The sequence below is a fragment of the Pholcus phalangioides genome, unplaced genomic scaffold (assembly GCF_987345545.1).
Source record: "Pholcus phalangioides strain wild (caught in Gottingen) unplaced genomic scaffold, Ppha-v1.0 ptg000024l_1, whole genome shotgun sequence".
Taxonomy (NCBI): Eukaryota; Metazoa; Arthropoda; class Arachnida; order Araneae; family Pholcidae; genus Pholcus; species Pholcus phalangioides.
In genome coordinates this window covers 19,396,169-19,540,347 of record NW_028301616.1, presented here as the reverse complement: position 1 = coordinate 19,540,347, position 144,179 = coordinate 19,396,169, and the positions used below count along the sequence as shown (strand labels likewise).

General features: G+C 34.9%; 8 protein-coding genes and 1 non-coding gene across 17 annotated transcripts in view; 5 read left to right on the top strand and 4 right to left on the bottom strand.

Annotated features, from left to right (window-relative positions):
* The first annotated feature begins 6,421 nt into the window (after nt 1–6,421).
* ArfGAP1 (ADP-ribosylation factor GTPase-activating protein 1) lies at nt 6,422–30,661 on the top strand. Of its 3 annotated transcripts, XM_089250510.1 has the most exons (12): nt 6,422–6,554; nt 10,021–10,086; nt 11,287–11,396; nt 12,065–12,236; nt 13,315–13,508; nt 18,626–18,703; nt 21,034–21,148; nt 21,338–21,394; nt 23,228–23,293; nt 24,183–24,242; nt 25,899–26,026; nt 27,167–30,661. In XM_089250510.1, the coding sequence occupies exons 2-12, from the start codon at nt 10,027–10,029 to the stop codon at nt 27,510–27,512; spliced, it is 1,386 nt and encodes a 461-aa protein (XP_089106636.1). In that variant the 5' UTR covers nt 6,422–6,554; nt 10,021–10,026; the 3' UTR covers nt 27,513–30,661. The 3 variants fall into 3 exon arrangements, with proteins under 3 accessions (XP_089106636.1, XP_089106638.1, XP_089106637.1); XM_089250512.1 differs by lacking the exon at nt 23,228–23,293 and having other exon boundaries at nt 6,425–6,554; XM_089250511.1 differs by lacking the exon at nt 24,183–24,242 and having other exon boundaries at nt 6,427–6,554.
* A 1,492-nt stretch (nt 30,662–32,153) lies between these two features.
* Nucleotides 32,154–56,297, bottom strand: LOC149068920 (protein Spindly-A-like). Its single transcript, XM_089250509.1, has 10 exons — nt 56,220–56,297; nt 52,952–53,080; nt 48,332–48,514; nt 46,613–46,798; nt 43,325–43,474; nt 41,317–41,526; nt 39,598–39,830; nt 35,270–35,445; nt 34,055–34,150; nt 32,154–32,727 (listed from the first exon to the last, which is right to left on the bottom strand). The coding sequence occupies exons 2-10, from the start codon at nt 53,075–53,077 to the stop codon at nt 32,507–32,509; spliced, it is 1,581 nt and encodes a 526-aa protein (XP_089106635.1). The 5' UTR covers nt 53,078–53,080; nt 56,220–56,297; the 3' UTR covers nt 32,154–32,506.
* Nucleotides 56,298–56,797: 500 nt separating this feature from the next.
* On the top strand, nt 56,798–64,418 carry LOC149068919 (CCR4-NOT transcription complex subunit 2-like). The gene is made up of 2 exons (XM_089250508.1): nt 56,798–57,109; nt 62,441–64,418. Exons 1-2 carry the CDS (start codon nt 57,029–57,031, stop codon nt 63,863–63,865), a joined length of 1,506 nt encoding a protein of 501 aa, XP_089106634.1. The 5' UTR covers nt 56,798–57,028; the 3' UTR covers nt 63,866–64,418.
* Nucleotides 64,419–68,252: 3,834 nt separating this feature from the next.
* LOC149068917 (DENN domain-containing protein 1B-like) lies at nt 68,253–104,912 on the bottom strand. 2 transcript variants are annotated; one of them, XM_089250631.1, is made up of 21 exons: nt 104,597–104,912; nt 102,181–102,245; nt 98,355–98,398; nt 95,900–95,949; nt 95,555–95,662; nt 95,150–95,219; nt 94,618–94,719; nt 93,422–93,475; nt 92,061–92,122; nt 87,512–87,610; nt 87,376–87,426; nt 83,677–83,722; nt 83,459–83,560; nt 81,183–81,410; nt 80,910–81,047; nt 79,438–79,476; nt 78,936–79,004; nt 77,196–77,306; nt 76,194–76,246; nt 75,871–76,072; nt 68,253–70,817 (listed from the first exon to the last, which is right to left on the bottom strand). In XM_089250631.1, exons 1-21 carry the CDS (start codon nt 104,611–104,613, stop codon nt 70,071–70,073), a joined length of 2,457 nt encoding a protein of 818 aa, XP_089106757.1. In that variant the 5' UTR covers nt 104,614–104,912; the 3' UTR covers nt 68,253–70,070. The 2 variants fall into 2 exon arrangements, with proteins under 2 accessions (XP_089106757.1, XP_089106758.1); XM_089250632.1 differs by lacking the exons at nt 95,150–95,219; nt 102,181–102,245; nt 104,597–104,912 and having other exon boundaries at nt 98,355–98,395.
* Nucleotides 94,030–94,103, top strand: TRNAS-GGA (transfer RNA serine (anticodon GGA)). The gene has a single exon. It is a non-coding gene; the product is annotated as a tRNA-Ser (tRNA).
* Nucleotides 104,913–105,039: 127 nt separating the features above from the next.
* Nucleotides 105,040–108,672, top strand: Atg10 (Autophagy-related 10). The gene is made up of 2 exons (XM_089250690.1): nt 105,040–105,210; nt 108,096–108,672. Exons 1-2 carry the CDS (start codon nt 105,199–105,201, stop codon nt 108,657–108,659), a joined length of 576 nt encoding a protein of 191 aa, XP_089106816.1. The 5' UTR covers nt 105,040–105,198; the 3' UTR covers nt 108,660–108,672.
* A 619-nt stretch (nt 108,673–109,291) lies between these two features.
* Nucleotides 109,292–121,895, bottom strand: LOC149068915 (uncharacterized). 2 transcript variants are annotated; one of them, XM_089251066.1, is made up of 6 exons: nt 121,841–121,895; nt 120,186–120,306; nt 118,143–118,279; nt 114,681–114,895; nt 112,349–112,586; nt 109,292–111,480 (listed from the first exon to the last, which is right to left on the bottom strand). In XM_089251066.1, exons 2-6 carry the CDS (start codon nt 120,291–120,293, stop codon nt 111,300–111,302), a joined length of 879 nt encoding a protein of 292 aa, XP_089107192.1. In that variant the 5' UTR covers nt 120,294–120,306; nt 121,841–121,895; the 3' UTR covers nt 109,292–111,299. The 2 variants fall into 2 exon arrangements, with proteins under 2 accessions (XP_089107192.1, XP_089107193.1); XM_089251067.1 differs by having other exon boundaries at nt 121,736–121,874.
* A 280-nt stretch (nt 121,896–122,175) lies between these two features.
* Nucleotides 122,176–134,551, top strand: LOC149068914 (uncharacterized). Its single transcript, XM_089250833.1, has 2 exons — nt 122,176–122,287; nt 128,199–134,551. Exon 2 carries the CDS (start codon nt 128,470–128,472, stop codon nt 134,401–134,403), a length of 5,934 nt encoding a protein of 1,977 aa, XP_089106959.1. The 5' UTR covers nt 122,176–122,287; nt 128,199–128,469; the 3' UTR covers nt 134,404–134,551.
* A 3,703-nt stretch (nt 134,552–138,254) lies between these two features.
* The window catches only part of EndoG (endonuclease G, mitochondrial), a 15,147-nt gene continuing 9,222 nt past the window's right edge, over nt 138,255–144,179 (bottom strand). For all 5 annotated transcript variants that reach the window (XM_089250575.1, XM_089250572.1, XM_089250576.1 and 2 more), the window contains 2 exons: nt 141,943–142,123; nt 138,255–138,811 (listed from right to left, as the gene is read on the bottom strand). In XM_089250575.1, coding sequence (XP_089106701.1) covers nt 138,710–138,811; nt 141,943–142,123 — 283 coding nt within the window. In that variant the 3' untranslated portion in view covers nt 138,255–138,709. The remainder of the gene's footprint in view (nt 138,812–141,942; nt 142,124–144,179) is intronic.

The window sequence follows — 144,179 nt, the reverse complement described above, 5'->3', positions numbered from 1 at the left end:
TTACATTACAAACAAAAGAGAAAGAAGGTTGTGTATTTCTCCTAAAATCTCCTGCAGGGGAAATCGAAAGGAAAAGAGCTGAAGTTGTACGTATTTTTATCTGACCAAAATCGCTATGCACTTTACATCTATAGGTGCACTGCCCATCGATTCTTTTCAAAAACTAATCATAATACAATATTATATACACTCAAACCTTCAATTTTGTTTCTCATTTCGGTCATTTTTCATGTATATTTCACAGTTTTTTTTTAAATACGTACCTTAATGTTACTTTTCTAGTAATGTATATCTAACGTGTTTCGGTGCCCCCCTCATCATTTGGCGCCCGGTGTAATTGCACCGGTCGCACTGCCCTAAGACTGCCCTTGAGTGCAAGCAATCATTTAAGAATTAGTGAAAGGCTGTAATAATTTACTGTGACTGTGGGGATTCACAAAACCAATACCTTCTAAAGCAGAAGGTGTTGACAAAACGCGTTTAACAAAATGCGTAATTGCGTGACAAAATGTTTAAAATAAAAATTTATCACTAAAAAACTGCGCGCACGTGCGTGCTTATAGTTGTCAACATGGCGATTAGGGAAGAAAAGCTATCGACGGGGAAAAAACAGGCCGGAGTGTCATGACGTCACAGCATCGAAAAATCGCGGGCGAAGGCTTCTCGCTCTAGAAGGTGTTGACAAAACGCGGGTTCACAAACTCCGGCCGCAAAAAGGGCGGCTCTGGATATACTATACACAGTAGTGGTTCTCATCCTTTTCAAGCCCGGTTTTATTCATTTTTGTGAGTCGAAGGCCTGGTCAAACGCACGACCAACGGAAAATGAAACGGCTAATCACTCGCGGCCTGGTAATGGACCACGGCCCGTCAGTTGAGAAACACTGCTCTACATCCCTGTTACGTGCTCATATATCTTGCTTGAGACACAGCGGCGGGCCATGATCTGGTACGGAGAAGGTAAAAGATTAAAGAATGAAATATAACATCATAAAAACATTGCCTCAATGCCATGAGATCCAATTCTAGGAATTTCATGGGAAAACGTCATAAAAACGGGTGCAAAAATGCCGAAAAATTCTCGTTATATCCGTGGTCGTTGCGTTGTATTATTCGTAATGAGAATCAGTCCGAACCCCTAATTATCGATGTTCTACCCGAAGTGTTGTCACAACCGAGGAACAAATTAAGCGGCCGTCATTACAACCGAGTTTGCAGTTGTTTGTTTCGTTCTTCTATTTTGCGATAGCGATAAAAGAAAAATTAATAAATTTTTAAAGCAGACATCTATTTAAATCTGGGCCATAACAGATGTCCGTAGATACGTATTACGAAACAATATCCTGTACTTGAATTTGTTTTTTCTTCTTGATGTTTCGTGGTTTTTCAGTCGTTGTCGGGAATACTTGATGGCCATTGCTCAATCTTACTTATTCCAGACTGATTACAATCATCAAAGCGAACAGTTCATAGCGAACCGTTGTTACTAGACAAACTTAAAAATGAGGAAAAGATAACAACTTCAAAGAAGAAAGGTGTGAAAATGCGATGTGAGAGGGAAAAATAACGACGTGAAAACATACTTTTTCTCTTAAACTTATCTTTTTAGTAAAAAAAAATAAGAAATGATGTGTGCCAAGATTTTATCATTAGGACGTGCTCATGTTACATGATGATGTTAGTCTTTTGTTATTCGTCTCAGACTCCCTGAACTCCATATCTATAAGATTTTATTACACACAAACACGTACAATTTCCGTTAGAGAGAAGGAAAAAAAAAATACTATATTTAAATTTTATTCATTTTGACTTATTCTGCACCTGACAAGAAAAGAGAAAAAAAATATACGAGACAGTTACTTTTTTTTTTAAATAAACAAATCGCAAAAACACAGACATATATACAAATACAAACATACACATAGGTAAAAACATAAAACACATAAATACAAACACTTTGTGACCCCAAGGGACTTAGTAAGTCCTTCCAGCAGGTCTAAAGGGGGTTATAATCACTTATTTCACACAACAGCTTTTATAAAGGTTACACATGTTATATTGTATTTCTAGTAATATATTTACGATTACGGTATACGTTAAAAGGTTAGATTTCTGATTTTGAGAGTCATAATCATGGTTATATAATTAAATTACTTATTATGAATATCTCAGTTAGTACATTAAGCACCATACATGTATATAAATGTATCTATCTATACTTATATGCACAATCACAATTATATACTTCCGTTCATCATTTTACAATTTTTTTCTCTCTCTTTTCGTACATAGTGCACAAAACTATTTTGATACCTGATTACAACGTATTTGTTAAAATCATTTCATAATCATTAGTTTTTAACAAAGTCAAATACTATATGATTTATGTTTTTTCTATTGCTCTAATTTGATTTTCAGTATAAAGTAAGTTAAAAACTTTAGGGGCTATGTATAGGAAAAGCTTTTTTTATACAGTGTTTTTATTAGGCTTCGGTACCTGATATACTCTATTGTATCTACCTGTGGTTCTATTTCGATTTTTTGTTAAATATTTTTCATTTACTTGTGAAAATTTTATCATTCTATATGTGTAGTTTTTTGTCTTAGAGATATATAGTGTGGCACTGTATTTTCGTACTGTCTGTTATTATTTGAGATCTTATTCTATCATACATGCTATCTAATTTCCGGATATTGCCATAGTATGCTCCACCCCCAAACACCATAGGCGGAGATAGACTTGGAAGTCTGGGGGGGGGGGGGGCAAGATGATGATGATGATGTCAATTCGTATATGCATATATATGCCCCCCCCCCCCCACGTATCTCCGCCCATGCCAAACACAAATTGCATTCCGTAGAATTTAAGTTTGGTAAGCATGTATTTTTTCGTTATAATATTTACAAATATTTATTGTACGTGAATGCAGAGCAGAATTTTCCTTATCAAATGATAGTTTATATTTTCATTTCTCTTTAGGTGAAAAATTATGTTTAAACCTCTCAAGCGGCAATCCCGAGATATCTCGTCAAACCTGATCCGCTTTATTTCTGTCACCCTGAGATATTTCATCTCCTAAAAACACGACGAAGCTGTTTTTACAATAAAACATGTTTTCCTATCCCCCGTCCCTCCAGCCAATCAACTGCCAGTGGGCGCTGTCAGCTCTTGTTCAAGGCTGGACAAGAAAACGGAGCGAGAGAAAGAAATCTACGCGCTCTCTCTCAGTATAAATAATACAAAAAGATTGTTTTCCCCGAAAGTCTCTCTTCCCAGAAAGCCACACACATCATGGCTGTTTTTGTATCGTAGTGAGGGGTGGGGTAAATATTCTTGTTGGAGGAGGGGGAGGAAAGCAGTTATCTGCTCGCGATCGGGAAAAAGTTCTTAAAGTTCTTCATGGCGATTCGAGAAGGTTTCGCAATTTCAAATGTGAGTTATAATGCGAGTTATAATGTGAGTTATAATAAATCGGGAAAATTTTAATAACCGCTTAAAGGGTAAAGGCAAATTATATACTGGGCGGACCTGTATGATGCAATTTAAATACTGACGTGAAATCAATTAATTGCTGAGTGTAGAGGGATCTGCAGTACAAATGTTTTGTTGTCATCCAAGGGAATGAATTCTAAAATTGAAAGGAAATACAGGGTGTCCCGTAAATAATTTGGAATTCATAAATACTTTGAAAATACATGGAAATTGAAAGAATGGAAAAATTTGAATGCGAAAATTTGATTTGCGAAAAAGTTATTCTCACATGAAAGGTTTTTTTTTTGGCGCAGAAAAAAAAAATAATTTAGTTAAAATTTTTTTGTCGATAGGTGGTGCTGAACGAAAGTCCGGCTGGAACGATTGGATCTGAACATTTCTTCAATCTCTTCTGTGTCCGAAACGTTCGTAAATCTTCAGCCAGTGATTCGTGGCTGAATTACGTAGCAATTTCCGGTGCCGTATGAACGACCTACCCGGCTCTATCGCCATACAGAAATTTATGGGAAATAAAGACGCCATCTATCGGTGATCGCCTCAGGCTCAGAAGGTAAAGAACTTGTCTATGTACTCCCTCCGGACTCTAACAGCAATCTTCACAGTGGAACAAAAGTATCTATACTATTACTTACTTGATCGTAAATGCACCTTCTACACATTCTAACCAGCCGCTACATGCCGGAATGTGTGTCCTGAGTGTATGTTGCCCCCCCCCCCCCCAACGTATTTATGTTGCGAGAGTTGCGCTTGTTCCGTGTTCTTGCTCGCGCCGCCATCTGTCTCACATATTTTGAAGTGAAGATAGTAAATGATTGAATTTTTATGTTAGGGGCCGTTGAAATATTACGTCAGCACCATTTTGACCACCTCTACTCCCTCGTCAGCAAAAGTTAACAAAACTCTGACCCCCTTCCCCCTTGTCGACAAAATTCCGTCAGCTCTCCCTCCCCCTTCTAACGCATATTGAGATCATAGACGTACGCGGGGGGAAACATGGGGGGGGGATCCAACCCCCCATATTATTCGGCTCTTGGGAAGGACGATCGCTCCCATCTGGAACCACGCTTGGTGGGTTCGGAATACTTCGGGTGCTCGAGCACCCCACTGCATCCTCGGCTCCGACGCCACTGGACCATGGATCTTGATCATTTTACGTTGAGAAACGTTTCACTGGTTATTTATCGTAATGCTTAATAATGATGCTTTATAAGTTTAAACATGACTTTTTTCCCAATTTCCCTCCGTTAAAGTACCACCTTTCTGTAGAGCCCCATTGGTGGCCTTCCAACTATATTATTACCACAAGTGTTTTCAGAAAGTCTTTGAACATTTCGAAGAAACATCAACATAGTTTTGCATTACAGTAGAACCTCTCGATAGCAAACACCCTTGGGACCGAATATTTTATCCGCTAAGGAGGGGAGTGTCCGTTTTTTGGCAGTGAAATACATAGTGAGGTCCGTTGACGTAACCCAAAAAAAGTGTCCATTTAGCGAGGTGACCGCTAACGGGGAGTACCCGTTATGGGAAGTTCCGTTGTAGTATCCCTATCTATATATTACTGTAACTCAAGGGTGTTCAACCTTTACAAGAGTGCGGACCGCATCACTGATTTGAAAACGTGTCGCGGGAAGGTTAATTAAGTGATCTGGAACTGTAACGCGTAATCTGTAAATATGTTGCGGGTCATTTAAGTGATCTATAACTGCAACACGGGTCGCTTGAGCGATCTATAACTGCAACACGGGTCGCTTGAGCGATCTAGAAACGTGTCGCTTAGTTTATTTTTACAAAATTGCGTTTGAAGTAACGGTCCCCATCAGATGACACTGAGGGTCACATTTGACCAGTGGGCCATGGGTTGAGGATGTATATGCTTTTATTGGAATTTACCTTGTACACAATTGTTTAGCTTTAGAATATAAATTTAGAAAAGTTCTTAAATTTATTACTAGAGGGCTTTAAGATTTTTTTTATATGATAACAAATGTTTTTTTTATCACTCTCAGCTTTTTGTTATATATAAACATATATATAATAAAAAGCTGGGATAGGACGGGCTGGAAGTTGCTGGTCATCCCGTACATACGGGACCTTAAGCACGTACACAGGAGGAGGAAAGTGCATTGCATCGTTTTTTTCAGATATTATTGGGAGGAGGGCTCAGCCCCTTACATAATTTATTGGGGAGGGGACTCAAATGGCCTCAGCCCCTAGGTTCCTCGCCTATGCAGGTATAGGCTGTTTACCCTAAAAAAAACCATTCAAATAAACTGAAATTCATTAAAATGGCACATTGTAGACATTTTAGTTTATTTACGATAATTGAGATATTTTTGTTTTTAATTTTTGGTCGGCATTGCGGGGGGGGGGGGGGGGGGAGGGCGATCCACACCTACACTACATACCCCCTACCTGCGTGCACCTGTGCTCCCAATATTCCTGAAGGGGGTCCTGCCAAGATTTCTAGAATATGTGTCCTGTATCGAGTTCCTCAACAAACGGTGTGCAGCAGGGGCTTGCGCTCCACATTAGCGCGTTTTGATTTCTGTCATCACTAATAACTAAATACACAACTATAGCAAAAAATATATAGTTTTTAATGCGTGAACTTCACAATATTGCTAATAGATGGCAGCACGATTCTCGCGATTGAATCTAACAGAAGTGTCATGTTTACGGGAAATTACAGCTCATATGGTCACTAGTTGTACAATGATAAGTTCTGTTCTCAATCCAAAATGGTCTGGTGAATCCCATTTCATAAAAAAAGATTAACTGAGAAGTGAAAACACAAAAAATTAAAAAAAATGATTTCAAAAGTTTTCTTTCGAATAAATAGCGAATTTTTATTTTATAATTGTTTTTTTTTATTAATTTAGGTTTTTCTCGGGGAAAAAGAAGTTGTTTAAATAAAAGTCACACCCACGCGGACTCCTTTTCCCCCTTTTAACTAATGGCGTGACAGGTCATCATCGTCTGGACCAAATAAGCAAACATATTTATCGGCGGATAAAGTTTTCCATTGGATGTGATCTCCTCGGAAGCCTCGTAACTTACTGGTACGTTAACATTGAAATCATCACGATAGATGTCACTGGCTTTTGTATCCATGGCTATTTAAACTATATATATATATTTTTTTTAAGTTTTGATCTTGATTATCCGGCTATCGCAATGTCCAACTCGACTTCGATTTGTAAACAAACATGAAGTGATTAAGCTAAAATGATTCTCTAAAATTCCATCTTTTACATGAAACGTGCTGCATGTTGAAATTACCGAGTTTTTGTCCGCTGTTGAATAGGTATTTCAAATGCCATATTGTCAACATGATCATTGCTAGGAGCAGTGCCTTAACGCATGGGCACGGCCCGAGGGGCCTTAAGAGAAAAGGGGCCCTCACAAAAATTAGAACTAATTGAGATTTTCCAGGTAGGGCTTCAGAAAAACCAATGGGCCCTGGGCCCCCCCACAATGCTCTTAAAACGCCCCTAGCTATGAGCAGTGCCGTCTTAAGGCATGGGCCCACCCGGGCACCTCAAGAAAAAAAGGGGCCCCTCACAATAATGGGATCTGGTTGAGATTTTCGAAAATTTGCCTGGTAAAGCCTCAGAAAAATCATTTGGCCCGGGGGCCCCAAGATGCTCTTAAGACGGCCCTGGCTACGAGATCCTTAGATCAAAGGTTTGGATTGTTATAAATCTGTTCCCTAATTAATTTGTGCCGGAACCTAGGGGCTGATGCCATTTGAGCTTCCCCTCCCCAATAAATTTTGTAAGGGGGTGCCGAACCCTCAAAATAATTTCTGGAAAACAATGATATATGCACACTCGCATTCTTATGTAAGTGCTCAAGTCCCTTTTATATAGGACGACCAGTCACTTTCAGGGCCCCTTCCCCCAATGCTTTCTTTGTGTCAACACCTTTGGGCATATGTCATTCTGGTGGCTGGAAGTTCGGTGCTAGAAATTAGGCATTTTTTAGTGGTAGTGATTTGATTCATCGTGAGGATCTAGGTTCAAGCAGGGATGGCTTAAGCAAGGGGTGTGGAGCACCCAGGCAAGGCAGCCTATACTTTTGTTTAGACACAAGTTTTTAAAATTTTGTTATAATAAAAATTCACGAAATACCACTCCCTGTCACTTGTTTTTGAGCTATACCTTGACAACGAAAATGTCGAGAAAACCGAAGACCTGGGCAATATCTCTGAGATATCATGTATAAGCTATGTAGGAGATATTAGCCTAAGGCTGTAACACCAGAAACAAGGATTTTATCACACAGGGCCAGTGTGCATTTTAGTGTCCCACACTCAGTAATTTCTCAGGAGCGGTCAAATAACGGCCATGAAATAATTTCAATTCTCACTTATATGGGACCTGTGGGGTGATTTAAAAAATTCAACCCTATATATAAAAGAAAGAAAAATATGACAGCTCATCAATAAGAACTGCAATGTGGGGGAAAGTTATCCGAAATAATTAAACTATGAAATGATCCTGGACTTACCCTGGGAATTTCTTTAAAAGTGGGACATATGGTAAAGGGAATTTCTTTGGATAAAGATTAGTTCGCAGCTTAAGATAGATAAAAAAAAATATGCTTTATCCAAGAGTACCCTAGTCTAGAGCCTTTTTAGCCTCCCAACAGGGTTCTATTTAGGGGCGGCAGGTGAGCTCAAATTGCCTCTGGGTTCAAGCCCTGATGATGGAACCCTGTGTTCTATATATTGAAGTAAAGATGGAAAATGCTTGAGTTTTCATATTATGTATATATCGTGTTGAAGGTCTGCCTGCTCTCTATGGAAACACTTTTTGAAATGGGAGACCAGAGCTCGTATTCATGTCTTGAAGTTGGAAAACTGTAGAAAACCCAACTACAGCTGACCACCATCCCCTCAGATGCGGCTATTTCTCTTTCACAGAAAAAATAATTTCTCTGCGTATAATAAAGTATGCATTTCAAACCCCTGTTCAACGGTCACTCCTCTCTTACAGACGGAATTTTTTTTTTTTTTTTTTTTGCCACACCGGTGTCTGCAAAAGAGAGAAAGAGAGGTTTTTACTGTATATGGTATTTCAAAAAAGCCACATAAAATTCTGAAACCTACTAGGCTTACAAAAGACCCTGCCAGTCTAACAGTGATAGGCCCCTATAAAGCTGAGTCCGTTAAGAGGGGTTTTTTAATAAATTCCCTAAAATTTATCACTTTTTCCAGAGATTATGCATAGTACCCAAATACCATTGGTAAATTTAATAAGTAATAAAAAAAATTATCACTTTTAATGGTGATTATGCATAACACCCAAGTGTCTGATCATTACATACTAGACTCATTTGGAATTTTTTTTAATATTTATCAAATTCACCAATGCAATATGGTATTACGCATTACCACAGATAAAGGCAATAAATTTCAAGTATCTAATGCAGTGATTCCCAATGATGGTGTTACCGCCCCTGGGGGGTGATGGAATGTTGCGGGGGGGGGGGCGGTAGAAGCTACGGGTGTAACATAACATTCTATGGGTTAGATTGCGTTGGGAGAAAAAAAATTGTAAAGAAGGGGGGCAAATGGAACAAAAAAAAAAGATTGGGAAACTGATCTAGTGTCACAAGTGTCATTGGTAAATTTTATCAAATTTACCAATGACACTTGGTTATTATGCATAATCTCTGGTAAAAGTGATAATTTTTTTCAGTTTTAAATTTTTGAACGACCCTCAGGCTTTATGCATATTTGCTGGTAACAGTGATATATTTATCAAACTTACCAAGATGATTGTTAAGTATGCATATAAACTAATTTATCATATTTACCTTAACATATATATTAGTGTTTTGAGCCGATGACCCTGAAAACGGCAAAAAATTCAAATTAGCTAATCCCTCTAAAAATTGCATAAAATCACAGTAAAAAGTAATCAAAATCTTTAAAATCTTTCCTCTTTTTTTGTGACAGGAACTTTGTGAGAAAGCAATAATGAATGTCTTGCAAATCAATAACCACCACTTTTGTAGGTCAAGAAGATGGGGATTACACAACCTTTTCAGTCTGCTGGCTAGTCGGAAAGCAATGAGGCTATTGCTTTCCGACCACAAACTAGTGTAATTATTGTGTTATGTGGATTGGTGCTTTAATTAAGAACACCTTGTAAGGCTGACTACACGTATGGGCTCACTCAGGCAGCCTCTTGCTGCCTTTGTTTCTACCACTTCATCCCGTGCCTGGGATAAAGTAGTAAATGCACAAAGTGTGACAGTTATTGTGATAATATGCATGCACAGGTATTTGAAAATTGTTGATTGACCTATAGAGATTTCACTGTAGGCATATATGTTGAGAATTCTTTTGAAAAACTTGCAAAAAAAGAAGGAAAAAATCAAATTCTCAATGGTGCGATTTTGTTAGAATTTAGTTCATGTTAAATTATTGGTCTCATTTTTTAAATGAATTTTGTTGTTTTTTTTATCAAGTTATCTCATATTTGTTGGCCCCTAATAAGCATTTTCTTATTTTTTAAGAGAAAAATGGCAAGTCCAAGAACAAAAAGAGTTCTCCAGGATCTTAGACCTAAGGAAGATAATAATGTAAGTTTGACCTGTGCATCATAACACTATGAAATTAAACATTATCAGTTGAAGTTGAATTTCATTTAAAGTATTACCTTTTGAAAGATGATTATTTAAAATTTCTCTGGAATAGATTTTCCTTACCATCTTCGTCACTAATCTGAATGTGCCTGACCCTTGTTTACCATAAGAATTTTCAAATTCCTGGCTACCTGAAGTATTTATAATTAATAGGCCTACCATGCTCTGCACACGTAGCCTAGGCTTCCATCCTGATGTCTCTTCCTACCATCCAACTACTGGCAGGGTCATCTTTAGAGCATCGTAGGTCCCCCGGGCCAAGTAATTTTTCTGAGGCCCACCTGGCCAATTGTTGAAAATTTCAACCGGTTCTCATTTTTATGAGGCCTCTGGGCCGCACTTGGGTGGGCCCATGCATTAAGACGGCACTGCCAACTACTATCTAACCGTACATGCACCTCTAAACATGTGCCACTTATATGTAGAAAGACGCCACTCTCCACTGTTAATGCAAAAGATACGGAAAACCAATTTACCAATGCCAGTACCACTTACCTACCACCCGACTGCAGAAAAATTTTAGAGGAGATTACTTAGTAGTCTTAGTCTCAGTTCTTGCCCTAATCATTCTTGACGCAGAGGGTGCTACCTTCACTCATAAGACAGAGTACGAGTGCACGTGTAGGTAATGCCCCTGACCAGGATTGATACACAGGATTGACCTTTGGAGGGAAGGGCATACAAAGTTTGTAGCAGCACAAGAAATCTCTTCCAGAAAAATTTTGAGTTATTAACCTTTGAAAAGTGTTTTAAATTGACAAAAATGGATTTGGATAACATATAAAAGTGTTTTATTTGATATTAAATTTCTTTAACAAAAATATTAAGAAATATGTATAATTTTTTTATTGTCTTAGGGTGGAGGGGACATATTGCTCTGACTTGCTTGCACTAGGTGTATGTAGGGTTTTTAGTAGTAGGGCTCTTATAAATCTAGTACTTTTATAAACGTAGTACTTGCCAAGAAAATGTGAGATTCATTATCATGGCATGACATGAACGTGACATTCATTATCATGGAGTTTGCTTCCCCACCCCCTTCTACGAAAACAAGATAGGATGTCTCTAGCAAAGTACCAAATTTATGAAAATCCAGAAGCTGTGTGTAATGCATTTAATTTTTTTTTTAATTTCTAGAACTGCTTTGAATGCGGAGCCCACAACCCTCAATGGGTGAGTGTTACTTACGGCATATGGATATGTTTGGAATGTTCTGGAAAGCATAGAGGACTTGGTGTCCATCTCAGGTAAGTTGATCAAGCTATGTCAACTTTAAATGTAATTTTTTTGTTTTAATTTTTAATGGAAGCTTCAGTAACTTTGTCAAATCGTGTTTGGTCATAATATTGATACTGCTTTGACTATAGACATTTTAAAATTCTATTGTATCCACTATTCAAAAATTTTCCTGAATATCATGAATTGTTTTAAACACACCATCTTTTACACTTGAGATACATACAAAAAATTTTCGCGGGAGCTCAACCATGGATTGCTCATGCAGTGTCTGTCAGACACAAAGACAATAAAATAATGAACTAAGGTTCATTGTTATATTGATGTTCAGTCACTTATATTTGTTGCTCCAAGTAATACTGCCCTAAAATGTTCATGTGAATGTTACAATTCCATATAGAGGAATTTCTCAACAATAACACAAATAGACAGTCTAAAAGACATGCATTCATTAATTTCAATTTAATCCTTTAAATATTAAAAAGACCATTAGAGACATCTTAAAGATTTCACACAACCTTAAACTTTACTTATGGCTGTGCAAGGGCTTCCAGGAAAATATTATATTCTTCCTGATTTTCTATAAATTTTAAAAAATTTATTCAAAATTTTATGTCATTTAGATGTATTAATTCAGTTTGAAAAAAATTTAATTTGGGTTATCAATTCTTTTGCAAAGCTTTGTGCGTTCAGTTTCGATGGATAAATGGAAGGATTCTGAACTGGAGAAGATGAAAGTTGGTGGTAACAGAAAGGCAAAGCAGTTTCTTACAACGCAACAGGATTGGAATCAAAAAGCTCCTATAACAGAAAGATACAACACTAGAGCTGCTGCATTGTATAAGGATAAGGTGATTGTTTTAGTTTTTCCTCGCCTCCTTTCAGCTTTCTATAGAACAGGGTGCACTACCATTTTAGTCTGCTGGCTAGATATGTGAGATCATTATCTTGCAGGCTGCAAACTGGTAGGTCTATATTTATTGAGTTCTGTGGATTGATACTTCTCTTATAAACACCTTTCATGGGCTGGAAGTTGTCACTTTTGCAAGAAGAGGAAAACTTTCATAAGAACAATTGAACTACAATTAAACAATTTCCTCAATTTAATGAATAAATGTATTGATCCGAATCCATTTCTTAAACAAGGTTCTAGCATGTTGAATTATTATTAATACACCATCAATCGACCTCTTTGACAAGGAGACATCAGTATGGATTGGTAAGGGACAATTCTAGGTTGTGGTGTCACAGGGAAGTTTTCTCTAGTAGGGTTGTTAATAAATGGAATAGCTTAGCACCCCCCCCCCCTCCATGCGTAGTAAATTTGATATTTTACCATGTATATATAGTTTTATAGTTACATTTTTTTAATTGGGTTGCTGTATTTTAGAAATATATGACATCCATATTTGTTATGGGCATCTTTTTTTCAGCCATCTAATTGAGCATTTGCCTGTTGTGGCCTTGCATTTGTGTATTATTGTAAGAAGTTTGGCCTTTTAGTCTTAAAGGGGGGGGGGGAGTTGAACCCATTCACAATTGGAATAATCTGCAAAATGGTGATTGTTGTTTATTATTTATAGCTTTGGTTGGTTTGCTTAAATTGTGTTCTTTTACCTTGAACTATTAGTGGCGTTTTTCTTCTTATAAAATGATGCAGGGGCATACTCAGGATTGACCTTTGGAGCCCCTTCCCTGCGTACACCTTTTCTAGAAATAAACCATGGTCTACTGGTGAGAATATTACATTTGCATGCTAACGAAACCAATTGAATTTTCATTTTTTTTAAAATTATCAAACGGCCCCCTTCTTTCAAAATGTTTCTTATATTTTCACCTTATAGTTTGGCTTTTAATCATGCTGTGCATGTAAAATCAGTTGTGTTTCTCATTAATTATTTACTTCATGATTCACTGTAAATTTTTCAGATAACTACAGAATCTCAAGGAAAGTCTTGGTCTATAGAGACTTCCGAAGCTAGAAATTATTCCTCTTCATCAATACAGAAGAGCTCATCTAATAGTAATCTACGAACTTCAGGATCATCTAGCAGTTTGAAATCATTCGGCGGTTCTTCCTATCAAAATGATGCTTGGAGTAATTCAGGATCAGCTTATCAAAGGTAACAGTCTCCCAAGTTACTTTGTCTCTATTTATTATATGCTTCTCAAATGGGACAATACATTCATATGACTCTTCAGAGAATTACAGTATTCCCCCTGCATTATCTGACATGCTGTGAAAATCGTAGCCTACCAGCTTTTTAAATGTTTGTGTCTGGTCAATTCCCGACATGCTGGGAAAAGCAAGGTTTAATAGGGCTCACCGAATTCATTCAAATAGACTGATAACTCATATTAAGAACTGAGTAGATAAGCAAATACAAATAAAAGAAAAGTTTTTATTGAAGCTAATGTTTTACACAGCAATCTGATAATGATAATAAAAATTGAGCATTTAGAAGTATTTGCTCTAATTTAATTAATGCCATTTGATTATTGCTCTAATTTAATTAACACCAATCTAATATGAAATACAGATAACATAAAAATAAAAATATAACATGCAAAATACATAAAACTGTATTTTGCATGTTTTTTCAGCATGTTCGGAAATTGAAGAAATATAAGTATGAGGTTGCTTTGAATTAAATAATATTTTGCAATCCAATTCTTTAATTTTCCAATCTTACATGCATGATTATGATACAAAAATGCTTCACAGTCTACTTACAGAGGCACATGTGTGTTTTTTTCACCTGTGGGCTACACAAATTTTGCTGTCCCCCCTCTCTCACTACAGTCTGATTTTCTTGACCCACTCATTCCTTGAATTTGCCTCCATGTGCAAAAACCTGCTTGACCCCACCCTTGTTACTGTGCCTGTATCTCTAAGTCACTCTTTTGTACATTCTTGCATGGTGTCCCCCCCCCCCCCACGTCCTTTAGTAGGGCCTCTAAGTTAGAATTTGCGGTCCCCCACCCCAAGCCAGACTTTCCAAAAGCCCTTCTATAGTGAATTTATAGCATGGGGGGGGGGGGGACAAAATGATTGCAATTGTCTAGGGCCCCAAGGCTGGAGCCCAGTTAGTCCCACCTTTTGTGGGGCATGTATATTACATATACAAAGATTTAATTTTAGTATGAGGTCATCTCAGATTTCGCCTATTGCAGTAATGGCGGACATTCAAAATGGCAGCTTCTGAACATTTTTTATATGCTCCTTTTAAATGTCATTTGATGATGTTAAATGACAGCTATTAAAGTAATGGTTAGTAATTGTTGTTTTGTGCATGTATTTTGCTATTTTTAACAATATATACCACATTTTATTTACAATATATTTATTTATATTCTACTAGATGTTACCCGCGGCTTAGCTCACATGGATTTGATAATCTGAAAATTGCTTTGCGATGATTCTCCCATATAATATTTGAACACCTCATGATCTACATGGGGGTTGGGTTTTCAGAAAGCCCATCTTAGTGGGTATCTACGTTATAAAATATAATACTGACCAAATTTCATATTTATGGCTTCAGTGGTTTCGGCTGAGCTATAATTACTCCATATATAACCTTTGAGGCCCCTTTATGACTTCCCCTTAGCTGTTGAATTAAAAAAAAACCTTTCTTGGTGAGTTTTAACATCATGAAATAAAACTACAGACTGAATTTCATATTTATAGCTTCAGCAGTTTCGGCTCAGCGATGATGAATGCATCAATAAATGTCAGTCAGGACATGTTATTTTATGTGTATAGATTTATAATAAATGTTGATGGGTTATTTAATGAAATTACTAATACTGCATTGTCCATACTAAATAGACTACTGATAGATAAATATATAAATAAGAAGATATATACATAAATACAATATTGATTTAAATGAAATGAACTTTTTTTAAAAACTGTTGTGGCTGCCTTTTCTGCAGCCACATCATATGAGTTCCCTGCATGTCTGCGCAGTCTCTGGTATTGTTGTCCAAGATATTTTCTATTCACTTTCCACCAATCCCAATCACCTGGTGGTGGGAGCACTGCGGTTGCAACCACCATTCAGGCCCAGCAGTAACCAGCCTGGTAGACACCTCTCTTTGTATGCTGAATGAGAGCATCTTGTGAAGAAAGCAGATTGTCAATTGTGCTACCTTTCTGAGTAAACAGGTGTTTTCTTGCATCATTAACACATTCTGTGCTATTAGTATAATCATACAGCAACAACTTCGAGGTGTAAATGTGGGCCAATCTCCCCGTTAAAAAGTCTCGCCACAGAGCACGATACTATTATTCAACCAGCACACTTCATCTCATGACATTTTTTTTTTCTGCTCAAAATAAAATCCTAAATGGATATTTTGGTCATGTCATAGCTTACACCTGAATAGTAATTCAACGAGTCAAAGGTGTAATCTTTGAAAAATTCCAGATTATATTTGTAAAAAATAGAAATGTTTCAGAAGCCACATGAGGTGGCTATGGAGTTTCGATAAATATAGCATTGAGTGGATAAAATCATTATTATATACAGGAAAATAATTCAAAGATTTTGAAACATTCAATTTCTATGCCATCAACAAAAAAGAGTGCACAGAATAATGTTGGATAATGTGGCATTCAAGATTTATTGAACAGTGATGATGGTGATTATTCATTATATTTTCTGCCGAAAGAGATGATAAAAAGTTTTGTGTCAAGAAGATTTTAATGTCCTGGAAAGAATCTGCATCGTCTTGTTCTTTGCTAGGGAGAAATTCTATACAGGTTGCCATCTACAGGGCTCCCACTCGTCCTACTTTTCCTACTGTTTGGTAAAATGTCCTACTTTCTAGTTTTTGTTCTACTTTTCCTACCAAATCCTATCAACAAAATTCGTGTAATTGGTTTCAATTGAGCAGGGAATCATCGATATATTGCCAAATATTACAAATGTAGTAGAATGCAATTAATGATTCTGTCAAAGCAGAAATTGTATCGTTTTCAAGGTTATTTGGAGTGTCTATGTGGACCATTTGGTTTATTAATTAATTTTTTTATTTTAGAGTTCAACAAGTAGAGCAGTCATTAAAAACTTCTGTCTGGATAGAAAAAATAATTTTGTGTTTACTACTTCATGGTCTTGGACATAACTAGCATTCATCATTCAAAATTATAGTCCACATTTGGTGTATGGGTGAAACAACAGTGCATTACAAAGCAGTAGGATATATGGGCTTATACTAGGTTTGGTGATTCTGATGCTGTCCAATAGCATTCAATTGCCTTTTGTATTTTTATTTAAAGGGATTTGTTTACATTACACTGTTCAATGCCCAACAATTATTTTTGACAAATTAAGCACACTCATTTCTAGCTCTTTGCTGAGCATTGCAAATATTGTTTATGCCTTGAAGGATGGACAGTGCAGTAAAACCATCCAGTTCACCTTGGCTTATTTACATCAGATCTTGTAATTTACACATTTTGCATACTGTGCTTTTCAAAGTCGCCTAGAAGGAGCATCATTGTAACAAAATGTACATGTCATCACAATTTGCTGTGCTTTGTCGGAGAGAGTTGGCAGACTAGATTGTGGAAGACTCCAAAAAAGAATGTAATTTGTATTTTGAAGAGAGAAAAGAATTATCTGTGGTTGCTAGTATACTGTTTTGGCCAAAAATTGTTTTTGTAACCATTTCCATTCAAGTCATTTCTGTCATTTTGCAGAGAAAAAAAATTAAAGGAAAAATTTTATGATTTTTTTTTATTATGCTATGATTATGTTGTCTGAGGGGGTTACCTCCCCCGTCCTACTTTCTATTTCTGCTTTTTCCTATTTTTCTGATTTTTTTGAGTGGGAGCCCTGCATCTACAAGAACCTCTTTATACCTGGAATCACTAGCATGTTATAAATGTTTCAGGCAGTTTCATTTAATATTAACAGGATAACCATATCAGTTATGAATTAGTAGACTTCATCACAAGCACAAAACCAACTACAGTGAAACCTGTGCATAAGGATACTCTCTTTAATGATAAACCTGCTTATAACAATATTTTCTTCATTCCCAACAGAATTCCTATTTAATAGAAAGCGCAAATGTAAAACAAAAAACTATCTGCAATCATAACCTGTCTACAACAATGCTTTCTACATCCCTACAATATCGTTATAGACAGGTTTTACTGTATATTAAGGATTTACCTGTACTATTGAAAACAGTATAAACATTTCACTTCTTTATTACAATATGAATTTAAGTATAACATAAAATCTCTTTAACCCTTTGACAAGCAAGGTCGTATATATTTGACTGAGAAAAAACTTTATTTTATCATTGACAAGCTGAGACATCTTGTAAATCTGATTTCTCAATGAAGCACATTTTCTCATCCCCTCTACTTAGCACCTGCTGAAAATTGGAGAAAAGCTTACTTCATTAAAAAATATATTGTGCAATTTAAAGGGGGTTTAGCGATTTCTATTGTGTCCATCAAAGGGTTAATATTAATGAATTTGGATTGTATTGTTCTGGGTATGTGCATTAAAAATATTTTTAAATTTAAATATCCCTTGCCCCCTATTAGTCCATCAAATCGAGCATTCATTGTGCTTGTTTAGAACAGAGGGCGCATTATCTTTAGCCTACGAAAGATTTTGTTTTAAAAAATTATCAATCCACAGAACTTGATCAGTAGATCTACACCAGTTTGTGACTCACGAGCTATAGCTATCTCTTGTACTTGGCTTGCAGACTGGAATGTCATGCACCCCTGCCTTAGAGACTTTTAATTGTTGCATAATGTACCAAAAGCAACTCAAAATATTGGTTTTAGAAAAGGAGGAAAATGCAGATAACATCCAACGAGATTGTTTTGAGAATTTTTGTTCAGGTTGCAAGAATTCCGATGATCAGCCCAGGACTGTTAGACCAAAACTGGATTCTGAGCCCTTGAGTTTGGCCACAGAGGTGAATCCAATGATCATCAGTCTGAGATCAATCAAGCTCAGCATCTCTCAGTCCAGTGGGGTTGATGTTAAAAAAAAACAACTATAAATGATCAAAGTGTTATGAAACTTTTGACTGGTCCTAATATTACACCTTTTTTAATATTTATATAAGTGTTGATGCTCGATTATTTGAAAATACCTTAACAGCGAGTATTACCAAATTATTGTTCCAATTACTGTTTGAGACCGTTTCTTATGGGGATTTTAAATTAAATGTTTAAATGTTGGTACTTTATATGTTTCAGTTTACCTGATGAATATGTCTCCTATCAGAGAGATCAATTCTTTGAAAAGAAAATCAATGAAAATGAGCTTAGACCAGAGTAAGTGCAAAATGAAAGTTATATGTTTGAAAAAAATCAGTGTTTGTTATATGTTCACAAAATGAGCCAGCCAATCAATCAAATGACTAAATTTAAATCTTTTAAATCATGAACCTCATTTATTTCAGTCAGTGCTACTAGCAAAGTTGCCTATATGCATTGGCTCACCCAGGCATTGTCTATTGGTGTATAAAAAGACTGTGACTGTGATGAGACTTCATGCAGTATAAGCCGCTTAATGTGATTGCTTTGGGATCTAAGTTTTCTTAGATATTTCTTTATGCCGAGAAACTGCGAAACTCTATGGTTAACAGAAAGAAATTGACTAAGAGCCGAAGCACCCTTATTTTTGCATTTCACTTGCCTCCACTATAAAAAATCTCTTGCATATGCCATGCTACACGTACATGGATCACAGTAGCTACTATGACTCTGAGGAATGTGTGAATGGAGTACGGAAATGTTAGTCAATAAGGGGGAGAGGGGTCACCTCCAGCATTATGTAGTCTGATAATGATAATAAAAAGAGGGAAAGAAAGTCTGGTACAGCTTCAGCTTCAAAATGTGCAAGAAAAAAAATTGATAACAGGGATTCTGATAACTATGAACAAAATTTTTCCCATGTTATGATATAGGTCTGTTCAGTACTTACCGAAAGTGATAACAATACCCGAATGATATCATTATCCATGATTCCAATAAGCAGTTTCTACTGTATATCAAATAACATCAATTACCTCATACTTCTAAAGAGTTCCAATGCTTTGTTCTGGATGGGGCCATGATGCTGTTAAGATGGCCTTGCTAATGGGAATAAAAAAAAAATAAGCCTTCAAGTGCTCTTCAATAACTTAGATTTATAATAGCATATGCAATAAACAAAGTGAATGACAACAGCAGAAAATTTTCACTTTCAATGTCCAATAAAAAAAAAAAAAACAGTGAAACCTGTACGAAACAGAACGTCAACAGACTGAGATAATATTCCGTTTTAGACAGATTTCCGTTTTATAAAGGTACAAATAAAAGCACTAATCATTGAACAGACTATATTTTGATTTTGTTTAAGACAAGGGTTTCCGTCTCATACAGTGTCCTTCTTAGACAGGTTTTACTGTATATACAGTAAAACCTCATTAAGTCGCCACTCCGGTTAAGTCGTCATTTTTCTTCAGGCCCTTCCACCACTCATAAACAACAATGTTATTAAACCCTTGTTTACTCGTTGCTAATTTCGGTTAACTCGTCACTATGAAAAAATTTGAGAAAGTGGAACAGACTATTTTTATGGCTCCCATTAAAAAAAGAGCTTGTTAACAGCATTGTCATATGCTTAAAAATCACCGTAAAATCCTATATATCCAAACAGAACAGTTTAAGTAACGAAAGTTACGCTGGGGAAGTTCATTTGCTGACTAAGGTTTTAGGAGCATTGGGGACTGTTCAAGCTACATCTCATTTTTGCATGGACTCTACTGGGGAAACCACGAGACACCCAGGCTCTGTCGCAAGAAGTAACGTAAACACTTCGCCCCCCCCTCCCCCAGGGCATCTCCAGCAAAACCAAAATTTATTGATACGTCAAAGATTACACATAGTGCAAGGAAATCAAAAATTATGTAAATCAAAGAATCAAATTAATCAACTCAAAGTGCAACGGGCACATAATAAATAATCCTAGAAAGCATGGGCTCTACTAATTTAGGGCTTGAAATTTAAACAAAATATCTTTGTTGAAAAAAATTTGACATTCTTTCCCAAGTTAAGGTCTTCTGTTTACTTTTTCCTGCTTAGGGCCCCTCCACCAAGTCAAAAGTGTTCGAGATTACTTTGTAGTTGTATGATGAACCACTGCAAAGAATTAAAATACTAAAATTTTAAATTTGATGTATATGTAAAATTAATGTGCAATAGAGAGTTCTATTATAAAGAAAAGCTACTTATAGCTTTAGACTAACAGTTGCTCTGTTAGTTTAAATTAAAAATTACTAATATAAATCAAAGTGCACAGTACATTTTACCACAATAATTTAAGTAATAACAGGTAAAAAAGGTAAAAAATTGCTATTTATTCTTTCGCAATCTATAAATTTTATTAATATTGTTATTTTGATTGATACTTTAAAAATTTCATATTACTTCAAATTTTTATACGATTTTCACAACATTGCACATTGAAACTGACAGCACTCCGCTTAAGCCGTCATAATTTTTCGATATCTTGAGGTGACGACTTATCGAGGTTATACTGTATATATATATATTTTTTTTGATCAATTTTGTCTAGAGTGCTATTGACTGCTCCAATTTTTCTCTTTTTTTGACTCCAGTAATGTACCTCCGAACCAAGGAGGCAAATATACTGGTTTTGGCTACACGATGGCACCTCCTCCACGAAGCCATTCCCAAGAAATCATGGATGGGGCATGGTCTTCCCTGTCATCAGTAAGTGTGATTCTTAACTAATATCTGGAAGTACATATTTTATTTTTCCTCTGCTGCGTTTAAACTGGATTGCACGGGTGACCAAAGTTTTCACCCATTTCTTTTCGAAGAAAGTTTTATTATTTTTGAAAGTTTATCCAAAATCTGACAAGGTCATAAAGTTTGTCTTTACTTTTCTGTTTTAATTAGGGATGGTCTGCATTTGCTTCAGGAGCATCAAAATTTGCTTACAAAGCATCAGAAGGGGTAAGTTATGTGCCTCTATTTTCAAAAACTGCTTTATATAACATATTTTTTTTTTTACAATCTTCTGGGCTTATAAGACATTTCTCTATTATAAAAAAAAGATTTTCTGAGATTTCATGAGCTAAATTTCATATCTTTTCTGGCACAGAGGTACTACTTCCACTTCTGGAAGAGTGATGGCGACAAGGCACCTGTTCAACATAATAGCTACCATTCCCTTTCTACATTTTTTTCGGATGGCATGGCTTATATAGAAGTTCCATTTTTTTAAAACAAAGCTCACTTAAATTCTGTATCATTGAAATTGTGGATGTATTTATCTTTCTCTGGCCTGTCGTCACCTGTAGGCAATACTAGGTAGCACTAAGCTGTTTGAAATGCTCACTGGGACATCAAAATTAGTTCTATACGTTGTAAATATTTGTTAGTAAATTATTGATACTCATCTGTCAACAGAAACTAATTTTAGGCAGTTCCACAGTTAAAAGTAAATGTAAAATGTAAGTTTCTTTCGAAACCGAGGAGGATAATTTATGCAACACTTTATTGCTGTGAATATAAATATTTTATTTTTTTTTAATGAAAAATGTTCTAATTTCATTTCTTGATTTTGTTGTAGGTTTTAAGTTAAATAGAATTCATTTTTTTTATTTTTCACTAATTCATAATTCTTTTATGACAGTTAGCAGGCTTTAGGATTAAATGATAATTATTTCATTGATGTCCCATATTTTCTTGTATTGATCTAAATCAGTGTTTCCCAAAGTAGGCAATATCACCCCCAGGAGGGCAATAAAAGCTCCGGAGATGGAATTTGCAAAGATAAATTATTTTAATTGCAATCACACATCGGATTATTGGATGGGAATATTTAGAAATAAACTAGATGTACATACTGTATTATAGAAAAGAATGCATACATTATACTCATATAAATGAAACAAGTTATAATAAAGTGTAAACAAGACTATTTTTTGTCAAAAAATGCAGTGCTTTTTGACTGCCTCTTTCTTTTCATTGTCTTTTTGTGAGAAAGTCATTCACTTTCTGCAAGCAGACAAATAATTCCATACCAACATTGAATCTCACAAAAACAACATGCTCACTATGAAACATTGCACTGTACTGGTGGCCAAAGTTGTTTCTTTTCTCAAAGTAGGAGAAAAAAAATAATTTTTGTCCCCCCCTCTCCATCTTTCTCATGCAGCAGATTAACAATGCTTACATCTGACCTGTTATTGCAAATCAGTATCACATCATCAATGTTGAGGAACATATCTACATTTGCTTCTGTATTGAGCCTATTCTATTCATCCATGGTGGAATTTTCTTTTGTATAATAGTATATTCTTGCGCAATCTCCACAAATAATCCATACTTGGTACATTTTTAGTCACCAAGGAATCCACACACTTAAAACAATTGATAATTGTTTGCAGTATGAATGCCACACCTGTGGTTTCTTGCTGGGAGAAACTTAAAGGAAGAAAACAAGTTAAGAGAAAAAGGCAACACTATAAAATACAAAAAAATTCTGAGTAAAGCTTTAACTAAAACAGATATTTGAGTTATCAGAGTTTGATATATCGCGAATTGACTGTAGTACGTTGATAAAGTTTTTGAGTTTCCGATATCACAGCGTTTCTTCATTATGAAATGATATGGATTCTAATGAAATGAAGGAAACGGGGAAAAAAAAAAAAACATTGAACAAAAACAGTATTTGAAATGAATGGTCTTACTTGAACTTGAATGAATAAACTTGTTTTTGAAAATTTTCGTTAGAGTAATTAAGATTTTTATCATTGAGACTTCCTTTTTCTCAATTTCAAGGCTGTGAAATTAGGAACTATTGCATCGCAAAAAGTGGTTGAGATCTCAGAAACTGTTAATGAAAAAGTGAGAACATCTTTCTTATTAAAGTAGAATATACATGTACAGTAGTCTCTGGTTATAGCAAAATTTTTACTGCAAATATCAAAAATAAATTTTCTATAACAAATTATTTGATGGAGTGAAGTGATCTCATTGTGTAGAGACTTGGAAATTTTTTTTTTTTTTCTGGTGCGTGCATCTGTTTAATTCGTCTTATCCATTTTAAAGCTGGGTGTACCAATAAACATTTTAAACTAACACGTGTTAATAAAATAATAAATTTTTTTGGGAACATTTCTAGTTTTCTCTACCACCAATAAAAAGAGGAAACGGAGCTCAATGTCTCATTATACAGATAGTTGGTTTAGTGTGGTAATTTGCGTTTTGAAATGCCCCTATCAGGGCTGTAGTGTGCCTTCTTAGGGCAGACTTTTCCTTGGGGGCGGGGGGGCCCTCTTGAAATGGTTATTACTATGCAAAACAAATGCGAACTTTTGTGGGCCCCCATTCAGCTTGGGGCTAACAGGGGCAGTGCCTCGGTTGTCTCATCCTAGTTATGGCCCTGGCTGCTATTTGTTATGTTTTTTTTTTCATTTCCAAATGTGGTTGTTGAAAAAAACAAAACAAGGGTCATATGTGAAAGAAAGCTAGCTAACTATGTGTAATTTTTTTGTTTACATTAAGTTCACATTGGTTTTTCATTTTATTTTGATGACTTGCAATGGATATTTTGTGCATGTTTTTATTTCCTGTATGTTTTAAGCTTAGTTTATAATTTACTTGATTTAATTTTTCTTTAAGCATGGATTGCTTTTAGTTTGTTCTGAAATAATTTTTTACAGTTTCCCCCTTCCCCCATTTTTGTTTCAAATTTCTTTACTTCTTTCTTCATCATTTTGCATGGCTCCCATAGGTTAAAGATGGTAATCTGCTTGAAGATTTACAAAGTCAGGTTACAACTATAAGCACAAAGGTAATGGATAGTCACTGTGACAAACAGTTGTTTCTGAATTCCATAATATTATTCTGTGTATTTATGAAAGTACAGTCCTCTCGTTTTTACGAACTAATACAGATGATAAATAATAAAATCAAAAGTTTGTAAATGAGAGAAACGAAAAAACGAGTTGAGGGGCTTACAGACTACTATGATTATGATGTGGTAGTGTGTATGATATGGAATTTCACTTAAGAGTGAAGGGCCGCAATTGGGGAGGCAGGTGGGTCTGGTGCCCCGGGCACTGAAATAGGGGGCAGCTCCAAATTTACCATTTAACTGCTTCTTCTACATTCTGCGTGAGGGTGCCAAAATGCATATTTGCCCTGGCTGACAGTCTCTAGTTGTGGCTCTGTATGAACCTTCTGTAGGTGTGTTCACACTGTGCTGACGTTACACGTTATTACAACATAGTCCCACGTAGTCTGTAGGCACCTTAAGTCACTCATCTCTATTGATGATTTCCAAAAAAATTGTTTATATTTGTTTGCTTCATCGTAACATTTTGGTAAATATAAAACTTCATAGAATTTATGTAAGATAACATTTCAATTTCACTGTCAGATTTATAATGCACAAAGAGTGAATTACATTGCCAATGCATCTTCACTTCATTATCACCCCCACCAACAATTCAACCCTCCTTCCTAGCATTCAGGCTTTACTATTATGTGTCAAGAGAAAAGAAAAAAATTATGAACATTATTAAATCCACATCAGAAATATATTTTTAAGGTAATTATGGCAAAATGCTTCATTTCATTCAAATCAGTGATTCCTGAAGGATGTGTCTTGGAACTCCAGAATACTGTGAGACATTTCTAGGGTCAGATTATATTGAACGTAGTGATAAGATGGTAAAATTCTCAATTAGTGTGTTTTATCATGCTCTGTGAGCAATATAAGTGTAAAACATTTTGTTTTTAAATGCTCTTATTTTTACTCGTCCTTTGTAACTTTAACTCGGAAACAGGTTTGGAAGAAATTTTCCATATGGCTTCCATATTCTGGAGCAGGCATTTCATGTTGGGTCACTTAGCTGCCCATGAGTGTTTCTATTTTGTTGATTTACAATGCAGACTAATAAATTATAAAATAGATAGCAGAGCACCCAAGGTTAGAGTCCCGGCAGCTGAACTGATGAGGTGTTTTTTGTCTTACCAGTACTTTATTAAATTTATACCCAATAACTCTAATCTTCTGCTGAAAGAGTTGGGAGAGAAAGGGGTACATATCTGCGTAAATAAGAATATTTATTAGGTTTCAACAAACTTTATTCACACTTACATTAATTGATAAGATCATTTGTATTTATATGCAAGATTACAGAAAACAGGATGTTATGTAGAGATGCTGATTTTTTTGGAGAAAAATTCACACATCTCTTCCTCTACCAGGACTCTAATCCCTCATATGCCGGATGAGTGCTCTACCAACTAAGCTGCAAAGACAGAATATTTCTTCCTCGGAGCGTATATATTGAAGCGTTGTATTTAAATACAAAAATTAATATTTTATTTTTCTGGTAGGATAAACTGCAACCAAAAATTTGTCAGTTTAACTACTTGATTTTTAAATGAAAATTATTCTGGAATGGATTCATGATTGATTAAAACCATTTTTATTGTGAAGGTGGCAGATGTTAGTAAAAAAGGTTGGCAGGACTTTTCTACAGCTTTCACTCAGAAAGTTACGCTAGAGCAAGCTGAAGGAGCTCCAACTGAAAAGTCTTCTCTGTTATCCAGTCCAAAGGATTTCAAGTAAGTAGCAAGAAATTCACTAGTAAAAATTTGGTGACTAATGTAGGAATATAGAAAGTCCACATCCTCTGGCTCACAAAGGGTGTTCTTAAAAGTATCATTACACACATCAGTTTCTGGCAACTATCTTTTAAGATAGCTGCCACACACACACAAACTGATGTGTGTAATGTCAAATGTGTATTAGTCGAATCTGCGACAAGCTATAACCTCTGGCCCATGGGACAAAGACTGCCAAAAGGGCTCTGAAGTATCAATACACAACATGTTAAGTGCACTAGTTTCTGGCCCGCAAGTGGTAGCTATCTCCAGTATCCTGCCTACGGGCTAAAAAGGTTGTATATCCCTGTTTTAAATTTCTTCACACAATTATATTTTTAAAAGTATTCACCTTCTTAAAAAAATAATTCTTTTCTCGTCTATTCATTAACACTCGTCAAGCACAGTTCGAATCTGATCCTAATATATTTCAAAGCTTTGAGACAGATCTCTTAGAATGGAAATGGACCATGACTGTTGTTTGTAAATTGACCTTTATGCTTCCATTTTTTATATGCAAATACTGAAGATAGGTGTAGAAAATTAGGTAGTTAAAATTCCTGTTCAAATAGTTACAAGATAATTCTAATCCCTCCACAATTTGATTTTAAACTCGGTCTCATTCTTTATTGAGCAGTCCTCATATCTTCTGTAGTTGCAGTTGTTCATCGGGCTAAAATACATCACAACTATATACATACTGGAAACAGTTATTTTCCGGATATTATGCTGAGGTGAACTCGGAAAGAAAAGTCATCACGTCTCCGCTGAAACTCGAACCCAGGCCCTCTTGCATACCGGGCAAGCATGCTGGGGCAAGCTGTATGCAAGAGGGCCTGGGTTCGAGTCCCGGCGGAGACGTGATGACTTTTCTTTCCGAGGTCACCTCAGCATAATATCCGGAAAATAACTGTTTCCTTGATATCTCTGGCTGAGAAAAAAGCAATCTATATCTCTATATACATACTGTTGTAAAAACTATTCTAATAACTATTCAATAATTTGACATATATGATGTTGTTCTGTTGATATAAAACTTCTGTAGTTTTTTTTTTTATGCCCGATGGATGTAACCATTAAGAACCTTTTCCTTCTGCATAGTTCACCTGCTCAATCCACAAAAAACGATGACTGGGGAAACAGTGATTGGGAATGTGCCAAGAAATCTCCTTCCTTGGAATTTTCTAAAAAGAGCCCCAAACTGAAGACTGAAGCATCGCATAAACTTCAAGGCAAATCAAAAACAGGAAATTCTGGTTCATCATCATCATCTGTGGCCAAGAGCAGCAGTGAAAATGCTAATCTTCTCATTGATTTTGATGAATCTAAAGCCGGTAACCATGGTAAGTCTGATTGGGATGGTGGATGGGAAGACGAGTCGTGGGAGGAATTAGAAGGGAAAACGTCAAGCAAAGGTTATCAGAGGATAGGCTCTAAAAATGACTAGAGAGAAAAATTCTTTTTAATGAAAATGATGATGGAACAAAACGCCAGTTGACTGCAGATGAATAATGGATATTTAAAAAACATTTAAGGTATTATTGAATGTAACAATTTTTTTAATAGTTATTACCGATTTGTGATGGCTGTGGGTACAACTAAAAAATATATTTATTTCACCATAGTTTTTTATTTATTCATTCAGCTACATGTATCTTCTTTGGTGTTGCGCCCTATTGTTGCATTTGTTTTATTTACCTGTTTAACAAAAAATGGAATCATTGCATGTATCTTAACATATCTCTTCCGTTATGCCTGAGCTTCAAAAACTATGCAGTTGTTACAGAGCTATACATAGTATGTATATAAATGTTTATATATGTGCTTCTAGGATTGGAAATTGTCTTTTTTTGATAATGATGAACTGAAGGAAAAATCGACAGCCTAATTTTCTTATTCTACATTTGATTGCTGAAATTCCCTTAATTTATTCCTTCTGCCACGTTATATTGATTTAAAATTTTACATATGGTGTTTAAAACTACAGATTTTGCAATTGGTTATTATATTTCATGCTTGTTGTTCCTATTGCTACGGTTTATCTCCGCAAATTGCTTGTTTGAAATTGATATATATTTGGTGAAGTATAAAGTGTTGTGGATAATGTTGAATTTACATACTGCTGTGCAGGTTTTTTCTTGTGTATATGATCGGAAAGCGAGTTTAAAACTTTGCAGTGCCTCTCGTGGTTTTTGCTGGCAGCGACATATCCAGCATACGTATAATCAATTTTTGTCCCCTTTACATTTTGCATGTGTTTTATAACAATTTTTAAGTTTTTATTTTAATGTGCTCGTTTCTTTTGCAACTTGCACTAAAATCTTTAGACGAAATGTCGAAAAATGTTATGGTGTAGTAGCCAATGTCACAAAAATTTTGTAATTTACGTTATTTCATCCATCTTTGCTGTCATATATATATATATATGATACCACTGAGCATTGGAATATTTAATATTCATTTAATGTTTCTATCAGTTTTATTTTTGATTTGTTAATGTATATCTTGATAAGGGAAACCATATCTAATTTCACATTAAATTCTTTTCTTTATATTGGATATCTTCAGCCTGTTGGTCGCAAACACTGTGGTGCGCTCACTGAAACACCCAGGAGTGTGTTCAGTGTGCATGTCCGATTGTGATACTCACGAAATGTTGATTCTAGAATTGACATTATATTGATTTGAGTATAGGCCAGGGTTAGACAAATCCTAGGATGCCTACAGTTTTGTGTGTTGACTGACTAAATTAGAAGCAGAGGAAAGCACAAAGTTTTTGGAAATTATATCAGCCTGGCCACCTAAAAACGTAGAAAGGCTATCACTAAGCTCCAGAGAAGTTGTAAAAAAAAAAAACATTATTTCAGACAGCTTTCCTCATATTGGTGCCTAATTTATTTTTTTCAAGCTCTGGCAATATGAGTACTTTTTTCCAAAGACAATGGTTGCGACTTAAAGGATGAAGATCTCTGCTCTATATTTTGTGTATTTATAGTTATTGATATATTATTCAAATGGTGGTTATTATTTTGTGTAAATATATATATTCATGCAAGGAAGATTTGCCATCAACAGGTTGATGTTAATTCATGGTGTTTTAAATTTGGGACCTTTCTATCTGTAATCTTTTGAAACTACCCCGGTTTTTTCTAAATTGAGGCTATCTCAATTCATACAAAAATATAACCATAATCATGTAACATAGTAGCAGTTGTGTGATGGCATGAAGTGTTCTTGCGCTGTATTTATGGGCAGAGTTCATATTACACATTTGACTTTATTGAATGATGGGAGCTACTCAATTCCAGCAAGCTTGCCTTTGAAAATGTACAAGTTACATATCTTACGTTGAATTTTTTTTTTTTAAATTGCTTGTTGGAATACTTGTTATATAATGGCGGCTAATTTATTATCACATATTAATTTGCCTCACATATATGAAACAGTGGCAAAATCTTAAATTTAGTGGCACCTGTGTACATCATGTGGGTTCTGTAATTGGAATGAGGGTTAAATTTGATTTTGGCAATGTTTAGCATCAATATGTATTTATAAACTGCTTTTCCTGGTGGATTAGTGGCTCCAAATTTTGGAAATGCATAGAGAATATCCCTAAATCTTTGAATTCATTTATAACTATGAAAAAGGATGTGTAATGTTGATTAATACACCATGAAAAATCTCTAGCAGGCTCACCTAGAGTAGAAAAATCACTTTTTGTTCAATGTGATGTCTAATTGAAAAAAAAAAGCCATTTGGCTGTGTACCAATAATACTGATATCACTCTGCGCATTAATGGTGGATGATGAGTCTGCCTGAATTTATCCAGTGCCTATAATGTGTTGATTGTTCTTCCGTAACAGACTACCTATTCTTTATTTCATGTCAACTTTTAGTCACTCTAGTTTTTGGCCTGAACCATGCCTCTCTTCCCATGATAACCTACAAAGGAGAAGCTAGAATATCTTCTATTTATTCATCAAGATTTATGTCAGCAATATATTCCAGCTAGGAAGTGACTTGTTTTGCTACCATAAGCCCTGTTGGTTGTTGAACATAAATTACTTCCCTAAGTAAGATTATAAAATAGGAGAGATGGGAAAGACTCTCAACTGAAAACCTCACCGCAGCCATGAAATTCAGCTAAAATCTGAACGGAAGTGTCACTACAATCTGTCATTACGCAGCAGCTTATACAAAATTCATATTTTCTTATAGAGTGTCGATATACAGCTCAGGGTTTTGCAATTTTAACTTGTAATGAAAGATTATTTCCAATCTATACAATTTGATTTTTTTTTTAATTTGTGGTATTGGCTGTCTGAAAAAGATGTTCGAAATTTCTGTTGATAGTAATGCAATATGAATATATAACAAAAAAAAGATTATGGTATGAATTAAAATATGAAGATACATGAATCATCTCAACATGAAATTATTTACAATAAATCTATCGATTTACAAGGTGATTGATTCATTTACTTATTGTAACTCGCCAAGAGTCAGAATTTTGTATTCTATAACAACTCATTATTTCTGGTATGATTTTGTACTTATTTTAAGTTGCTGAACTAAAATTTATGGCACAATTTTCATACAGTTTTGTTTTTTATTTACGTTCAACTTAGTCATGCTTTTTTTAAAACAAGAACAAGGTTTTTATATATATGTAAAATAATATTGTCAGCAATGTGTGAAACCTCTACATCAGGGCTGGACAAGCACAGGTCACCATAACGACTAAAAAATTGGTATTGGTGCCTAAAATTTTGTAATTATTAAATTACATGCTGAGAGCAGCACAAAATGTTTGGATTGTATAGCAGCAGCATATCTGCCTGAAAAAGTAAAAAAAATATTATTTTGTACTTTTTTCAGGTAAAATATTTTTCGGCGCCTAGATTTTTTTTGCTATTTGTCCAGCCCTGCTCTACACAAAGTAATATCTGTATGCTAGAGGTAAAAGACAATGTCCATGGTCAGTATTGGGATAAAACTTAATTGGCAGTACTGACATTACACTACACATAGGTATAGTACACCAAGTCCTATTTCAATAAATAACAGATATTCACTTTATGAGTTCCATAGAAATAGAACATAATAAAGAAAATCTTTAAAAGACACTCTTTCTCCTATAAAATTTTCGTTTTGTGACATGGTGCCTCCATCACACGGATATTTAAATACACTGAATTTTTTTTTTTTGGACCAAAGATCTTTCTGGTTATCAATTTATAAACAAAAATATTAGAAACAAGAATTCATTCTACTTCAGCCTACAGAATCATGTGGTTATTCAAGGTAATTATAATTAAAGTTCTGATATTTTTAAAACCTCTAAAATAAGAACCACTGGTCAGAATGACTTGCCAGAAGTTGCAAGAATACTCCTGTAACAATGGAATTTTGTTTGGCAAAAGAAAAACAAATACTTTGAAATGTACTGATAGATGGCCCTGTTACTCGTCAAATACATGAAATTTGGTGACAGAATAAAAATGGCATATATTGTGCACAGACGAAGCTTATTTCTATCTGCTGTGCTGTCAATACGCAAATTACAGAATATGGGAGGAAAATAACCAGAACAATCAGTCCTCACTGCAACCATCACTCCTTCATTCTGCAGGTTAATTTGTAGTTCACCTATTCTTTCTCAGAGATAGAACCTGCAGGTTACATTACCTGTACTGTGACTGGTCAGCACAATTTTGGAGGTGACAAAATTATCAGCTGTTATTTTCCAATAGCCTGGGTGGCAGCCATGTTCTGAGTCAGTTAAACATCACATAAAACAAACACCTAATTTTACCCTGCCCGACCCTCGTTTTTATTCTGCCAGTGAATGGATCCATGTTTTATTGATAAATTTTTAAGTTTTCAAAAAAATTCCATCCTCCAAAGAATGAGGCAAATACAAGATGTGTAGAGCGCCAGATCAATTAAGTACCATGATGTACATTTCCATCTTGGATCACTAATGCAGGGCTGGACAAATCGAAAATATTTAGGTGACAGCCAAATTTTTTAGGAGCGAAGCATGGGTTTTCCCTCCCTAAGTACTAAATAATGGGTTTTTTTTTTCACTTTATGACCCAACATTACAAAATCAAAAAAAATGTCATATTTATACTTTAGTTTAGCAGTATAAAATTTTAGGCGCCTGGGATTTGTCTGGCCCTGAACTAATGCTCAATAATCTAAAGTGTTTGTACTGATGCTTTTTTTTTTGCCAATAGAAAATGCATGAGATATTAGTTTTCGTTAAAATATATATATGCTGCAGACTATGTTGGTGCGTCAAATTTGTAATATTCATTCACCCACACAATATCTTATACGAAACAAATCAAACAAAGGAATTAAAAATTTTCATCGAAAAAAATATATATAATTTATAAATATTACAATGAAAAATTTAAATTTAAAAGCCTCTATCATTGCTGAGTGCATCCATTAGCAGCCAAAGTCATTTCATTCATGTTGACAGAAGGAGCGAGTGGATGTTTTCTTTCAACTTTATCTCTTGTGCCGTAAAGATTCCCAAATATATTGTTTTGCAGGTTATCTATGGTGATCTGCTTTTCTTGAAAAATAGAATTGCTCTTCAATGTTTTGTCATTCAAGTCTATAATAGTCAGCTTAGCAAAGTTATTTTCTGTGAAAGGAAAAAAACAAAGTATTTTACAGAAAAAAACTTCCTTTTATAACATGAGATGTGTTTTCATGCAATTCAAATGACAAATAGGCAATCTGAATTAATTCGGACTAAGATGGAGACTCTCCTAACACTGTTTCAAATGATTGAAAGTTTACATCTTTTCAGAAATCGAAACAGCTTTACTAAAAGGATTCCAAACATATTAGGAAGCAACATATTAATGTTTCGATAACTGGATTTTGGCTCCATTAACTCACCCTTCTTGACTTCTCTATTGCATGTCGTTTTTACTACAGGTAAAATCCCCCTCTTAACGGTAGCCCAGGTTGACAAGATACTTACCTAAAATACCAAAGGATATTTAGAGGTGTCACGAGTTTGATAGCCCGTTTGTTCTTGTCAGAAACTTTCCTTGGGGGGGGGGGGTACATTAGATATAGTGACACACACATGATCACAGGAAAAAATTACTACCACATGGAGTCTCGCACCGGGGGGCTGTTAATGGATCAACCTCTCGGTGAGTATTAAAGAGGCTGTCCGAAATCAACAATAAATTGTAAGTCCCAGTCTTATTAGCTCTCATGTGCAGAACATGACCGTGTTGCGACAAAAAGATCAATCCTCTTTTACGACCAAATAGTAATTTTTAAAAATTTCTCTAATAACATTGCCCCTTTTTTACAGACATATTTTTTATCTTGTAAAAATTTACTTTTAATATACCATTAATAATACAGTAGAGCACCGATTATCCGAAACAATTGGAGACTGGGGGTTGCTTGGATAACTAATTTTTTGGATAAATGCAAGGGGGAAAAAAAGTACCAATGTCGTAGGAGTAATTATGAAACAAAGAAACTGATATTAAACACAACTACATATATTTTGTACCTCATGTATTACAAATAACACAAAGAACTGACTAGCCTAGTTTGGCAAGTTCAAAATGATCATTAAAATAGGCCTGGAAAGGAAATCAAAAATTTTCTTCTGCTTCCCCTAAAAGCACTAGCGGAACTTCTACATGGCACGAAAATTTGAATTAGCCAACTGGAACGCTTTCGATTAACCAATGTTTCTGTTGATCTGTATTTGAATAATCGATACTCTATTGTACTTCATTTGAACTTTTCCAAAATAAGATTTTTTTTAATGTCAATCTGGCAAGTTTTTTAATGTCCCTGCATATTTTCCAACAATCAAGATTTAAATTCTGTCTATCCAAGTACTTGAATGTGACGTTTAGGAAAAAATAGTCCAAAGAATTATTGAACAAATAAAATCTATAATGAGACTAGGAACTTTCCAAAAAAAAAAGAACCTTTTTGGTTAAACTTTTTGGCCGCACCACTTTTATGCATTGTTTGTTCCTTCTGCACAGAGCCATTTCCATTTTCTGTTTTTTCCTTACATTCACCTGTTTTGGATAAAATGGAAAAAAAGTAGTTCAAAGTTTCATTCTTGAAATACTCTTTCATTGATCAGAAAATGTCATACTGTGAAATCATTGTATGAAGATACTCAAGATGATATTGTTATACAGGCAGTTATTGCTAGAGAAAAGAGGGTATCACTACACAAGTTTCACTGCATTTAAATAATGAAGATAGAGATGATATGGTTGGTTAGTAATTTGTAGTTCGGGTATGTACATAAATTATGATTCTATTTCATATATATATATTTAAATAAAATGCATCAAAATTACAGTAAATTCCCAATCAAATAAACTGCCTGTAGACAATGTGATCGACATCAAAAAGCTGTTCTCACGTTATTTGTATACTATACAGACATAGCTGTCACAGGATGTGACAGCTATTAATGATTATTTTATTCTGCAAAAATGCAATGTTTTCACAAATTTCTCAACCATATTATACTTCAAACCTTGTCAGTGAAAATGAAGCCACGAACTCAGTGAACTCAAATAATCATGATCAGAACTTATTTTACGGTAACAAAACACAAAATTAGTCTTTTGTCGTAAAAAGTCAATTCATCCAAAATTCCAAAAAAAAAAAAAAAAAAAAATTAAAAATGGTACATGAACAAGAGTTTATTGCAAAAATAAGTCAAAGAAGGTCTGAATAGATGCTGTTAGTTTTGTTAGAGAAAAATACTTTATGTTCAATTTTTATTATTGTGGTCAAAATGAGTATCTGTCGTTCTAGGTAGTTTGAAATCCCTCTTTAGTGCTGATGCTGCTGAATGTCATCAGAACTTGCAATGCCTTCGACAGGCTATCAAAAATAAAATAAATAAATGAAATAGATGGTAATATTGACAAGTGATGCCCTGCCCCAAACAGGGGTGATCGCCCATCCCAGGAGCTGGATAATTACAAGAAAAAATTGGGCTGTCTCATAAAATGCGGGACGATTCAAAAAAATTTACACAATAAGTTGTCCCTCTTGAAAGATTGTCCATTATTCATCCCTATACAACAAAAAATTTAACATGATATTCTATCAAGGTTTGACGGCAAGGATACAAAAATTTACACATCTTGTACAACAAAGCCCACAATTCTTACCATTTTTGGAAGCAAATTCTGTTTGCAGCTTTGCTTTCATTAATTCCCTTTGCAATGAATCCACAGATTTCTTGCACAGGTAGAATTTACGCTGTGTATCAATTAGTTTGTTTGTTTCTGCTACATTGGAAAACCTGAGTTTACTCATTTCTGCTTGTAGATCTTCATTCTTCTTTCTGTTTGAGCAAGAGAAGATAAAAAAAAATTGAATTATTGTATTCAGCATATAAGCTGATAAGAGTGACATTTTTAGTTCGTTAGTGACGTTTTCCTTCACAAAATAAGAAATATCAAGATTAATTTTGGTCATATTTACATATGAAACTGTCAAGTAACGAAATTAATGCATTACTGCATAGTGAATTTCTCTATACATAAGACCAAGTCTGGACAAATTGCAAAAAAATTTATGCGAGAAAATTTTTTTTATCCAAAGAAAATGCTTAAATAATGCTTCTTTGGAATTTTCAGGGCATAGTGACCCTCTTTCATGTTGACAGAATATGCTGCTATAAATTCAAATATTTTATGTTGCTCTTTCAGCCTGCAAAATTTAGTAACTACACAAACAAAATTTTAGGCAGCAATACCAATTTTTTAGTCGTCATGGCGCCTGGGATTTGTCCAGCCCTGTACAAGACAGGATGCAACCAGATTCTTGTTATTTTGCTATTATCAGGGGTCTGTTTTCGAGAAAGTTCTCCTTATTTTTGTGAGAAGGATTATTAATTTTGTGAAAAATAAGTAATTTTGTAGGAAGTGAAATAATCTAGTTAATTTATCACAAAAGAAATGAGACACCAAATTCATGCTTTCACTAATTTGTATTTTATGAAAGGTCCATTTTTCAGATCCAGAATTTTGTGAAGGGAATCAAATTTTGGCTAGATAGACCCCTAATTATGAAACCTTCATAGTGATTTTTAATTCAGTACCCATGCTAATAAAATCGTTGGTTTGTAAAAGAAATCAAATATTAATATCAATCACAGAATAAAAATTTCATTTCTAAAATCAATGCTGCTGTTTTTAAAAATCAAAACGATTTCTGAAATTAATTTTATCTACTGGGAAACTTTGTGGAACTCGTAAGAAAACTTAATTTTGTGAATCATTCTGTCATTTTTGGCATCTGGACAGTTTTCAAATTTTTTTTCAAAATTTAAACTTGGAAAAAAAAATTATATAAATAAAATTATGTAACAATTACAAAATTTGAAGTTTATTTAGAATATCTATTGTTCTCCCACAATTTTGTAAACATATGTAATTTTGAAGGCTTGCTGTGCTTATAATGAGCACAGAGCACATATGCTAACTTTTGTTTTAGAAAATGAAATTTTTGAGAAATTGACAATGAATGCACAAGAAATAGAAGTGATAAAAGAAACTGAGAACTTGGAAAGGGAATCTTCTAATTCCCATTTTAGATACAGTAAACACCTCAACTTAGTCTGTAATTCATTCCAAAACCAACAATGAACCAATTTTAACAAGTATACGGAATTTCAGGCTTAAAATTTGGAAAAAGTTGAAAAAGATATATCTATAATACTATCTGTATAAGAAACCCCCAACCCCCTATTTGTTTGGACCAAACTTTTGGAAAAAAAGAGGTTCCTTATACATGTTAAAATACAGTAAGTTGGGGTAAACTTTTCCAATGGTAATGTCTCTCCTCCCCCCCCCCCCCCCATCGGAAGCGAGGTAAATTTGTAGATTTTCTTTATTTTTTCTCGTTTATTTGTCTCTTTGATGGTACTGTCAAAGAAAGAGAAACATTTCTCTTCAACCCTTTGCCGTCGATGCCGCCACATTGTTGGCATTCGCAAGTCGTCTTAGAAATTGGTGTCGCCAACCTGGTTGCATGATGTCATTCATGATCACCTGCCGAGCAACACGGCAAACAAGGCTCATGGAAATTTACCATATTCGTGGGAAAAATTGGCCAAAATTTGTCCAAGTGGAAAATTTTGAGAGTTCATCAAACGAAAGAATTTTTTTTTTAAAATAAAAAACGCAGAGCAATACTTTATTTTAAAATACTTGACTATGTATTTTCCCCACTAGATGGCAGCAACACTTAGCAAGAAATAACTCCAAAAAGCTAAATTTGCTCAGACTAGGTGATACTCCCATCAGAGAAATTTGCAGATCGCAAAGGGTTAAAAATGTGATGTGAAAAAGTTTCAAACTTTGTTCAAAATGCATCCAATTAAGAAAATAATTTATTTTTAGAATGAGGCGACGTTAAATGTTGGGTGATGTATGTCAAGGAATAACTGTGTGTGCATGCCATTTCTTTTACTAAGGGCTGTATATGTACTCGGATAGAAAATTTAATTTTTTTTATTCAGTCCCTCTGTCCCTTAACTTTCAATTAAAAAGGTGTTGCCCTGTCTTTTCTGAGCCCAATAAAAAATATTCCACATTTTTAAAATGTAATATTTCCTGAGATATCACCGTTGAAAATTGAAGGGCATCTGAGTTTCGAAAGGTTCGAACTGCACCTTTAAAGGATGTTTCAAGTTTTTGCGTTTTTTCTCTCAAGTTTGTTTGTTATTATATCTTGTTCTTTCTCTCATTTGCAAAAAAGAGAAATTTGATAAATTAATTTACAATTTGATAAAAAGGGGAAATTTTTTAATTCAAATATCTCAGCTAATAATGCATTTTAGACACATGCATTTTTTTTTTATTTGGGTCAAGGAGAGACAGGGCAACAACTTTTTCATTGGAAGTTAGAGAACAGGAAGAAATTATAAAAAATTAATTTTCGTACCTTGACACACAATACAGCCCCTAATAAAATAGATCAAATATATCTAAAATTTTATTTTAGCAATTTTAATGCTTTTTTCCCATTTGAAAGTCATAAGCATCAATGGTACATCAGTCGTAAGACCGGTTCACCCCCCTCCATGTTGAGCAACTATCACTCATCTCTGTCTTGGGCTTTGTTCTTTAGTTGGTTATAACTGGTACATTCTGAGTTATTTATCAGCATTGAGATTCGTTAGCTTCACAACACGGACACGCACATTCCAACATGTACCAATCCGTTAGAAGTTCCACAGAGGAATATCAACGCGTAGCATGTCACATGGACGCGTCTGGTGTAGCAGTAGCATTGAGATTTAGGTGACTGGGCCTTTTCCCTTCAATCCTGTTTTCCATCCTGTCACAGGCAGCAATCCACTATGCCGGAGAACCAATCATCCAGTGTAGTAGACGTTTATATTTAATCTTTTTCCGGATTTGGCAATTTTCTCCAACTTATGTTAATACTTGTGAATTTGATCTTTTCAATGTCCAGCTTATGCACACCACATCTCCAGTACTTCCAATCATTTCACATCTCTCTTGTTTATGGTTCAGGTCTCTGATCTATATAGTGTGGTAGACCACACACATATACCTTAGTCAGGAGTTTCTGTAGTTTAATCGGTAAGTTTTTATTCGTTAGCAATCTTTGTTTAGCGAAGCGAAACTCTAGATCTTATGTCATTGTTGCAAGTCACTATTTTAAGCGACCAAGCTTCCCAAATACTAAATGATTAAATAATGTTATTGTTGTAGTTGGTGACCTTTAATTTTTGTTGTGAAGCGATGAGCTTTCTTGCCTATTGACATTTTCATTTTGCTTATATTTATTTTCATCCTGTACTTCTGGGCCTTGCAGTTAATCCTCGAGAGTAGTCCCATCAATATTGCTGGGCATCCTGCCGATAGAGCAAGGTCATCTGCAGACTTTATCATCTTCACTATCCGGCCCCCTATTCAGATTTGAAAGTATGTTTCTATAACTAAATGGTTGAGAATAAAAAGATACAGGTAATGTTCCTGGACACATGTATTTATCCTGACAGCAACAATTTTCTAGTCAACAAGCAAAGGGTATAGTTTTTTCCTGAAAAATGGTTCAATTTAAACAACAAACCAACCATGACCCCCAGCTCTGTCCTCACAAAGTTACTCACTCTGTTCACTATGTTATTCAAAAGAATGTCACATGGTGGAAAATTCTGATGATGTTCATACTGGAGAAGCCCCTTAGCTCGGCCACAGGCCCTAACCTCCAACGAGGAACCTCCCCCACCACCCACAATCAGATCAAAATACAAAGTATATAGTGCGTAATCTAACGAGGAAGGAAAATATTTTTTATGGGGATGAAATTTGGGGGTGGACAGCTTTGCAAGTTTCACTGTATACATATATATATGGCTCCCCATAAAATATCTGAACTACTAATTAAATAAGCTCAGGTGGGCCACATAGAAAAAAAATGAAAATTAAAGTATGAAAATATAAAAGTTTTACTCAACCGTTCATGTTTTAGTATAGCTCTTAAGTATCCATATTCATCATGATCTCCACCTGCAGTAAAATTATATGCAGGAACAACTGCTCCTTGAGGCTTTGCCTGTTGCTCCGACAAACTATTTGTGAGTTCCTCTACTTCTTTTCTAGCCTCTACTAACTTTATCTCCAGTTTTTCAATGTAATTCAAGTCACTTTCCTTGGTGGTGTTCATGCTCAGTGCAAGAACAAATTGATTCTGTGGAAGAAAATGAGACAATTACTTTTTTAAATGAATCATGTTGGATTTAGATTAAATAAAAACATCAGGAAAATGGCAGACTTAGTATTGATAATGTCGGAAACAGCTTTTAAATTACAAATCTAAAGAAAGGACATGATAATCGGAAGATTATTTGAGCCAGTCATATCCAGGAAGACCAAGTTAAGGATTTTGATCGACTGTTTCAAACTGAATCAAAACTTTATTGGCTAGTTGAGACATGAACAAACGAATTTGTAGGCAGAACAGGTTCATTCGGTCGTTGAGACAGTGGGCAGTGTGTATCATTTATTCAAATGAATTGCTAATCAATCATTTACAGTCAGCCTTGCTTAATCACGTAATGAATAAACTGATAACCTGCTTATAAATATATTAAATCCTTCTGGAACCAAAATTTTCCCTGTAACTTTAGCATTGTGGATACAACGTGTAGTCGTGTTTGTTTGTAGATACAATGTTAACGTTTCTCGTTTTATATAATATGCACAATTACAAAACATTTCCTCTCTTAATTGAATATTATGATACACCCAACTGTAAACAACACAGTGAAACCTTGTTACAACGATACTCGATATAACAATAATCCCTCTACAACTTATTTTTTCTTGGTCCGCAGAGTATCATTATATCAAAGTTTCACTGTATTAACCACTATGTACATAATATTTTTATTGAATAAAAAATTTGGCAATCATGGCAAATATATTGCCAGTTAAGAATTATAAAAACTGAGACTTAGGTCCTCATAGTGTTTAAACTGTCTTTCAGTACATTCAATTATTTTATTTCATTTTTATTCTTTGTTAAGCCATTAGAGGGCGATTAATTTTTCGATAACATAAAAAGTAAAAAAAATCTGCAACAAGATCATGGCTTTAACTTCATGTAATGTCTTGAAATTAGAAAAATGATCACGGAAAGAAAGGGTTTGAATCTGTGGAACAAATTAAAAGTTTATGGGTTACAATAAAGAAAATAATTGGAATTGTCAAAGAGTATGGAATTTCTCAAGCTCAGATTTAAGACATTAAGAATTTACTTACTTACTTTACTTTTTTTCTTTGGTCAACATTGTTTTGGATGAAATTGAAGAATGAAACGGCAATGGAATTGTCTCCCACCCCGCCCCCCCATAATCGAGTAGTCACCTTAATCGGATATTATGTACTGGAACCATTGATATCCATTTAAGTGGGGCTGACTGTGATAGCAAGACTTAATGAGTCTTCTCATTTGAAAACTAAAATTTTTAAAATAAGAGTTTTTAAAATGAAGACTCATTTAAAACTCAACTTATCCTTGGACATCCTGTTTGTTTGTGAAAAATAAAAAAAAAGATTATTTTTGGTTTAGATTGTTGAAAAAGTATTGTACAGCATCTCAATGTTTCTCGTTTAGGAAGTATATGTAGGGAGCACAAAAAATTAATTCTATAAAAAAAGAATTGAACACTCACTTTCAACTTTTGAATTTCTTCAAGTCTACGCTCATGACTCTCCTTTAATGCCTTGTATTTTTCTTTCATTGTGATATACTCTTTTTCAACAGCTTTACGCCTGTCATCTACTTCCCCAAATACAGAATTTCCACGTCTCTTCTCATCTACTTGTTCAAGCTTCATTATTTCGACTGTTGCCAATAACTCTGCATTTTCTTCTTTTGTTTTCTGGCCAAAAAAAACAAAACAAAAAACTAAATTATGCAATTATAAATGATACTTCTCAACTTTAAAGACTGCACCCATTGCTTACAGTAAAAGATGCTTTATTCTACTACTACTTCTATACTGTACATGCACCTCATACTCCGAGGGATTTCCACTGAATTGGTTTACATGCAGTGTGTTGCGTGTGTATAGGTGGCTTCAACATATTTATTTTGTCAGAGTTATGTTTTTTGTATTATACTGGTGCTATATGTGTTCCATATTTTTAAACATGTCACTTTGTTCTAAAAATTATTATTTTTTCTCAATTAGACTAATTTTGAACAAAGCTAGAAGGTTTTTTGAATCACATTCTACGAGAAAAATGTTAACTTAAAAAGAGTCCCATAAAAAAAAAGAAGAAAAAAAAGCAAATAGGAAAGAATAAAGAAATTCTGTGAATTCTCTTCCCTTCTACTCCTGAAGAATGTGAAGCATTACCATTGGAAAAGTTTATTTATCTCAACTTGCGTCGTCAGTCTTGGAACAAGTTACTGCCATAAGTCAGGATATCACTGCTGACTTCCATAAGTTCATTTCAGGCAATAGGATTACGAAAAGGCTTACAAAACTACTATCTGGGGATAACTTTTTAATGCAATTATCAAAAAATGTCCTCAATATTTCTACATTTTTTTTTGTTACATCTTAAATTTTTCTATTGCTAATTTCATCTTTTTAACTCTTATGCAGTTTTATTTTATTTAAGTTAACCCTTTAAGAAGAGCAGCAGAAATCACTAAACCCACTTTAAAATAAAACATTTGAATAAATAAAACAAATAACACATTTTTTTTCCTAATAAAGTAGTTTTTTTTTTTCCCAATTTTCAGCAGGTGCAAACTAAAGGATATAGGGAGAAGTGTTTCACTGAGAAATCAACTTCACAAAATATCTAGGTTTGTCAATGCTAAAATAAGAGGCTTTTAATGAGGCAAAATATCTCTTCAATGCCACTTAACCAGTCAAGTGGTTACAACGGCGTTTACCGTCGCTGCCATACGTAATGTTGGTGCCTACGATGGCATTTGCCGATGCGCAGACTTAGTTTGGTCTTTTCTGCCTGTCAAGTGGTTAAGACGGCATTTGCCGTCGCTGATATACGTAATGGTGTTGCCTACGACGGCATTTGCCGACACACAGACTTTTCTGTCTTTTTCACATAGATATGACGAAATAATTTGTCCTGCCATCTCTGTACAGCCATCCTTCTACTTTATTATCTCATCACTTGATGGAGTTGACAATTATATTTCAAGGTCTGAGATTATTATTACTATTATCTTTGTCATGCTCTGCAAAGCTGCATCCCCATCGTTTTTGTTTCAATTTCCAACTCCCTTGCGAAGATGCATCTGTTTTATTACTCATGTATCTTTTAGCAAAGGTTCAACTACTATGGTTCCACATAAATCCATCAACAGCATTTCTTTTTGACACAGGACATTATGACCACCCCTCCCCACTTTTGGGGTGTCATATTATGTCTCAACACATTCGAGCTATAAAAAAACATGCTATAAAAAAATATTTTAATATTTCAAACTTCCAAGAAAAGGGAAAAAAAGGAAAAAAGCATGCACATCTTCAAAAAAAAAAGTGGGCACTGCGGGTAACGCTCGGAGAAATTAATTGGACAGTTGACTGGTTAAAGGATTAAGCATGTGCATCCTCAAAGGTGGCAACATTCGCAAAGAGAAATTAAAAAAAAAAAAAATTTGAGACAGAAATATGGTTAGGTGACAAAATTTTTCAATACTTCAATAATGGAGGAATACGTCTGAAGCTCTGTATTTTTTTCCTTGAGGTGCTCCTGGAGTTCACAAAGAGACACAAAAAACTTGTTTTCCGTCAATTTTCCTTCATCCAGTTTTGACTCCAAATCAGATACACGAAGCATCAGATTTTTCTGCGAATTAAAAAAAAAGACGAAAGGAATTTATCAGATTTTATGACAACTTGCACTTTAATAAATCCCTCAGAGCTAGAAGATTGTATCTTTTACCTTTATTCAGTATTTTACACAGATTTATGTTTTATCAATGTCATGAAGCATTAAGCCAGAATATCACTGTTTTTGCTAATCAAGCCTTACTAGTATAAACTGACTTTAAAATTTTACTATGAGAAAATTTTCATTTTCAATCATGCAAATATTTGAGTTGAAAGAAGTTAGACTGAAACTCATTATTTTCCTTCTGAACAGATAAATTGTAATACTATTCTCGGGGAAGTGTAAAATGTCATAAGATTTAATTCTTTATACATAGGGTGTCCCATAAGTCCTAATTCGGCCTTCATCTCATCAACTGTTTGTCGTAGAGGTATGGTTCTAATTTAAAAAATGCTCAAAATATATTCAGAAAACACTTTGTACCAGTTTTAAGATGAAAATGCAATTTGCTATAAAATGGAAATTTTTTTTTTTTATATGGTTCCCCTTGTCCTCAAACTACCAATTAGGAAGTTGTTGCCACATCTCTTCTGAGGCCTACAAAAAAAATCCACATTTCTGAGTGCAGTATTTGCTGAGATATTTGAATTAAAACATTGGAGAATAGTTGGGAAAGAACCACCTATAAACTTACGGTCAAAGCTCCTTTCCCTCCCCCCCCCCCATTTATGTTATTTCCCAACTTTTCTCCGATTTTTGAAGTGAAATATCTCAGGGAATAGTGCATTTAGAAACAGAATTTTTTTTTTCGTTTGGCCTCAGGAAATACAGGTAATTTTTAATTGGAAGTTAGAGGACACACACACAGGGGCCATATAAAAGTTTAAATTTTTTACTCTATAACACACTGTCAAAGCTGATACACAGTGATTCTTGAACACATTTTAAGCATTTTTCAAATTCAAAACCTACCTCTACAGAGAACAATTAATGAGATATAGGCCACATTAGGACTTATAGAACACCCTGTTTAACTCATCATAAGAAGGCAAAGTTTAAGGTTGAATATCTGAAAAAAGGGGGATGAGCAAATTATGAAATTTTCACAGGATATTCCTTTCATAGGTGAAAAATTATGTCAGAAATTTGATGGTACTCAGAGATATCTTCAAATTAGCTTGAAGTACATGGCAATAACCAGTACCGTGAGTGCCAAATTGCAGTCAATTATATGATTTAGCTCCCTCAAACTATTGAAATATTGGAGAGAAGACCATTTGGCAACAAGCACATCGCTGGTTGTCAAAACATTACTATTTGATGATAAATGTTTCTCTGAAACCAGATGAGTATCAGCCATGACAAGTATTAGTATGAATGACGAGTTGCCATGTTTTTGACAAGTTATACATATATATATTACGATAAATGTGATAAATCTAGAGATTGCGCATAATTGCCATTTATTATACATAATAAACAACAATTTTAGCAAGTTTAATAAATTTTGTGAATTTATCATATCTACCGGTGATTATGTAAAATGCCCAACCTTTATTGGTAAATGTGATAAATCTTACTAGGATGAACTACTTAAATTTACTGGAGATTTTGCTCAAATTTCAATCTTGGATGATGGATTCCATCAGTGATGATTATGTTTAAAAATGTCAAGAAAGCTAATATTACCAGACCGATAATAATTTATATGTTTTTATCCTTATAAAGCTGGGATTATAATATAAAAGTTTTAGAAAATTTCTTTATAAAACTTGAAAAATGCACCTAATAAGCATATCCGTTATATATTTCAGGGAATGTAACCAATAAACTTATTGGTTATTTTTTTCAAGTTTTGTAAAAGATTTCGCAGCTTAACACTTATTTTCATTTAATTGAATTTTTTTATTTTGATGGCAAAATATATGTGGTGTATCCATAACATATGAGAGATAGACACTGATGAGTGGTTCAATTTAAGTAACATTTCTGCATGACTTCTTCCATATTTATCAACCTCATTTGGGAATATCGGTGAAAGTGATAAATGTAGGAAAATTGATATAATTTACTGAGGCGATTGGTGATTATGCATAATCAGTGCCATTGATACTTGAGCATCAATGGTATTTCATGCCATGGATCTGAGCACCCACTGAATTGATTCAGAAATAAAGATTTCCTACATAAAGATCAAGATAAGCACCCAAACCCAAAAGTTCCAAACACTTCTGATGCCCCTGTGCATAATAACTGGCAATTATGGATAATCACTGATTTATCACATTTACTGTAACATATATAAAAAGAAGATTCTGAGATTTCATCCTTTACGTTAAAGTGGACCTATACGATTTCTGAACAGGAAAAAAATTATAAAAATGGATTTTGCTTTCTTCAACTAAAATGTTAGAGAAAAAAATCTAATTTTTGAAGAAATGTTTGGAGGCAATTTCTTTAACGGTTAATAAAAAACAGTATAACTAAAATTTATACGTTTCTTGTTAAAAAGTTTATTCAATAAAATAAAAATCTAATACATTTTTTTTTTATTTTTGAAAATATAAGAATGATTTTTTTTAAAAAAGAACATTACATGTTAAATGTAATGTTCTTTTTTAAAAAAAATCATTCTTATATTTTCAAAAATAAAAAAAAAATGTATTAGATTTTTATTTTATTGAATAAACTTTTTATTAGCTGAAAGGGTTGTAGATAGAAGAGATGACCAGCATTTTTCAGTCTCTTATCCATTTATTTTGAAAACTTTCATTCCTTTGGCAACCAGAACTCTCATAGTGTTCAGAAATGTTCCTCATTCAGTGTTTTAGTATTTTACTCTGCATTGGATTTTACATATGACAAGATAATGCTGTGTTTGGGTGTTTTATTTATGAAAGTAATAGTAGCTGTGAGGGCTCTGACCAGAAATTGAAAAGTCATATTGCAAGTGTTTGATATAGGAATGTAGTATTGTAAAATAATGAAGGCTATTCAGCACGTCGTAAATAACTTTGCAAATCATTCTGATTTCAGATTGCAATTGATTGCAATGTGGGAAGGTTTCCAACCAAAAAGTTTTTTATTCGCACAGTTTGAAGGATAAACAAGATAAAGAATGAGAACAACTGGTTCCATCTTCAAACAGCTCACCTTTTCATTCTGACAATCATTAAGCTCACGCAATACGTTTAGTAGTTCTTCACTATTTGTTTCGTTTGCACGTGCCTTCTCCTTTTCGCAACTGATTTTCAGCTTCTGTTCTAGATCTGCAATTTTTTTTTCGTAAATGTTGTTCTTGAGTACCATTTCTTCAGAGTCTCTTTGAAGATCTTTTATCTTTTGGAAGGATGCAAAGAAACACCATAAATTACTTGAATTTTTCATGTGATTTATTTTTTTAAAACAAAGTCTCGATAAAAAATTTCAATCATAAAAAAATGAATGTTTCAAAATGTGGCACATTTTTTTAACGTGTCACACAAACATCTATATACACAAACTTTGATCAGCAAATATTTCGAATAATTGCTCAATGAGACAAAGAAAGCATTAATAGAAAGAAAGGCAACATTACATATTTTTTTTTTTAGCACTCAATATACTCTTACATGCATTACATATCTTTTTTTTTCAAGCTGATATGTTTTCTTTTCATAGTTAATGACACATATTGAAAACCAGAAAAATTAAACGAAAAACTATTTCGAATTGTACTGCTTATACAAGGCTTTATTGAAGACATTGCAAAGCCTCAAAAATCTCACATAAAATAAATGTATTGAAGTAATATTGCTTTCCAAATATATAGCTACCTTTTTTGTAATCCAAACTATAGCAAGAAAAATTTGGATTGCAAGCTTTGAAGTAAAAGAAAACAAATTCAAACAAAACATTTCAGCAAAACAGTGAAATCAGACACACAGGCTCTGCAACAAATGAAGAGTTTAGTCCTTAATTGGGACATCTACCACCGAATTCATGAAAGAATATGAGCTCACCTTATGTGCAAAGGCTAATCAAATTTTTTATCTTCAAACTGTCTGCAGTATAAATATTGAAAGAAATCTTTGCACATATAAAAAGCTGCACATTTAAGGATTAAAAAGGAAAAGTATGAGATTGTATGAGAAATGCTATAAATAGCATTTTATAGATGAGATTTTGAATATTGATATGGATTTACAGCAACCAGACCTGGTAGTTTTTTCAGTTTTTTTCTGGGCCTCCTGTGGTTGCTCCACAGGAATTGATGAAGGTTGCATTATCGTTATGTTGTGTCTTGCTTCTGCAGGTTCGTCATTTAGAAGGCAGGCTTGACCCGATTGATGGAAATGATAATGTCTTTACCACTTTTATGAATTTTGAAAGTCTTATCACTTCTGTCCACAACTGGAAACGGCCCATAGTGGTCATAGTGAGGCTCAAACTGCGGTGCGGTACTGCAGCTGCCCACTGATTGAGGACTAGAGACGCGCCGGGTGCAAAAAGCGTGTGGGCGTAGAGGAAAGGAAAAAGTGCAAAGGCGAGACGAAAGAAAAAGTTGTTACGCAGGGAGTCTAGTCTACATTAGTAAGGGGATGGTGTTGGATTATCTCCGTACGAACTCCATCTAAAATTTGTTAAGTGTTCGTGTTTAATTTCGACAATAATCTAGAATTGTGAATAATAGTAGTATTATAATTATGTATTAATTAATTGTCAATAAACCGAAGGTTAGGATTATCTTCAACTTACAGACTCTTTAGATTCAATCATTTTTAACAATATAATTTAAAAAGATCACAACTAGCCCACAAGGTCACAAAAATCCAAAAATTTGCAAAATGCAAAGAAAATGAAATGACAGCATAAAATAATATGATGCAATACCTCGTCAATTTTTTCTTTCAATTTCCTGCTCATCTGGTTGTTCTCTTTAACAAGCATAAGATTCTTTTTGGTAAGAAAGTCAGCTGCTTCTTTTTGAGACTCAATTTCAAAATTCTGGCTCCCAATCATCTGCACTTTTACATTCAGATCCATTTGCAGAGAATGTTTCTGCTGCTGTAAAGTCTGTTTCACAAAAAATAAAATAATAAATAGTAATAATTGTAAACCATACGGCTATTAACTCTGGTTGTCAACATAGAAAACATGTATCTCAGAAGTAAATTAGTTTTTACATGAATGTTTTCATATAACAGAGTTTTTGATGGAATCAGAATTATATACATAAGTTCTCTCGCTAATGATTTTTTTATTTAATTCCTTAGATTCTTTTGTTTACTTAGAAAAAGTGTCTGCAATTTTTTTTAAAAATTTTTTATTATTATTTTTTAGAAAAAAATAAATAAAAGCTTATGTGTTTTAAAATTTCTTTAAAGCAAAGAAATATCAAGCAACAGATCTTGGCAAATCCAGAAAAAAATTAAGGTGCCAGCAATACTCCATAGGTGCCAAGCATTTCCTCTCCCCCCACATTTCCCTTTAAAATAGTGTATTCTTTGACTTGTCCAGGACTTACGGACCCATTTCCATGTTAGCGGACATGTTGATATGATTTCTAATGATTTTTTGGTCTTCATACTTAATTGAGTTATTAGTCATAAAAAATAAGGTGCCAATCTTTTAGTTGCCACGGCAGCCTGGAATATGAGATTCCATGTATATTATGTTTGCCGAAGTGATGATAAATTAGCCTATAAGGCACCACAGTGAGAAGTTTCAGCATATTCTGCTTTTGGGTATGCCAATACTCCTACAACATGAGGAAAGTATATAGGCCTATAACAAAAATAGAAAGACTAGCACGTGTCCTAACAAAACCATGACAAAATGCTATTCAAATATGCTATTCAAATAGTCAAATATGCTATTCGTGAATAAAACCTAAACAATGTGCTTTCTTGTCATATGTAAAATTATAGAGTGAAAAACTGAAAAAAAAATTGATTCTGTTGTCAAAGGAATGAAATTTTTTACACTAAAATGACCATAGATGGAAGAGACTGAAAAGGCTGACTATCTCTTCCTCGAATGGTCATTTTAGCATTAAAAACTTTATTTCCTTTGAGAACTAGTCTGTAATCAATTTTTATTATTTCTCATTACAATTTCCACACACATTATATAAATACAATTTTTTTTTCTTCACTGAAATGAGTAATTTTTTAGCATCGGCTTACATACGAGTATACAGGATGAACATTATCTAGTGCTCCATCCAAACAAAAGGGGGTAATAGATGAGCTCAAGTAGAGCATAAAACACCTTAGCAACTGTGTCCTGTCCCTGATGGTTCTCAAGTGACAGCAGATAGAAGGGAAATGAGTCAAATCTGAAAAACCTAAAATGTGAAGTTTCTGAAAGACCTGTATACACAAACTACACATATATTTGGAGAGAACATAAAAAAAATTATAAGGTGACGCTAATTTCATCAGAATATCTGAATTTAATGGTGAGCTACAAGCACTGGAAGATTGGCAAAATTCAAAATTGAATTACTGCCAAAATCTATAACTACTCATTCCGCAAACACCCTCCCAGTTACAAACAGTCACTTTCGAAAACATCTATAGTAAATCATATGTCTTTCAGTTCTGGACTAATTTAGCCTTTTGTTTATAATACATCACTGAAATCTGTTTGCAGAAGTACATACTTAGTAGATTTCAGCAACAATTTGATTTTGCACTTTTGCCAATAGCTCAGCATTTGCTACACACCATTAAATTCGGATATTCTAATGGAAATGGTGTCACTTAATAGGAATTTTTTCTGCAAAATCAAATTGTCACCGAAATTGGTAAGTCTATTCTGAATGTTCATTGAATGTCTACTTTAGCAGATGCCGATTTCAGTGATGCATTGCAAACAAGTGACTGAATTTCTCCTAAACTAGAATACCAATATGATTTATTATAAGCTCTATCAAAAGCTGTTGGAATGTAATGGAAACTTTGGCAAATTTGGCTGTTTGTAACTAGAAGGGTGTTTGCAGAATCTGTGGTTTCAGACTTTTGCGACAATCTGATTTACTTCGCCAATCTTCCAGTGCTTGTAGCTCATCATTAAATTCATATTCTGATGAAATTAGTGTCACTTTATAGGGTTTTTTTTTTGTTCTTTCCTAATATATGCATAGTTTGTGTGCAGGTCTTTCAGGAACTTCACAAATTCAGGTTTTTTTTTCAGATTTAACACATTTTCTTTCCATCCACAGTAACTTGAATACTACTGTTAGAGATAGGATAGGGGTTGCTATGGTGTTTTACACTTCACTTGGGCTCATCGATCACCCCCCCCCCCCACCCTTTCATTTGGTAGATTAGGTAATTTTCACCCTGTATATAGTAGACCCATATTACATATTTTTTTTGTCTCCCAGTATGAGCGATATAACAATAGGTTTACTGTAATCAGGGTTGGTAAAAAAAATGTTTTTTTTGAAAAAAAACCAAAAAACCAGGGTTTTTTAGGCTTAAACCGGTTTTTTTTTGTTTTAAATAGTATTAACATTAAAAACAATGAAATTTCTGAAAAATCATTCAAACTTCCAATAATTAACTAAAATAAAATGTTTATTAATGTAATTAACACTATTCCCATGCTAATTAAGCAATAAATATTTATTACATTTTAAGAAAAACCAACTTCTGTAATTTAATTATTTTTTGCTTAACTCAATGGATTACTGTGTGTTTGAAAATTCTTTTAATGTTATTATTAATCATATAATATATAAAGGTTTTTCTCCAGTTACTTTCAGTATACTTAATTAGGAAGCTATTTTCCAAAACGTTATAAAAATTAGGTGAACATAATGTATTTAATGAAGCATAAATAATGCAGATTAATTAGCAATGATTTACGATATACAGGGTGATTATAACTAAGGTTCTGATTTCAAAACACTGTAAAAAAAGAACGATTGTCAGAATGACTTGAAAATTGACATGTATATTCCTGAAAAAATTCAATTTTATTTGATAAAGGGGGAAAAAATACTTAAAAATGTAAAATTAATGACATCATCCAACATGTGCGAAATTTGCCCACAGAATGGAAACGATAGACAGTCATGGCAGAATGATGCATTTCACGATTTCATAATTCATGGAAACATCACAAAAAACGAAGTAATTGAACAAATAACTACAACTTACTTAAGAAATGTTAAATATGTTCTCCACCGCGTGTTCTGGCTATGAGGTTGAAAGCACAAAAATTCTTGTTCAACAACAGAATCGGAGTATGCCATGGTAATATTGTGGATGTGCTTTGCAATTCAGCTTCATTAAACCAAACGCCCCCCCCCCCCCGTTAATATTCCTGAAGAACTTCTAACATATAGGGAGTGTGCTGGAGATTGCAATTCACCAAAGTTTGCAATCTGACCACTGTTTATAACCTTTTGAGATAGAAGTTCTATCCACACACTGATGCTGTGGAAGTGCCGAAATGATGTGGTTGCACAAAATAGATTACACTGCTCGCTAAGTACAGCATCATCTACTTGCAGATTTTGCACTTTTTTCTTTTGCAAAATAAACTTCCATTGCTTCAGGAGTATCCATGCAAATTTTCAAGTCATTCTGATCAGTACTTATTGTATAGTTTTGGAATCAAAACTTAAATTATAATCACACTGAATATAGCTGATTATTTTTCATAAATCTGTTACTACTATACAGTAGAGCCTTGATTAACTAGGCTTAACAGTGTGTGTGTGTGAAAGTATAAAAAAAAACAACTATTGAATATTAAGACTGGGAGATATACAGTAGGAGATGTGCTGCTACTTATGGGAAAGAAAATGAAAATGTATGTGAGGTAATGTAACAACTAGTACACTAGTCTTTGTCCTTTAAGGACAGCTGGTGTCTTTATTGGATTATAAGACCACCTGCCCCTAGCATGATGGTGTCACTACTGTAGCTGCTTCTTTGTGAAGGGAAAAAGAAACCCTGTGAGATAATACACCATTACATTAATTAGATGTGTGATGCAATCCTTATTCATGAATTTGTTAAAGAAAGAGCATCAGAATGTAGCCAAAGGTTAGAAAATGTTGTAAGAATGAGAAATTTTGGCTTTTATATACAACTTTAAATGACTAAGATACTTCATATGAAAAAAAAATATATATATTCTGGCCACTTTTATGAGACTTTTTGAAAAAAAAAACACTTATAAAATCTTATGTCATTTAAAGATATACCATCAGAATATACCCCAAGGATATAAAATGTGGTAAAAATGAAACATTTTGGCTAATAATGAACCAATATGATATTTTTCAAGGGAAAAAATTATATTTAGGCAACTTTTATTCGATTTTTTAAAAAAAACCACTTGGTTTAAACCAACGTGGTAGTAGGCCTGACTGTAATAGGCCTATATCATTCATAGATTCAGTATCACACTCAAATATCACTCAGAATAAAACACATAGGCTGATTATGAAATAAAAATTTATGAAAAATACACATAATTTAAGAAATTTACTTCGATCCTTGATTTCAAGTTTTCATTTTCTTCCAGAATGCTCTTCACTAAATGAAAGGACTGCAAATCTTCTTTATTCGACAACCTTTGTCCTAAATGTTTCAACCGAGAGGCGTTATCTGCCATTTTCTGTAATAATAGTGAGATAAAAATGAAAGGTTCCAAAGAAAAAAAAAATTATGGCTAACAATACTAACTGTACATGCACCTTGTACACATTCCCCTGCGGAATATCAAACAAATCGGCAGATGCCGGAATGTGTGGTCTAAATTTGTATGTAAACCCTCTAACGTATTTATGTTTTGTCCGATTTATGCATGTTTTCGTGTTATACTACTAATTTAATGCATACCAACTCCAGTCCCATCGCCAAACAGCAATTTATTACCAATTGAGCTGGGTCAGAAATGAAGGGGTCGTCTATCGTTGGTTGCCTCAGACTTGACAAAATACAGAACTTGCTATCTGTGTTCTATCCCGGATTGAACCTACATACCTGATGGTAACATTCATGGTGGCATCTTACCACTGCACCAGAGTGGTGGAGTGGTAGAGTGCCAGAGATACTGAAGGTAGATGTCTGAATTTCCATGCAGGTATCATGCTGAAGGTCTGTCTTCTACTTTTTCTAAACAATGTATAACTCTTCAGTTCATCGCCATTTGGGAATTTACCGCTTTTTTAACATTCCCCTTCAAAATTAAGTGAATTGTGCTAAAGGTGTGAGTGTGTCTGTTCCGCAGTCTGAGTGTATGTATCTATAGTTTGTTTCAGGTTAACTTTGCGGTGAAGAGAAAGGTGGAGAGTGTATTCCTTCGCCGCAAAATATAGTTCCCATACATCTGAGGTTTATGATGATCATTTATATAGAATATTTCAAATTTTTTTATGATTTTGAAAAAGATACTGAAAAAATAATTTTTTTGTACCAATGTATATTCGTTTAAAATTTTTAAATTAGAAAAAATATTGGTTACCATTATCAAAAATCCATGGCAAGCTCAAGAGCTTTTTTTGGTTGCACAATTATATATATATTTTATATCAGCATTTTGTTGAATTTTCCAATAGATACAATATTTCATTCAGTTTTGCATGTAGTTATAGGCCTACACACCCAGACGAATATACAATCAGTTTTTTTTCTCTCCCAAAAATAGCCTTCAATGAATTCAGATATTCACTCATAGATTACAGGAAGTGTCCCTCTTTCACGACAGCGCCGATACCGTTGCGAGAGGCTCTCTTTATGAGTGTAGGTTACGGTTCCAGGCACCCCCCTTTTTTTAAAATTTTCTATTTCGTGCAGTGTTTGTAGGATAGGGCTGGTTTCTGAATTCCAATAGCCGATAGCGGAGGGTGTTGACATAAGTAATGTCTCTTTTTTCACCCACACCAATGCCATTTTCTCCCCCACAGCAGAGGTTGTACCTCCAGATGCCCCTTCAGTGTCTCTCCAGATAATATAAATAAGCAAGAGAGAAGACCCACAATGGTTTAGGCTTGCAGTGTATTTTTTTATTCTGTAATAGTTGTATCTTTCTTTTCACCAGAGATAGACACGCTAAAACGTTTCCATTCTTTTTGGCAATAATGCATAAAGCACGTTATTGAAAAAGAAGAGGAATTTTGGATTGCAGATGGAACACATGTTGGATCAACAACAATTAATAAGTAATAGAAAATCCGATAGTTCTACAACTTCAAGTGAGGATTCCAAGTGAATGGGAATCTGTAAAAAATGATTAAAACTGTAGTGATAACAAGTGGCTTTGACGTATATGCGTTCGGGTGGGTGAGAGACGGAAATTTCAACAAGAAAAGTGAGTAAAAAAATTCTAAATTTTTCTGTATCATTTTTATTATTATTATTTGGGGCTATTCCCAAATTCAAACATGAAAACAGGGTTATTAGGAGTTACTAAAATACTTTTCAATAAAAAAAAAAATGATTTCAAAAACCGTACTTTAATTTCTGAAAGTATCGACGATGGTTTTTTTTTCATTAGCTAATTGTTACTGACTGCAATTTTTTCTACAAGCATTACGTTACATGTAAAAAATATTTTTTTTCTGCGAGACTGGCGAGAATCAGCCATACCTTACAGAGGCCGCGCATCGATACATAGGTTAAGAGGCTTTCATTGTCATAGCAACGAGCAATGCGGTTCCCTCGTAGCTTCCTCTTCACTGCAAAGTTAACCTGAAACGGACTATAGTGTTATATTGAAGCTACATCTATATTTGAAGCTCTCTACAGAGAAACAATCTAAATGGGGTACTGGCTCACAAAGTTGGAAAACCAACATCAGTTGACCAACACTATCGCAGCGCTATAAGCCGAAGCATATCGCTTGAACTCTAGTTGCTTGTCTTAGATTGGTCACACATTTCAACTTTTTTTTTTTAGTTACAAAATTTTACCCTCTGGGTTTAAGTGCAGGACCACAAGCAGTGATTTTTCTCGATCCCCCTCCCCTGACTAGAAATATCTGAAATTAAATTATTCCAAATTTACACACTCACTGACAAAAATTTCACCAGATGGCTCTTTCTGCACTTGAGATTCCCAGGCATGGCCCGGGGGGGGGGGGGGGGGGGTTAGGCATGGCTCCTGGGCTGGGATCATCATGGTCCCAGCTCTGTAGTGAACTTACAGTATGAAAAAACAAAACAAAAAAATTGCACCAGGCTCCCAGGTTGAATCTCTGTCAGCCCCATCCTTTTTGGGGCCATGATCTCAAGTGGGTTAAGACTGCACTGTTTAGGCAACACCTCCTATAGAACAAGGCCTCCGCACGAAGCTTGTGACGTCAATGAAGAAGGCCATTTCTCCTATTGCCATTGGATATACTGCAAAAAAGGTAAAGATATCACATGCGTCGGCCTGCTATATCCAACGGCAAAATAGGTGAAATGGCCTTCTTCAGTGATGTCACGAGCTTTGAGTGGAGGCCTTATTCTATAGATGGTGTTGGTTTAGGCCCTGTATAACAATGATCTTGGCGGGAAAGATATAGGATATTAATGGGGTTGACATAATTAGGATACGATTCGTATAGAATCATTTTTTAGACCTTTCAGTGCTTATTAAAAAAATTGATAATTTTGCCATTACAAATTGATCAAAAACTCAAATTCCCCATTGCCCATGATCAGGATCAAATACAAATGACATGACAACCTGATATATTTTAGTATAAATTTTTGTTTAAATTTATATGGGACAACATATTTGAATATAAATTTGTCACGGATGACTCTTACCACTGACACTTCCTAATAGCAAATCACAACAATAATACAAATTTCCCTCCTTTCACAAATTTGTGAAATCACTTGCAATTGCCAAAAATAAAAAAGCAAAACTCCATCAGTAATAATTGACCATATCAGTTCTATTTTACGGGACATAATTTTGAATTCTTAATTTTTTTGGTCGTTTATTAGTTTTTCCTGGAATACTAATTTTTTAAAGGTATACGAGAGAGAGAATGTTTTTATTATTTGTAGAACCGAAGTTCATTTTTTTAACGTGACATGCGAATTGATAAAAGTCTCTTTTTAAAAATATGGTCAAGTATAGTGAATCATCCATCCTCTTGCATTGTGGAATTTCACTTAAACTTTGGAAAAAGTATACATAAAATTTTAATATTTGATCTGCGCGTTGTTTCTAGATTAATGTAATAGCGATAGTTTCATTAAAAATTGAAAAAAAAATTTTGTCGTCCGGAAAAATATTTTTAAAAAACTTTCAAAAATACATTTTAAATAAAAAAATCTAGAAAAATAAAGAGTATTTTTTTGTTTTCAACTCATTTTTCGATCAGATAATATTTCTGTATGTACCTGACAAGGGAATCATCAAACGCAATTCCATTTTTGGTTTCTTAACGAATCAAAAATGATTTATTGAACATGTTAAGTTTACTTATAAATAAGTCCCATATTGTGATTGATCAACGCGTCAACAGTGACGCTCTTCAACGTCGGTCGAAAAACAAACAAAAAAAAATTTTTTTTGAACAACTACGACGAAGTTGCATTTCAACAAATAAAAAGTGCACATCACAATGGCTGCTGGTGAAAGTGAAGCTATCAAATTGAAGGCTCAAGTCAACAAAACTCCCGGCAAATCTAACATATTGGACGCGGTAAATGGAAATTTTCTTCTCCTTTTACCCGATATAAATGGGAAATAAATGAATAAAACAATCTTTTCTCCATTTCAATCCATTTAATAATGTTAAGTTATCGGGTGAATGAAATGTTATGGTTTTTTTTAAATATTTGTTTTTTTAAATTAAATTTTCAAAGACTCCACGTGCAACTTGCATTTAATCTCCAACACATTAGCCTTAGCATTCCGTTTTTGATCTGTTATCAATGAGAAATGACCAGCTCCCAGCCTATGAACGCATAGGTTGTGGGCTCCAGTTCCGGGGTAGGACATAAACAATAATATGCTTTATTGATATGTAAGGAAATATAATTAGCCTCTAAAAATCCAGTTAAGTGACTGGCATGATGAAACATAGTTAATGGGTTTAATTATGAGCCTATTTGGTAATATTGTAACTATGCTATAAATGAAATTTTTTATCCAAAAAAAAAAAAGCCATAGCTTTACCCATTTCTTGAGATTATGATGAAATAAACGAAAACAATATAATGCATCTAAATGTAACGTTAATAAAGCCGTTGCTTTCCCATCCACACACAATAGGCTCTCAATAGCCAGAGGTAAATGAGGCAGAGACAACCTCAAATTGTTTAACCCTCACAGTGGCAATAACGAGATATCTTGTCTAACTTGTCACTTTATTTCAACTATCGTGAAATATCTTGGTTCCTTAAAACCCTCTCATTTTGACAATCACCAGTCCGGATAGTTTTATTATTGTCGGCTTCGGCTTCTCAAGCATGTTTTCCATTCCCCACCATCCTGTGGATCAACTGCCAGTGGATGGAGTCAGCTGTTGTTGAAAGTCTGATAACAGAAGGAGAGACTTTTTTTTCCCATTCCTTTTAGAGTAGTATAGGAATATATGTACGGAATAAGTATAGTGAAACATTGATATAACAATACTCTGGCTGCATTATTATGTGTCATCAAATTTGTTATTTTTGTCATCTTTTCTAAATTGGCATTGGTTGGTAGTAACATCAGAAAATGTGCTTTCGTGCATTTATTCATTGTGAAAATTTTTTAAATTTTTATTCATTTGTCGATTCAATAAAATTCAGTTGGATGCACTGTCCCTGTAAAGTTGTTTACTGGATCACACTTTTATGTCTTACACGAAGTAGCAGTAGTGATAACTTCCGTAGCACTTTCAATGATAATTTAAAAAATTTACCGATATTAGATGCCTTCAGAAGAACGAAAACAAGTGACCAGATTTAAATTAAATTCAAAATGCATTTCAGCAAATTATAAAAAAAACATTTGCGCTGGTTTTATGAAAACCTCTTAAAAGTACTGTTATGGGGGGATTTCTCACAGTAAATGATATCGTATTGAGAAGAATTTAATATTGGACTATGTGCAATTTTAAAAAATATAGTTTAGAGATTTATAGTTATATTTAAAGTATCATTGCATCAAGGTTATGGGTAGATGGTTCCACAGAACCTAGCATTACGACCAGATTTCTATTGTACTATATGTAGCGAAGTTTCACTGTAGTTGAAAAAAAAGATCAGGTCTATTTCTCTCTTTTATTCTTCTTCTTCTATGTTTCGGAGGTAAGCATCATCAAATGAAATCAAGAAAAAAAAATATTGAAAAATTATATGAAAAAAGAAAAATTCAATGCAAAATATATTTCTATGCACTGGCCAAGGGTTATTTCAATTAACTTTACTATGAAATAATAAGAATCTTATATGATAAAATAGTTGTTCAAAGTGGTTTTCTTTAAACTTTTTCAATTTTTTATTCAGTGTTTATGAAACTTGAGTCACAGGCTCATTGTCTTACCAATCATATATAACATAGATAAGCTCATAACAGCATGTAAATACAATGTAACCTTTTATTACAATAATACTCGATATAGCGATAAATCTGGGAACAGCTGTAGTGCAATCCCATTTGGCAAGAAAAATATCAGAAATCATGATAAGAAATTGCCAAGAGGGAAACAGTCATGCTTTTGGACGTCCTTCTTGGCAGGGAAAAAAATAAACATATCGCTGAAAAAGATAAAAGTATGGGTGTGTTAAAATAAAAAAGGATAAAACAACAAAAGAAGAGATCGAGATTGAAAATATAGTATCCTTAGACCAGATATAGGATAATTAAGCTTAAAAATAATTTTAATCCTTGATTCTAGTGAAGAATGAAAATTCGTTCTTTTTTTCAAGGTCGAATCTTTTCTTCGATTCGAAAAAGATTCGACCTTGAAAATTTAATCATTTGCATACTTGGTATAAAGGAATTTGCATGTAAAATTTTGACATGATCGGATTATTTTTAGGGATGCTTTATTTTTTTGCTAATGAGTACTTTGCTTTTGTTGTGTTCTGGTATCATAAACCTGAAAAAACCTGGGTTTCGCCTACCCTGACCAGTTGAGTATGAAATACTATTGCCAAAGTTTTTCTTTTCAAATTAGTTCATGCCAAAGGACCCTTTGAATGTATACAGACTGGATGAAAATATGCTGCACAATATATGTGCTCTGCGACCTGTGGAAAGTCTGGGGAGAATCGGGAAATGGGTCGAGGAAAATATAAAACATTTGATAAAAAGTCTGGAAAAGTTCTTTGCACGGGAAGGGGGGGGGGGGGTTGTTGGAATTGAAATTTGGATGGTCAAGACTGAATTTTTTGTTATTTCTGGAGTTTTGCGGTCGAGGAAATGTTCAAACAGATTTTGCTGTTAATTCTAAATGTGGTAGAGCCTTTCTACAGCAACATTTTTTCAAGTCTTGTTTGGAAATGGCTATATCCTAATGTTAAACTGCTTACTTCCGATATAACAATAATCCCTCTACAATGATGTTATTTCTGCTGAGTATCCTTATATCAGGGTTTCACTATATGTGATAATGAATCACCACCAGACATTTAATTTACAAAAGAGCATAGTCCCTTTGAATAAAAGCACTTTTCACTCCAAAGAAGATGCTAACTAACTCAACTTTGTCCCTGATGTAGTCTCAAAAGAGCATCATTCTTAAATAACTTGCATGCCTTCATAATTTGCCATGTGCATTGTTGAGGAGAGTTGACAGACTGGACTGTAGAAGATTCCAAAAAAAAAAAAAAAAAAAAAAAGTAATATATCGCGAGGAGAGACAAAAGAATTATCTGTGGTTGCTAAATACCTTATTTTGGCCAAAAATTGTTTTTGTTACCGTCATTTCAGTCATTTTGTTTTGGCTTGAGTCAATTTTACAGGATATTGAAATAGTATATACGAAAAAAAAATTCAAAATTCACAAAAACAATTTTTTTTAGGGATTTTTTTTTATTATGCTAAGATTATGTTAAGGGAGGTACCCTTCCCCGTCTTTCTAATTTTTTGAGTGGGATCCCTGTTTAATAAGATTAGATCGTTTTGTTGCTTAGGTAACTAAATGAAAAAAATCTGATTTAAATCAATTTTTTTCAGCATTGCAACATCATTAAAAACATTTCCAGCCAAAATTATCTTAAAAACACACAGATTTCGTATATCACAGATTTCGGCATATTCTACTTTGGGGGGGTGGGTGAATGCAACTCGAGCATTTAAGGAAAAAAAAGGGACCTAGGTTCATACCTCCCAATAAGTTAACACAGTGGTATTCGCATGTTCTGAATTATGTTCTATAACAGATAACACTGGAAAACAAATTCTGAAAAAAATGTTTGTGTCCTTAAACATTCAATTCCTTTGTAATTCACTGTGCTGAACACAAACCTAACCATGTAAAAATCTGGATGGTGGTTCCAGTTTTTTTGTTGCACATTCAATGTATATGTAGTAGTGCATTACAAATACATTGAAGCACAATGAAAAAAAAAATAAATTTACAAAAAAAAACAAATATAAAATAAATGTAAAATATATATGACGACAAAGTATTGAAACACATGAAAATACAAAAAGAATACATCTAAACCAGAGCTGGACAAATCAAAAAATCTAGTGGCATGCCTGAACAATTATTTAGGTGGGAAAAAGGGTCTAAATCAGTGATTCCCAACGTGAGCATTAACGCTCCCTTGGGGCGATGGAAAGTTCCGGGGGGGGGGGGTGGTAGACGCTACGGGTATAACATAGGATCCGATGGGCTAGATTGCGTTGGAGGGGGGGGGGCGATGGAAGAAAAAATGTTCTGAAGAAGGGGGGTGATGGGACAAAAAAGGTTGGGAAACTATGGTCTAAAGTAATGTCTAGCTTTTTGCAGGATGTAGTGACCCACTTCCATGTTGGCGGATATGCAGCTGTAAATTACAAACATTTTGTGCGGCTCAGCCTGCAATTTAGTAACTACACAAAGAAAATGTCAGGCACCAATATCAATTTTTCAGTCACCATGGCAACCTGGCAGCTGGGATTTGTCCAGCCCTGATATAAATACAGCAAAAATGTACAAAAACACCGTTACGTACATTACAGCACTATGGTTCATTCTTAACATGGTATTATCTCAGGGTTTAAGCTGGATAAATAATTCCTTTAGCAAAAAAGCGAAAATTGGGGGAAAAGCTTTAGCAAAATGCTGCAATGCTAATGATTGGTTGGACGTCTACTCGTTGCGTACCTCCTATACGCATTTTTGCGAAAGTGGTTGCTACTTTTTTCGCATTCTACAATTTTCTTTCAGAATTTGCGAAAAATGCGACAGTGGCTTAAACCCTGCAATATCTCCTATAAAAAAATCTGATAGAACTTTTTCATGGTGATATTCGTATTCATCAGCTCAAAAACATGCAGAATCATGTATTTTCATATCTGATGTAATTTCATTTTGTTGTCCAAAGATACCACTAGTAAAGTGCTTTGTTTTCACACTTTACGTAGTGATAACTCAAAAACAAGTGTGAATAAAATTTTTTAATGGTGATATTCGTGTTTAGCAGGTCAAAATTATTCAGAATCGTACATTTTCATGTCGGACATAATTTTATTGTCGTGAAATAACATTTCCAGTGTTATTTTACTAATGCAGCAGTTCTCAACCTGTGCTCCGCGGAGCCCTTAGGGCACCTTGTGCAATTTCCAGGGGCTCCGCGGCCGCTCGAGAAAAATAAAAAAAACAGTAAAATAAAAAATTATAAATATTTTTAAAAAGTAAAAATAAATCGGTAACTTTGATGAATAATCAAAAAATTGGCCTACTGGGTTCCGCCATAGAATTTTTTTTATTAAAAAGAGCTCCGCGAGTCAAAAAAGGTTGAGAACCGTTGTACTAATGTATCAAAAATTTGTTTAAATATTGTTTTATTCCTGATTTCATGGTTTTTCTTTTTTTTTGTGTTGGTCACAGGTCATGAGCTCATCACATCCTTTTGACTATGGAGGTCAACCCAGTAGTTTCGGTGGCATGATCTCACCTAATCTGCCCCAAGCAACATCGAGGAACTTTGGAGGACAGCAGTTTGCTGGTCTCTTGGGTAGAAGCAGCAGTCACATGGCTGGCCGTTTGACGCCTACGAGTTCGGGTATGCCTACATTTCCATCGTGCTTACCAAACAGTCTGCCACCTCAACAGGCTTCCCCAAACAGTCCATCTCTCTTCTCTCTCGGTTCTGTCGGTCATTTGGGTCAGAGATCATTAGCGCAGGACTTGAAGCGGATGGGAGGCATAGATGTTCAGTTTGGTAGCCCCCAAACGCCTGATGACTTTGGGAAAAGGGAACGAAGTCTCATGTTCAATCTTAGTAACAGCCCTGCTAGTGGACTATCCAGTTACGGTTTATCGCACAGCTCTAGAACGGGCGGCAACATGCAGAACACAACATTCTCCACCAGTCCAGCTTTGGACTTGTCAGAATTCCCTTCGTTAACCAACAGAAGTGTCCCAGACAATTCTACATCGAATATGTCTCACAATCCAATGGCTGGCAAAGCGCCTTATGTTGGAATGGTCAAGCAGCCTACCAGTGAATCCAATGAATTCCATATTCACAGCGAAGACTTCCCAGCCCTGCCAGGATCTCAAAACCAAGAAAATAGCCAAGATAACATGAATAAGCAATCGACCCATAAGACGTCTGACATGTCGAAAGAACTCGGCCAGTTTGTCAACGATGATCCTGTGAATCAGTCTCAGAAAAGGGGTTTCCAGAGCTCCACAAAAAGCTCCCATGTCACCACAGTGCCACCGGGGATGGTAACCGACCAATTCGGAATGGTTGGTCTGTTGTCATGCATCCGCACGGCAGAAACAGACCCAAAGCTGGTCTCTCTCGCTCTGGGAAGCGATCTGACAACGCTAGGATTAAATCTAAACACACCAGATTATCTGTATCCATCTTTCGGTGGCCCTTGGGCGGAGCATCCAGTACGTCCACAGGATGTAGATTACTTTGTGCCGTCTGAGTACGTTGTCAACCAGAATATAAGAGACAAGCTCGCAACTATAAAACTCAAGCAATACGGTGATGATCTGCTTTTCTTTCTTTTTTACATGTTTGGTGGTGACATCATACAGATGGCAGCTGCTGTCGAACTCTACAGTCGCAATTGGAGATTCCACAAGGACGAGAAGGTGTGGATCACAAAGGTTCCTGGGGTCGTGCCCACAGAGAGAGCCACCACCTACGAGCGAAGTATGTATTACTTCTTCGATCCCGAGACATGGAGAAAAGTTGCGAAGGAATTCCACCTGGAATACGATCGTCTTGAAGACAGAGCGATGACACCCGCTTCGGTATCTGTTCTTCTTTCTGGTCAGGCTAGAATGACATAGTCTACTATTTTTTTTTCTGTTGCTGACAACTTGGAAATGAAGGCATTGTGTGAAAAATTTCTCTGAATTATTTTGAGCTAGTCAAAATGCAAGACATGATGCTCATGAAATTTGTGACTTCTTCGGGAGGAAAAAAAAGAAGAAAGAAAATCATGTTCGAAAAACTTTTCTCCGATATATTTTTTATCTTTTACCAGATTCCAAAACTTCTGGCATTGTACTTTTTTTTATAAATATATATTACAAAAAACAAAAAAAAGAAGAGAAATTAGTTTCAAGATCTGTACTATTTACACTGTGCGAGGTATTTTTTTTCTCCCTGCTGTGGATTTCAAAATATAATTGATTTCGTTTTTTTTTTCTCACAACACCCCAAACCCCCCACCACCATCCCCCTCTTTCTTTAAGTATTAGCAGTAGTGGTAGCTCCTCACAGACTCGATGTTGTGTTGGTGTTGCAAAGTACAATTTCTACATGTTGAGAATTGTAATCATTGAATTTTATTGTTATTATTACTGTGAGCAATTAAAAATTTTTCATTCTGTTAACTTATGTTGCAGAGAGTCTTGTCACTGTTTGTCTAACTGTTCGTTATTGTGCATGGTTGTGGTTTTCTCAGGGAGTTTTTCTCTAATAGGGTTGCTAATAAATGAAATAGCTTACTCCCGGGGTGTCATGAATGGTAATATAACTAATATGTTTAAAAAGAAGTGCAATAGATATATTGGGATAAATTGAGAAGCTATCCGTACTTGGATTAAGCAACCATAATTTTTTATTTTATTTGCAGTGTATTGTATAGTATTTATTTTGTGATGTTATTTTGGTTTGCCGAAGCTTAGTTGTACAGTCGAATACAGTTATAGCAAAAATCTTGTTTTAACGAACACTTTTCTAATTCCCCAGATAAGTTTACATAGGGTCATTTTTAAATAACCTGGAATTCCTTTATAACAAAATTTCGTTATAACAGGATTTGACTGTATTTGACACATTCATATTTTTTTTATGAACATCTTTTTTCACCCACTTGAGTAATTGGCCTTTGTGTTTGTATAGTCTAGGGGGGTTCTTAACCTCTTTCAGTCGTGACCCCAAAATCAACAAGATCAGCTTTGCGACCCGTAAGATTATTTGTACTTCCAAATTAGTAAAACCAGTGATGCAATAAGTGTATTTGTAACAGAGTATTACACCAACTCTGGCCATATTGCTTTAATGTAATTTACAGCCATTAGTGAGATGGGTTGGAAATGAAGGCGGTGTATCGATGCACGCCTCAAGCTCTTTAGGGAAAAATATCTATATCCCCTCCCTCGGGTTTGAACCTGGGACCATGACAGCAACCTTCACAGTGGTAGACGAGCATCTTGCCACCATGCCACACTTAGGGAACTTTTTATATTTATAACAGACTGTAAGCACAATCATAAAAATAATCTAGGAAACTACTGAAAATTTGTGTTATGACCCAAAGCTTAATTTGATGCCACGTGATCCCTGGCTGTAAGTTGATTTGTACAACCCATTTCGCAAGCCTCTGAGCATCAAGTTTTGGTCATGACCCATAGCTCAAAAAAATCCCTGGCTGTAAATAGATTCGTACAATCATTCTTGGGAAAACCCGCGAATCAAGTTCGGACCACAACGCATAGCTCAAAACCCTTTGCTGTAAGTGAATTTATATGACCCGTATCAAAAGTCCCTGCAAATCAAATTTTGGTTATGAATCTCTTCATTGATACAAGTTTGTGTCTCTCCCCCACACACACATTTTTACATGCTCTGACCAATGAAGTCTAAATTCTCAGATTTCAAGAAATCAAGTTGCCTCCATGTAGGGCAGATGCTATTCTAATCACGGTCTAGGTTGCTCTAGAATAATGTGAAAAGGGCAGTCTGAAAAACAGTTCTGGAAGAAGAAAAAAGCAACGTCCATATTGTTTGCTCAGCAGCAAATGTATACTGAAGTGGGGTTGTCAATTTTTTCATTGAGAAATAGGATGAAAACAACACTCAATGCAGATTCTTATGGCAAATAACCACCTGGCAAAAGAAACAACAATCCCAGACAAAAAACTTCTGATGGTAGAGATTAAAACAAGATGGAAGCAGAGAAATTTTTTTTCCCAATGTTTGCTCCAGAAAGTCTTTCTTGAAATTCTGTCATGGAGGAAATTAGGGTTCTCAACTTCAATGGTGATAGGTCAAAGCGTGAGGTTTTTTTTCTCCACACGTTTTGTGGACAGTGACAAAAAAAAGTGACAATTTTTTTCTTTCCAAGAAAGAAATTTTGAAAACCTGAAAATCGGGATAAAATGGAGAAATTTCAAAATGAAGACCGCCGGTGACATTAATACAAAGGCCACAACAAAATGCCCAACTAGGTAGCTGAAAAAAGATACATCTAAACTATATATCAAAAATATAGCAATCCAATAAGAGCAATAATTATGATAAATATACTGCCCATAAAAAATTCTGGTCTCATCTAAGTATGGATAGCTTCTCAATTTATCCCAGTATTCTTTTTAAATATGTGCCAATTGTGTTAGAATTCACTATTAGAGAAAAACTCCATGGCACCAAAACCTAGAATTATCCCTTATTAATCGATATTGGTGTCCCCTTGTCAAAACAGTTGATTGACGATGTATTAATAACTCGGTCCATTTTATCCATCCCGTTGAAAATTTTAAACACTTCAATCGTATCCACTGACACCTGTGCTTTGCCAATGTAAACATTTTCAAAAAATCGAGTATCTTCATGGCTTAAGCCCTGTGTGCTATCATGCGTGGCTCTTTTCAGCATCCCCTGTAGGTATGGTCTCCAAAACCTGGCGGCATATTCCAATCCAGGGTGAACTAAACCCCTGAAAAATAGGGTTAAAAGGACACTAGTTATATCTATATATATAAAATTGATTTTCTGTGTGTGTATGTTCTCTATACAAATCTACAATTTTAGATCGATCGTCGCCAAATTTTGCATATATACCAAATGGGACCAGACTTGAACGATAGGCTACTTTAAAATTTCGCCAGACCAGGGCAAATGCCCTAAACGGGCAAAAAACTGTCCGGCAACAATGGTTTTTGGGCCTCAACAATCACTTTCCGAACGTTTACTTTGGTTACCGTGGTTCCCTAGCAATGCGTTTAAGACGTGTATATGCCTTTACAATGGTTTGCCACATTTTCAATACTCAAAGTAATGAGGTTTTTTGAATGACGTCATAATATCATCATCAGCATCGCTTTGAGGTTCAGGAAAAGGATGGTCCCCATAGAAATCAGTGTTAAAATTGCCGATTTTACTGTAGAAATGCGGAAATTTGATGGGGTTTTCCGCCACATCAATAATTTAAAAAATTTTATTGAATTCTCGATTTTCGAAATATTGAGTTCGCTTAGAGATATACGAAGCCGAGAAAATTCGATATGAAGTAATTGGCCGGACCCTACTTTTGAGTTGAATATACATGCAATAACATTGATTTCAACCGTTTATTTATATATCTTCTCAAGCATGAAAATTAATGTCTCCGTATTGTCTTTTAATATTCAACTGCATAAATTCACATAGAGTTTAGGTTATTTTAAAATTAATTATGGGCCCATAAAGTACATCGAAGAAATTCCACAGCTTTAATTAAGCATTTTTGGGAGCTGAAATAGGCTGATGGATAACTTGAACCTAAAAAGGGAGGGGGGGGGGGAGTCGAAATACTTAGCGCCCTTAAAAAAGGAAAGAAAATATTTTTATTTCTACGTTTCTTTAAATCTAGATTTGTTTATTTTATGAGTCACGCAGAGGAAGTCGCCATATTGGTTAACGTGGACACAATTTGTATGTCAGGCCCGTCATTTAGGGGGGCGTTGCCACCCCCCCCCCCCCCGGCTACTGAAAATACAATAAAAATTATGTATATATATATATACACATTGAGTACATGTGCTTTGCCCCCCCCCTGGAAAAAGTTGAAATGACGGCCCCCCCTTTTTGTATGTCCCTCAAAGAAAGAGGGAGATATCACGTGGTCCAAAAAGCCTCATTGAAGAAAACCCGGGCAGCGCCGGGTATTATAGCTAGTATATATATATTAGTGAATTCTTAAATTAAGTTCTTATTCAAAGGGGCATGTATCTCTGTCCCTTAAATAGGTGTCCCTTACTCAAGAGGTAAAATTGTGTTCTTATTCAATGGGACACGGATCAGGATATGTCCCTTAAATAGAGGTGTCTACTAAACAGAGGTTTGATTTCATATAACTTTCTTTTCATAATGTCGAAAATCATTTTTTCATATGAATAAGACATTCAATTTTAGTTGCCAATATGATAACAAAAAAAGTCCCAATAAAAAGACACTAAACTCAAAATGTCTATTGAGAAATTAATGTTTATTATTACAGTATATATGGAGGTGTTGCACACCTTCAAATTATAAATTTTGTCACGTATATAACTGCAATACTTCACCATCGAAATGCAACCGGATTAAACATAAAACATTTCTGGAAACAGACTTTCAATTTTACTTTTTCACATGAATATAAATAACTTTGATACAGTATCAATGTATATTGGATTGATAATTCACCAATGACATATATTTTTGGAATTGATTATAATTATTAGTAAGTTAACAATGCATACTGCACAGCAGATACAATTTTATCAAAAATTTGATTTGCTTAGAATTGCAGCTTTCAGGCACCGATTTTCAACAACTAAAGAAAAAAACTTGCATTTTAAGAGTCCGATTTCAATTCTTTTTAATCTCGTAAAATATTTATGGGAGATTTCTACAAATTTTCCCACAATCAAAATTCAACAAGCAGAACAAAGTCACCATTCTACTCAATTATTGCACAACATCTTCACGATTCCAAAATAGGAGCATTAGTGTGAAAGCATTCTTCGTCTTCAAACAAAAAACACTTTAAAACAAATACAGCATATAACCAAACACAATGATGCAAGAAACGATATCACTTTGAACAACCTGGAATATAAATTCTGGTTGGAATGTTTGAAGAGTAACTCCACAGGAATGTGAGAGCAGATTAGTAATAACACAATATAATAAGACAGGTAACAATTGCTAGTACGATTCACTGGTCTTTTGGATTAGAGAATATTACACTCAATAATCCAAAGCTTTGAAGTAGAATGTGAGTAGAATGTGATCAGGATGATGCATGATGGAAATTATCCAGACATTAGTTAAAAAACGATTACGAAGATCAACTATTTCATGTCGATAACTCAGAATTTGAACAAAATCAAGAAATGAATGAAAAAATTCGAATTCAGAGAATAGCTTGAATTATCTAACAAACACACACTGAAATAATCAAGAAATTGTTATTTTGACTGGACGACAACGTTGGCTATAAAGTTTAAAATTTTCCAAATCAAATGTTTATGAATTATCAATTTGGTACCACTGAGCTGAAACTAAACACACAAGGGTGTTAAAAACACTGGAGACTCATTTAGCCTTGGCCAATGCATAAAACATTCACACAAAAAACTTTTCCAGCTTTAAAACTTCATGGTAGTATTACAGGAATGAGATGATATCAACCATATACTCATAAGCGTTAATATTCATCTGGACTGGACACAATTTGTAGTAAGTGGAAATATAATTCAGAAAGGCATAGCCTTTTTTGCTAGGAATGTTTTTTTCCCCCAAGCTTTGTGCATAGATTAAACGCTCAACAGGTGTTTAAATTATATACAATAACAATAGTCAAAAGCAACTGATACTATTATATACATCTGAAACATCAGAATCTAACAATTAACGGTACTCCATGCAAGTAATACTAAATATGATTCCCAAAAACCTTTAAAATTTTTACGAGTTATTGCCACCTATTACGATCTGCAAAATATAATCTTGCAACCATATAATCTCGTACAAAAATAAATGCTTTTCTTTCTTTTTCAAATGCAATGTGAACATCATCTGATAGTGGATTGGTTTGGAAAAATAATTAAAAATTTCAAAAACATAGAGTAACTCTAAAAAATAGATATTTTGAGATTCTAATATACTTAAAAAAGAACACTAAATCGGTAAAATAAATATTTTTTCCCCATCTACATCAAACAATTTGGTACATTGTTCACACCAAAACATAGTGTATAAGCGCTGCAGTATGAATATGTAAAAACTGAGAAAGCATTTTCACTGGAAGCTCTCCCACGAAGAACTGTTATTCTTGGCATTAGTGAATAATCGTTCTGGGCTTCTATTTTCGTTCGGAATATGACTCATGTTTGGTTTTAAGAACGGATTGTTTGAATTTACGACAGCAGCAGGGATCCCAGATATGTTACAATACGTTGAAGGTGGCGTTGATACTGTTCGAGACAATGGTTGGGATCTGAAAGGAACTGTTTTTGGAATGTTTGTGTTTGATGCAGCGAATCGACCTTGAAAAATGGCAGGTTTATCTGGGCTGGTGGATTGCCACATGTTGATCATGTTACGTACATTTGTGTTAGAAGACACGTTACTATTGGATTCATTCATACGAGAGTGATAACCAGTAGCAGCATTGATAAATGGGTTCGTACTTTGAACAGTTGAAAATGGGCTATCCACATGATTGTTCGAGATGGTCGTTGTTCTCACATTTGATGCACTGAAAGACTTCAGAATGCTTGTGCTAGTGTTCCTATCTTCCATTGTGAAGCTCTCGCTGCTTCCATAAACATCATTGCAGTCCTCACCATCTAGTTCTATGAGAGGTTTTTCAAGAAATTTATCCCGAAAACTTGCACTTGTACTGGGAATGTTTTTCAATGACATCTGCCTAGATGCAGGAGGCCGTGGAAGCAATGGTGGAGGTGACTGATCTTTGGTATCTTGAGAAGAATGGCACATTCTTGAAGGGCAATCGACACTGCATTTCTGTGTAGAGGCTTCACTCTAAATCAAGGAATACACACAGAATACATGATAATTAAATGCAGCTTTTGTGCATTCACGGAAACACAATTTAGGCATACAATAGAGTCTCAGTAATCCAAGGTGGATGGGACTCAGATTACTGAAAACTCGAATTATCAGAAAATAGTAGAAAATATTTGAAATGGGGAAGGTTACCTACAGGGCCGTCTTAAGAGCATCATGGGTCCCGGGCCGAGTGATATTTCTGAGGCCCTATCTGGCAAATTCTTGAAAATTTCAACCGTCTCATTTTTGTGAAGCAACTTTTCTCTTGAGGCCCAGGTGGGCACTTAAGACGGCACTGGTTACCTACTCTTAGTTTTTTCCTTGATTTAATGGCACAATTTACTAAACTGCCAAGACCCTTGGCCTCTTTTTACGGGAGGCTGACAGAAGCTCCAGCCTTCTGGGCTTGATATATGAATGTTATTTTATTTATTTCTTTTTTACACTATGAATTTATTATAGGACCACCTGTGGAAAAATTCTGGCCTTGGAGTCCACCCAGGGCCATCTTAAAAGCACCATGGGGCCCTCGGGTAAAGTTATTTTTGTGATCTCCACCTGGCTAGAAATGTCTGTTTACCAACTGACATGCTTGAGCTAGAAAATTTGAACCAGATCTCACTTTTATGAGGCCTCTCTTCACTTAAAACAACCCCCCCCCCCCAGAGAGGGGGCATGCATTAAGATGGGTTTAGATCCACAGAAGCCCTAATATAGAAATAAACCAAGACAGCTTCAAACTGTACTTGTATTCGTGGGGGAAAATGGGACAAAATGAAACAAAACTTGTTCTCCGCGAGAAACAGGTTTTGAGAAGGAATTTTAAAAAATTTCAGCACCTCAGATTATCTGGAACCTCAAAGTTTTGAGACTCAAATTATTGAGATGTTACTCAATATAACCTGGGAGTATAATGTAACACACAGTCCCCCAAACTTTTTGTTCCATCGCCCCTTCATCAGAAATTTTTTCCTCTCATCACCCCCCCCCCCCCAACTCAAGTAAACCCATAGGATCCAATGTTAAATCAGTAGGTTCTATCGTCCCCTTGAACCATTCCATCGCCCACCAGGGGGCGATATTGCCCACTTTGGGAAACACTGATGTAACGATGTAACATCTTGAAGAAAATTAAGTAAAAGGAAGATTTCTTAATATCAAAGAATTTTGTCTTGAAAGCAATCCATATATATATAAAACTGATTTTCTGTCTTTCTATGTGTGTTCTATATACAAATCTAAAATTTTAGATCTATCATCGCCAAATTTTACATTTATACCAAACAGGACCTCACTTGATATGCTACTTTAAAAGTTTGTCAGAGCTGGGCAAATGCCCAAAATGGGCAAAAAACTGTCAGGCAGCAATGATTTCTTGGCCTCAACAATCAATTTCAGAGTGTTTATTTTGGTTATCGTGATTCCTTAGCAATGCGTGTTCAGAAATGTGCATGCCTTTACAATGGTTTGTCATTTCTTTAATGCTGCAAGGTATTATGTATAATAGTTTATTTCTTTATAATGGTTTGTCACTTTTTCAATCCTCCCAGTGATTGAAGAAAACCTGGGCAGCGTCGAGTACTATAGCTAGTAAAATACAATGTTGAGAGGTTAAAGGAAGTCTCTGAGAATTACAGTCATACCTCATCAAGACAAAGTCAAAGAAACACTGAAAATATTTTGTATTAACTGAAAAATAGGAGATTTGGTTATGTCCAACTACAAAAATTTTTAATTCATACTGAGTGAGTTTGACCGTGCCAAATTTATCAGCATATAAGCTGAAATTCTTATCTTAAAATGCAAGAAGTCTGAGCTAAACGTATGCAAAGGTAATGGCTTATAGTCAGAGAGCCACACACAGGGGTGGGAAGTGACTAAGTCCATTTCGGAGCAGCTTTGGAGCAGCAAAATTCAGGATTCGGAGCAGTTTTGGAGCAGCAAATTCTGGATTTGGAGCAATTTTGGAGCAGCAAAATGTGGGATTCGGAGCAGATATTTATAAATTGGAGCAGTGAAATTAACAAGAATATTTTCGTTAACCCTCAACCCTTTTCAAAATAAAACTGCACTGTCTTTTGCTATGAAACATCTCTTCATCAGCTTGATTTTTGTTTTTGGTGTTTTAGGCTTTTGACACCTTGTTTGAAAGAGCGGCTGTCATAAAATTTTTTGCACCCGTCTATTTAGGATGATTTTTGCTTACTGAGGGCACTATTTGCTGCCTTGAACAGCAGCACTTCAAATGAGCTAAAAAAAATTTTGTAAGTTTTTAATTTTTTTATACTTGGAAAGAAATTGTTGCAAAATGGGAGAAAATTTCGGAAGTATCAACTCGATGTTTGGCGATTCAGCACTCATTATCTGGCGAGATTGGCGATCTGACACTCGTTATTTGGCGAGATTTGCGATTTAACGCTCGTTATTCGGCACCATTGGCGATTTAACCCTCGTTATTCGGCAACATTGTCGATTTAGCGCTCGTTATTCGGCAACATTGGCGATTTAACACTCGTTATTCGGCAAAGTTTCTAAACTAACATTCGTAATTCGGCGGACATGCGCTTTTTACTCCCGGAATGACAATTTTTTTCACGAAACATCGGGATTTAACACAATGACAATCGACTACAGTAATTTCTGCTGCTTCCAGTGACGACTTTTTTTTTAAACGGAAACACTCGAATTTGCACTTTAAAGCTGAAAGGCACTGCAAACCATCTTCAGTTCCACGATCACGGACAATATCGGGATTTCGCAATGGAAAGCCCGATCAGGGGCCGATAGTTTAAGTATAGCGGAATAAAACACGCTCTTTTCGTAAAGAAATGTTTCGTGGCTAGCAGGAACAAAAAACTTTTGGCGTCCTTTCCGAAAATCCGGGCATACTGAAGCAAAATTCGCTATTTGGCGCAGAAAAATGCGAAAATACGCTATTGGAGCAGGATGGCGCAAGATATTAGTTTTGGCGCAGTGCGGCGCAATTGGCGCAGAGTTCCCACCCCTGCACACATGATTGCCTTTAACTTCAAGTTGAGGACTCTAGTTTATATTTGCAGGTATATAATGTTCAATGTGAGCACCCTTAGTTGCTCTGAAAGATAATCAAACATACTGCTCAATCTCTTGTCAACTGCTCCATAGCATTTGAGGGTGTTATTAACCTTTTAAGCGGTTTTTAAAATTTCACTGATCTGCATTATAACTGCCACAGAAGAAATCACGAAACCTTCTGTAAAATGCCACTTTTTTTCAAGAAGAGTATTTTTTTCTGATTTTGTGCAAGTGATAGCGCTTCCCCACCCAACTCTGAGAATAATAATTTAAAAAAAAACAGAGGAAGAGAAGCATGTGTGGTATATACTGACTTTTTCTACTACTTATATTGCTGTATACTTATTCTTTCCTATACTTCTTTAATGCTGCAAGGTATTATATATAATAGTTTATTTCTTTATAATGGTTTGTCACTTTTTCAATCCTCCCAGTAATTGAAGAAAACCTGGGCAGTGTCGAGTACTATAGCTAGCAAAATACAATTTTGACAATATTACCCTGAAGGGAGGTATGGAAAAACTCTCTCTATTCTTTGATTTATCAGTTTGGCTCTGCCCGTTGGCAGTTGATCTGACAGGTTGAGGGAATGAAAAACCATGTGTTAGTGAACAAAGCCTTTCTTACAGAGATACACGGGCTCGTCATTGCCAAGAGGGTTTTAAGGAGGTGAGATATAGTGGCATTACTGCTGAGAGGGTCAAATCAACTGTTGCAGAGATGCGCTATCGATATGGATGTGGGATGCTCCACATTCCACTCAATTTGTATATTGCATTTAACATGCGTCACTGATTTAAATTCAGCTAACCCAAGCACATACTTATGCTGTGGCATTTACATGCTACTTCTACTACTAGACCAGACATGCACATCGCAAACATTCCTGTGAGAAACTTCTAAAGAAGAGCATGTTGGAATGAGCTGTGTATGTGTTGTATATCTGACATGTAATTTGTTTCTAAGAAATGCCTGTGCTGTGTTCAGGAAGTGCTGCTATCTGAATTTAGAAACAAACAACTCAGCAGCTTATTTTGCCTATATTTTGTTATACATAGTATATTTTTATGTGTGAATTTTAAATACTGTAGGTCTGGTTGCTCTGTGGAGAGACTTTTTTTAATGGGAGATAAGCTTGTATTTACACTTTGGAAAACCACAGGAAACCAACTTCGGCTGACCACCCCATACTGTCAGTTAGCGGAAATGGCAGATGGCAGCACTACATGTAACAAGTATTATACAGTAAAAAACTTCATGTTAGGTTCACAACACATGCACACATTCCAACATGTACCAATTCCTTAGCAATTCTGCAGAGGAATGTGGACAAGGTACATTTGTGGGTTAGTAGTCAGCGGAAATTTCGCAAAAAGCAGCTCTCAACAGTGCTCATGTTATCCACCACCTTAGAAGAAATATTGTATGAAAAAGATGGAGCAATCTCCCATTGACAGTGCAACACTTTCATAACAAAACATGTATGGTTTTCTTAATATGAAACATTCCTTTTGGATATTGTTAGTCTAGACACCCTGTGTAGGTCCAATATTCTATTTCTAAAAACTAATGCTGATTGAAAGCACAAAAAAAAAAAAAATTATGTGTGTAACAACTGATCAAACTATAACCAACAGTTTATAGCTGATTCAGCATTAGTATAAGCTGAGTATTCTGTGAATAGCATCAATGACATATAGTACATCTCATGAGTATAGAATTAAGGGTTAGCATGCTAACTACAAAAAGCATTTCTCCAGAAAATTATGCAAAAATGCATCCTATTTTGATCAGAAAAAGATTTTTATAAAAAAAAAAATTATCTTTTCAAAAAATTAACTTGGGAAATCACAAATTAATTTGGGGCAGAAAGAAAAAACTGGATATACCTAATGATAACAATAGCCAGGTTGATATTGAGGTAGACTGATTAGCAATATGACAAAGCTGTCAGAGCATTAGTTATACTTACATTGAAATCTATTAACTGAGGATCTGATACGCTGGTCCTCTTTTGATCATGGTCATTACACAGAGAACAATTGCGAAAAATGAGATCTTGAAGATCACCCATAAGATCCATATCAATCGGCTTGAATGTGAGGTCTGGACTGTCCAAATTTCCACTACCTTTCTTATCCAAGTCAAGCCCATACTCATTGGGTTTAGAATTCCTGTGGAGGGACAAAATGCAGAAATAGAAATTAAAGAAAGAAATAAACTTTGAATAACCTCTGCCTATATGTCAGAACATGAATATAATAATTGCGATATACTTTTTAAAATTTCCCTTACATTCGCAACACATCCTCCTTTGTTTTCAATGCGGTAATTTCACTTGACGAACCCTATAAAAATGAAGAAATAAATTTCACTATACTTTAAAAATCTTTTTTAGTTTGCACATTCATATCAATTACTTTATTTGTGAACGACTGAAGTTACTCAAAAAAAGCATCCAGACACCTGATGTAATAACATGATATAAAAATTTACATGTTCATTTAACTGAGTTCCAGAGCAAGGTTGCAGCCAGAGACAAAAAAAGACTGTCACTTAGGGTCAAGGAAGTTTTAAGGTGCGACGGATCCTGTTTCACATTGTTCCAATCTGATGTCCATTGTTGGCTATGGCAAATATCCATTACAGTGCAATCTATCTATTAAGGGTGAAGGTGGTAGGATCATGATTTGTAACCATCTCATGGAATGGCCTTGGACCAGTGGCTCCTAGGACACGTAGTGTGAATGTGAAACATCTGGTAAATTTTGTGTTACCTACATCCTTACAGTATTATGGAATGATACCCATTTCAATATTATAATGCACCATCACACTGTATAGTCAGTTAATTAGTGGTTTAAAACTTTGGTATGGAAAATATCTCCTGGCGTACTAGGAGTCTTGACTTCAATTAAATAGAGGCCATTTAGAATAAAGTGCAATCTGGTGGCGATTCTCAACAGAACATTTAGCTTCTCTGCAATATAATTAGCTTCTGAATTAAAGGAGGAATATTGGAAAATACCGGCAGAATATTATCAAAAACTTTTTGAGAGTGAGCCCAAAAAAAAATAGCAGCAAAAGATATATGGTCCTACATCATGTTAATTTTCAAATAAAAGCAAAATGTTCTCAAACACTCAAGTGTCCAGAGACTTATTTCAACACAGAATATCATACTGAACATAATACTGATAACTATGCATCATAAAGTTCATCACATCGCTTTAATGAATGGGTTTTCATACTCGTATGAAGGCTACATATTTATGAATGAATGCATGATAAATTTACATTGCTCTTATGCAAGCTGTGATGAGCTATATCAAGTCCATTCAAAAATAATGATGGAACGCTGCTTCCTCGTTTCCGATAGGTACGAGTTCCTCCATCATCTTCAACTATCTAAAACACGGAAAGAGATAAATTGGGTGTTACCAAACAGAGGGTGGTAAAGATTACATCTAACAAACATAAAAAAAACTAAAACGAAAAAAAAGAATAAAGTGCAATTTTATGATTTTAGCAATAGTCCTATGTGTAAAAAATTAGGGTTACTATAATTTTCAAATTTCAAAGTACAGACAACCATGGTCAACAATAATTTCATGAACATGAAAGTACATCCAGTTAATTATCATCAACGAAAGACTGGCACTAAGCAAAAAATCACAAATTCAGAACCAAAACAGGATATATGACCATCGGTCTGTGTATAACTGGAGTCACAGCTTCATGTTTTGTTTCGAGCTACACAATGTTATGATTCACAACAAAATTGAAATGCTTTTTTCTCATTCAAAACACATTTATATAATACAGTGCAAGCTGTTTAATGAGATAACATCGGAACTCAAAGTTTCTGAGTTTATAACAATAACCAATTGATGTCCACATCCAAAATAAATCCAAAAGCAAAGGTTATGACCATATGTCCCATTTTGTGTGAAAGAGACGGGACAGTTCTTTTTTTTATTATTCCACAAAGTTATCGTAAAATTTTCAAGTGTGTAGCTGCATTCTACTGACTCATTTTCATTGCTTATTATTACTATACTTTTCTAAACTGGACTTTTCTTATCTTTTGAGCTAAAAGATCATGTCTTTTCTTTTTAATTCAGATATTGCAGGGAGTTAAAATAGAACTGTTGAATATAGAACAAGCTGTTTTTTAACACAGTATTCATAAATATCATTGATCCCTTGAAAAAGGCTTTTCTGCAGAGGAATTGTGAATCTGGTGATTGAAGAACCTGACCAAGATCTATAGGAAAGAGGCTTTTTTACCTCAACATTTGCATACACTATAGAAAGTGCATTGCAAAAGCAGCCCCAAACACACACATGGAGAGTAGCAGGTACCTATGATCCTGATTAGGACATTGTGAACTGAGCATGGAAATGTTTGTCAACAAGTGCCCCTTCTGATCTCCTACAGTCTTGCAAGTTGATAACGATAACTTAAGGGGAATGAATATATCTTGTTCAATCTTAGCTTCAAAATTTGCAAAAATAAATTAGGATGGGGAAAAAATGATAGGCTAACATAAACCAAAACTCTGATAACTATAAATAAAGTTTTTCCCATGTTATGATATATAAGATATAGGTTTGTTTCATACTTTGTGAAAGGTGATAACAATATCCAAATGATAACATTATACGGGATTCCAATAAGAGGCGTCTACTGAAAAAAAAAATACTGACATTTTGCTAAAATTATATGGATATGACACGGATATACACAGGGTTTTGAAAATATGAGCCCTCTATTAAATACAGATGTTTTAGCCCCATATAAATAAATTATTTGAATAAAATTCCCTCTCAAGATGAATGTTGCTTTTTTTGTTTTTAATAGAGGGGTTTCATATAGATTTTTACTGAGAAGTATAAAACCCATCAAGTGATCATGTATAACAAGAAAAAAACGACAGCCATTACAACGGACAAATTTTAACATCATTCATTTTCTCCCCAAAATATTTATCTCAGTTAACTAACTAGCAGCTTGCAAAGAATAAAAGAACTTACCTTATGGTGATGCATATCATGTATTCTTGACCGGATATCTTTATATGCTTTTTTTCCGGTATCCTTCACCTGAAATATTTCGCAAAAGCTATTTGAATATTAAATTGAATGAATTAACAAAATGAACATTACACCTAAAAGTAATTGAAATTGTTAAAGAAAACTATCTGACATGCATTGATGATTTTCTACATCATACTAAAACTGAAAGCAAGCTTTTATATTCTTAATTACTGAACCTAAATGCAACTGGTAAAATGTAAACACAAAGTTTGAAATTCACACGCTAATTAATTAAGACATTATTTTTTAGATATTGTATGGAAGTTTTATTTTTCCTCAGCGACACATGAATATCTTTGGCACATACATTTTGGTGAATGATTATATAGCAGCTTTCCTGTTCAAAGAAATTCAGGGGAAATCAGCACTGAAAATGAATTAAAAAACTAAAAATTAAAGTTTATATCACCTCCATTTAGATAATAAATCTTTTTCATACCTTAATCCTCACATTTTTGAAGAATGCACCGCCTTCTTTCTGCAAAATCAAAACAAACCAATTAATTTTTATCACATAAATTAATGAAAAATAAAAGTATGTTTTATTGGCACAAAAAAAAGTTTTAAAGTTACCCTGGGGGGGGGGGGGGGGTGTGAAAAGAAGTATTTCCCACAACACACATAATATTGTTAGAAGTGGGGGGGGGGAAGAACAATATTTTTCTTCCCCTATGATTGCCTGTTACTGAAAGGAAGAAAAAAATCCTTTTTCCATCATGGTATAAACAAGATTGCCATATTTCGGTTATTTTTGAAGTGGGGCATAATGCAGATGAGATATCCCCAAATAGGTAAGTAATAACTTCGGGTTTTACTGCATGAATGAATGAACGGCAGAACTTTACCACTGGACTTATCCCGTTACAGCGATTTCCTTCCAGCTCAGCTTCGTGCCAGAGTCTGGAACACTTTATTTTGTGTCAAAAAAAAAAAAACATACAAAATTTTTACAACATATTTTCCCCGGACAATTGGGCACTGTCGCGATTAACAAATTTTGTGGTGATTACAGATGAGATGGGATTGGGAATTGAAGTTTCTGGGTTTAGTTAAGATGAATGTACACATATTAGGATGGAGGTATGTTTTAAAAGCAATTGAGGGCCCCCCCCCCATGCCATCTCATTTGTTATCTTACACTTGCCATATTATATACCGGGTTTTACTGCAAAAATTGGTTGTCTTTATATGTACTATCACCCCTTTCATTTTGCTATGGTGTTCTAGGATACTGTACATGTGGTAAAAAATAAAGGAATTCAAATCAAGTACTTCACTTGGTTTTAAAATATCCAGTCAATATTTAATAAACCAGCAAGCGATTCTCAAATGCTAAATATTCACTTAAACAATTTAGTAAAAACCTTCAGCAAACTAAACTTTCCTATCTTTATCTTCAATACTCATTTATTAGTATAATACAAGAGTAAGGTTCAGCAATTGACATCTGATATTCTTACTAATAATAGAACTCTATAGAATTTAGCTACAAACTACTAGCCCTGCCAAAAATTATTTAATCATATACAAAAACACTAGCAATAGTTTAAAACTCAAAAAAAAAAAAAAAAAAATTGTTGGTGAAAACAATTTTAAGTATGAAATAAATAAAAAAAGTCAAATTCATCCCAACGTTACTATGAAAATCAATTTAAGAATAGGCAACACCTAGGGAATAAAGATACTTTATCAGCACTGTTGTGGGGAAATAAGTGTTTGATCACACTGTTTTGAACAAATATATTGACTAGAACGATGTAAATGAAATATTGTTTGCACAGTTACAGGATAACCACACAATGTATAAAAAATGAATTTAAGATATTTGAATAATTATCATACAAATGCATTTACACCTAAACATGTTTGTCTATAAGAGTAAAGGTTTTGTGAAAATAATAATTTTCTAACCTTCATATTATGCACCCAATCTTTATACTGATTCCTCAAACGAGTGTTCACTTTATCTTCATGTGCAGTCAGTTCGAATTCAAACTCATCATTGACTCCTTGTCCAGAATTTAACATCTTTAGTCTACTCTCAATGAACTGAAGAAAAGAATGGATATTCAAATAAGCATATATTCATTGAAATATTTAATTTTCACTACAGTAATCAAACTAATTTTTTGAGCAGTTCGAGAAAGAATGACTTTGTGTAATAAACAATATTAACTTAATCACCTGTTGAAATATTTGTAACTGTAACATCTTTTCCAAAAATGGCTGCATAGGAGCTGGTCTTGTTTGTACAAATAGTTCAGAGCTAAAACTGATTTTCTCTCCTGGCTTCAGTTTCAGAGCATTCCAATAACCTCCAATCAATTTGACGGAGGCTTTTAGAAAAGCTCTAGCAACAGAATCACCCAACATTTCCTGTGGTCGTTTAAGATCATGCCGAAGCGACTGCAGCTGCAAGAGAGTAATGTAATATTGGATATTGTGATAAAGAGATGAAAATTTAAATTTTAATTAAAAAAATCAGTTTCTAAAAATTAGATTTTCTCTGAGAATCGTTTTCCTGTTTTTAGAAATTCTGGCTTTCCTGCCCAAGCATAAAAATTAAATTAAACTTTTCTTAAACATCTTTCTAGTATATTACTCATATTTCATGCAGCATTTCAACTAAACTTACCAAAAATATAAGTCTATCGCAACAAGAAGAGACTAAAACTTTACGCATATTAAAGCGTGTAATGTACACTGCTCAAAACAATTAGGGGAGCACATGGTTTTAACACAATTACGCAAAGATGAATACTGATAAGTAACATAAAATGAATCATCCATAATTTAAAGCCTAGCAGGAAATGGAAGAAGAAAACTTCATATGCAAATCAAAGTTCATGACATCAAAAACCAGAAAAAGGAGATAAGGGCAGAAATCGGGATGTTGCAGAAACGTCTGTTTTACTGCCGTAACTGTGAAATTCGATTGCGCAGTATTTTTTTTTGAGACAAGGTGACCTGAGGATGTCTCAACAATGTGATTTACCGGAATCCATGGCATGGCATGGCATGTTATAGGCAGACTGGAATCCGGGCAAACACAACGTAGTGTCGCGGACACTGTTGGAGTCGCCAGAAGTGTTGTTGCAAGGCTGTGGAATCGATTCCAAGAAACAGGAAATGTTAGACGTCGACCAGGGCAAGGTCGGCCACACGCCACTACAGCAACTGATGACCGGTATGTACGGTTAACAGCCCGTCGAAACAGAACAAAGAATGCTGTGCAGCTGCAAAGACGGTTGCTCTTGGCAACAGGACGAAGGGTGTCCAGCCAAACAGTACGTAATCGGCTTCATGAGGGAGGGCTCTATGCACGTAGGCCAATGGTCTGCATTCCGTTGACCCCACGCCACCGTGCGGCCCGAAGAAGATGGGCTGCTGAACATCGAGATTGGGAGCAACATGATTGGAGCCAAGTGCTGTTTACAGACGAGTCCCGATTCAGTCTGGAGTGTGACACCCGACATGTTCTGGCATGGAGGGACAGGGGCACTCGAAATAACCCCGCATTCGTTCGTGAAAGGTCACAATACAGACGAGCTGGTTGGATGGTATAGGGTGGAATCAGCATAGGTGGACGTACGGACCTGCATATCATTCGGAATGGCACTTTGACGGCCCGAAGGTATGCAGACGAGATACTGCGACCTCATGCCATCCCTTACGCTGGAGCCATTGGAGATTCCTTTGTTTTCCAGGATGATAATGCCCGACCGCATAGAGCTCGTCTGGTGGAGAACATGCTTGAAGCTGAAACAATACAGCGTATGGAATGGCCAGCGTGCTCTCCTGACCTGAATCCAATCGAGCATGTTTGGGACATGCTCGGACGACACATTGCTGCGCGACCAAGGCCGCCTGTTACTGTCCGAGACTTGCAGATTGCACTTTTTGAGGAGTGGAACAGTATTCCCCAAAGTCTGATCGATAACCTCATCGCATCCATGGCAAACAGGTGAGCAGCAGTCTTAGCTGTTCGAGGAGACCACACGCCCTATTAAAACTCATGCATCATGTCCAAACAGTACTTTTTTTTATTGTTTACATGTAACCAAATTGTTGCCCTAAATCATCTTTTCATGTTTTTTCCATATTTTCAAAGAATTAAAGCTTAATTAAACGTCTTTTTTCTGTATTGCGCATTGATACGCGTGCGCTATCTATTGTATGCCAATACGTGGCTGTCTCGCACGGTTTTCTTCCCTTTTTTGCTTGCTCCCCTATTTGTTTTGAGCAGTGTATGTAATGTATATTTATACTGCACAGGTTGTGAGAAAACAATTACGCTATATTTTTTATCCTATTGATTTTTAATTTTGTATTTATTCATCATAATTCTGAATGATCCCGACTATTTACAAGAAAAAAAATTAAATATTAAATTGAGTTTAAATAACAGAAAAGTTTAATTTATTTATCATCAGCACTGAAAAATAAATTTCATCACTTACCACTTCAGAAGGCAAAGCATCTAGGTCAGCATAAGGTGATTCAACTTTATTATTGTCAGCATCCAAAAGAACTACATCTCCTATATCAGAGAGCTTCATGCGCTACGTAGAAAATTGGAATTAAAATCTCATTATTCAAACTGCTAGATAAAGCAGAGGGGGGAAAAGTAAAAACCTTCAGGAATATATGATTAAGATAAAGCAAAGATTCAACTTACTGAAAATGTAGATGCAGGAACTCCAATCAAAAAAGGCATGGGTGCACTGGAAATAAAATTGAAACTGTTTGATAGAAACAAGCTTGACTTGTGGGTTAATATTCTTACAAAAAGCAAAAAATTTATGAAAGAAAACAGTGATTGACCATTAGAAACTGACATTTTAAATAAGTTGATCAGATAGTTTTGTTGATTTCTCTACCATTACTAATATTTTTTCCTCCAACCCGCACTGGCCAGCATGGAGGATTACGGCCAAAAAACCCCTAAAAAAAATATGAACTCTGTCAATAAAATAAGGCCCTCTGTCTCCAGCAGTCTGAGTGCCCCGGGTTATGGCAGCAACTAACAAGACATGAAGACAGAGGGCGCTAAGAATTTCTGGGTTGGACCAGGCTGCTATAAGATGATGGCCTTGGCCACGTATAACGGATGATCTCTTTCTTCAGAAAATCATTTGCAGGAGTTGGAAGAAGAACTGGGAAGAATAAATTGGGACATCTTAGGCATCTGTGAAATAAGAAAAGTAGAGGAGGAAATCGAACTTGCCAGTGGACATGTATTTTACTACAGAGGAACCGATAATGGAAAAACCAGTGGAGTAGGATGTCTCATTCATAAAAAGTGGAAAAATCACATCGTTGAGTTAGATAGTACATCTGATAGAGTTGCAAAGCTGGTTATGCAAATATCAAGCAGATACCGGATACAGATTATACAAGTCTATGCACTAACAACAAGCTATTCTGATGAAGTAGAAGACTTTTATGAAGAACTAGACAAGCTGCATAGTAAAGGAAACTATCATATCAAAATAGTAATGGGTGACTTCAATACCAGAACTGGTATTGAACCTGGAGAGAAGAAATGGTGAAAGCTCAGTTGGAAGTCATGGTTATGGTGTATGAAACGACAGAGGAAACCGACTCATCGAATTTGCAGAGAGCGAACAGTTATACATCATGAATTCATTTTTTAAGAAGAAACCCCAAAGAAAGTGGACCTGGAGAAGCCCAACTGGAAGAACTAGTGAGATCGACTACATCCTATCTAATAAGAAGCATATGATCCAAGACCGCAGTGTTCTCAACAATTTAAATACTGGAAGTGATCATCGACTTGTTAGATGTAGAATAAAGCTTAACACAAGAACGGAAAGAGCGAAACTTATCAAAAATAGAAAAACTGTCATCAAATATGGAAAAGCTTCAAGAACATCGATATAAATTTCAGTTAGAGCTGAAGAACTGATTTGATTTGCTATATAACATCACTGAAGATGAACAAGATGTCACCACGATGAACAAAACTCTAACCACTACCCTAAAAGAAGTAGCAAAGAAGTCGCTGGAGAAAAAGAAATCAAACTGGTGAAGAAAATAACAGAAGAAACAAAGAAACTTATGAAAGACCGGAGAGAGTTTAAGATTAAGAAGAATGACCCTAAATCAAAAGTGGAATATGCTGAACTTTGCAAGACAGTACGAAATCGGATTACAGAAGATATCAGGAAGTTCAATTGCGATATTGTAAAGAAAGCATTGGAAGATAATAGAAGCTTAAAATTAGCAAAACGAAAACTGTGTGTTGGGAGAAAGGAAATTTTTGCACTAAAAAGAAAAGATGGAAATGAAATCATTAGTATTGTTGAGGAATTTTATAATACTCTATACAAACATGAAGAACAGGATCAGAACAAAGGAAAGAGACCAGGAAGAAAAGAAGATGGAGTCAAATTTGTACAAGTAGTACCTGTGCTGAAAGAGGAAGTCTACAAGGCTATAAGATGTATGAAAAAAGGGAAATGCCCAGGTGAAGATGGGATTTCAATAGACATTATTAAAGAAGCAGGAGAAGAATTTGCCCGTATGCTAGCTGCCTTGTTCACAAATTGTCTCACAAAATCGGATGTGCCTGAAGATTGAAATAACGCAATGATGGTTCTTCTTTACAAAAAGGGTGAAAAAGAAGATATCAAGAACTATCGACCAATCAGTCTCCTATAAGTAATTTATAAAATCTTCATCAAAGTGCTGACATATAGGCGTGAATCCAAATTGGACGAAGCTCAACCAAAAGAACACGCAGGATTTCGAAGTGGATTCAGTACAATGGATCACATCCAAACAATCAGGGAACTTATAGAGAGACACAAGGAATACAAATTACCATTGTATATGGCCTTCATTGATTTTGAGAAAGCATTTAACTCTGTCTTCACATCCGCTGTTGTTAAAGCTCTAGATGTAATTGGGATAGAGAAGACTTATATCAATATGATCCAGAAAATATATGACAAAGCAACTGCAACAATTCATTTGGATAAAGGAAAAGCAAAGATTAAACTTGGAAAAGGAGTCAGACATGGTGATACTATCTCACCAAAACTCTTTACCGCTGTTTTAGAAGAAGTATTCAGAAAACTGGATTGGAATAAAAAGGGAATTAAAATAAATGGAGAATTTCTCAACCATTTGCGTTTTGCAGACAACATTGTTGTTATTAGCAGTAATCCAGACGAACTAGAAGAAATGATACAAGAATTGGCGAAGGCAAGTATTCAGGTGGGCTTGAAAATGAATCTGCAAAAGACTAAAGTTATGTTCAACCCCTTTACATTGAAGAGGACAATCTTGCTCAACAACGCAGAGGTAGAAGAAGTAGAAAGTTATGTACACCTGGGACAAGAAATTACCATGGACAACGGAATCATTAATGAAATAAACCGAAGGATCAGGATTGGATGGAGCACTTTTGGAAAAAACTGTAATTCTGAAGAGTCACATGCCATTATGTCTGAAAAGAAAAGTGTTTAACCAGCGTGTGCTACCAGCACTGATGTATGGAGTTGAAACATGGACACCCACGAGCAAGACGATACAAAGGCTACAGACAACACAAAGGAGCATGGAAAGATGTATGTTAGGCATCACAAGGAGAGACAGAAAGCGAATCACTTGGATAAGGAACCACACAAAGGTGTATGATATCATGGAAAGAATTAAACGTTTGAAATGGAAATGGGCTGGATATATTGCAAGAAGACAGGACAACAGATAGACCACAAGTATTTTAGATTGGTACTCCTGTGGTGTTAAACGTCCGAGAAGGTGTTCCCATGCAAGATGAATTGACGAGATTAGGAAAGTGCCAGGAGCCGACTGGATAGCTAAAGCATGACACAGCAGAATGGAAAAATTTAGAGGAGACCTTCATCCAGCTGTGGACTGAAAATGGTTGTTGATGATGACTAATCTTTTAAGGATAGAATCTCAATTATTTTATGACACAAAATTTAAGATCTTCATGATACACATATAACTTTCATATACAATTTAAACTTGAAAGTCCAGATACCACTGTATTACATGAGGATTATTCAAATTCTCATTAAATAGCCAGAAATGTTTTTTTTAGAGAAAATTCAATTTTTCCTTCAGGGACCAAACCGAAATAATAAATAAGCCCTATGATACAACTATAGATCAGTATTTCTTAACATTTTAGTGGTTGGGGGAGCCCACCCTTTTGAGAGTCATTCCACTGGCTTCTGTCTAGAATAAAATAACTTTTTTTTTTAAATTTTCAAATGATTCAATTTTTTTCTTCTATTTTGTGTCAGGACTTCACAATTCTATGTTTGTCTTAATTAAACCTACCATACCACAGAAAGGAAATAAATATCCTAATAGTACTCACTTTAAATAATCAAGCAAATGCTTTGGAAGAACAGGAATAAATATATGCTGCCTAAAATATAAAAGATACTGTTAAAATGTTTGTTTTCATCGTACATTTCAATTATTTTGTTCGAAAAGTATTTTTAATATCTCACCAATGCATGGGATAAATCAATGAATTTGCTGCTTGAATACAGGCACTTAACCGACTTAGCTTCTTTGATGTAATTAATATTCTCCTCTCATGAAGCATACTGTGATAAGAAAAGAGAGAAAACACCATTAATGACATGAAACATACTGTATTTGATATAAGCTCTTCAAGGAAATTATCAAACATCAACTTTTCCGAGGAAAATTATAAATTTCATTCAATGCAACTTACAAGTATTAAAATACTGTATTTTGTGTATAAGGAACCCCCCTTTTTGCCAAAAATTGGGGAGTTTCTTATACATGGATAGCATTATAGGTATTAAAAAATTACTCAATTCCTTGAAATTTACGATGGCATTTTTTAGGCATTCAGATAATATGAAAGCCAAGGTTCTATCCCTGTAGATTTCTTCAATAGCAATAAAATTAAAATGCAAGCAGTTGGGGGAAGGGGGGGGGGAAGGGACAGCCAGTATGCATAGACATCCTATGGAGCACTGTCAAGTTTGATTCCCCCCCCCCCCACCCCGTCTTTGCATTGCCTGTAGGCAACACTGAACAGTACTTTAAAAAAATTCCACCTATCTAAGTGAAATACTGCTCACAGAGACCTACAAATTAGTTCTATATGTTATAAACCTGAGAGTGCATAACCTTTGAATTGTGGGCCAAATGCTGCCTGCCAAGGGGTTTCATCCAGCCCAGGAAAGGTGCTCTGCTACAAAAGTATCAGTAGTAAAAGGAAAAAGACTGGCCATATTTCTTTCATGAAAATATGGGGAATTAGGATCCACAGAGGCCATCACCTACTATTGCCAAAAAAAAAATCGTCAAAGGGAGGTACAGTTGTTAATTATATCTTAAAAATTGTCAAGAGAAAGCAAATTTGCTCGTTGAAAAATCTATAATCTCAATCCTTGATTTCAGGAAAAAAATAAAAATTAAAGTAAAATTTGTTGAAAATCAAAAAGTGGCATCATTTTATAGAGAAGTCAGGATGGGGGGGGGGGGGGGGGGAATTGGAAATGTCCCTTAAAACATTGGTCATTTGGTGACCTTAATATATTCTAAGTTAGTTTTTGGCCAAAGAGCAGCAAAATATACCACATTCTGGCACACAGACTGAAAAGGTTGTGCATTAGGGTGGAACAAAAATTTTTTTTTTCGAAATTGCCATCGTAATAGAATTTAAAATATGTCTTTATGTAAGAAATGCCATTCCTAACTTTTTTCCCCAAAATTCAAACTTCTTGAGGTTCCTCATCGCCCCTAAAGTTTTATGCATGTGTGGAATTCTGTAACATGACACTGTGGAGGAGGCTTTCCTATTCCCCTGAACACGTGATTTGTTCAGTGACCTAGATGTTTTTCCTTGTTTTCAGTATTCATTTGCAGTCTTACCCCTCAACTGAGCGGGTGTATAGCAGTCAAAATGACGATCAGAAGCTTTTATTGCTGTGACATTTTAGGAAATCCTAAAGAGTTGGATTCTCGGGTCTTGCCCACTTATGGCGATGTTATGCTTTTTTATTTGCTGACTGAATGCAATATGAAGGCACAACAATCAAGAAAAGATCCAGCTATTGCAGACATTCTTAAAATTATTGTGCCAAAGATAGAAAATATTTGGAAAACTGCTTCAATTCCTACGGTTTCTCACCAACGGATATGCAAAATTTTCAAAGACTTTTAATGTAAATACAAGAATCTTCAGAAAAATATGAAAGCAAGGAAAGATTCTCAAACTTTCAAGTTGAACTTGAAACCTTTTCAGTGCGAAGCACAGAAATTGTTCGACATTGCAGCATGCAAATGTGATTTTGAAGACTGTAAGTGTGACAAAATGAGAAAGGTCCCAAATTTAGAGCGAGATTTCTTGTAAGATCAAAGAAGTACACATAAGATGGCCATTGGTCGAGTAGATGTCCTAACAACGAAGAAATTGAAAAACAATGAACAAAGAAAAATGAAAATGGTATCTCGTTTGACATCACCTCAAGAAGAAATGGCAGAAACTAGTTCATCAACCACTGAAAACTCATCTATATCCAACAATTCTGAGGAAAGTGATCTATATGTGCCGAAACACAGTTTACCGTTAAAGTTAGCATTTCCATCTACCAGTATTGAAGCTGGTCCATCAATCAGTGTCGAAGCAAGTACTTCATCTACTTTTGAAGTTCTACCATCATCCTCACAGATGAGAACTAAATTACCAAATGTTGCTCTTACTTGTGATAGAACTGGTGTGTCTGATCGATCAGCTGCAATTATTGTGAATGCTGTGCTGGAAGATGTTCGGTTATTGACGAAAGAGAAGCCAAATATGACAATAGACCAGATGAAAATAAGGCATGAAAGAGCATCACAGAGAAGTTCTTTTGCAAGATAAAATTCCTAGAACAAATGTGCGAGGAATATATTTTGATGGTCGAAAAGACAAAACCTTATCTAATGTCAAAGAAGGTGATTCTTTCCATAGAAGAACCATATCTGAAGAACACATAACTATATTGCAGGAACCCGGGTCAATTTATATCGGTCACACAACTGCAAGAAGCAGTAGAGCAAGGGATATAAAGTCATCAATATTTTTGACTTTTTGAAGCAAGATTTTGATACGAAAGAATTGGTGGCGATCGGATGCGACGGAACTGTTACCAATACTGGTTATAAAAATGGTGTTATCAGATTAATAGAGAAAGAAATAGGCCATCCCTTGCAATGGCTTATTTGTCTTTTTCACTTCAATGAGTTACCTCTAAGGCATCTTGTGAAGCATCTAGATGGATGTTCCATCAGTCCACGCGGGCATCAAGGTGATATCAGACAAAGTTTGGAAAATTGTGAAAGATTACCTATTGTGAAATTTAAACCAATCTCTAATAACCTTCCGTTAATGGACAGTGACAACAGTAATTTAAGTGCAGATCAGAGATATCTTGTGGAAATGGTATGGGCAATAGAAATGGGTGATTTACCTGCTTCGTTATCACACCGTGATCCAGGTAAACTTTCGCATGCTAGGTAGCTAACGCTATTGTAAGGTTATACTCTGCAACAGAAAATCCCAATGAAAATCTCAGCATTTTGACTGAGTACATAACGAAAGTTTACACACCAATGTGGTTCAGCATTAAGATAAAGTCATCATGTGTGTGCTGATGGAGCAAGACATTTGTTCAATTTGGTGGAGTTATCCAGGTTTTTACCTGACAAAATATTGTGCATCATTGACCCAGTTATTCAAAGGAACGCTTTCTATCCCCACCCAGAGAATTTATTGCTCTTATTACTCTCAGATGAGAATCTCATTTACAAAAAAATGGGAATCAAGAGAATTCTGAAAACTGGAAATGAAGGATTATCAGAAGAAGAAATCCGTACATCCATGTTCCACAAATAAACTTTTTTGCTAAGCACTATTTGGAACTAATTGCATGGGATCAAGTGCGAGTGACTGAACCATCTATTATAAAAAATCAGGAAATGGACCCACAAAAATTATCTGAACCTGTTTTTCCATCTATACCGAATTTTCCGTGTCACACACAAGCAGTTGAACGGTGCATAGGACTCGTAACTGAAGCATCTCTTGCTGTATCAACAACCGAGAGTCGTGAAGGCTTCATTCAAGCCAGAATAATATCAAGGAGTACTCTTCCATCGTTTGAAAAAAAAGCAGACTATTTCTCAAAAAAGTGAAATGTAATAACAGTGTGATAACAGAGGAAGCAATAGAGGAATTCTCCTGACACTTATATCGTCAGACTATGTTTTTTTTTAATTTGGAACACATGGTTATAGTTTTGTCCCCACTCCCCTCTCCAAAAAAAGGGTTTATTTTTATCTCCCTCTATCAATCACTATATTCGGAGTGCTTGAAAAATTCTCCTTTCAACTGCCATGACACCTGCAATGTTGCATATCTGCTTGTCAGTTATTACTTATATATGGAACACTTAGCTTGTGAGTATTTTTTTCTTCGGGTTTATATATATATATATTCAGTTTTGCCTTATCTACTGAATGACTTTTAAATTAAGTGTTTTTCTTGTTTCAGAGAATGCTTTTTAAAAATCACCAACTTTGTTTATGTTTAAAAAGATTTTTATAATGTGTACTTAGAAAAGTCTTTTTGCTCGACCTTTAGGGTCTGTGAGGAACCTGAAGATAGTAAAATATTTTCCTAAATTTTGGTATAAGTTCTTAAAACCCTGAAAGGCATCTTTTGAATACTAAGGCAACATCAATTTCCAAAAAAGTGAAAAAACACCCTTTTTCGTTCCACCCTATTGTGCATCCCTGTTGTAAACATTTGGTAGTAACTTACTCATCTGTCAGCACAGACTAATTTTAGGCAGTTTCATAGTTTTACAAAAATGTAAAAAACATATAATTCAAAGTGACCTTGAGGAGGCTGTATGAGGCTTTAAAATATTATATCAGGCTAGACAAGGATAAAACATTCTGTCACACCTTCTTTAATTAAGAAAAAAATCAATCGAAACCAATATTCATGGTCAAGTGAAATGATATGAATGATACCTTGCAAATATAGTCATCATGCTCTGTGCATCAACAGCATTAAAGTATTCTGTCATGTTCCGCTTGAAAAATAAATCAAATAATAAATACTACATTTCAAAGCTAAAGTTGGATGATATAGAAAAAAACAATAAAAGAAGAAATGAAAATAAGCCACTTGATCTAAATGAGTGAATATTTCACCACATATTAGCATATTTTTTAAAATCACATCTACTTACAGCCATTAACTAAAAATTATAATTTGTTAGGAGTCCATCTGTTCGGAAGCTTAGTTATGACAGGTAATTAAATTAGATTAATTATGAAATTAAAGTAACTTAGCTAATGTGTGACCAGAGGCCCTAGCAAATTTTTTAATTGTCTTGAGAGAATACAATTAATACATATTACAATTAATACAACAATACTTTATACAATTCTGTCATAGTGCTAGTTGCAAATTGACAGTATTTTGTAAAAAATAAGTAAATGTCCTATTTTCGTCAGTGAAGCCATCCTTGGTATTCCAAATATGAGAAACATTTTCCCCCTCTACCCACAATGAATCATCTCACTTCTGAGCAATCATACACAGATCGGATAGAACCCTTTCACTGGCAGCAGTTAATCTACAGGCTTTTCTTTCTTTATTTCAAACCGATCACAACTCAGGTCTATCACCATTTATGGGCGATTTACTACCTAGCGAGTTGTGCAGGAGGTGTAACCGTGTGTGTACCTAACAGTCTGAATGCATATGTAGTGTTGTGTTTTGATTTTTTTTAGTGCCGCCATCTATATTTCAGAAGTGAAGTGAGTGATGTGTTATGATTGAATTACATTTGTGCTGTTTGTAGGTCTGTTGCTATCTGTGGTGAGACTTTTTAATGAGGAGATCGGCTCGCATTCGCGCCTTGAAGCTGGGAACCTAAGGAAAACAACTTTAGCCGACCACCATTATGGCGACAGTGGGGTTCGAACGCGGGTCCTCGCGATGTGAGTCCGTCACTATGACCACTCGACTACCATAGCGGCTAGTCTACAGGCTGGAGGTTGTGCACTACTGGCCAAACTCCAGCCTTGCACCCTATAATCTCATGCTCCCCAACCCCATAAAATAAAAATCATATTTAGCCAACAGAAACTTGTTGATAATGCCAGCTTTCAAAGATTTCCGTAACTTACAGATTCATAAAAACAAACATATTATACCCTCATGCTACATGCATGCCTATTTGGATCACAGAGACCACTTGAATGTTTGGAAACATTCTGTGCAAAGCTTAAATTACCCTATTCTGTCGCATATAAGTGCCCTTCCCCAATTATTATTTTTTTTAAATGTGTAAATCAGAATAATAAGACAATGACCAACTTACGTTTTCTGGTATGCTGGGTAACTTGCTATGATCTGGACAAGTTGCAACAAACTCCTAGAATAAATGCACATGAAATAAATATAAAATAAAGCAAAAAACATCACTGCATGTTTACATAGAAGTATTCATTATTTAAATAGGCTACTTCAACTATCTTCTATTAAACTGGCACAAGCCTGATCTGACATGTGCCAGATTAGCGAGAGTCTACTCTATTAACTGAATTTTTATAAATTTTTTGCCTGAACATAATTTCCCCTGCTCAGCTTTTGTGATTGATACAGATCCATAAACTTCAGCCAGTCTGAGAGTATGACGGTTTTAACAACTGGATGTTGCGAAGATATATTTTGGAAAGAGAGAAAATTCAACTGCTCCTGCGGGAATCGAACCCACGTCCTTACACTTTCCGGGTGAACGCCCTAGACCACTAGACTACAGAGGCACCGAATCTCTCAATCTTTCATTGGAGCTTGTGTACACTGAAAGGGACCATACATGGACTGCCAGACCAGAGTCAGGCCAAGTTCACACAGTTGGTCCGGCCGTCCATGTGTACAGTCCCTTTCAGTGTACACGAGCTCCAAGGAAAGATTGAGAGATTCGGTGCCTCTGTAGTCTAGTGGTCTAGGGCGTTCACCTGGAAAGTGAAAGGATGTGGGTTCGATTCCCGGCAGAGGCAGTTAAATTTTCTCTCTTTCCAAAATATATCTTCGCAACATCCAGTTGTTAAAACCTTCGTATATGGTAGCGGAGAGTGATGTCATCTTTGTATCAGTCTGACAGTGTTGGCAAGAACATATCAATCCCCACAACACAATAAATTTGTCAATTTGCTACCCACAAATGACCTAGTTCCTCACTCATAAGATGAGACTTGGCTATGTCACTCACATCAGATGATTCTATTATTTTCCAGAAGGGGAAGCTAAACTTGAAAGTAAAAGCTCAATGCGCAAACATTTTACATAAAAGAAAAGAATAAAATCCCCCCCGACATGAGACGTAACATAGCCAATCTCATCTCATGCTTGGAGGACAATGGCTATCTCGCCCACACCTAAAAGGTTCTACACCCTTGTAATTGATGTTATACTGATGACTGACTGCATGTCCATGTGCCTTGAAAAACAAGTTAATATATACAAGAAACTTCCACAGTCTTACACAAAGTAAGAAGCATTTTACTTGTATACCTTATTATCCCCATGACGAACACGAAACTCCAATCCAGGATCAGGCACTGGATGCTTATAGAGGGCTTCAAGAAAAGCTCGTAATTCGGGTGAATCACAGTTCTGAATATCATGGGAGAGAGAAAAAAAAAGCATGCTGAAATTTCCCATTTATAACAAAACCGGATTTTATTGCATAAAAAAAAGGAAATATATAACAATCTTAAAGAAAAACGAGAGGATATGCAAATTCCATATAATAATTCTAGAACTCCATTCAAACTAAAGAAAAAATTAGTGATAAATGAGAAGAAATTAAAGTAAGATATTCACTGCTGAGATTAACTTGAAATTTTTTGTTTTCTAAAATAATTCTTGAAAAATTAACATAAATTAGGATGGGAATCAGAGTGAGAAAATATCGATAGGATATTAAAATATATTCAGAGAAGATGTCCTTTTCTCTATCTGTCAAAAGATAAAACAGATGATAATTTGATTGATACCACACATCAAATGAAAACATAAAACAAAAAGCTTGTTCTTTCCTAACCTTTACTCTGTTAGACAGCTCAGCTGCCTGATTGAGGATTCTGTAAAATGTCTCATGCCAGGGAAGGAAACTGAAAGCAAATTGCAAAAACATAAACAAAAGAATAAAATGATAGAAAAAATAAAAAAACGAACTGAAAAGTGGCAATACTAATTAAACTAGCTTTTTCTTTTTAACAAATTGATGCATTGAAGGTGCATATAATATATATATGTATATATATATGTGTGTGTGTGTGTATATATATATATATATATATATAAATTTTCTTGGTTGCTGTTTTTAAAATTTTTAAATGCTCATTATTTTCTTATTTATTTTGCTATACATTGGAACTCTATGATAATGTTGAGCTGTGATTCTTACCAAGATCTGTTAAATTAAAAAAAGAAGTTGAAATGATACCTGAGAATTACTAAGCACGATGGTGAGCTTGGAGCATGTCGACAGAATCCGAAAGTCCATTTGCTGTCCATGTTTGTCAGCACAAATGAAAAATGTTGCACAGCATTGCTATACAAGAAAAATTAAAAGCATGTGTTAATGGTAATAAACATTCAATTTTTATTCTTATTGGAATTTCCCATTATGTTAAACATGCAGCTTACAGATAATACAGTGAATACAGTGTGTTCAGCTTAAAATTTTACTACAATGTACGTAATTTTAAACTAAATAATAATCACTTCATTATTTATTATAATTTCAGAGAAAATTTGAGCTGGAAGAGAAGAAAAATCAAAAACTTACTTGCTGAATTCAAGTGGATAGGCAAATTCTGGGACAGTTTTCAACGTTTCCTAAAAGTAAAATGAGATGAAACAGTTTCAAATTTATATGTATTGTACCACATTAAATAAACTAAATTTTAGTAAACTTTCATGAATAGGACAATTTAAAAGCTGCACAAAAGAATTACTGATGGAATTCCATCGAATAATTTGTAACAGACTCGAGTTAGTGGTCTTTTCTCAGAATTTGCTCTGATAATGGTTTGGCATGTGAACTGCTCCTTTGGTTGAAAGTGGTGCCATAAATGTTGTTGCCATAAACAGTTGTGTTCACTTTAACCCATTGTGTAAGATATCATTGCAAAATTTTAAAATCCCTCTACATTACTGGTATTTCCTCAACAAAAAAAGTAAACCATCTTATGTAGCAGGGCATCATTTGAATATTGTATTCCCTCGCATTAGCTGGCATGCCGTGAAAATCCGAGGATACCAGCTTTTTGAATGTTGGAGTTTGATACATTTCTCTGGCATGATAGAAAAGATAGGTTCAATAAGTACATTCCCTGGACGGATCATGCTGATCCCTTGGGAATATGTGAAAATCACATTATTAAAAAAAAAATTAATGTAATCAATTAAAGAAAAAAAAAAATAAGGATCACATGATATCTTCAGAAGACTGTGATATCAATCTATGTTAAATACTGAATAAATATGCCAATACCTGGAACTGGGAATAAATACCCAATCAGAATAATAGTTTTCACTGTAGCAAACATATTTTGTTAATGACTTGAAAATCACAATTGAGCATTTACTATAATTCAATTATCATCTACAAAATACAAATACTGTATTTTAAATGTTCAAAGGGATTGAAGAAATGTGCTGCCGCTTTTTTATTATATTATCATTTTTTGCGATGCAATTCTTTACATCTTATGGGCTGCTTATCAAATCTTAAACAAATGATCAAAGAATACATATCTGTACCACAGAACCACACTATCGTGTGTCCATTTTTGTCAATTTTGAGATATTACTGTATTCTTGTAGTTCTCATTCTGTAGTTTAGGGCCATAGTTTTGTATTTTAGCCTAAGATACAATACTATGGCCCTAAACTACAGAATGAGAACTGCAAGCATACAGTAATGTCTCAAAATTGACATATGATAGTATGGCTCTGAGGTACAGAAACATTCTTCACAGTCAACTAATTTTTCCATTAAACTTATCTAATCTATGAGAATGAATACGCTTAACATCAAAACTTGCAATAAACCAAGCTTTATGGTAATAAAAGCAAAAATAAAGCTAGAGCTACCTAAAAGCAGTTCATAGAACAGAAAATATCCAACATGCATAGATCAAACAAGGTTCAAATCAGCCAACTCAATCAATTGTGATGGAGTACAGATATTTAAGAATTTTCCCAGAATCTGTGACAAATTTCCTGGCATGATGGCTAATGCGAGAGAAATACAGTAAATATGCTGCAATACCTAGATACAGCCTATCGCATTATCTTTCAAATGTTTCAAAACATAAAGTACATGGTGATAGATTTTTTCAACTGAATCCAATGTTCCCTCTATTTTTTTATGTGAATCTACAAAAAAAAAGGTTGTAAGCATATTTTTTTTAGAGCGAAACAGCCCAAAAAAATGATTCAAAAAATTTTGAAAACATTCTCAGACTTCGAATCAGCTCCTTTCCATGTTGGTAATAATTCAATTCTGACAATTTCACAATAAGTCTAATAATTTTATAAATTCTGAAAATTTTGTACTGTCCTCTCTTATTTATCAATCACTCATACAAAATTTTAATTTTTCCTCCAAGCATAAGATAAAACTTGGCTGCATCACATCGAATGATCCCATTCTTTTCTTTTCGGGAGAGCGACTATACATCAAATACTGCTCATCAGTAACTAAGCTTTCAAATTTGGCTTCTTCAAGAAAATATAACCATCTGGCCTGGTGTAGCGAAATCTCATCTCTTACTTGTAAAACTACACCAATATTTTTTTAGTCATCATAGCTACCTGGTGCCTTAAATTTGTGCAAGCAAAAATTAGATAATTAAAATTACATATCAATAACTTCATAAATTGAAGTTCCGTCAGTATACTGTTTGATATTACGTGTACCAAGATTATTATACAGCTTTGTGATACACATAGCATCAAACTGAAATATATAGCTATAGATTATGTAGGCAGTAAGGAAAAAGCATACGAGCTTTATTTTTACTTTTTAAAATAATAACAATTTAAAAAATGGATACTCCTGAACACTCAAAGAAAACCAAAAATAAATTTCCTCACTATTCTTGCTTCCAAAATGAATGAAACATGACTTATATGCTGTAAACATACTTGCTCTATTTGCCTACATATTTTCTAAAAAATTTTATGGAAAAAGACCATGAAGAAATTAAATGGAAATTCTACTTAAATTGACTTGCCTCATCTTTGTAGGTTGGTGGGAACTTCCATCCTACCCAAGCACCTGAAAGATGAAGAAAACAAAAACTAAGTAACAATAATTTTCGATTGCTTTCACTCAGTAAAGATTTACATGAATAGATGCCAATCTTGGTGAAAGAAAATTAGGAAAATTTCTGTGTGAACTTCAAATTTTCAGAAAAGAAAATTTCCTTGTCGCTTGCATTCATTCATTTTAACTACTCTACTTGTTGAACCCTCAATACGTCATCATCAATGGGGGGGGGGGGGGGGTGTTGGATAACGCTTACATCATCACCCACCCTTTATGAAAATATGAGTTAGGATTTAGAGGGGCAGAGCTGATGACGAAATTTTGCTGACAAGAGGGGGGGGGGGTCAAAAATGGCCAAAAATTTGCTTACGTAATACTTGAACGGCCCCTTTGGCAGAATCATTAATTGCAATCTACTACATTTGTATTATTCGGCATTATATCAATGATTACCTCCTCAATCAAAATGAATTATACAAATTTTGTTGAATAGGATTCAGTAAGAAAAGTAGGACAAAAACTAGAAAGTATGACAAAAGTAAGACATTTTACCAAAAAGTAGGTAAAGTAGAATGAGTGGGAACCCTGGGATTTTTTTTATATTATCTGATGTTTTGTGTAATTATTTATAATAAATCTGTTTTCTAATGATCTTTAAACTAAGATTTTTCATTTTCCAATAGCATAGAAGAAATCAGTGCCAATTAATAAATGAATAATGTTTAATTGTTTAGTTACATAAAAAAGTTAAAAATAATTTTATCAATTAAATTAAAATTAGTAAAGTAAACTTCCCCCCATCGTCGTCTTCTTATTGGTAATAGGTCCTCTGCTGTATTTCTACTGTGATTTCAGGGCGAAACAACTGGGTTCTGAACTCCCAAAAAGAAAAAACAACACTTTATTTCATTTATTATCCAACATTCCCAACGAAACCGTCATGTCTCTTCAATACCAACTTCACTCTGCAACAATATTTTTTGAAATCTCATTTGGAAATGTCTATACTCTAAAGTCAGACTGCTACATCTGGATATAAAAATAATCCCTCTACAACGATGTTTTTTCTTGGTCCGCAATGAATGAATGAACACCAGAACTTTGCCACTGAACTTATCCCATTGTCGAGATCTCTTCCAGCCCAGTTTCGTGGCGGAGTCTGGAACACTATATTTTGTGTCAAAAAAAAAAAAACATACAAAATTTTTACAACATATTTTCCCCGAACAATTGGGTACTGTTGCAATTAACAAATTTTGTGGTGATTACAGACGAGATGGGTTGGGAGTTGGGGAAAGTTTCAAGATTTCGTTCAGATGGATTTCTTGGTCCGCAGAATATCGTTATATCGAGGTGTCACTGTACATCTAATGGAGGCAAAGTTCGAAAATCAGGGGTTTACACTTTCCCCTCCTTTTTTGAATGCCCCCTTTTCTCCCCTTCTCTCGTGCCTTCTACCACTTCTTTTCTCCTGAACCTTACATGTCCCATTATTGAAAAGCACATCCATAATTTTTTAAATGATGATGCTTCAATAGTGTAACTCGGTTTCTCAATGGCAACTGTGACAGGGCATCGGCATTACCTTTCATATCACCCTTTCGGGTCCCCTAGGCCAACGCATGATGCTATCCGGTAGGCAAACATTGTATCATGCAGCAGCAGCTGCTGCTGTGGCATGGCAAATAATGTTTTATCATCCAAGAGTTCATGGGGTGGTGGTCACCACCAGCATAAATGACATTTGATTTCTGGAAAATTGTTTTTTTTTCTCACTAAATGTTTTGTCATGAACAAAGATTAATTCACTAAAACAACATAATTTTGGAAGAGGGAAACAAGTAACAAGACTCTTTTATAGTTGACAACTTTGGAGAATGAGAATGCAGAGGTTTTCCATGCAGATCTGAATTCTATACAAAAGTAAATGTAAAAGGGATGTTAGAAAACATTATAGGGATTTTTCATTAGCAAAAGTAAAATTTTAGTGATTTTTTTCCCTTTGCAAAAACTTGACACCATGCAAGCCATGAACGAGCAGTAGGTTAAATTACCTGCCATTATTACTCTCAAATCAAATCTGACCAACCAAAAAATCACCATCGGGTCCAAAATGGGACATACAGACTCAACAGGACATATGGTCAAAGCAGATACACACAATCTTGTTAATTTTGGATGTGGAAAGGTCGGATTGAAACACACCTACTGATTAGCGAATTTTGTCTTTTCCCCCAGGCTTTAAAAAATACAACAGAAATAGACAAACAAGTTAAATATATATATATACACATATATTGAGTATATGTTCTTTGCCCCCCCCCCCCAAGAAAGTTGAAATGTTTGGCCAGCTTTCCCCCTCCAAACATGATTTTTTTTGTGCGACTTGACATGATGGGGCAATTTATACCTATGCTTGTGATGTGATTTCACAAATTAAAAATTAAAGTATCTTATTTCCAGGTAAATTCTCCGGAAGGAGTGCTGCGGATCAGAAAAATGGTGTGACCCGAAAATGTTTTGCACCTTTATTATGGGGGGGGGGGGAGAACACTAGATAGACAGTGGCGTTGGAGATGGGAGTGCCGCAAATTCTTGGAAATATTTTTTCCCCCTAAATGCAGGGATTTTTTTACAATCACGAATGAAACTCTGGAGATACAAGAAATTTTCTGTGGTCCGGGAGATGCATTAGAAACTTAGGGGACATGGCAGCTATATGCTCTTTTTCCCGAGGGGTTTCCCAAATTTTAAGGATTCATTTATTATTATTTTTAAATTTAAAAAAATAGGTAGGGTTTTTGGCAACTTCAGTGAGAAACTGAGGAGATTTGAGAACATTTTATAAGTATGGGAGATGAGAGTTGAAATTTGAGAACCTCCAGGAATGTTTAGAACTTGAATATCAAAATACAAATACAAACACAAAGGCCACAATAGACAAATTGCCCGAGATGGCTGAAAAAATCATACACACTTTTATACATCAGGGCTTGATAAATCAAAAAAAAAAAATTAAGAGCCAAATTAAATTTCTCATAAGTCAATCATTTATTACCATTCTTCAAGGGAAAATGATCCAAAAATATTTTATTTTCTTGAATTTCTAGAGTTGTATTTATTACTTCAATAATAGACATCAACATAAAGTTTGAAAATTTTGTGTTGTCCTGAGGTTTCAATTTAGTAATCATGCATAGAAAATCTAAAATTCCAATTTCATTTTTTTTTACTCGGTATGGGGGGGGGGGGGGGGGGCTTTCAAGAAGAAAAAAAGAAATATATTGGGAGATGTAAAGCAAAAAGATCGCTCAAAAACAAAAACTTGAGTTTGAGAATAGAACTGAAGATCGGTGCCCGATATATGCTGATTCAGAACCTGAATCCACTCGATGGGTTAGTGAACAGATCGATCATCGTCTTAAGGTACATTGAAAAGTGAAACGTTAAAATATCTAGAGAGATTGCCGTACAAAGAATGTGGATCAAATTTCCTGGTGACACGGGAAAGAACTGAGATTACAGTGTCACAGTTACGCGATAACGAAACGGTATCTCACACAAGTGGATGCCGATCATTCGTTCTAAACTCATCATTCATTCTACAAGAAAAGGAGGTGTATCCGTAACTCGCAATCAGTTACCTCTCTTATTGGCAGAGGCCATGGCCATTCAATACTGGCATTTGTCAAGCCCTGATGCACATGCAAATTTGCCTAATTGATAGCAATGCAATAAACAATAACAATTAAGATTCAAATTGGATGGCAGCATGATTTTTTTATGCTCACACTCAGTACTGGATGATGGAATCCCTATTTCACAGAATAGCTCGAACAGACGATCCGGACTTTTTCTAAATCAAGAGAGAAAAAAAAGACTTTAGTAGCACATTATTTAGGCAATTTGATCTGCTTTACCAAAAAATGATCAGATGTTATAAGTTGAACAAAATTTATTGTCAGGGTTTCATTACTTCATAAATTTATGGCATAATGAATAATTATAATGCTGGTACCAAACATAAATTTGGAAATTTTTCGTTCCTATGACTCAAATTTTTTAGTAACTCCACCCACCATCTCCAAAATACCTATAGAAATACAGTAGAACTTGGTAACAAACACCCACAGGACCGAAAGTTTTGTTCGCTAACAAGGAATGTCCATTAATAAATTGTAACATGCATGCATTGAGACCCGCCAATGTTATTCACAATAGTGACTATTAATGAGAGGTTCTATTAACAAGGAGTGTTCATTATGAGAGGCTTCACTAATGGGTGTGTTCATTATAGGAGGGGGTTCTATTGTATTGAGTTTGAACCCTCCAATATCTCCAATAAGTGTGATTCGTACACCCTTGTTTTTAAAACCTACTACGGTGAAACCTTTCTATAATGATACTGTACAGACCTAGAAAAATTATTGTTATATACAGGTTATCATTGTAGACAGTTTGAGCACTTGTGCTATTTCCTAATGAATAGGAATTCCGCTGGGACCAAAGAAAATATCGTTATAAGCAGGTTTATTGGTGTAGACAGTATTGTTATACACAGGTTTCACTGTGTATAACAATAAACTCCACACCATATTTCACCCCACACCAACTAAGGCCAAATCGTTATATACGATTTACTACTGTTAACAAACAAGTTGGGTTGGAAATAAAGACTCCATCTATGGTGGTCACCTCAAGCTCATTAGGGAAAATGAAACAGATGCAGTATAGTCCGCCACGACTTTGGCGACTTTTTCCACGCGATAAGTCGCCAAGAAGGTCATAATGGGGCTCTGGGTTGCCATATTTTTTAACATCTTTTTAGTTTTCGCTGGGTGATACCAGATGGCGCTGGCTTTGCCAAACATGATTTTTCTTTTGTTCACCCCGAGTTTTTTCAAAAATTCAAAACAGTCATTGTTCCATTTCCAGTGCGTTTCTTGGATTATTATTCCTCCCTTCTGTAGCTCGCGTTATTTGGATTATTATCTGGTGAGGTTGTATCATACCGTTTTATTATTTTGTTCTATTTATTACTTATCCATCCATTGTCATGCCTTCTGTCTTATCGGTTTATTATTTAAAATGAACCTACAGAATTTTTCATGCCCGGATCCGTTTATTATTAAAAAAAAGGTTCGGGTTTTGGTTTTACTGCATAGAATATTTATTTATCCAACATGCCCGGATCCGTTTATTATTAAAAAAAATGTTCCAGATGTAATTTTTTTTAACTGATATTTTTTTCTATATTTTTACTTGGTGATTTCTATTATGTTTTGCAAGCTGATGTTTTTTTTTTTTTGGCGTCCGTAGTGTCTGACGGCCTTGGTGACTCGCCGTCGGGCCATCAGACATGTTTGGCGCCAAACATCGCCAAGTGGCGGACCATACGACAGCTGTTCTGGGAAAATATCACGCTATCAATATTCTGCTCCAGGATCGAACCTGGGACCTGATGGCAACCTTCGGCAGATGAACATTTTACCACAATGCCACTCCGGCGTTTTTAAAAAGCCTGGGTCCTTGCGGAGTTCAAGTGTATTATAATGTTCGAGTGACTTTGATGGGTATTAAACCCAGGTCTAGACTGCTTGTGTTGCTCAGCACCAAACCAGAGTAAAATTAATTTGAAGGAGAGGCTCAGTACAGTGAAGGCGGTTCTGACCGCAAGCTGTGCAATATCATGCATCACACTCAGAAAAACAAGATCAACTCGGTGTCAGTATATGAAAAGAACCTGCTTCGTTAGTGGATGCTGTGCAGAGTCCCAAAACTAGTTTTTGTTTGGTTTGGCGTAGCATGGGGCACTTGGCCTGAATCCAAATTCTTCATAACATTCATAATCATTTGCTATGCATGTCATGAAGGTCTTTATACTAATTTTACAAAAAATTTTGTAACAAAATTTCACTGAAAAATGAAAGAATCTTCAATGACATTCCTACATTCCCTTCATTCTTTCCTCAAATGTTTCCTCTATTGAATTTTGAAGTTTAATCTCAATAAAAGTGTACATTAGAGCCCGATTAAGTTATCTTTCAAAATCTATGACATTTGAGGGCCTGAAAAAGTTGTATCAAAACTGTAGGGATATTTATCTGATAGTGATAAAGTTATGTGTCAACAAAATATTTATCCAAGATATATCAAACTATTTAAAAGAAAACAATCTAATACATCTTTTTAAAATGAAAAGCTTACCTTATTCTGGTACCCATGATCTCGAATCAAATCAATAAATATTTCACTGGATAGCATGTAAAATCATGTTATTTTTTTATCTTTTTTATTGGAGGCAATTGTGATAAAAACAAACTAATTAACTAACAACAAATGAACATTTTGAATCATGTATATCTCATGATATAAACACGAGAAGCGATTCTTACATATTTACATATAACGATCGAAATTCATGATGACTATTAATTGAATTAATTATCACTAATATAAACAATGAGGAGCTCATAAAAAAGAGTAGTTATCCACGAAAGGGGTGAACTGGGCAGTGGGAAAACTTAATTGAGATGGTTGTTGCCAAATTCAAACTAATAAGATAAAATGATAGTGTTTCTGGCTTACTTTGATCTAATATAGATGGCGCTCCCACTTGCAGGGTTAGTCGTTTCAAAGTCTGTTTGTTTATATGGATTTTTGTAAATAGAGATGTCAATTTTCCACTGAAAATTAAGCTGTGAAGATATTTTTCTTCATTAGTTTTAAATACGTAACATAGAAAACAGGTTCATAAAAGCGTTTTATTATATATTGAAATGCAGGTCCAAAGTCTCGTCTTAAATTAAATGAAGTCAAGGGTGAGATTTACAATTTTTTTAATATTGAAGAAAATTAATGATATTGAAGAACAAAATCGCTAAAAATAGAGGTACATATTATCCGGAACCTGCTTGGCGAAAAAGTATTAACCAACACTTGTTTGGCAATGTATTGGTATCATAGTGATAAAGTAGCATATAGTTGCCAAATATGGTGCCTTTCGTTCCTCACGTCAATATATGGAACAGTTATAGCGTAATCACTTTTTGTAATGCACAACTCTTTGTTGTCAAGTTTTCCCTACACCATAACAATATATTTGTAATAACTATAGTAGAATCTCTTGTTGGCAAGATAAACATCTGAAAGCATGACGAGAAGGAAACGGAATTATGTTTTTGGACGACTTTTTTGTTAAAGAAAAAAATCGCCAAAAATAAAGGTGCGTGTTATCCGGAATCCACTTGGTGAGGAAGTATTAACCGATACCTGTTACACAATGTGTTGCATCATAGTGATAACAATAGCATATAGTTGCCAAATATGGTGTCTTTCGTTCATGTCATCGAAATATATTGCTATGGCGTAGTCAAAAACTTGGTGACAAAGAGGTGTACATCCCCGAAATGAAACAGTTGAATCCCGTTATAACGAACTCCAAGAGATCGGAGAAATCACTTCGTTATAAAGGAATTCTGGGTTTTTGCATTGTTCCTATGTAAGCTTATCTGGGGGAATTAGAAAAGTGTTCATTAAAATGAGAATTTCGCTATATCGGTATTCGTTAAAACGGGATTCGACTGTGTATTAAGTTGTTCCTATACGAGCCGAAGTAAAACATAAAACACCCTACCAACCCTGTCCTGTCTAAAGCTGGATTTTCCGAGGAGCAAGTTTTGTTTTTTGCATCGTCTGAACCAAGGACAATTTGCATTGACAGAAGCATGGAACTTCATCACGCCATAAATTTTTGTAGTGTGATGCATCACCTGTTTTGTTGCCTGTGGTCTAAAGGGAAGGAAAACAAAACAAAATGAAAAGATCAGTGAAACGCTTGGCGTATTTGACTCTTCCAGAAGCAGTCAGCCAATCACGCCCAATGTTAAGCTCTGGCGGGAAGTGTATTATGCTTTGTGGAAAAAAGACATACCCTTTTTCCTATTGGTGAGTGGACAGGGGAATTTCGCTCTGGGAAATTCAAGCCATACATGTTGCAGAAAAACTACTATTAAAAACCTGGCTTCACCGTTTTTGAGTTATGGTGGACAATAGATTATGGAAAAATGTGTAGAGTCTAAAAAAACCTAAATTTTTTTTGTGAAGCTTCTGAGACCTACACTGCACTATAAGCACATATTTGGAAGGAGCAGAAATAATCCTGTAAGGTGACACTATTTCCATGGAAATAACTGGATTCATTATTGAGCTAGAAGTGCTAAAAGATTGACAAAATTCAAAATCAAAATTTGCAATCGCAAATTTCTTCAAGCACCCTTCTAGCTCAGCGGTTCTCAACTGTTTGACTTTCAGAGCCCTTTAATGGTAAAAAATTTCTATGGCAGAGCACTTATTTTTATTTAGGCCTATCTATTTTATTCATCAGACAGATTTATTTTTAAAATATAATTATTTTTGTTAATTTGTACTAAGTTTTTTTAAATATTTTCCTCGAGCAGCTGCAGAACCCCTAGAGTGCACCGGTCAAGATAGGATGGCATGTTGGTAGGGCGTTTAATGTTCCACTTGGGCTTGTCTATCACCACGCCCCCCACACTTTCCTTTCGTTTGGCAGGTCATGTTGATGCTGTTTCTTTGCATTAAAATATAGCTACTAGATAATGAGGGGATAAGATATACTGATAATATTCCATAATCATTGGTGAACGCCAACTGGTGAAGTAATTGCCGAAATTCAGTGACATATAAGCTCAAATAAATGCTTTTTATACATATAATATTCCCCGTAGAGTAAATTCCCATAGCACGGTTTGCCATTGATGCAGAGGCAGATTAAGTCGGTTAAATCCCTGGACACAGAATAAAATATCAGGTCCTTTTTTAATTAGAAAAAGCATAAAATTAGGGGGTGTTATATATATATACACACGACCCTTCAGAAGTCAGGGCTCACATTCGCCATCAAATCTGCCTCTGCATTAATAGCAACATTTTTCCTTGGCAGCTCTTTGATCTTGCAGAAGCACCCATCCTCTAGAAATCCTATATAACGATATTATTATCAAGTCCTTTTGATGCACTTTTTATACCGCATATTTCATCTATAACAATAAATTTATCCAGTTTGACTATCGTTGTATAGGCATTTCACTGTGTTTGGTCTTTTGATGTTACCATTGTTACATCGACATGTGATGTCATTTGAAACTAGTGATTTATTAAAACATCTAACTTTTCAGAGGCAGTTTTAGGAACGCTACCAGTTGATATTTACTGTGAATTTGAATTGCCACTAATATAAACGGTGAAGAGCTCATAAAAGACATTTCTCCTAAATAAATAAATATACACTACCGGAAATTTTAAAAATTCAACACCTTGAAAGCATTGCGCTATGTGTCTGAAATTTTTACTAGAGATAGTAAACATGTAGATGAAATGAAATTTCCTTTCGATTTTATGATCATTTATTCATGTTATACAGAGGGCTCATTCTATAACAAATCGATCAGTTACATGACCGACTTAGATTTGTTTTTCAAATTTGGTACATGTACTTTCGAGATATGAAAAATACCCGAATTTTCAACGAACTGCTCAATGTATTTGTGGAGCTACATTAATTTGAATTTTAACAAAAACAATACAATTTTTTTTTTTGGTTTCTTAAAGGGGTTTGTTTTTCTCAAAATTTAAACAAAACATCTAGGTGCATTTCTAAAACATGTTACTTTTTTCTATGCAGATGTCTGGTACTATCGATTATCAAACTTTTGTATCTTTGGCAAAGAAATTTGTGAAAACTTCACAAGAACTCGGTGACAAATGGTGTTTCAAAGTCAGAGAAACAGGTTCGTGCAAGGATGTCTACTTAACTCAAAGATGTCAAATTCCTATATCTTCAAACTACAGTGATAGTCAAGAACAGCATCTTGAAAATAACACAAGCATAAAAGAAATTTGGACTTGTGATTATCATGTAGTGTATAGTCGGAGCTACTCGGTTCCTGTTTTATACTTCAATGTCCATCGTGAGAATGGCAGTCTTTGTTCTCTCGAAGACATATGGGCAAACGTACCAAACTGTTATCAGGGTAATTTAAAAGAAAACAAATGGTCCATTCTCACACAACAGGAACACCCGATACTTGAATCGCCTTATTTCAGTATACATCCATGTAACACATGCAAGTTAATGACCGAAGCAATGTCCATTGCAAAAGACACATCAAAGTATCTCGTCACTTGGTTGAGTGTTGTTGGGCCATTGATCGGATTGAAAATCTCGTCACTTTATGCTAATAAATGATATTTTATTACAAGTTTTCAGGAGTGTAATTTTGAAAAAGTGATTTTTGTGTTGAAAAATCCAATTCACCATACTATATAGAAAATTCACAATGTATTTGGAAACAGTATTTGAGGATAACTAAAAAAGAACAGTGTTTTGGAATGGATGTTGGGGCAACTCAAGTTTTTTTTCACATACAGGCTTTTGGCAATACATTTGGATGGCCTGTAGTTGAAGTATCTGTGATAAATCTTTAAAAAACGTTTTTTTTGATTGCATGATAAAAACAGAAGGATGAAAAAGAGTGCAGATTTCTTTATTTTACCCTCAACCTCTATTTGTTTTATACAGCATGTAGCATTATATGTGGGGGGAATCATTATAGAAAAGTATAAAACGAACAGGGAGGAAAAAACACCTTCCATTCATAGTGTTATAATGGAGCCTGTGATGAGAAAAATAGGTAAAAACCCAGGGAGAGCTGGAGTGAATTTTTTCTACTTGTGTTAGGACAAGATATTTCGTCTGATCGTTCATGGGTTAAAATTATACTACTGCACACGTGTTAAACTATCATTTCATTTGGTTTCATGTAGAAAATGCTGACAATTCATTATAGTCTGTTTTTTCTCAAAAGAAAAAAAATTAAGGAGCATGTTTGAATGTCTTTTTATTACAGTGTCATAATGGCATTAGTAATGTTTGGTAATAAAAATAAAATCACTACATAACGTATATTTTTTACAACAAAACAAATGTATTGTTATACAAGCATAATACATAAATCTGTCAAAATACATTGGACAGTCATTTTTTGCTCTGTCTGGTGGCAATAATCCTATAATCTCAACTGATAGCGTGACACAGTGGTCTTATTTATACATAAATGGAATATGAACAAATAATAATCAACTTTACAAGGCACATAAACAAATTTGAATGTAATTGCCAAAATTGAGATTGGTGAGAGATGTTATTTCTTTAGCCACTTAGCATTACAGCAGGGCTTAACAAATCGAAAAAATATTTAAATGCCAGCCAAAAAATAATCCTATATAAATACTGTTTTTTCAACTTTTTCTTCCCAAGCTATAAGCTATTTAATGAAATAAAAAAAATTCTGTAATCCTTAGACTCCACAATTTAGCAAACACACATAGATGATTTTAAGCACAGCAATACAGATTTTCTATTTGCCATGGGGACCCATTGCCTGGGATTTGTCAAGCCCTGCATTATATATATAGCACATCAAAGAATTTCTGGATATGAATGTCAAGATGAACTTTGAAAGGAAAGTTTATCTCCACTGGGCCCTCTTTCCTTTGATGTGCTGTAATACTAACTTTCTGAGAAAATAACATTACTGTTGCCATGTGGAGGCCCATCGTTGAACAGTTTGCTATGCCTCTACTTGGCATATCACACTGTGCATGTTATAATAAAGAAAAAAATATTTGTGTCTTGCCTGGATCACAGAGGACCAGAATCAGTTTCTCAGGGGGATGACAGAATTTTCTTTCCAAAGTTCATCTCAGCATTCACCCCTTGACTCCTAGGCTTTATTTCACAGGTGTTTTGTTTAGGACCTTTTCTTTAAACCTCCCGACCAGGACCACGTTATTTGAGTAGCATATCACTGACTAATCAGTCAAACACTCAGGTTTTACTATTAAAGGAAATGATGTACGGGTCATTAAGTCCTGGTTGTTAAACTCTTCTTGGGAGTCAAGTGGTAAATATTCAGAAAGTCTTTCTCTTTGATGTTATCAAATTGAAATTATATCACTAATATTGATAAGGTTAATATTACAAGTAAATACCCATATATATTTAATAATCATTACAAACTATAAATCTGAAGAATATCCCGGATCTTTGGGGAGGACAGGTAAATTTTAAGTTAATAACCTTGGACGAGTATTTAACCTTTTTTTGAAAATTTTATATTGAAACAACATACAAATATATATTTTTTTGAAATTGCCTTTAAGAGTGTCGTCTTGCCTCTCCCTGTACACGCCTTGAAAGTTTTTGAAAATTTAGCACAGCATCACAATAAAACAAACCATGCTAAACTAATATGGTCCAACATGATTTATTTTTAGAAAAAGGTTCCATGTAAACTCTTGAGCTCGTTTTCAAAATATGATTCACACTACTATATTACATGGTACAAGATTTTGGATTATGAGAAAAAGTGTTCTAAAAACTCATACATATATTTTAATCATATTGAAATTGCATTAAAAAATGGTTTTTACAAATGTGTTCAGCATATACTAAGCGTACAAAATATCATAATGATAAAACATGTAATCGTCAACTAGAGAGAAGCAACAAAAAAAGGTGAATCATATCTATTCCGATGATTGTTTGTCAAATGAGATTACAATGATGCGATAATTTTTTGAAGTATAAATACTTTCAGCAATCTATAAAAAATAACCTTTGACTTGGTTTTCCAACAAGAGTCGTCATATCTGGATGTTTTCTTTAAATTATTTACACAATCGTAACATTGAGTGATTAAGTAAAATTTCAAAAGAATTAAGCTCCATCATAAAATAAGTTCAAATGTTATTTTCCTCATGGCAAAATGCAATTCATTCTAATTTGGCAACAAAAAGGGACCTTCAGGATAAAAGCTAACCTGCATCAAGACATGAAACTTCTATTAGGACTACTTTCCCATGACTCATCAAAATTTTCTTTGTTGCTGCTGAAATCTTCTGGGTGGATAGATGCGAAACGTCTCTTGAGTGCAGCTTTGAACATATCAATCGTGTCATTGCTACTGGTCGGGCTTCTTCTTCTCATCGGGGTTCCTCCAGGGGATCTGATCAGAAAAAATTTTACAGATCTTTTATCGAGATGAAAATTCTGCATTTTTTTTTTTTTGCAATAATTTTAGTGATTTTTTTCTGGATCTTAACTATGAGACCATACATAAAAATGGCATAGCTGCCAACTTTTGAGAACGAGAATCTGTGATTTTCACAGATCTGAATTATGTGCAAAAAAAATATACAAGTGTAAAAGATTTTTTAGAAACAAAAAAAAAGGGATAGGGATAAAAACATAAGGATTTCGCATCGATGGTGAGAAGGGAGTTTTCCCTTTGAAAAAATGTGGCATTATGCTAGCCATCGCTAATTAGCATAATGTCACCAATTATTGCTGTACAGAAGGGTAAATCACTTGCCATTGCTACTCAAAATCGTGTCAACAAAAATTTGTCATCGTGACCCATACACTGTTTTCTTTAATAGTAATTTCCGAGTGTTTAAACCCCTGATTAGTCAGTGATATGCTACTCAAATAACGTGCTTCTGGTTGGGAGGTTTTAAAGAAAAGGTTCCTAAACAAAACATCTGCAAAAATGGTATGTACGATCACTCAGGATACAGGTCACCTTGCCATATTCAACTGTGGAAAGGCTGAACTGACACTGGCTGTTTGGTGAATGTCTTTTCCTCACCAAAATGAAACATTTATCCAGGATTGGGTGCATTTGACATTTTGGGAAATCAATAAAAGCAACAGACTTTTTCCTGATAAATTCTTTGGAAACAATTCTCCCCCTCTTTCAAAAAAAATTCCTTTTAAACTATAGTTAACACAAGGGTAAGGGGTATAAGAATTTTAGGAAAGGTAAAGTGAAAATTCAGGAGACTTGGTTGTTCTGAAATGAGGAAGCACTTTACCTCTCTGTGGGTTTCAGCTTCACATCTTTAATTCCTTTCAGAATCTTCACCATGTCCATCTTCAATGGGCTACGAATAGACAAGTTATTTTCAGACAGCGCACGGAGTCTTGGTGTTTTCTTGAATGCAGTAGTTGAATTTTTTAATACAGGTGGTGGGGGTGGAGGAGGAGGAGGTGGTGCAGCCATTGTTGGCAAGTTCGAAATGCCATTAGATGAACAGTTATGGTAGCAACTTGCTGTGGAAAAAAAGAGAAAATATTATATTGAATACATGTGTTTGATCATTTTTGTCGCACCATGGTCATTTTCTGCACACGAGGGCTAATTAGACCAGGACCTACAATTTATTGCCGATTCCAAATGGCAGACTTATTTTTTATACTCATCGAGAGGTTGGTGCACTAACCCCTCAATGGGGGACTGCCTGCGGTTGCAATTTTTTGCTGTGGTCAAGTCACCGTTTTTTTTGTTGTACCCCTGTGTCGCAAAAGTTCTTTGACAAGGACGAACTGGGTATCGAACTCGCAACACCTCTAAACATCCTTTGGTACTTTAGGAGAGTATCTTATCGACCGGGCTACCGCGCCCTTGAATACATGTGTTTTGTGAAAGATAGAACAGAATTATAAAACAATGTCAAAATTTTTTAACTTTAACTATCTATTGTATTTGCTGGCACGTATATGATTTTTTCTTCTCTTAAAAATAGATCTCGGAAAATGTTTAAATTTTTTTTCAAATCACTGATGTATTTGAATTTTTTGTTTCATTTCGAAAGAAAATCAATAATATATACATACATATGATCATAAATATGCTCTTACATTTACAAACCACTACTTAAATCTCTATGGCCCTTCTCACATTGGTAAATTCAAAATCAATCTCGAGTTGAGCCCAGAGTTCAGAAGACTGGGAGACTAAACGACTCAAATTGCCGATTCTCCCTCACATAGCACTACTAAAAAACTTTCAAAGTCTGGGAAACAATAAAAATTACAGTCTTCAGTCACCTCCTTATCTTCCTGTATTTTATGAACCAGGACAAAAAAAAAAAAAAGTCAAATGTTTAGCAACTCTAGCATTGATGAAAATTATATCATTATCCTACACTATCTCTGCTCTAAAAGAAGAAATAGAAGAAAATTATGGATTACACCCATTCATTGAAAAGAACATTAATTGTAGACTATTTGTTACAGTCAAATAATGTAAATCAGATTCCAAATTTATCGCATTCCACGGAATGAGGAAAGAGAAGACCTAGAATTAACAAGCCTAACAGCATTATCCAGAAAAATAATTTTGAAAAGTAATTTCTTTTCTCTAAAATTTTAAGGGGTAAATGTTTGTAAAGAGAGGGATATATTTTTTATATAAAAAACAGATGTCATTCTATTTGAAAAAAAAATTTGTAGATCAATGTGTGTGAGCCATGATGAGTGACTACTAATAACCTTGAAATAAGTCAAAAATTCATGTAGTAAATACTCATTATTTAGAGGAAGTGGCAGTTCACAGTAAGATGTTTATTTTCATCATGCTGTCACCATTTGAGACACAAAAATAAATTATGTACTCACAAATGCATGAGCACATACGTGATCTATGCAGTATTTACATTATACACCTTCCAGTCAAGAGGGCAAGTATGGGGTTGTGTTGGAAAACACTTCTATAGAATATACAAGTTAAATTGAACACTTGATCATCCATCATTCAACCTCGACCATAAAAATATAAAGAAATATTTTGGCAATTGAGAGACTGAAATTCCATGCGACTACCACAGCAAGTCGTCAAAGATTTCATTGTGACGCTTGTTTTTTTTTGTCGCCAATATCCCTGTTTGAGGAGCACCATAGAAATATGTGTGTTGGATCGTTTGGATACAGTCTTCTGGTACCTAGGAAACATCAGTATCCCCATGTGAAGACGGAATAAGTTTCAAAGAATTGAAGCATTCCATTCATTCTTTTCACTTCCGTTTTATCAATGACATCCATATTAAATTACTTCTCAAAACTACATTAATCTATTGCAGGGGTTCTTTGAAGGATTTCAGGAGGGTCTACATTTATTGGGAAAAAACCAATTAACTCATTAATTTTGTATAATATACTAAATATAATTTCAAAAAAGGAGTCCACAGACTTTGTTTTATTGGCAAAAGGGCTAGTTGCAAGGGGAGACTAATAAATGAATAATGTAAAATTCAGAGAAATCTGCTTGTCTCTTCCCCCCATATGTTTATATATATTGTTTAAGACTCACCTAGAGCGAGTTGTGAAGAGAGAAACTATTGGAAAATAAATACCAGGATTACCTACTTTTGTTTGAGAGATTCTCTACTGCTTTTATCAGACTTGCAATGTTTTGCTCCAAGGAAGAAATCTTCTGCTTAAGTTCAATGTTCTCGTTTCCAATAGCTAATGATGCATTGTGACCATCCTTAAATATGTCATCATAGGACGCCAAAACTTTTTTCAAATGTAGTTCTTGTGCAATATCTTGAAAATTATGAGAGCTCAGCGGCCCAGTAGGACTAAGGTGAAACGAGCAAATTTTTTTTTGAGATTTAGAGGCTCATTATTAATCTGTATAAAACAATATTTTAGTACGCAATATACACTGAAGAGCCAAAAAAACTGGTACACCTGCCTAATATCGTGTAGGGCCCCCGTGAGCCCACAGAAGTGCCGCAACACGATGTGGCATGGACTCGACTAATGTCTGAAGTAGTGCTGGAGGTAATTGACACCATGAATCCTGCAGGGCTGTCCATAAATCCGTAGGAGTAAGAGGGGGTAGAGATCTCTTCTGAACAGCACGTTGCAAGGCATCCCAGATATGTTCAATAATGTTCATGTCTGGGGATTTAGGTGGCCAGCGGAAGTGTCTAAAGTCAGAAGAGTGTTCCTGGAGCCACTTTGTAGCAATTCTGGACGTGTGGGGGCTCGCATTGTCCTGCTGAAATTGTCCAAGTCTGTCGGAATGCATAATGGAAGTGAATGGGTGCAGGTGATCAGACAGGATGCTTACGTACCTGTCAGAGTCGTATCTAGACGTATTAGGGGTCCCATATCACACCAACTGTACACGCCCCATACCATCACAGAGCCTCCACCAGCTTGAACAGTCCCCTGGTGACATGTAGGGTCCATGGATTCATGAGGTTGTCTCCATACCCGTACACGTCCATCAGCTCGAAGCAATTGGAACCGAGACTCGTCAGACCAGGCAACGTGTTTCCAGTCCTCAACAGTCCAATGTCGGCATTGTCGGGCCCAGGCGAGGCGTAAAGCTTTGCGTCATGCAGTCATCAAGGATACACGAGTGGGCCTTCGGCTCCGAAAGCCCATATCGATGATGTTTCGTTGAATAGTTCGCACGCTGACACTTGTTGATGGCCCAGCATTGAAATCTGCAGCAATTTGCGGAAGGGTTGCACGTCTATCAAGTTTAATGATTCTCGTCAGTCGTCGTTGGTCCCGTTCTTGCATGATGTTTTTCCGGCCGCAGCGATGTCGTAGATTTAATTTTTTACCAGATTCCCGATATTCACGGTACACTCGTGAAATGGTCGTACGTTAAAATCCAAATTTCATCCCTACCTCGTAGATACTATGTCCCATCTCTCGTGTGCAGACTATAACACCACGTTCAAACTCACTTAAATCTCGATAACCTGCCATTGTAGCAGCAGCGCCATACTCTGATTGGTTCCCCATCTCTTTATTTGCATACGCATGCCTGTACCAGTTATAATGGTTCTTCAGTTTATGATCAATACACTGCACTCTATTTGCCGATAAAAATAAACTTTAATAAGAGGGAAAATGAAAAAAAATTGTCTGAATTTTTTTTTCAATTTAATTATACAAATGTAAGGGCTAACAAACATAACCATGATCAAGCTATACAGAAAACATTACATTTATGAAGAAAAAGATGTCCTCTCCACTTGCCATTACAAGGTATACAAAAAACTGGCTATATGTAGAGAGATGATTTTTCTTCTAAAAAAAATCAGCATCTTTACATATAGCCAGTTTTCCATATTTTCATGTAACACTACATTATCTATGGTAACTAGCGAGTCTGCCAGTATACAACACTCAATGTTTCTGAATCTTTTCATCCGGTGGTGGATGTTGACAAGTGTCTCACTCATGATTAAAAAAAATCACTGATTTAAGTCAGATAATTGATATTTCAAGAAATTTTGAAAAAAGATTTTTTTCACATGTGACGTAATACAAGTAAACAGGAGATAGTAAGATTCATATTTCAATTATTTATACATTAATTAATATTTAAACAAATGTGATGAAAGTATTTGTTTTTTGGTTGAAGATTCAGATTGATAGAATTTTACTCAAATATTTGACGCGAGAGAAAGTTTTTTTCAGAAAATTAGAAAAGTTTTGGAGAGAAAGAGGTTTCTAGAGTATCTTCCAAGAACTTCCTTTCCCATGGAGAAAGTGAATTTGTCAAAGAAAGTCTAAACTATATTGACTGATTTTTATACCTGAAATGAAATTTACTACAGGCTTTGAGGAAGTAGGCGATACACTGTGTATGGAATAATTTTCATAGTTAGGAAACAAGATACATTTCTTTTCTAAAGTAATAATAAAAACTTACAATTTAATTTCACAACTCTTTTTCTGTCTATGCTTTTTTTTTATTATGCTAAAACACAGAAATTTTTTTACAGCTCATAATGAATGCGTTCAATCATTTGAGATGGTTCCTTTCAGAGGGAAGTTTATGGTATCCCAGCAATATTTTATAAAGATATTACGGAAGAATATTTAAATTGATTAAATATACGAATGTCATCTGCATATATGACGATGTGCTTTCTGATTTTTTATAGTACACTATTTTATTGATTTTTTATAGTACACTATTTTATTGATTTTTTATAGTACACTATTTTATTGATTTTTTATTTACACAAATTTCAATGTTTTAAACATAGAATAATTTGTGCTTAGATGTCATTGATATGATAAATGAGAGATTTTTAGTTTTTTTTTTAAGCAAGAGCTTAATATTGTATATAAGTTAAAATAACTATAATTGTTATGAAAACTATTTGAATACCTCTAATGAGTTACCATTTTAAACTTAGAATAAAAAATTAGTAAATATTGAATTTAAATTTAAAAAATCTGGTTTTAAAAAAACATATATATTTGATGTTTTTGGGAAAAATCATGATTTTTATCAACCTTGACTCATTTTATACATGATATTACTGTCCCTGCATTGTGTTTTAAGCAAACAAACGAAATGTTTGAATTGCAAACCTCCTGACCAGAAAAATTGGATCTGCTTGTTTAACAGAGCAGTTTTTTTTATATTGAAGCAGAAGCAAGAAAAATGACTATGAAGTTCAAACTTCAACAACATAACTGCAGTAGTATAAAAAAGATGGCCGCACTAGCAAGAACAGAAAACAAGCAGAACTTTAACATAAATGTTAGGAGTCATACATACAACTCAGAACACATTATGGCATGAACTGATTCATTGGAAATTCTGAAAAGGTATCTGTACGAGGTACATGTGCAGTCAAGTAGTAATAGTATTGACTCTAAGCACACATTCACAAAAGACAATACAACAAACCATAAGATGTGTTATAGGGGAAATGCAGGTAATTCGTAGCTTTCCCAATGAAACAACACAGGAAAATACTGTTACTCTCAATATTTACAGTATCACAAATATCAATGTGAAAAATAAGATAAGTTTGAGAGTTTTCATGAGAATATAATTACCGTTTGTTGCAGCACATTCGGCGGGGAAATAATGTCATTCTGTGCTGTTGAGAGGAATTGTTGGCTTTCAATGTGCATCCAGTTTTGCTACTCATTTCTTTAACACCATTAAGAACCCTATTTCTTACAACCGATACCTGAAATACATGCATAAACATACAGCTGACTGGATTCATTTTACTAATTTCGACAAACAAAACTTATAGGCCTGCATCCCAATGATATAAATTGCTGAATGAAGAGAATGAACTTATGAATGAAGTATGACTGCATGAAGACCTAGGAGATTATAAAAGTAGATGAATTCAAACACAAAGGATACAACATTCAAAATACCCAATGAGATGGCTGAAAAAAGATGCCCATAAAAATATGGATGTCAAATATAACCAAAATACAGCAACCCAATATAAAAGCATATATGTATCACGAAAGAAAAAAAAAAAATACTATATAATACACTGAAATTAAGTAGAAGCAAAGTTAAAAAGAAAATATATTATTTTAATATACTGCACAAGCAAGCACTGCTGCATTTACAAGTTTGAAAACTATTTTGGAGCATTTGACATTTCTGACAATGCTGTATTTGATTTATTATGTATTACTTATTTATGTCTCACACACCCCGAAAGATTTCATAATAAAATATGAAATTTATCAGTTTGGCTACGAATGCCCCCCCCCCCTATCGATAGTGAAAATCTTCCACTTTTTCATTTGACCTTACATAAAGTTGCATGTGAACAATAGAAGGGATATTCTAACCCTTAGCCACTTTCTAACTCTTATATTCATAAATATAACATGTTTTTATTACTAAAAATTTTGGAAAGTAAAATAATAAATGTACATAAATATGTAATATATAACATAAATACAGGGTTTTCAGAAATGTCATATGCTCCAAAATAGTTTTTAAACATGTAAACACAGCAGTGCTTGCTTGTGCAGTACATTAAAATAATATATATTTGAGCCCGACCATTTCCACCGTGATAGTTGGTTGAAGTTGTTTTTCTGTGATTCCCAACTTCAAGATGTGAATGCGAGCCAATCTTCCCCTTTAAAGTCTCGTCACAGAGAGCAACAGGCCTACAACGATATAATTATTCAATCATTGCTAGAAAAATTGATAACAGCACTACACATAACAAGCATTACACAGTAACAAACTACGCGTTTGGTTCATAATACGTATACACACACATTCCAACATGTACCAATTTGCTGAAAATTCCGCAGAGGAATGCGGATGAGGTGCATGTGTGATTTAGTAGTAGTGTTTCTGACCATTTTAACTTATTATTGAGCAGTTTATGGCCACTGCAGCACTTATGATGAAGGCCCATTTCATTTCCATAGTTTAACAAACATTCATGGCGAAAATATTCTTCAACAAACTTGAAGGTTGTGTCCTCTGGCCACTTCACCATCCTGTATTTCCGTGGAATTCTAGTGAAACGGTAGGAGACAACAAAGCATAAACAGGTTAACACTTGAGATCAAAATACCCCCCCCCCCCCCCGCCTGAGAGAGAGCAAAAAGAACCCTCTGAGTGGCATGCCATGCCCACTGGCACATTTGCATAGGTCTACTTAACCGGAAAAAATAGGTCTTTATTTCACTAAATTACTAAATCCTTTACCAACTAAACCCATCTAAACAGCCCTTATTGTCTGCATACATTGTAACGTACTTGGCGAATTGAAATTTAGTTACCAACTTAATCACTTACTGAGTGTAAACGGGCCTTAATATGAAGTTTCCCCCCAGAAATTACAGTACCACTATACTTATTGAATTTTTTTATCACTCTTAAGGTTTACTTTTACAATGCCAGTTTTTTAAGTGCTTCAGCTAACGAAGCAAATAACTAACATGAGGAACATAATTAACTCATCGCCAAAAACAAAAACATTTTAAGTATTTCTAAAAATTTAACAATAAATGTAATTAGACATATTTTCCTGAAATAATTGATGTTAAGAGTGTGCTATGAAATGGAAATTTCGGCTATGTTGTATAGAATTTTTTCTTCACCTGTTGTACCCAAAAATTGAGCAGTTCATGAAGTTGCAAAGTATGAGTCATGATAAAGCAAAATTCTTGAATATCATCGAGAAGACTGTAAATGCAAGACATTGGCATTTTCTTCTTCTTACTAAACATAAGAAATCAGTATTAAACAAAAATGAAAATAAATATCACAGAAATAGCAAAAAAAAACAAAAAAAAAAAACAATACTTTTTAGTTTAATATAAAACTGACCAAATTAAAAATGTCTGAAAAATTTAGCAAAGTAATTTGTGAATAAAGACGGTGTTTCTCCCCATTGTTATGATTTGTCTTAAATTTCATGGCATGAAATAGTGCAAAGGAATGACTGACAAAGTTGAATGAAAAACCAATGAAAACTGTATATATAAATTTAAGAGATTTAAATTTATTATGGCTGTTATCACTTTGCTAGTAGATTAATTACTTTGAAGTGAAATCTGCCAATTATATCATGATTGAGAAAATGTGTCATATATATAGGATGTGACCATACAACCGGTATTTTGAGTGACAATGCCGTATTTATGATCATTCCGACCCCCAAAAAAGAATAGGCTATGCCAAAAATCGACATGTTGCAGAACAATATCTTGAAGAATTTTAAGAAAAGAACTTTTCTGTATAGATAACACTATTATGGAAATTTTCACTGTATAACATTTTCAGTCACCTGAGTGTTTGTTGCAGAACAATACAAAGCATTATACTGGCCCGCAGATCCAGACTTTCTTATGGAGATGTCAATTTCATTTTTTTTTACAACAAAGATTATCTGAATAAAACGATGTTACTTTAATGCAGGCTTTCACAGTCAGTTTCACAATCTAGTGGCAAATGGCAATGCAGAGACTTGGTAAATTTTTCTTTCTTTCAATACTTTAACACTTCCAGATAGCATTTCTGGACTTGCATCAAACTGATTTTAATACCCTCATATATACAGTCAGACCCACTCACAACAAAACCAGAAAAACAGGGCAAATATTTGTTATACGCTGAATTGTTATATCATACCTAATATGGATATTACGCCAAGGTGAACTTGGCATATCAGGATAGCCTATTGATTTCGCGTATCTTAGATGAACAAAAATCACCCATATCTACTATTTACTGAACATAAATATCATATAAACATTTTTTTGGCATAAAATAAACTGTACTATACCATTTCTAGGAAGAAAAACAAGTTATTTCAGAGATGTAAACACTGAACCGGATCTACATTGCTTTACACGAGAAAAATTGGTTGCGGGACATCAATGCTCAATGTGAATAACTTTCAAACGTGAATTAATTTGAGCAGTACTGCTGTGTATTTGAGTGCCAAATGTTTCAACAATGGATAAAATACATATTGTATAATATAGAAAACACATTAATTATGCTGGACATTATGCATGAAAAGTAATGAGGTTTTAAATGTCATTTAAATTTTGAAAAAACAATGTGAAACCAATATAACCAGGGAAGTTGAAATATTGAATTACAAACGGAACAATAAGTCGAAAAAAAAGCCCCTATTCATTACTTTAGTCTTTCCAATATTAAATTGAGCTTCCAATTTTCTTCGATTCTAGAGCTATAAAAGAAAATAAAAAACCATTGATTAAACTTTAACACAATTTAAATTTACCTCCAATTTATTCACTGTTTTCAACCTCTGAAACAAACGGTGATCACTTCCGATTACTAGGTCTTTTCGCCTCTCAACTTTTTTTTTTTATAATCAATGTGACGTCATCGAAAAATTAAACAATGTTTTGACTATACGTCCCGTAAAATTAAAAATTTCCCTTCAAGTAATTTCAATAAAACATGATCATTTTTCGAGTGAATCAAGAACAAAAATTGTTTTTCTGGTGAGTAGCTAATATTTGGATCCATTGATATTTTAATTTCAACATATCCATGAGGAAAAAAAAAATAAAATAAATTCGTGCAGTTCGAGTCGTCTGGAATCGCTATGTTAAATATTTTGGTTTTTTCTGAGGAACCGTGATGCAAGATGCTTTTGTTTACGATTGAATTGATTTTTTGTTTACAAAATATCTTGTTGGGGGCTTTTTATAGAGATCCTTAGGTAAATTAGTAAATTCATAATTCATCTTTATAATATCTATGTATACGAGACGTGTTTCTTAAGTAAAGCCGGGTTTTGCTAGGAGCAGGTTTCTTCAGCGCGCGGAGCGTAAACATGCTGATTGGTAAAAAAAAACCTGAATTTCGAAGAACTTGAATTGAAGCACACGGCGCAAAAGTTTTACTCCTAGGAAAACCCGGCTTAAGAATAGGCGCGTGAACCGAACAGTGTAATTTCGCGTCGGCTTCAACGAGTTACATGATCACGCTACGTGTTTGTGGGAACAGGTGCTGTATAATCCAGAGATTGGCGACTTTTCTTTTCGGCGCGAAACATGTCCGACGACCCGACCAAAAGTCGCCAAGGCCGTTAGACACTGCGGACACCGAAAAAAAAAATCGCCAGCATGGAAAACAATAATAAAAACCCATTCAAATATGAAAAATATCATGAAACATAAAATATAATAGTATATTTAAATAAGCAACAGTCCTGCATGTTGTATAAATAAGTATATTCTAGGTATAAAAAAATTAAAACCCAGACTTTTTCCGGGTATTCAGATTCTTTTAAATAAAAAACGAGAATTAAATAAAATAATGAATATTACTAAGAAAAATAAATAAAAAGGATACAGCTTTACCGGTCGACGAAAATGTAATCCGGTTCGTGTAATCCTAACGCTCGGAACGAAAAAAACTAAATGGCTGTTCAAACGTTTGAAAAGGCACGTTAAAAACAACTAGTGAAAGGTAATCGGGAATAAGCCAAGACAACGACGCTACTGCACAAAGGGAAGAAATGCTGTTATCCATTTGAATCTCCCGCGCTTTAAGTGCTATCTATAATGGATGGGTAATGGAAGCTTCTAGAAAGAACAACGACAACCCAGCAAAATAAGTGAGAGCGCCGATCGGCAGAACTGAGAGTGCCGGCATTAGCGACTTATAGCACCCTTGGCGATCTGGATTATATTGGATTTGACGGTCTGGATTATACAGCACCTGTACCGCGTTTGTGTTTTCCTAAAGTGGTGCATGAGCGGCTATATTATAATCTTATAATCTATGGCCTTGGCATCAGCACTCTGTCAACCCGGGTTTTCCTAGGAGCAGGCTTTCTATGGTGCGCTCAACGTGAAAACGCTGATTGGTCAAAAAACCTGAATGTCAGGTTTTTAATTTACTAGGAAAATCCAGCTTAAGTAACGTTTTGAAATTCTGTCGCTGCGGTCGGCATTCCGCACACGCGCGCTGTGTACCTACATCTGTTTTCAAACCACAGACGCCACTCGGAAACATTCAACCCAGTGATGGTAACTCGTGGGAAATTTCCCATATTCGTGGGGAAAATTGGTCCACATTGGAAATTTCTTGGCATTTGTGGGAAATTTTGAGAGGTCATTAAACAAAAGAATTTTTTTTGAAAAAAATATATAAATGCAAAACACACAATGCTTTTTTCTAATGTAAAATAATTGACTACATATTTTCACCGATAAATAGCAGCACAAATTTCAGAATGTGTGGGAAAAATTTAGTTTTTCAAAAGGGATTGTGTAGTCAAAAGGGAAATTTTGCTTGACGATGTTACCATCACTGATTCGACCGTCTTTAAGTTTGTTTGTGAGTCAAAGCGGTTCAAGATTTTTAATACAGCTTTGTTGTGAGTTCAAAATGCTTCCGTGGATTAAGAATGCAGCGACTGTGAAATATGCGCTGTGATTCGTTTTCTTAGTGCTAAAGGCGTGAAAGCGGCTGAAATTCATCATGAGATCTGTGAAGTGTATGGAGGAAACATTATGAGCGATGGAATGGTACGGAAATGGGTTAGAGCTTTTAAAGATAGCCGCATAAATGTTCATGATGAGGAACGAAGTGGGCGACCTTTTGTCATTACTGAAGATTTGATGCAGAAAATTGACAAAAAATTGAGGGAGAACAGATGCTCTACAATTTTGTCATTGTCTAATGAGTTTCCTCAAATTTCCTGAAGTGTTCTCTATAAAATTGTGACCGAACACTTAAATTATCGAAAGTTGTGCAATCAAAAACAAAAGGCGTAGCATGTTGAGTAAGGGGATCGTTTTGCTTCATGACAATACTAGCCCACACATGGCTAATCGAATCAAAGATCTCATCGCATCATTTTGCCGAAAACAACTTGATCACCTTCCATACAGTCCCGATCTAGTGCCCAGTGACTATCACATGTTCCTGCATTTGAGGAAGCGTCTGGATGGTCAGCACCATGACGACGATGATGAGGTCAAAACGGCCGTGTTGCAGTGGTTGTCAAATCGGGACAGACTGCTATGAGGATGGAATTCAAAAGCTGGTTGTATGATACAATAAATGCCTTAATATTGGTGGAAATAATGTTGAAAAGTAGATTAAGGTACAGGCTTTCATGTAAAAAAAAATTGTTAAGGAAAGTCAACTTGTTTTCTTTTTACTTCAAAATGGTACTTACTTAAAAAACACGCTACGTAATATATCAATATTCTATGTTGTTATTGTTATATCGGTAAAATAATAATAATATATAGTGGTGAACAGGGCTGGACAAATCTGCAAAAGTGTATACGCTCGAAAAATATTACTAAATATTGTTCCTAGATTTACTTATTTTAATGTAAAAATTATTTTTCATTGTTATAAAGAACTCTCATAATAATTCGTGTAACAGTTATTCACATAATCCTCCTAAAAAAAAATTATAACGGGAACAGCTATAGGAGTTAATCCCTTTTGGCGATTTTTTCCTTTGACAAGAAAAATGCCAGAAAGCGTGACGAGAAGTCGCCAAGTGTGAAACAGTTGTGCTTTTGGATGTTTTATGTGCCGAAGAAAACAATTGCCAGCACATCACGAAAAGGGGGTAATACCATGGCTGTTAATTCGAACGGGGGGGGGGGGAAACAATAAATAAACAACATGCCTAGATTAAATAAGGGATCAAGTTTATAAATATAACATCCTAGACCAGATACTGGATTGTGTACCCACGTGGCATGGTGGGTTAAGATACTCATCTACCACATGAAGACTGCTGTCACGTCCCAGGTTTGAACTGGGGAGAAATTACAGATAACAAGGTATTTTCCCTCTAATGAGCTTGAGGTGACCACAATAGATGGCGCCTTCATTTCCAAACCAACTTGTTGATGTTAGTAAATTGCGGTATAATGATTAGGCCAGCGTTGGTGAACTAGATACAGGATTGAAAATAATAAATACCATAATACAAAGGTCAGGGCACAGAAAGCTGCCTGGGTTTTACCAAAAACAGTCTTTGGATTTAATTAAAACATGACTGTGTGTGTGTGGGATTAAAACTGTAATGGCTAGTATGCAAAAAATTAATAAAAGTGGAAATATGAAATGTACAACCTGAGAAAATGAGACATTCCAACAGAAAAAATGATGTAACATGCTAGGAAAACAATATATACGATGCAATGTATATAACAAAAACCTAATAGCAAAACCTATTACTACTAGCAACCCCTAAAGGTGATATCACCTTCAGACGATAACCAACACAAGAAAAAAAACTTTAATGGAAGAAGATGGCCAACCAGGAAGAAAAGTGTCAACAGACTAGAAAGGAAATAAAAAAAATGTCACCAACGAAAAAAGGGATTGTACTATAGCTGTTCCTTACAATGAATACACAAATTTTTAATGTAAATCATCTGAATCTGCCTTATCACTGCTGTGATATGGTGAAAACCAGCATAGAGTTTCCCAAACTTATTTGGAGACTAAAGGGGATAAACGATGTAAGTGCCAAGAAAAAAATGTAAAGGTGAAAAAGTAAAAACGTTAAAAGAGTGACATGAATGTCGCTCTCCACTTGTTAATACAAGATATACGGAAGACTGGATGTGGTGAAGATATTTATTATTTCTGATGTTAATTTTTTTTTTTTTTTTTAAGGAAGGAGCCTCTACCGGGAGTCGAACCCGGGTCCCTCGATTGCCGGACGAGTGCTCTGACCACTAAGCTACAGAGGAGATAGAGATTTTCCTTCGCTAGAGCGTATATCTTATATATATATATCTTCACCACATCCAGTCTTCCGTATATCTTGCGTTAAAAGAGTGTTTGGTAGTCCTCTAAGTGGTTTAAAAAAGAGTGTAAAAATGTTGCAAGTGCAAACGTCCCTATGAGCTGCTAAACCAGTTTTTTGAAATTTCTCAACATTTTTGCTTTTGGCACCCGCAACATTTTCCTCTTGATCCTTTCCAAGATCTTTTATCAAACTTTTATAGTGTAATCCTGTCTTTAAACAATAAAAAAAGTTACTCATATTTAACTTGGGCTAAAGCCCAGTCAGCAGTGCTGCCTTAATCCATGGGTCCACCCGGGAATGACCGCAGGGCCTCATGATAGTGATATCTGGTTAATTACAATTTTCCAGAGTAAAAGCCCATTTGTATGGGTTAAGTGATTTTGTAGTTAACTAAATTCTAAGTCAAGTACTCTAAAATATATCCCAGCGTAAGAAACTAAGTAGTGAATAGTCTTTGGGAAATGTGAGGCATTGCCTACTGGCACATGCATATAATGTCTACTTGATCAAAAAAATAGACCTTAATTAATACCTTATTCCTTCAAACTCAAATCAATCCAAAATAAATCTACCCGATTTGCCCACGACTGCTGGTCATCTTTTGCTTCCGTATCCAAACTTAAAAATGAACTTAATTTCCTCCCTCTCTCCACTCGTCATCTCATTTCTTGATTAACCCTGTTATATAAGGTTTTCCATGGTCATTTCAACTTTGTAACTTCTTGTATCCTAGCCAAACCATCCTACATCTTGAGAAGACTCGACCATTCCCTTAAAATAAAACCTATTTTTGCTTCTACTGACTGCTTTAAATACAGCTTCTTTCCTCATACTATGGGTGAATGGAACAAACTCTCCAGCTCTATTGTTGAATCCGCCCCACTATCTCTCGTTTTTTGCCCAATATCAAATGATATCTTTGTCGCTTTCAATCGCACCCTCTTGTATTAGCTCCAGGGCCAACAATATTGCATAAATAAATAAAATAAATACTCAACATGTGTAAATGGGCATTTGAGCTGGGATAGATTTTAGAGTACTTGATGACTTAAAATCTAGTTAACTACTAAATCACTTGACTTATTATCCATTAAATATGTTTTTAGCTTTAAATATCCATTTACTCTGGTTAAGTAATTTAGTAATTATTAAAAAGCATGAATGAATGGCAGAACTCTGCCACTGAAATTGTGCCATTGCCAGCCAGACTTTGTATCAGAGGCAACCTCTGAATTCATCAAGCACCTTATACAGGACTTGGCAAATCCCAGGAGACAGGTTGCCGTAGTGACTAAAAAGATCATAACTGGCACAAAATTTTTTTTTGCATGTGATTAAATTACAGTATACAGACAACAGAAAAAATGTTAACTTTATAACAGAGTATCTTACAACATGAGTCATCAAGTCGGAAAAGTGTTTGATCTATTTTTCTGTGAAAAAGATGCTTGGCTATTAAAATGTTTGACTGACGTCTAGATTTTTCCCCACTTTGTCAAGCCCAGGGCCTGTTCTGGATAATTTTAAAGTGTAAGCGAATGATATTTTGGTGGTAAAAAATCACCCCCTTCAGTTGACACCCTAAAAAATCTGGCTCTTTTAGTTGGCGTCTTCTGTGGCCACCTAGTTTGCAGAATTCAAAATCTGGCCCTGCCCATAGATTAGCTGTTGATAATGTAATAAGAGTCTTTGTCTTTTCACATCATTTGAATCTCATGTTTTAAAAAATTTTTACTAACCCAAATTTTTATTATTAACTTATTTGATTTATAGACTTAATGTGTGCAAAAACTAAAATAAAACAATTTTAATACTTTCAATTTACTTATTTCAGGTAAAAATCTGGTCATAGTTGTCTTTTCTTTAGTGATGCCTTGTCTACTTAAAGTATCGCAAGCTCATGAAGAAAAAAAAAAGCTTCAGAGAAATTTATGAATACAAGAAATTTTTCCATCTTCAAATATATTGTTTTTTCATACTCTAACAAGGATAATTGAACCTAACTTCTCAAACAAGATGATGTGGATTCAAGAATTTGATAATATGATATTCAAACTCTTATTTTTATATTCAATTAAAGTGGATATATATGAAGTCCTGTAGGAATGGAAAACAAGTTGGAATCTTCTTCAAGTGAAGTCAGTGAGACTGCTGATGTTGCGAACAATGATTTAATAAATTCTGTGCATGAAAATCGACGAGTGACTGAGCTACAAACCCCATGTGCTTTTCCCAGAGATTTTTCAAATGTACTTATGTCAGAAAACTGTGGATTCAAGTCTGCATCTGGTAAAGACATAAGTATAGATCAAAACTGTCTTGAAAAAGTTCAACAGAAATTTCAAGAATGCACTGAGAGTGACAGGAATGATAACAAGTGGTGTGAAAAAAAGGATTGTTCTGGTCAAAGATCATCATCTTCCATACAAGGTGATTCATCTTCCACTGTCAACAGAATTGCCGGAGCAAGAAATTCACCAGAACAGATGAGCAATTCTAACTTCATATCTGAAAAACCATGTACCATAACTGGGAATAAGGATCCAGCAATTCTTGAAAGAGAGGGAGCAGAATTCAAATCAGCATCTGGAAAAAAAGTTATCTTCAACCAGAAGGCCCTTGCTGATGTCAAGAAGAGATATCAACAAAGTGAGACTTATTCTTCAGCGTCATCCACAGAAAAAGGTGCAATAAAATTTGTTCATCCCATAACAAGAATCAACAGCTTGGCAGCTTCTGAAGCTGAAATGGTAGAATTCAAATCAGCATCTGGCAAAAGAGTCATCATTGACCAGAAGTCTCTTGCTTCTGTCAAGAAAAGATACAGACAGGGTGAGAGTCCCAACTCAGAAGATGATTCAAAAAAGCTTGTTCGAAATGAAAGTTCAAAAACTGTAGAAGAAATAGAATTCAAACCATCATTTTGCGAGGCAGTCACCATCAATCAGCATTCTCCTGATAATACTGAAAAACAATATCAACACAACACTAAATTTTCTGGTGAAAAAGATTTGACAAAATTTTTACAGCCCATATTAGAAATTGAAAATTCAGCAGCTTTTGAAAGGGAAACACTGGAATTCAAATCAGCGTCTGGTAAAAAAGTTGCCATCGACCAAAAATCTCTTGCTCTTGTCAAGAAAAGGTACCAGCAGAATGAGAGTCGAAATACAGAAAAGGATTCACAAGAGTTTGTTCCGCCAATAGCTCGAACTGAAAGTTCTGAAGGTGATGAGACAGCAGTGTCTAAATCAGCATCTGGCGAAAGTATCACCATAGACCAGGAAAAAGATTCAACAAAATTTGTTCAGACTATAACAAAAACTGACAATTCAGCAGCTTTTGACACTGAAATGGTGGAATTCAAATCAGCATCTGGTAAAAGAGTTGCCATCGACCAGAGGTCTCTTGCTCTTGTCAAGAAAAGGTACCAGCAGAGTGAGAGTAAGAATACAGAAACTGATTCACAAGTTCAGCCAATAACTCCTACTGAAAGTTCTAAAGGTGTTGAAACAACAGAGCTAAAATCAGCATCTGGCAAAAGTATCACTGTCGACAAGGAAAAAGATTTAACAGCTGACTATTCAGCAGCTTTTCAAAATGAAGAATGGAAATTCAAATCAGCGTCGGGTAAAAAAGTTGCCATGAACCAGAAGTCTCTTGCTCTTGTCGAGAAAAGGTACCAGCAGAGTGAGAGTTGCTGTATAGAACTATCCGCAAAAAATCATTTAAAAACGTTTGCAATAACCGAAATTGAGACAAGCTCTAGAAGTTTTGAAAAAGCAGAATTTAAATCTGCATCCGGCAAAAGAGTTGCCATCGACCAGAAGTCTATCGCTTTTGTAAAGAAAAGATATCAGCAGAGTGAGAACTGCAACATAAAATTATCGACTGGTAAAGATTCAACAAAATCTATTCAACCCATGATAGAAACTGATGATTCTGCAACTTTTGAAACAGAAGCAGTTAAATTTGAATCAGCATCTGGCAAAAAAGTTGGTATTGACACAAAATCCATTGCTGCTGTCAAGAAAAGATATCAACAAAATAAAAGTTACTATCCAGAGGTACTTTCAAAAGAAAACTCAACAGAGTTTGTTTCGTCTTCAGCTAATAATGACATTCTAAAAACTTTTGAAATGGTAGAATTCAAATCGGCATCTGGTAAAAGTGTTGCCATAAACCAGAAATCTCTCGCTGAAGTAAAAAATAGATATAAGCAAAGTGAAAATTTTGATGTGCAACCAGCAAAAGAAAATACACGTCTTGTTATCGAGAGGGATGATAATTTAGTTTCTGCAGATATTATTGATGTTAGAAACTTAGAATGCCAAACTAATTCTTCCGAATCAGGAAATTCTACTGTTGTAATAAAAGAATGTGAAGGCTTTTTAAAAGAGATACCTTCCCTAGGTCAAGTGATTTCATCTGCTTCAGTCAATGCTAATCCTGACATTGATATTTCAATATCGAGTGAACCACAAAATCTATCTATCAGTGGTCTAAACAAAGAAAACTGCAAAGACAATGAATGGACGGCTGTTTTGACAAAGACTGTTCCCATTGATTTTCAGAATCTGTTGCAACCTGGAAGGAAATCTGAATGTTTGAACAGCAATCAATCTGAGAACGATGGCAACAAACAAAGTTTCAAAGAGACTGGAGAAAGTTCTGGTTGCCCAACATTTCCAACTACATCTGAAAGTATAGAGGATATAGTTTCGATTGATAATAAATCAGAAAGCACAACTTGGAAGGAAATGATTGTTCCAGATCAGACAATTCCTTCTATTACAGTCGACTCTAGTTGTTACGATAGAGATGTTTCTCAGATTAACTTTCAAATGCCTGGACAGCCAAACTCTAAATCTTTTGCAGATAAAAACAGTGACAATTATGCAATTGGTGAGTTTGAGAAAGCGTCAAGTCAATCTTATCAGTTTGATGCTGTTGATTTAAAAATCAGAATGCAATCCGGGTGTGTTGTTGATAGTAGCAACAAGTCCATAGATGGATGTCACACTAACAATGCTGAAAGACAAAGCAGTTGCCATCCAACATCATTGATTCAGAAAGTAACGACAACTCTGAAATCTGATTTGAGTATGTTCATCCCTCCTGATACAACTGCTGATGCTGAAGATGAGCATTTGGTAGAACTCACCAGCAATTATCAGGCTGGGAAAATTTGTTCGAAAGAAACTAGTTCATTAATCACTGACCAAATTCAAAAAGAACAATCTTCAAGTATTACTAGTGATAAATTAGTTGTGGAGCCTAAAATTCTAGGCATTGAAACCGGTGGCAATGAATGCATTACAGTGAAGCTAAGTTGTGCAGCTACTGTGGGAGATATAAGCCTAAATCAAAATCAGCTTCATGAAGAATTCAAAAATTTACCACTTGAATGCAAAGTTGTAGACAATTTAATTGAGGATGAAAGTAATGGTCAAGGAAATTTGTGCAATTTTGAAGCTAAAATGGACGTAGATTCTTTCAAATTGGAGCCCATTTTGTCTGGGTATCAAGGTGAACAAAAAAAGTCTTACAAGGAATCGGTTCTGCGATCTGATTCTTTGAGTGATACCGCTGCTAGCAATTATAAATTTAAAAGTTGTGCGAATAGCATGGAGGATTCCAGAGTTACTCAGGACCTGAATAATTATTCCTATGTGTGGAAATCGTTTCTGTCTACTGCTAGACTTGAATCCAAAACCTTTAAGGCACACAATTGGGAAGTGTTTTTGACTAACACAGAATCCATTTATGATTTTGAGTTCAGACCCAAATGTTTTGAAAAATGTGATGTACATGCAGACTTTCAACATGGTAAAATTAATGCCAAGGTAGCAACTGGCTGTGTTAATGTCTGTGATAAAAGTATATTGACCAATACTGTTTGTGAGAATGAAAACTCAAAAAGTAACATCAAGATTTCTCCGTTTCACTGTGATATAACGTGCACAAACTTTAGTGAACGTTTAGGAAAAAAGAAATTGTTCAAAAAACTTCTCAACGTTGTGCCAAAAACATGCAGACATAGCCCTGGATATCTGTGGAGAATGAAGCATGAGACAACAAAGCGTTTCCCATTGAAAGAATTATCCAAAATACCATTCCTTAAACCTCGTGACTTTGAAGATGTAGTTTCATGTGGAGTACATCCATCAATTGCACAGATATCTCATAAATCTGCTGGTAGCTTTGTTCTCCAAAAAAGTCATTTTACAAAGAGGACTGGAATGAGCCATGGCATTATAAATCTTTCCGGTGATGAGACAAAGCTTGTTCTAAATGACTATGATTGCGCTGGTCCAGATGAATTTTACAGAGCGTTTCTTTCATGTGAAGGTGTTAGCAGCCAGTGTGCTACAGAGAAATGGTTTTTAAATCATTATCGACATGTTGTATGGAAGTTGGCCTCATTGGACTGGTCATTCTCCAAAGAGTTTTCAACAAGGTGCCTCACACCTGATCATATTATACAGCAATTGAGGTATCGTTATGACTGTGAAGTGGGAGATGGGAAAAGATCTTCCTTACGCAAAATAATTGAGCAGGATGAAGTTGCTGGAAGAGCAATTGTTCTTTTCATTTCTTCCATAGAACATACAGCAGAAGGTGAACTGAATGTCCAAATGAAACTCTCAGATGGATGGTATGATGTCTGTGCCGAAATCGATACAGCTATGAAGCAAATTATCAAAAGAGGTGTCCTGAAAATCGGGTCAAAAATCATTACTTGCGGAGCAAATTTGATTAGTCCAGATGGGCCTTGCGACCCTCTGGAAGCTACAGACAGTGTTAAATTAAAAATACATTCTAATTCAACACGTAGGTGCAAATGGGACACCAAACTAGGTTTCTACAAGATAAAATTGCCATACCCAATCTCGATTTCTTCTATTAATCCTGCTGGAGGAGAGATAAGTTGTATTATTGGTGTGGTTGTCCAAATCTATCCGACTCTATATTGTGAAAAATATCTTGAAGGTGGAAAGCAGTACAGAAGTGAAAAACAAGAGACATTGTTTAGCGAGAAGTACAATAATATTCGATATAACAAGCTAGAAGAATTGACAGAAGTTGTAAGGTACTCGTTTACTGAAGAATTTCTAGATGCGAATGGGGTAGCTAGTAAGCGGGGAGAAAAAAATAGCAGGCTTTGCGATGATGAAACGATTGCATTAGGAATGAATGCTTGTCCAGGTACTAGTGAAAAGCTGCAGGATGAGTTTTTACAAGAGTTTCACCAGCAGCTGGACACTGCTGTTTCAGTGGCCAGGAAAAAGGGAGAGTTTCCTTTAGACAGGTGTGTGTCGCGTGTTCATAAATTTTTACTCTGGGGAACACACCCCAAAGATATAACGAGCACCAAGGGTCTGGCCATGATGAATGTATGGATATCTTCCGAGGAAACACTAGAGGCCATATCGGAAGGTTCAACATTGAAAGTAAGCTATGTTCGTCCACAAAGAGATAATACAGGACTCCTCCAGCTCCACACTTCAAAAATGAGTGTGTTTGAAAAACTGAAACTTGATCAATCTACGTTGGTTGATAACTACAAGTCAAAGAAAATTCTGACTGCGAAAGACGTCAGGAATTTTCATATCTCATGTAAAGAACTGCCAGATATAGATATTGTGGGTGTCGTTTTTCAAACAACTTTCTCACCAGTTACTCCTGTTAGATACACATATCTCACAGATGTGGAATGTAATATAATGAGTGTAAAATTCAGCAACAGTGTAGCGATTGACGACTTCAAAAATGTCCTACAGGATGGCAATATTATCAGTGCATGTAATTTGGTACCAGAAAGGCATCGGGCTAATGCATTTCCAGTGATGACGGCCACATTATTATCAACATTCTCATTGAATCCGAAGGGGAAACATCTACAAAATGCAGTGGAACGGTTCAAGAAAAGTTTGATAGCAAGTAATCTCAGTTTAGAATGTTTGCTTAGTAAGGCCAGAAGCATCTTGTTGCAAGGTTCGTGTTCAAGCCCAAAGACGTTCAGAAATATGCTTTAGTAGATGCTGTCTGTGGAGTGTTATCTTGGTTTTGAAAATGAGACTATAAAATGGCTAAACTCATCAGAACTTCAAATTTCTTTGCCATATAACTTGGGGGGGAAAGATCTGTTGAAGCATATATGAATAAATTGCATATTTATATATACACACCTGATTTTCAATCCCTGTATTTTCGCTATACAAATATCTGCAATCTTTGATCGATCTTAGAATTTTGCTAATACACCAAACAGGACCCAGCACACATGATAGGTGCATATTGCAGACACTGCCTGCACACATAGTTAGAGAAAAGCCGGGTTTTCCTAGGAGCAGGAAAACCCGGTTTTCTGTGTCGTGTGCAACATGAATCACCCAGTTCGACACGCTGTCCACTCATTAATAAGAAAAGCAGTATGGCTTCTCTCCTACAGAGAGCAATACGGCTCACGACAGAGCTTTACATCGGGCGTAATTGGCTGACTGCTTCTGGAAGAGTCAAATGCGTCATATGTCGCACGTTTTGCCGATGTTCTCTTCACTCTTGTTTTTTTCCCCTTCAAACCAGAGCATGCAGATGACAGAGTAGCTGATACCAAGCAGCACCTCCTAGAGATAGAACGGGCCCCTGCACTGTTTGCCATAAACGTCATTCAGACTACCTAGCAAGTTTGCCACATTTTGAAACACAACATCCTATTATGTTTCTTCTTATTTTGACATAGAATCTTCCTTATTGGCTCACAAATATCGCTTAGTGGTTGGATGTGGGGCATTGAAATCACCAATTTTGAGCCCGATCATTTCTTTTCCTCACAATGATGATACTGGCACGAGTAGGGAAATTTTTTTCCCTGAATATTTTGAGGGAAAATGGACTACTTCCTGACGTCACAAGCAGACTGCGGAGACCTTCTATCTCTAGGAGGTACTGTACCAAGGCCATATACTATAATACAGCCTCCCTGATCTGATGTGCCACGCTAGGAAAACAAACGCGTAGTGTGATTATGCAACACATTTCGAAATTGTCTAATTCGGTTCACATGGCACAAAAACTTATTCTTAGGGAAACCCGGCTAAATGTTCAGAAAAGAGCTGCTGATATGACACAGGGATGGATGTATCAACTAACATGTACATTCGAGCATTGATTATTCGAATACCGATCAACTGAAACATTGGTTAACCGAAAGCCCTCCAATCTACAAATTCAAATTTGCTTGCCATGTAGACCTTCCGCTAGCACCTTTAGTGAAGCAAAGGAAAATTTTGGACGACTTTTCCTAAACTGTAGGCCTACTTTAATTTTTGACTTTTCAAATTAGGCTAGTCAGTTCTGTGTTATTTGTAAGACCGTGTGATGTAAAATATATACACGTTTTGTGTTTAATATCACTGTTTCATAGTGCTCCTATGATACTGGTACAAATTTTTTTGTAAATGATCGGTTATCCGAACAACTCCAGTCCCCAATCGTTCCGGATAATCAACACTCTACTGTACACATTTGCTTCAAAAATCTACGAGTGCAGTTCAAGAAATTTTCAGTACGGCTGTAATTTACATTCCCATCTTCTAAGAGGTTCTTTGTAAATATGTTGGGGGAAAAAATTGTATAAAGCAAATTGAATGTGTCTTAAAATGCCAATTACTTTTTCCTCTTTGTTTAAAAAATTAGAATATTGAAACAGATTATTACATGAATATTTTCATGCACATTTACCTCAAATTAACAGAATAAAAATTGTATGTCTTTCCTGGTTATCTATGTAAATCTAGCATATAGTTCATTCTTCAGATTACAGGTAAAAAACGCGACATTTCTGCAAATAAAAAATTGCATGCACATTTGCTTGGACAGTATGAGGAAACGCTTGTTAGTATATATAAATGCATTGCACTGTAGCCATCTTTTTCCTTGAAACCATAGATTTTATATATCAAGACAATGAAAATCAGACAGTCTCCGTCTCAGATCTGAATTAGACTTCAACCATGGCTCGTATAGTCATTGGTGAAAAGCTGATAGCAACTGGTTTGATATTGATGAGCTAAAAAAATAAAAAGCTGATCAATTTCAAACCAGCTGCAATCAGTTTTTCAACAGCGACTATGCGAGCCATGGTTGAAGTCTAATCCAGGACGAAGACTGTCAGATTCAATGTCTTGATGCATAAAATCTATGGTCAAAGATGGCTATAGTGCAATGCAGTGTTATGATATTAACAAGCATTTTCTCATACTTTCCAAGCAAATGCACATGTAATTTTGTGTTTGCAAAAATGTCCCTTTTTTTTTCTACCGGTAATCCAAAGGTGGAACTATATTCTAGATTTACATACATAACCAGGAAAGTCAGAGCACTTATTGGATCAAGTTGATGTAAATTTGCTTGAAAATATTCATGTGATCATCTGTTTAAAGTCAGATGTTCTAATTCTTTTAAACAACTTTTGGGATACAAAGAAAAAGTAATTTGGCACATTCAGTCTACTTTATGCTAATTTTTTGCCACTGACATGCTCTCAAAGAGCCTCTTAGAAGATGGGAATGCAAATGCACCAATTTCATTAGAAATTCCCCAGAGGCATGTATATAAGGTGCATGTACGGTGTAGTTATTATAGCTAGACAAACGGTCACAGGAAACAATGGTTTCACAGCTCCAACATCTTCCAGAAAACTTTGCAGCAGGGGGACACATAGTAAATTATATTTTTTATATAATTTTATTACTTTTGATGTGTGCCTGATTGGCTGCTGCAGGGAATTTTATTTTTTTGGAGTGCTCAAGCCAGATGGTGATCCAGGGTGATGTATTAAACGGAATGACTTTTTATGTGTTAACCCTTTGCAGTCGTGATTTTTCAGCATTTCTAACAGCCGCTGTGGTGGTTAAGTGGTCATAATGATGGGCTTGTATCACGAGGACCTGGGTTTCGAACCCCACCATCACCACAGTGGTGGTCTGCTGAAGTTGGTTTTCTGTGGTTCCTAACTTTGAAGCACAAATGTAGGTCAATCTCCCTGTTAAAAAGTCTCGTCACAGAGAGTAACAGGCCTCTCTACAACGATACAATCATCACACCTGTCATAGTTAGAAAAATTGATGGTAGCATTGCACAGAAACAAACTTCAAAAATTAGGTCTCCAACATGTATCAATTCGTTAGAAGTTCCACAGAGGAATGTGGACAAAATGTTTGCATGGTTTAGTAGCAGCATTTATAGTACCCCCTGCAGTCATGAATACAGGAAGGCTAATGGATGCTAGTTTTTGCAGTTTATGAATATCTCACGAGTTCTACTAAGCCAAATTTACAGAATTTCTGCAATTGGGTGGGTGATAAAATAGAGTACTTTTTTTCCTGATGTTAATTCTACCTTGACATGAGATCGTATAGGGGTTAATAGTCACTGTTGTCCTGTATTTTATGGGACATGCCCATTTTTTTCACATATTGGCTCTGGGTCCAGATCTGAACTTGGCTCACATTAATCTTTTAAAATTGAAAAACAAACTTCAAAGAGTATCACCACTGTTAGAGATCGACAGGACTATCATATTGTGAAGCCATCACTATTCTCAAAAGAAAATACATTAGTCTGCTTTAGAAGACTGAATTTAATTTTCATGTGTAACTTCTCTTCCCACCTCCCCTCTATTCATTTTTACTGTTATGCACATCTCGATCTGGGTATAGATACCTTTATAGACATTCAAGCATTTTAAAATAATCAATGAATTTAAAATGTTAATTCTAAATCTTAGCGAAATACTTAATTTTGCATATCAATTTAAAGTTTATTCTTCTGTTGCGAGATGGCGCTACTAACCATTATAAGGGAAAAATTGACATGAATAACATTCAATTTCTCAATAATTTATTCAAAAAAAACCTTATTTTCATGTGTCACTTAAGATTTGGCACATCAAAATAATTTGAGCACTCATTAATAGTCAAGAAACCATTGATCATAGAAAAAGATGTAATAAGGATGCAATGAATATTACGACACATTGAACTTTTGTAAAAGCAGTTTTTAACAGTGGAAAACATTAATATACATTATATACAGACCAGATTTTAAAAATATTCAATAGATTCCCTATCAGTTTTAAATCAAGCAATATATTCTCCGTATCGATCAAATACAATGAACTGTTAGGCACTATGTAGACCTTAGATTATTTTGTTCTGCCTTCTATTCTTTCAAATAATGCAAAATTAAAAAAAAAAATTTAAGTTATAAACAATGATAAAGTTTCTATAAAATTGAATGAAAATGACATGAATACAAAATTATTTCTCAATAGACAGATCATCCTGATGTTCTTTTGCCATTTATAGAGTTGAAACTATTTGGTGTCAGTTTGTTAAAGAATAACAGTCCTGCAGATCTTTCAATGCTATGCATTGGCACCTGAAAGTAAGGAAAAAATTTCTATTAAATGCTTATAAAATTATTACAAGTGAAAACATCATTTATTTGATGACACAACACATAATTGAAAACAAAGTTGAAGGAATTTCCTTCTTGTACCAAAGTCGTCAGAGCGGTAGAAAGACACTTGTCCACCCAACAAATTTTTCTTCGTGGCAAAATAAGGAGTTGTGCACAAAAAACAAAACTGGCTAGTCCCACTGGCACAAACTCTTACTCCTCATTCCTCCACTAACATCAAAATATTTTGTACATGGCTATTGAACATGTAGTAGAAATTTGATTATCTGAGCTAATGGTGAGAAAGGTGATCACGGTTAAACTGCCAGAAGTGAAAAAAAAATTTAAAAAAAAAAAAAAAAAAAGTATGCATTTTACCTATTTAAAATGACTATCCAGTGCACATATTCATAATATCCATGCGAAAAAATCTAATAAAAAATTACAAACTACAGTTACATAGCCACACAAATATACTGGGTTTCACTGATGGTAGAACCTCAATTATCCAGGCAGGTAGAGAAAGGGATCATAAAAGGATAACCCAAAAAGAAAAAAAAAACGACACGGTTATCTTGTTCCTGTCAGCCATTCTGCAGTGTTCTAAAATGTGCAATGAGGATGAAGCAAATAGGGAATAGTGTTGGTTCAGCCTATGAGTCATGGTCACGTGACCACATCTAAAGTTCCACTATCCTTATGCCATATTTTTCAGTAGTAAAAATAAGCAATATATTTCGATCAGCACCCCCTCCCCCTATGTATGAGAAGCTTTTTCTGGCATCACCTGTAATTGACTGTAAATCTTCAAATGCCCCAGGGCAATATCCAGTTCTTATGTGTGTGTGCGCATGGGGTTGCCATTTCAACATGTTGACGTGGGACTTAATCCCTGAGAGAGGGGTTCTGTAAAAGAATGAAGTCCGTCCAGTTCCACGAAATGGAAATGTTTATTTCCATTATCACCACAAAATATATGCAATCAAATGAAAAAACAAAAAATTAGCAACAAAACATGAATAAGAAAATAGTTCCCCCAGTTAGTCTGTGCCCAGATAATCAAGGTTCTACTGTAGTTGCAGATGGTAATATAGGGCTATTGGTGTTTTTTGTTTTTTTTTGTGCGTGAATGATGAAACACAGTTTCATTTTTTGGGTTAGAATAATATGCAGAACACAAGATATTGAGCGACAGTGAAATTCTCATGCATTGTGTCAGCAACCCCTATACAACCAAAAGATAGTTTTTTGCGTGTGTCTGCCAAATGTATTATTAGCTCAACAATCAAGCCCACACTCAACACAAACATCTATCTATTTGACCTTTCTGCAGTAATTTTATTTGAATCCAAAGCTCAGTTTCCTCAGGTAGTAATACAACTGATGTTCGCTTTTATGAACCCGTGCAAATTTGATAGTCTATATATAAAATTGATTTTCAGCATGTGTATGTTCTCTATACAAATTTACAATTTTATATCTATTGTCACCAAATTTTGTATATATACCAAACGGGACTAGACTTGAAAGAAGGCCTACTTTATAAGTTTTTCAGAGCTGGGCAGAGAGAGAAAATTGTCGGGCAACAATGGTTTTTAGGCCTAAGCAATCACTTTCAGAATGGTTACTTTGGTTCCCTAGCAATGCGCTTCAGATATGTGTATTGTAAAGGCATATGCATATCTGAAGTGCATGTTTGTCACTTCTTTAATATGCTGTAAGTATTATATATAATAGTTTATTCTTTTATAATGGTTTGTAACTTTTTTAATCCTCCCAGCAATTGAAGAAAATCCGGGCAGCGCCGGGTATTATAGCCAGTCAGGTTTATAAAATGGGAAGTTTATGAATGGGAGAAACAAAAAATAAATGTGAGAATCAAAAAATATATTTAGTCATCAACCTTTATTTTTTTTTTTGCTTCATCGCATTATTTTGGTAAATATAAAATTCCATAGAATTGATGCAAGATAACATTTCATGTGAATCTTGTTTTTACAATATTTTTAGGATGGGTGGTGGAACGCCGCTGGAACCACTTGCCATTGTTAAAATCTATTGCTGATTTTTTGAATCCTATAATTTTCGGCAATTTGTGTCTTTGTAAGAGTTCGCACATTAATTTCTTTCAAATATTTTTTTTTTCATCCACTACCAAGAACAATCTTTTCCATTTTGTTGACATTGCAAAGAGGAAAGTAAGCAAACAGCAGTTGGCTGAAATAGAGTTTAATCAACTGTTGACTTAGAAATAGCCTATCAATAACCTCATGTATCATAACATTTCTGGAACTACCAGTATATCCGATCATAATGCACAAAGAAAGAATTAAGTTGTCAACTCATCTTTGATTCATGGTTAACCCTGTCAACAATCTCACTCTTCTTCCTGGCATGTGTTTGCAAAATACTCGTATGTTGGTGATGACAAAGTGGTGAACTCTCTCTCTCTCTCTCTATATATGTACTGCCCCCCCCCCCGCCCCGTTCTTCTATTCTCTCCTAAGACACACAAAACATCTGAATCGAAGTTTACTTTTGTTTCTAATGAACTTGGAAGTAGCTGAACAAATAAAATAACCAAAAAAAAAGGTAGCGGAAGAAAAACGAAGTTCATAAAATAGGGAGTTCATAGAGCTGATTTTAACATTAGCTTTATAGCATGCTCATCAGGACAGAGAACCAGTTTAAAAAACAGCTCATTCTTAAATTGGAGGTTTGTAAAATCGAGTATCATAAATAGATTTTCAAGAATCATTAAATCTATCTGTTTTGCTTATTTAAAGAGGAAAAAACGATTTATGAAAAACATTTCATTCACACGAAACATCCAAGTTCATTGTAAACAAAAGTAAACTTCGATTCAGATGTTCTGTGTGTCTTAGGAGAAAATAGAGGAGTGGGGAGTAGAGAGAGTTCACCACTTTGTCATCACCAACATACGAGTATTTTGATGGAAATTTATAAAAAAAATATTATTATGGACAAAAGTGATATTACAAGATGTACATAGGTTTTTGGAGAATGTGTTAAAAATATGTTTTGCAACAAGTTGTTTATTTGTTTTCATGATATATATATATATATATATATAGAGACTAAAAACTCACCAAGAAATTAGCGATTGGAACTTCATCAGCAATAGCCTGATTTGGCATGACGTATGTCTCTAGATCGAGTTTGCCGTCACTGGTTTCACCAAGTATGACTTTATAGAAATGGGTGGGGACAGCAACATTATTGTTTCCTACAACTTGATACTTGACATACTTTTTGCCATCAGATTCAAACCTGGTCCGCAAAAAAACAAAATTTCAATCAAATTTATTAAATCAGAATCAAAATTCACCATTAACACTTCCAATGAAAAATTTGGGTACTTTATGGTTGCAAAATTGAGTAAACAAGTGGCAGAAATGTGACATTTATCAATCAGTGGAGGAAAAAAAAGCACACTTCTGGGAAAAAATCCTCTGAATTGATCACTTCTGGGAAAAATCCCCGAGTGATTTCCATAGACTGGATTACAGAAACTTGTCTCTGTAATTCTGATTTTGGCCTTTCAAATGAATGCAAGTTGAAATCGCCATTTGGTGACTGGCCGTTTCATCTCATGAGGTCTATTGTAGGACTGAACCAGGTGGCCATGATGACTAAAAAAAAATTGGGATTGATGCCTAAAGAGTTTTTTATAAGTGGTTACTAAATTGGAATCAAGACGACACAAAATTTTTGGAATTCATATCAGTGCATCAATCAACATGGAAGGGGGGCCCCTGGCTATGTCCTGGAAAAGTTTATTAAAACATATTTAAAATAATATTATTTCAATAATATTTTAATATTATTTAATACTCAAAACATTATTTTGAATGTTTTTCTTAAAAAAAAAATTTTTCTTTTTGGCTCCTAAAATGTTTTTCTGGTGCCTAGATTTTTTTTGTGATTTGTCAAACCATGGTCTATTGTTAGTTTTGAGTTAGAATCAGGAGATATTTACTTGGACTCAGAATAAGTCTTGAGATCTTCATGATATACAAAAAAAGTTTGTGTGTATTTATTCTGCTTTGAAATACGATTCAAATGAAGTCCGCCTTCTAGTGGGAGGGTTAAGCAAGATGAATCTCAAATAATTAGAAGTTGATTATAAAATTCTAAAAGGCTTGTTTTGAATTTACAAGCATCTATTCTGTCTTTGTACACGCCATCACCCCAAATCCATCCAAAAATTATTTTACTACTTTTATGAGAGTTTAATAAATCTTTTGAGCACAACTGTAAAGATATTTCATGAATTTTTATAGTAAAAATGTTAAACACAGAATGTCTATCACATACAATACTGAAAGAAAAATTTGGTGACTTTTCATAACTATTCCTTGACCTTTGCTGGACTCTTTTCTTATAGCAGTGGTACCCAACACACACGCACATGGTGCCCATTGTTACATTGCAAATGATGAACAAGTTGCTATGTATAAATGGTAACAACTATGCTACAGTCAATGAAGTAGAAGTATTGAGCAATGAAATTTGGCGTTTGTGGGCCACCAATGGAAAGAAGTTGTTAAGAGGTAAACCGATTTTGAAATCATAAAACCTCTAAATGTTCTTTGGTACATCAGTGTGCTCAATAGATGGTGCTATTTGTGTTGCAAACAGCAGTGAGAAACTGGTGGGTGAATATTTAATCCCCCCCCCCCCCTACAATTTTATGGGTGTGATTCCAGTTGAATTTTTGCAATTTAGCTACCAAGAAAAAAATTGGTAGAAAAAGTTAGGAAAATCAAAGTGATATTTAGCAATTTAGCACACATTATTTGGCAAAATTGGTGATTCAACATGTATTGGGAGACATTTGTGATTCAGGACTCGTTTTTTGTGATATTAGTGGTTTTAAACTAGTTTTTTTTTTGTGAAGTCATTTTGGTGACTTGGCACACATTATTTGTTGGCATTGGCAAATTAATCTTAGCTAACCTACACTGCACAATAACAGGAATATATCTGGATATCTATGATTTTCTTGAATAAAATTGAGCATGGGCAAATCCAAAGATCAATTTGCAACTTTATTTTGCTACCTTTTCTTCATTTTGTGACTATTTCATGGTGGTAGAACACTTTAAGGAAAAATTATAAGAAAAAATTGCCCCATAGTTGGCCGATGGAAATAAGCATTAAGGTGATCAATAGGTGACCAATAACTGGTTTATAGAAAGTTATTCAACAAATGTAGTGTCTAAACTCTTACATGTAATATCAATTATCACTTGATAGGCAACTGTGAACTTTGATGTCTCAAAGTGCTTCCAGCAATTCATATTCCTTGGAGGTATACAAAATG

What these genes read in the sequence shown, in the direction of transcription:
- LOC149068915 (XM_089251066.1), bottom strand. Translation starts at nt 120,293, where the DNA reads ATGCCAATGTCTTGCATTTACAGTCTTCTCGATGATATTCAAGAATTT. An exon ending in TCAATTTTTGGGTACAACAG is followed by an intron (nt 118,280 to 120,185) that starts GTGAAGAAAAAA and finishes CATGTATTTCAG; the next exon opens with GTATCGGTTGTAAGAAATAG. An exon ending in AAGCTGAAACCCACAGAGAG is followed by an intron (nt 111,481 to 112,348) that starts GTAAAGTGCTTC and finishes TTTTCTGATCAG; the next exon opens with ATCCCCTGGAGGAACCCCGA.
- LOC149068914 (XM_089250833.1), top strand. Translation starts at nt 128,470, where the DNA reads ATGGAAAACAAGTTGGAATCTTCTTCAAGTGAAGTCAGTGAGACTGCT.
- LOC149068920 (XM_089250509.1), bottom strand. Translation starts at nt 53,077, where the DNA reads ATGGCAGATAACGCCTCTCGGTTGAAACATTTAGGACAAAGGTTGTCG. An exon ending in AAGAAATTCAAAAGTTGAAA is followed by an intron (nt 39,831 to 41,316) that starts GTGAGTGTTCAA and finishes TTTCTTCCACAG; the next exon opens with AATCAATTTGTTCTTGCACT. An exon ending in AGAATTTGCTTCCAAAAATG is followed by an intron (nt 34,151 to 35,269) that starts GTAAGAATTGTG and finishes TATCCAAAACAG; the next exon opens with GTGAATGTAAGGAAAAAACA.
- LOC149068917 (XM_089250631.1), bottom strand. An exon ending in CACCAACCTACAAAGATGAG is followed by an intron (nt 95,950 to 98,354) that starts GCAAGTCAATTT and finishes TTTTACTTTTAG; the next exon opens with GAAACGTTGAAAACTGTCCC. An exon ending in TTGATTTATCCCATGCATTG is followed by an intron (nt 87,427 to 87,511) that starts GTGAGATATTAA and finishes TTTATATTTTAG; the next exon opens with GCAGCATATATTTATTCCTG.
- LOC149068919 (XM_089250508.1), top strand. Translation starts at nt 57,029, where the DNA reads ATGGCTGCTGGTGAAAGTGAAGCTATCAAATTGAAGGCTCAAGTCAAC. An exon ending in AATCTAACATATTGGACGCG is followed by an intron (nt 57,110 to 62,440) that starts GTAAATGGAAAT and finishes TGTTGGTCACAG; the next exon opens with GTCATGAGCTCATCACATCC.
- ArfGAP1 (XM_089250510.1), top strand. Translation starts at nt 10,027, where the DNA reads ATGGCAAGTCCAAGAACAAAAAGAGTTCTCCAGGATCTTAGACCTAAG. An exon ending in GACCTAAGGAAGATAATAAT is followed by an intron (nt 10,087 to 11,286) that starts GTAAGTTTGACC and finishes TTTAATTTCTAG; the next exon opens with AACTGCTTTGAATGCGGAGC. An exon ending in CTGCATTGTATAAGGATAAG is followed by an intron (nt 12,237 to 13,314) that starts GTGATTGTTTTA and finishes TAAATTTTTCAG; the next exon opens with ATAACTACAGAATCTCAAGG.